A 111,511-nucleotide genomic window follows, 5' to 3' on the forward strand; every position below is an offset into this window, starting at 1 on the left:
ATCCTTTCATGACACTAAAATGTCTGTGAAATATTTCCATGTTCCCATGTGGATTTAACAGGGTGAATGCTGTCTTTGAGTACCAGTTTGAAATACAGCAGTAGTGACAGCAAAGATAACAGTATCAAAGTGGAGAGTTTGGTCATTTGCCTGGTTCTCCACAGAGAGGATCAGCGCACCAGTTGAGGCAACACTTTTTAAAATGAAATGGAAAAGTTGAGCAAAAAATTTGTAGCCTAATTAAACGGAAAAACATGCTCATGTTGCCTGACTTGTGGCCACTTTCTTGCTTTTTATCAACCACTGCAAAATGGAAACTTAAAACTGAATTGAAAACACAAATCAACTGGAGAAAAGGACAAAAATGACAATGATCTGATGTCATATTACAGGCATTTACTGTATCATTTTTGTGTGGGATTTTTTTAAGCAGACCATGAATCAATGTGAAATGTTCAAGTTGGAAGTTGAAAAGGTCAGTTCACCCAAAATACAAAATATTTTCCAGACATTCAGATAGTTTTGGTTTTATATTAAGAGGTTTTGACATTGCTTAGACTGGCGCCTCAAAGAGACAATGTCCCAATTAAGCAAACTAATGTGAAGGAGTCAGCTATACTGTACATGAAACTTGTGGAAACATCATATATCATATGATCATATTAGATGTAAACAAACAGTATTTCCAGATTTTCAAAAGCAAAGTCAAGTAAGTAGATAATGTTACTGCTTCATTGGGACAGGAAGTGAAGGATGTCTCCAGCATATGTGTATCCCTTTACATATAATGCCTTTAAATATTCTATCATGTCTATAGAGAAGCTCTCCATCACCTCAGCATTGACCTTTGTGTGTGTGTGTCAGCCAACCAACCCCCCTAAAATTACCACTTGGAGAATGAGAGGAATCTGTGTTTCCTGAAAGACAGAGAGAAAGAGAGAGGGCGAGGCCGACAGACAGACAAAGATAGACATAACCTCTTGTTCGTATTTTCAGCTCTGTCATTTTGATCATTTTTATTTTCAGATGTTGAATCTTTCTGTCTCTAGAAAGCTGAAATAGTGACATTTTCAAAACATTTCCCAGACATCAAATGAGTATTTCAGGATAATGTTACAGGAAATTCCCCCTCTGTTCCCTCACAAAGAAAGTGAGGTTATGACACACAAGACATCAGTGCCAGTCCAATACCATAATTTGAACACACCCCTTCTCCTGCCGTGCACAAATAAAGTCTATTCCATTTTTCCAACTGGTAAAAATGAAAATGACAGATAAATTGCGTGTTATATATTTTATTGAAGTTGTCGAATTGTTATTGTGTTTTTCAGTTATGTGGATGGAAAGGAAACAGGAAAATAGATTATCTTACTGACAAAATGCACGCATACTCACCCCTGATAATAATGATAGTTTTCCTCAATCTGATTATGTGCTCAGTGATCATTACCTGAGAATCTAAAAATTTAAAATGGAAAATATTTAAAGGAAATGCTCAAATTGAAAGGTTGAAGGGTCAGTACACCCAGTTTTGGTTTATTTGCAGAAATTAGATTAGACTGCATTTCTGATGCTCAGCGAACCTTTCCAGAAACAATGTTCTGGTTACTTAGGATGATCTACAGACCTGCTGTAAACAAATATCATTAAGAACTGCTCTCTACTGATGGTAAAGACGACTATTTATAGTGAAATCTGTCTTCCCTTTTTTCCTTCTACAGTAATTTCCACTTCCCATTTACCAATTGGCTTTTCAAGCTGTTCATAAATGTGAAGGCATCACCTAAAGGGTGGAGGATTTGCTTTACACCTCAGTAAAATAATAATATAATGATTAATTGTAAATTCATGTGAAAAGCCATTGGAAATGTAAAGTTTGAATAATGGCTTTATATCTGGACAGAGGTCAGTTCAAAGATGTTAACAAGCCAATTGGTAAAACCGAAACCTACATTAGACATTTTTACATGTTTTTACAATTAAAGCATTATATAGGCACAGGTTTGAAAATAATATTGCCAGAACCTTGCCATGATATGCACAGTGTCAAACTGGAAGAGCATTATTCAGTTAATCAAACTGTAATTTGACAAAATAATCTTTATAGTAAGTACACTTTCTAGTTTTTTCAGGGGTCTTCAACCACATTTCTTCACATCTCAATAGCAGATGGAGTTTGCTCTGTTGTTATGAAGATGGATGAGGCATCATCATCTAAGATCTACTGGTGATGTAAGTATGAAACTTTGGGGGCATGATAACAGTTGGTTGTACATGGGTGGTAGATTGTAACCGGATTGTTTTCCGGCTGTTCGCTGACTTCTGGTCAATGACTGACCGATTTGGGTCTGGTGTTCACAAACAGCTGATGTTGTCTGTTTCCAGTGTTCATTCAGTCTCTTGTCCAAGATCCTTGCCGTTTCACTGATGTCCCCCACAGCTGTTGCATGTAATGTCATACAGCACTCCAGTCTTCCTCTCTGGGGGGAGGTGGGGGAGGGGGGTTCTGCCTGTAAGATTATTTTGTCAAACTAGTATTTCCAAGTCAAAAATGAATTTTCATGCTCATTTTTTATCTGGTTTTTGACTATGGCCTTAAATAACAGAGACAGATAGCAATAAGTGTGTATGTGTGTGTGTGTGTGTGTGTGTGTGTGTGTGTGTGTGTGTGCGCGCGCGCGCATGTGTGTGTGCATATGTGTGTGTGTGTGTGTGTGCATGTTTCCTACTATTCTGCCTCTTCTCAGTCTCAGATCTTGGTGCGGTGAGGAGACTTTCAGCTGGACTTGCGTGCCTCAGTTTTCAGCACAGATTTCAGACAGATGATAAACGTGTCAGTAGGATGAGGTAGAAACATACTAACTTTCATTTCGTCTGCTGTCACACACACACATTAATGTCTACAGCCACACACACTGTCACTCTCAAACTCACACACACACACATAAAGTGGTGCCAGTCCTATAAAATCTGGCGTCTGAGTCAGCCTGAGAGTCAGACGGTTTATAACTCGTGTCTAGTCCATCCTTTCTCTATAGACATCATAAAGACAACAGCAACCACCACTGCTGCATGTGAATAGGAAAGTTAGAAACCCTTATAGGGACCAGTTTGAATTGTAGACCTTGAGACTGGGGGCACTTTGTGTGGCCCTCCCCTTAAGGTTAAGAACTGGTCTCACGGTCACAGTAGAAATTGGTTTAGGTAGCGTTGGAGTTGCAATAGTGTAAGTTAGGGAATGCACTTCACCAATAATGTGTCTCACAAATATAGAAGTACAAGTATGCATGTTTGTGTGTGTGTTTGTGTGTGTGTGAGTGTGTGTGTATAAAGGGTCAAGAATTGTCCTCCCTTTGGACTGATCTACCCACTTACAGTAGATCAAAGTGAACTTCCAGGACAAACTCTCGAGTGTCCACTGTTCCGGACGCCGCCTGGAAAATCCCACTCACTGGAACACAGTCACCATGGGAACCATCAGCCATTGTGTTTGTGTGTGTGTGTGTCTGTGTGTGTGTGTGCATGTAAGGCATGTAAGTTGGGTGTCCTGAAGCTCATTGAGACCTTTTTATGTGGGTCACACTTAAAGCTCTTCTGTTACACTGTCATACACTTTGAACAAGCACACACAACCCCTCTCTCTTTCACACACACACACACACACACACACACAGACACGCAAACATTGAGCTTGTTGGGCAGTGGTTAACCAGGCAGGCCCTGTGGATGACAGGCCTGCTATGTTGCTGTGGTGACTCTTGAACCTGGCCGGAGGTCACCGTTCAAAAGGAGGACAGCATTCAAAAGGTCACTCAGCGCCACTATGGGTGGTGGCGCTGCCGGTTCTTGAGCAAAGAGAGAGAGAGGGAGCCTCAGCAGAAGAATAAACCAATGCTCTCTTTTGATTCTGCCTGTTTTGGCCCATTTAGAGACAACACAAGACTGAAAGAGAGTAAAAGACAGAGAGCAGAGGTCCTTTCACACATGAAATCTGTGATATTGCTGCGTTCAGTGGGTAAGACCGACATTAGTCCTGTGTGGGGGAAAAAAACACCGCCTGTTCATTCATTTAAGGGTTTTAATCTTTTTTTTTTCCTACTTTTTTACCCAGTGTAATCCATGAGGTCATGTCACTTTGGTGGCTATGAAACGCATCATAAGAAGAGTCACAAAAAGATTTATGTGTCTCATACAGAAAATGACTGTGGTACCCGTTTCTCTATAGCTGCGGCTACATGGACAATATTTCTCCAACCCAACTGAAATCGTGTAACTTCATCATATATCATATAACTTTTTCGACATGCGCAAAGTAGTTCCACCTGCTGTGAAGTGTCTAATTTGCCGGAAATATAACAGAAGAGGAAGAAGAAGTAGAAGAGGTTCCGCCTGTTAATACAGTTTTCAAGATGGACCCACATCGTGTCCTGGGAACAATATTTGCATTTCCGCTGTTCTTTTAATTAAGCAGCAATCTCAGCAGCACATACCTCTGCAATCTTCAAACAAGGGGAGAGACAGAACAGACCAGTTTTGTCCAGTTTTTTTCAACCCGATTGAAAATTCCCTCTAATTGGGCTGGATCAGACCAGTCTCTTCCGACTGAGGTGGTTACATGAGGCATTTTTATTCTGATTGGGCTATTATTGCAACTATTACTGAAATATTAAGGTCCATGTAAACGCAGCTGATGACACCAACACTGACAACAACAATTGCCTAAGTAATTATAGGTTTTATTGCATATTAGGAAAGAAGCTAAAGAAACAGAGGGGTTTGTCCTGAGGGGTTTGCAATAGCCCCTAACTGGTGACAATTCAGGGAAAATGTGGGCTGGTAAAGTACATAAATAACAGTCTCATTTCTCAACAACCACTGCCCATGTGGAAGATGTCAATAATCAAACAAAGCCATTGGAAATGTAAATTCATGAGGTTTGTATTATGACTGGACAGATTTCAGTTCAAAGATGTTAACAATTGGTAAAACTGTTACCCACATTTGATATTTTTACAATTAAAGCATTATATAAGTACAGATTTGAAAATAATATTGCCAGAACCTTATCAACATATGCACAGTGCCAAACTGCAAGAGAATATTCGCATGATCAGACTGTAATTTGACAAAATAATCTTTATAGAAGGCACATTCTCTAGCTCTTCTCTTGTAGGGGTCTTCAACCACATTTCTTCACATCTCAATAGCGGATAGAGTTTGCTCTGTTTCTATGAAGATGGATGAGGCGCCATCATCTAAGATGTACTGGTGATGTAAGTATGAAACTTTGGTCATATAGTAACAGTTGGTTGGCCCTGAACAGTATTGACTCTGGTAGAACTGCCAAGTGGCCAACATCTTATACTGGGCAGCTCCTTGTTGTTAGTGTGTGCAGTGGAACAAATGTGAAACAGGGCATCACTCCTAATGAAAGAAGTCGATTCACCCTAATCAAGCCTAAATTAAATAACATTTTATGTGGATAGTTGATACTCAGGGAACTATCAAATAACAACAAGACTAAGAGTGTACAGCCATGCTAGCAGCCCTGAGAGGTCAGTGGTGCTTTGAGCCAAAATGCTAACTCTAGCATGCTAACATGCTCACAATGACCAAGGTATGATTTTTTACGATTTTCACCATCTTCATTTAGTATGTTAATATGGAACATTTAGCACTAAACACAAAGTACAGCAAAGGCTGATGGGATTGTCAATAGTTTTGTTGGTATTTCTTCATAAATGACAGCTTAAAAATTCAGGGGATCAACAAAGTAATATTCATCCAGTGAGAACATGAATGCATGAGGCACATTTCATGGTTATCCATCCAATCCAATCCAGTTGTTGAGATATTTCAGCCACTGAAATATCTTGCAATGTTGGTCCACCACTAAGTAGTGGGCCAACATTGCAATCCATAGAACCACACCACTCTCATATGGCTAAAAATGAGATGTTCAGCAAAGAATCAGTTTTCTTTTTAATGCTTTTCTGAAGAGTATTTTCATATTACTGCACAACTTTAAACTCAGTCAATGTTATGCATTTAAATTATTTAATATTAATTTGTGCATGCATGAGTATTCTAAATAAAATGTGACTAAAATGAATGAAGTTGTATACTACTGTCTATTACATGAACAACAATAACAACAACATGTCAGACATGTCCATTCAGACACACCATTAGTAAAGCGGTAGTTTACAGTTCAAGAGAGAGAAAAAAGCGGGAGCTACACTTTCTACATCTGTATGGCATTTAGTATGCTGCATTGTGCATTTCCTCCCCAAAGGTGAAATTGCAGACTTGCTTCAGCAGCTACTTCCATGCCAGATGATTGTGTTTGATAGTTGTGTGAGAGTGAAACTAATGAATTAGAGAACAGAGGGTGTGTAGAGTGCATACAGATCTGCAGGGATTTCTGTCAGCCAAGGGGAATGGACGAGACGGAAAGCCCACCTTGAATTTCAACACGCATTCACCCTTGCAAATCAATAACCCCACTGCCTGCACTTAAATACGCAAAGGCACACACATATAGTCACCCACCTAAGCATATCTACAAAGCCACGTATACAAGTAAACAGTAGAAGATTTCAACAGGGAATCGTCAATGTAAACGTTCGAGGTTGAAGCCAGGATTTTGGGCCATATATCAATGCAGAATGTCAACACTCAGAAAAAGTTTGAATTACTTTTTTTTCACCTTCCAGTTTGCAGTCGAGAATCTGTCCTCTTTTCTATTTTAAGTCCAAAGTATGCAGATAGTATTCACATGAGTTCCAGATGGACGTTAGTAGAACCATGTGTTCAAATCAGCCCTCCAAGCTTTAGCTATCGATTCCACCATCTGAACATATTGAGGTTCTTCAGTTATCGCTTTCCCTTAAGGACAAAGAAGTGCTCCATCCCTGGAGGGCATTTGATCTCTGTGTTGTGAGGAAGAGAAGGGATGAAATTAAATTGGATGATGAGTGATAGGAAAGAATGGGAATAATCTTCTTGGTCCAAAATAGCTTTATATCTTATTTTGTATTTTCTCAAATGTTTTTTGCTTCGGTTTTGTGGGGTTTTTTTTCTTTTTTAGTCCTCAATAGGCACAGAACTTGTGAAAAAAGAAGGAAGAAAGACACAAAGGAAACAAAAAAATCAAAGACGCAAACAAATAAGCTATTTTTTCTGTCTGTTTACCGTAAGCTGTTCAACAATACAAAATGCCATGAAAATTACCTTAAGTGGACATATTATGTTTTTTTGTGATTTTCTGTTATTTTTATACTATTATAATTTAGGAATCTGCGCTTAACATGGTCAAAGGTCCAAAACTTAAGGTTCACATATGTAGAAATGCTCCTTGCGAGTCAAAATCCCAGGCTTCAACCTGCTCTGAACTTTTCGTTTGCAGTGGTTTTTTCTACCTTCCTGACGAGCTGACACTGGCATGCATGCATAGCCTTGGTTGCTAAGGTTGATGCTAAGGTTTTTCCATGCCTTATTTGCATTGTCCACTCTCATATTTCGGATTTCGGTCATTTCGTGTAAATAACAAGTAAAAGAAGTAAAATCTGCTATTGTCTTAATTACAGTTCGTTTCATGGTTTGTTGACACCATAGCCGACGGATATCTGCTGAGGGGCAGCTTCCAGAGCTAGCCAATTAAGTGGGCTCAATGGGAGGGGGGCCTTAAAGAGACAGGAGCTAAAATGGCCTGTTTCAGACAGAAGCTGAACTGATTGGCAGCTTAAAGGGAAACTTTTGTATTTTTCAACCTGGACCGTATTTTCCCATCTTTTCAGCCATGATTTGGAAAATCTTTTAGATAACACTAAGAAACGCTTTCTTTATTCCAACACAACAACAACTCTTCCCAGCACTCCTGTCTCCAGCTCTGTCATGGCTGAATATTTAACTGATTTCGACAACAACTCAACTCTCAAGAGATTTTAGAACGAGACTCCTTGAACAAGACTTGATTAGACACAATAACAAACAGATGTTTGGTCATTTCCATAATTTTGTCAGACACTTATAATAACAATCTTAGCCTGTCAGTGGCAAAAACAAGCACTTTTAGTGGACGTACATTGACGGGGTACTATTGTCCCATCAATGTACATCAATGTTTCGCAGCTCCTGGTGGCAGCAATCTCACTCAAGACTGGACCAATTTCAAAAATTGTTTCCCCCATTAGTCACTTAGACACAAAAAGATGGGAAAATATGGTCCAGGTTGATAATACCAAAGTTTCCGTTTGAAGGCTCAGTATGAGTTAACTAAGGAACTGTAAATTATGCAAAGATGTTACAGTAGAGCCCCAAATTAAAAATATAGACCTGTAAATGTGCAACATATGTCCCCTTTAAACTTGCATTATCAGATTTTTTGGGCCATTAGGGGGCAGTAGAAACAAACTGTAAACATAACACTGACATATCATCTCCTTTTAAGTTGATATAGTGAAACAGTTGCTTATTTACACATTCAACGTCACAGAGCAACATTAAAATCCATCTGCAGTTGTGTTTCTGGCCACCTGGTAATTACAAGTCCAATATTCACTCCTCTTTTAGTTATGTTTGTTCCACCAACTCCTGAGGGAAATATCCCTCTTTGTCTACCAAATGCTCCACTGTGTTCACCAGTTAGTCGCTCACTTTTTCTGGCTGCCATCTATAGTTGGGTTTTTAGAGCTTTTTTGTTGAAAACAGTTGCCCCCTGCAGCAGAAAATGACACTGATGAGAGTGGAGAGAGTGAACCACACAGACTGGGGACTACAGAGTAGGGTGATAATTCGTCACTATGAGTGACTCTTTTCACATACAAGTAGTCATGTGATCCATTGTTAATATAAAAGTACTGATTATAGCCGTAAACTCTCAGTCAAATTGATGAAAATGGAAATAATTAATTACCAATGTTCTCTCCTTGTGTAATGAATTCAGTAGGTGACATTTAGAGGATCAAAGCCAGCTTAGGACAAACTGACCACATCACATCCCTGGGGGAATCAGCCAATCATAGCCCTGGATGGCTCTGACTCACTGTCAGTCAGTCAGTCAGCATGTCAGTCTGTCTGATTGATGGGCCCTGGACGCTCCTGCCTCTCTCTCCCTCTCTGTCTATCTCTTCTTTGTCAGTCTGATGCTGTATTCACATCAGGACTGCATGAACAGACAGGGAAGGAGACGGGAAAGTCACTCTTATCAGTAAAGCCTGCTAACATAAAAACACACTCATACACACAAACACACACAACCAAATCTCTCCCCTCCACTACACTACTGACATTTGCAGGTTGCACTGGAGGCAGTGGTGCAAAGGCTTTAACCAGACCAGGGTCGCCCATAACGGGGGAAAAAGGGGAAAGGTTTCTGAGGCCCAGCAACTAGGGCTGCCCATGGAGGCCAGCAATAATCATGTTCATCCTAAATATAAGCAATGATAACCAAATTTTATTTTGAACCAAAATACTCACTATTACTTATTAAAACAACAAAATAAACATGGTATTTATTGTTGCTTTAGTAAAATGCAGCCTGTTTCATAATGAAAACTCCCTTGACAGCTACCATTACCAGCCAAGAGGTAGCTAGCATCAGTAAAGGAGCCACCACCACCTGTGAGAAAGAGGATGATGTCGATAATAGCAAAGACGTTCTGCATTTAACCCCGACCCAGGAGGCCAGATGCATAAATGATGTGCATTTCCAGCACATAAACTGGTATTTATACCAGTTGGTGAAACTGCACTTCTTCTTTCCCGAGTGAAAATGAGGCTCGTGCACGTGCTCCCAGTTCCACAATGACTGAGATTTACAAAACAGAACCATGAGTACGCACAGCTTTGTAAATCTGATGAAAAGAATGCGTATGCATATTTCTGTCTTTGTGTGTACTCATTGTTTAAGTCATGAATCTACACAGAGTTTTATGCATGTGGCCCCAGGATTTGAATCCATGGCAACTTCTGTGCGAGCATTGATAATGGATTGAGTACTTCTATGGAGCCAGAACCAAAAACACAGGCTGCTGGACATGAAGGGGAAGCCTGCAAGAGTGTCACCAACCCCAGGAGCTACAACGATCCAGGAAAATGGCATGTAAAAATGATTGATGTAGAGAGAGAAAACATTGTTAGAGCACTGGGAAGTGTTGACAGAACTACTTTGTTAAAAGGTGTCAGCTAAAGATTCCAAAGGCAAGCCTTTCCCAGACTATTTGTCATACTTTAAAGCAGCAGAATGGACGTGAGAAAGTGAAAAGTGAAAAAAGAGACTGGCTGTTGTTTAGTGAAGGTAACAAATCATTGCACTGTTTCATGCATTCTCTTCTCTGACGAAACAGAGAAGTCTACAAACGCTCTTATTATCTCAGAGGGTGGCAGAAACTCTACAGTAAAGTACCAGAGCATGAAAAAGCAGCCCACATGAACACTGCTACTGGAAGTTGCAGAATCTACAGCATTACCTTATGCATGACACACAGGTGTTGATGGCCTGATCCAAAAGGAATTCCAAATGCAAGTGGAAAAAAACAGGGCTTTGTTGGAGAGATTATTAGATGTAATACTCTTTGTAGCATCTAGTAATCTAGCTTTCAGAGGGGACACCAGTGAGCTTGGTGATGTTCATAATGGATTTTTTTAGGGCTATTCGAGCTGATTGCAAAATACAATTCTGTCATGTGAGAGCCTCTAGAAAAAGTCAAAGAATATAGACAGAGAGGGGAATGGCTACCAGCGCACTATCTCTCATGGTGCTCTCAGAATAAATTCACTGAACTGTGTGGAAATCACATTCTTAACAGCATTCTCATGGAAAGACTCCAGTCAATCTATTTCTCTATAATATGTGATGCCACCCCAGATATATCACATGTTGAACAGAACTTCCTGCTCCTGAGGTATGTGTATAGTGATGACACACATGGCATAGGATGGACAATAAACAAAAAAAACAAATGTTTTACTGAGTTTGTAGACTTCGCAAAAAAGACAGGAAAACAAATCGCTAGCAATGATAAAGGAATCTCTCCAAAGGCACAGCATCAACCTCACTGACTGCCATGGACAAGGGTATGATAATGGAAGCAATATGTCAGGGAAAATTAAAGGTGTGCAAGCCAAAATTAGCTAAGTAAAATACTTTGGCCACATTTCCACCTGAGCATTGCATACACTGAATCTAGTAGGTGTACATGCTGTCCAGTCATGTAAGGAAATGTCAGCTTATTTCAGATGTGTCAATCACCTCTGCACACTCTTTGGCGCGAGTCCAGGCCGGTGGTCTGTGTTTAAGGAAAAGAGGGGATGCTCCCTCCACTGCCTGAGTGTTACACAATGGAGTAACAATATTGACGCAGTAACACCTATTGCACGCCATCTCCTCAGCCCTTGATTGCATAATATCATCCTGCAAATTATCCAATGAGACCTTATCAGATGCACGAGGACTGTGAGAATATTTCACATCATTCACAGCAGCTGTCATGTGCACTGTCTGGGTAAAAATACTGGAACATATTGAAGATAGGAATCTGCTCCTGCAGAGTAGCAGCCTATCTTTGGATCAGGAAGCAGCAAACATTGGAGCTCTACAGCAGGAAATAATTTCTTTGAGAAATAATCGGGATTCAATGCTTGCCGAAACAAAGTATAGTCCATGCAATGGGAATCACACCTGAGTTCACCCATAGCAGGCAGAGAAAGTGCCAGCGCACTGAAGAAAGGTCCAATGCACAGGAGACTCCTGATGTAACATTTAGGAATTCTGTGTATTATGTTGCAGCGGACGGTATCATTGCACAGCTGACTTCCAGATTTCAGTCAAACAGGGACATTTGCAGTGATTTCAAGGGAATACTCAGGTTCCAGCAATTGAGTGAAGAGGATCTTAAGTCATCTTGTAGAAATTTGCTAACAAAATATTCCAAGGATCCATCTGAAGATCTGGAAAAACAAATGCTCCATCTGAAAAGGATATACAGTGCCACATTCTCAGGATCAACACCCATGGAGCTGCTCAACAGGATTTATGGCACGAGGATTGAGAGCATTTATGGTGACATTTGGATTGCACTGAGGATATTTTGCACTTTACCAGTAACTGTGGCAGGAGGAGAGAGATCCTTCAGTAAACTGAAAATAATAAAGAATTACTTGAACTCCGCAATGAGCCAGGAGAGGCTCAGCAACCTGGCAATACTTGCCGCTGAGTGTGAAGTAGCTAAACAGATGGATTTTAAAGACATTATAAAGGACTTTGCATCCAGAAAGACAAGAGAGATGGCTGTATAAGAAGCAAAGATGAAGCCAAGGTAAGGAATTGCATTTTCTGCTGAGAAATGTGTGGTGTAAGTGTAGCAGATCTTTGTTGACCTTGGTGTGTGTAAATGTGTCAAAGAGTCCTATTATGGTGTGTGTGTGTGTGTGTGTGTGTGTGTGTGTGTACGTGTGTGTGTGCGTGTGTGTGTATGTGTGCCTATGCCTATGTAGCCCCCATCCTTGAGTAAGTCTCTCTCAGTTTACATGTATGTGTTTGTGTAGGACACGCATGCGTTGATATGAGTGAAGCAGATTTGGGGAGGGCCCATTCGCTGGACCTTTTTAGGGGCCTAGTCATTTCTATGGGCGGGACTGACCAGACAGAGAGCCAACATATTTATACTGAATGTGTTCATAGTTTCGTTGTTTGCATTCAAATGTATGTTCGCTCTCTCTCTTCCTCCCTCTTTCTCACACAAATTGTGATCATCCTCATCCTAGTGTCTAATACCTTTAGTAAGAGAAAAGTCTTTCCAGCTCAAAGGTTTCTGGAAATTGATTCTTGTAATAAGACTATCACTTGCAATTTTTTACCAAATCACTTAAAAGAACAGTTTACGCTGAATTTAATTATCTAATAACTGTCACTTTATATACTCACTCTGTCAGTGGAAACTCTATTGATGTTCACACACACAACCCCCCTCCCCATCTCTTCTCTACAGATTAATGTTAAGTATTGGATTAACTGTAAGCCAATTTGACTCACAGTGCAATCGTTTGGCTTCAAGATGCCTTGGATTATGCAGCTTGAGTTGTTTAGAGAAACATAATGGGAGTTTTATGCCTTTTTTGGTACTCGAAACAACTGTGTAACTCGGTTGTTCAGGAAAGGGAATGGGGCTTGTTGCATGTTCAGTCTGCAACAATTTTCATGGGGCTTTGACTGCGAGAGGGATGAGTAGAGACAAAGGTCAACTATTCCTTTAACCTTTAAACTACTTATTTACCTTTTGTCAGCTGTTGTTTCCAAGGTCAAGAATGAGCTTTCAATCGCAAATTTTAAGCCGACATGAGGAAGAAGTTCTTACTGTTCAGACAGCACGGAAAGCAAATTTTGAATGCAGCACGACTACAGACAAAGTCAATTGGAAGGCGAAAATTTGTCCATGGTGGTGCAAATTTACACATTCGAACGAGCTGAAAATGTTTCAACTTGAGAGATAAATTCATGTGTATCCCAGGGCTTTGCGAATCAGCTTTATAAACATACAGAAAGGAGAGGAAAAAGAAGACAGACTGGAGGGAAATAACAGAAAGAACCAGTGTTCAGTTAGAGGCTGAACTGAACACAAACACACAGACACACTCCAACAGACAGACAGTGCATCTGTTGATAGATAGCTTACAGCTAATGTATAGTTGGTATATTGGCTGTTTGGGGCAATTTAACACAAGCAGTCGATCGGACAAATCGAATAACGTGAGACAAAAATTCATTTCACATTCTGTCTTAACACCAGTTTAAAGTGCTCAGAAAAATGGAAATTGGAAATTTTGTACATCCATGAAAACTGGGAAAACTCCTTGCAGAGTAGTTACAAATGGTCCATGTGGTGAGATTATTTTGTCAACTGCTGTTTCCAAGGTCAAAAATAAACTTTAAATCCCAACTACCTAATTATTTAATTATATATGTACAAACCAGAAACACTCATGGATAACTCTAGTGTATGCCATGTGGTCACAAGGATTATTTCTACCAGACATGATGGATTTAAATGTCTCACTTTTTAGTTCACAGCAAATTTGCAGTACACAACTATACTGTGAGCCTTAGTTTTTTGTTGGTTGTCTGTATCTTTTCAGGATCCCAGCCCGTCCAGGAGTTATGAGGTGATGACAGGATGGACTGACGAATAATAAATCCTGTCAGCAAACACATGTGCACACACATATTCAGAGATATATACTCACACATACACACGCAGCGGAGTCAAAAGGGTATGCTGCCCTCCTACTGTGTCGCCAAGCCCTACAGGATGTTTCACGAACACATGCGGCAGTTGTCACACACACACACATGTTGTACATATATACATCCATGCAACACACACTTACTCAGACAAAGTGCCAGAATAATCTCTACAGAGATCCCCTCCCTTTTCCTCCCTTCCTCTGGTCAAACTTATAAAATGAAAGAATTCTTACTCTTAAACTCACACACACACACACACACACACACATCTACAGAAAAAGACACTCCATCCTCATTTCCTGCAGTCCTTCCTGAATCTCAGGGTGGCAAGCTGGGAATCGTGAATATGTGAGATGACATGGGCAGTATTAGTCACTCTCGCACACACTCCATCAGTCACCACACTCACTCACACACTCACTGACAGACATTTCCAGCATTATACTGTGGCATGTGTTCTTTGCGGTGCAATGTGGGCACACACACACACACACAGTCACACACACACACATCCAGCACTGTATAGCAAATGTTTTCTTCACTGTCACACACAAAGAAACGCCCAGCCTTATCTAATAGTAACTTCAAATCATTTTTCTTATGACCCTATAAAGCAGTGCACCATAGTTGCATTATGTTTGATTAAATTATGTCTGTATGGGTGGGGAAGAAGGGAAGCACTGCTGTGTGGTCTATTAGTGTCAGCCAGAAACACACCACACACTTAGAGCCAATCACGAGTCTACACACCACACACTCTCAATCAATTAGCTGAAACATCTGTGTGTGGATGAGCTTATGTTCATGTCTCTATGTGTGTTTGTGTGTGCGTGCATATGTGTGGGTGTGTAAATCATAACTGATTTAAAGTGAAAAACTCTACTTTCCTACTTTCCCTCCCTGTGGTGTCTCATTGTTGGCCCAGAGTGAGGTGGAGTTCCTTTTGCCAGGTCTGATGTTCCCACACACGCACATGCACACACACACACACACACACACACACACACACACACACAGAAAGAGTTCAGAGTCTGTGTTAGCTTCATTAGAGCAGGAGAGAGAATGGGCACAGCACTATTGGCATGTGGGTTCGATTAGCCGGGCCTGCCGAGCCTTATAAACCTTGTTCTATTTCTGAAAGAGAGAGACAGAGGGGGAGTGGAGAGGGTGGGGAGGGGGTCCTTTCTAATATATTTAGCAGAAAGGAATATAATGGAGAGACAAGAGCATGCTAGGAAGGGACAAGGCACAAGTTTCCACCAAAGACACCAGAGACAAACGGGCATCACCGAAAGTGCAGTAAGGAGGCACATTTGTGTGGAAACTCACTTCTTTTTCCTAAAAGAATGACACCTCTGAGACCAAGCATTAACACACGGACTGTATGGACACACACACGTGTACAATAAAAAAACAGTGAGTCACCTCACTCTCACGTATATATACTCACATTAAGGTACAAATACTCGTTATAAATTATTAGCACGCAATGGCTGAGGCCATATTTACAGCTCATGGTGTTTGTGTGTGTGTGTGTGTGTGTGTGTGTGTGTGTGTGTGTGTGTGTGGAGAAGAGTTATCAGAAGGGCATGATTTATGCAGACAGCTGTTAAACTGCCTTTCCCTCAACCCTCATCTTCTCTATCTCTGTCTCGACCCTCCTCTCTCTAGCTGTATATCACTGCTGACGCCTATTTGCCTCACATTAACACACATTGTGATTGACATTTTAGCTTAAAAAAAAAGTCTGTGTGACTATATGTATGCGCTTTTCCTTTGCGGTATCATGTGGACTCTGCTTGTTTGCATGTATATGTGTGAGGTCAGAAGTGAGTGCTGCCTCAGCGTACAAAGGTGCCTGAATGTGCATTGCATCGTGGGCATTTTGACAGTACCATCTGGGTCTGTGGGGAAACTGAAAGTAACACACATTTACTCACCTTGCTGAGCGGAGATGTTATAATGTACATACAGGAACACAAACAGCACACCCACATAGTAGGTGTTTTACATCTCACGTCCCCAGAAGGTGATGAAAACTGTTCTGCCAGCAGCAGTTGCTTTCAGCTGAACTTTCTGTTGCTAGTAGCAACCCCTACTGGCGCAGCTCCATGGCAGTTGCAGTTTATATTGACATTGTTAGAACCACCATTTTTTCACCAAGCAAATAGTGACAGACATCTTTTAGTTATCTACTCCCCAAAGGCTCTTGTTGGTGCATTATCTGTAGTACTCTTTCTAGACATGCCTGCAACATGGCTTTAGGAAGGGCAATGTCTGAAATATAATAATATATTATATTGTTTTGTACACAAAATAATTCTCCCAGAGGATAAAGCTCACCAACATTGGTAATCCCTTGACTTTACCTCTTGCACCTTGTGAAATGTCTTGACAACTACTGGATTGACTGCCATCACATTTTGTACAGATATCCACAGTGCCCAGTGGATTAAGGCTCATGACATTGAGGAACCTTTGACTTGTCCAGTAGCATCACCACTACATCACGTTTTCACTAATCTTATGAAATATCTCGTTGAGATAGATTGGCACAAAATTGCATACCCTAAAATGTACAGTTTCTAGATGATGTATCTTAGGTTTGCTTATGCGCTGCCTCACAGAGCTGCTAGCATGACTAACACCTTGTCTTCTAAAGATGCGTACCATTGACTGTATATAAATATGAACAACGCATCTCCACTTCATGCCACTATTCAAAAGTGAACAAATTTATCACAAAAATGAGCACTTGGGAAAACATCAACATGGTAAGATCTACTTAAAATGACAGAAACCATCTATGGGAAAAATTTATTTGACGTGTACTTTGATTTTTTTAGTTTGGCTAACGTCCCATCCGCTAACATGGAGGGGGCGGGACTTAAGACTTATACTGCAGCCAGCCACCAGGAGGCAATTGAGATATGTCCATCTTTATATACAGTCAGTGATGTGTACAGACAGAATGTGAAGCGAACTTCACACGAGTTTGACCATTAGACCATTTGTGATTATTCGCCAAACACCCAATGTAACAGACGCACTGATTGGGAGTGCGTCTGTTTGTCTGTGTTCTGTTCAGCAACTCAGAACCTGCCAGAAACTCAGATTTCTCTCTGTTATTTCCCTCCAGTCGCTCTCCTTTCCCATCTCATCTCTGTGGGTTTATGAAGCGTACACATTTTTCAATCAAGTTGAAACATGTCTTCGTGTCAGTTCGCAAATTAAAATTCATTTTGCGTTGTGTTTGAACACACTGTCAGTTACCTTTGGCCTAACTCTTATTTACAGTATCTCAACTTTTCTGATTTGTGATATCATATAATTGAAGTTGTGTTTTATCCAATACTGTTTTCACAGTTTAAAAATAGTTTCCACTTAAGACTTACAAGGCCAACTCCTGTCCTCAACTTTTATTGGAAGTGTATTTAACTCGCTGCATAGCTGTGCACTATATAATGAAGACAGGAGAAATACTTCTTTTTTTTTAATAACAGGTGGTGGTTGAAGGTTCATGTTTTTCCCTTCACTTTTACTGATAAAATCTACAATTAATAAAGGCAGGGAAGCAGGCTGATATGCATACAAGCTGGTGGACAAAGAGAGAGAGAGAGACAACTCCACTGCTGTCTGGTGTTTGCTGCTTATCAGCGATTCACAGCTCTTATCAGAAACAAGAGTCGCACAGAAGATTCATAACTGCATTACATACAGCGGACACACATGCAGGAAGACAGCTGTCTGAATTTATGACTGTTCTGTGAGCACTGACAGCTTCAAATATCAAACTGCTATTTCATTTCACTACCAACAGATAAATATCACACTTGCCTGGAAATACTGGAGTTATAAGGGAGGTTGTGTTTGTGTCTTTCCATCCTTCTTCACGTTGAAACATGGTTGTAATGATTCTCAGAGATAAACATGAGCCCATTTCAGACCTCAGACTTTAAGTCTCTTTGATTCTTCCAGTGACAGTGGAGAATTCAGAATCTGGCCCGAGCTGCAGCGTTTTTATAGTCTAGCTGTAAATAACATGACAGCTGATGCTTCTTGAACACACATCAGAGAATCAATAAGTCAGATACAAGAATTTAAATTTTATATTTGCTTCATGCCTTGTCTACTCTCAAAGTACGGCTGAAAGGTTTATTTTCCTCCAATTTTTCTTTCAAGTTTTTTGAAGATCAGCATGGGAGTGTGTATATGTGTGTGGTAGTGTGGATGCAGGCATGAAAAAGAGAGAGATAGGGTAACATAGACCAGAAAAATAAAGCAGGGAGGTTCTCGTACATTTTGTGTAATAGATAGTAAGAATGTAATGTTTATTTATTTTCATAAAAATTAATAGAAACATTCATAAAACAGAATAACAACATGACATAAGACATAGCATGCACAATAACAGATACAATAAGCTGTAAGAAAGGAAATTTTAAACAGAGGCAAGTCTAAACAGATGGGCTTTTAGCTGTTAAGGTGTCCAAAGTTTCCATAGATCTGTAGTCCAATAAGAGTAAGTTCCATCATTTTGCAGCCATGATCTTAATTAAAGGCACAATCTTTTTAGGTTTTAAGCAATTAAGCAGCTCTGTGATCACAAGGATTCTAAAATGAAACTGAAAAGGGAATTACTGCAATCCTAGTGGGACAATCAACGCATATATAAAAATCTACATCGCACCTTGAGAAACAATGGGCCTAAGTTTGAATATTCCACTAATGGAATAAAACAGGAGCATATATAAAACATATATATGCAGGTCAAAAGATAAACATTGGTCAAAAGATAATGTTGAAGAGTTGCAGAAAACAATTTCTTGATAGAAAATCAGTAGTAGTAATCGTTTGTGTTATGAGGGTTAAACAAGACATATAACTGAATATTATCCAAACAGCAGTGATAAAGACTTTACAGGGTCAGAAAATTGTGGGACAAGGGCACATAACAGGCAGACAGATGAACAGACCAAATAGTACATGAAAGAGAGGCAAGTGGGGAAGCAGACAGAAAAATCCAGACTGATAAGTCTCACAGCAACATGGCTCTATTCTTTGGCTTTTTCCTGGGTAATATGCTAGATGAAGGAGTACACTTGACCTTGCATGTGTTTTCAGTTTGGCTATTTCCTCTTGTCCCTTACTCACCTCCCTCCCTCCCTCTCTCCCCCATCATCCCCGGGGCGAGGTCTGGCCCTGTGCACCTCCACTTAAAATGACCCTCCACCTTCTAGCCCCCCGCTCCACAGTGCACCTTCACCCTCCCCAAATGGTAAGTGTGTATGTGTGTGCGCATGTGTATGTGTGTGCGGCCAGAGCATTTGTCTTCAAAGTCAAGTGCATTATTGTGCGCAGAATTAATGGTAATCCTCCGTGGTGCTCCTGTGCTACATAAGCCTCTTGAGCCCCTTTTTACCTTTTACCTCCAGAACAACACACGTCGCGTTGAGCCCCTGTCTTACCTAAAGACCTGCCCAGATGCACAAAAAGACAGACAGCTCAGACAGAGAGGGAGGATGAAGGGGGGTCAGTTGAAACCAGCTGGACAGAGCAGAAGTTATGAAAGACTTCTTCAAATCGGCAGCGGCTCGGTGTCTCCCTGCACAGCAGTGCATCTCTCCAGGTCTCTGCATGCATGTCCACACACACTCTTGCACCAATTAAACTCTTCTTTTCTCATTTTACCACCCTTCCTTCCTCTTTCCTATTTACCTTTCCAGTTTTGCAGCTTATCACTCTGATCCAGCTTCTAAAAATTAGGATATAGCTGTAAGGTGAGCCAGACCCTATTGGCAGAGCTTTATAACGGAATTTAGAGAAGGGCTCAATCACAAATAAACATTACCATGTCACACACAGCGACCACCATCTCTCATTTAAAGCCAGGAATTCTAAACAGATGTCTTTATGCATTTACTTGCACAACAGCGAGTGCAGCCGTGTGTTTGGACATGGGAAGCTGAAGTGAGGGTTCACAGTGGATTCTGCGGGGACGAGAATACTGCACCTCTGTAGTAATCACAATGGCCTTGTTCCAACCATAATACAATCCCAAGGACTCTATCACACACACACACACACACACACATATATAAATATATACATACTGTACATGCGCAGACACTCAAGCACACACGCTCAAAAAATACCCAGGTAATCATTTCCATATTTATTTTCTTTGCATTCATATTCCTCTCCACTTCATATGTTTTCATAAAAACAATGCCAAGCTCTCAAAGCGGGCTAAATAAGTGATTTTTGGAAATCCCATTTGAAGGGCCCCGCTCAAAGCGTGGTGGGCGTCTGTAGCATGTCAGAGATTATACAGGAGGCTGTAGCCAAAAACACAATGAGACCCTGGGCTGCAGTGACTGTGGTTTCACCCCAGTAAAAGGCTCATTTTGATTCATTGGATGTACAAATGATTAAACATATTGGATCCAAGTATTAGCACAAATAGCATACTCAATCCATCAACTGTCACAAATAACCACCTTAAAAACAGCCAGGCCTCTGCCGTAAGCCTAGGCTTTTAGACATAAAGCCTTTTGGAGTGTTTTTCTAATTTACCGAGCTCCATCTAATTAAATATGATCCCCATCGGTTTGTGCACACCACAGGGCAGTTAAATTACATCTATCTGAGAATTTTGGGAGAAAAAATTAAACGCTACGTGCATAAATGTGCGAAAGGCTGAGGTTTCTACCCCTTCACTTACCATGTATTAAACTCAGCAAGACGCCTAGAATTTAGGACAAGATGAAACCAGAAAGAAAACAAAGAGAAACATGCGCCACAGTCAGTTCAAGGGTACACAGGAAGAGGAGAGTGAGTTCATACCGAGCCAGAACGCCGAGCCACTTTAATTGTTAGTGTGCACAATAAAACCCTACTAATACCAGCTAAATCCTGTTTATATTAAATATGTGAGGTGTTTCTTTTATGGCATATGGAGAACTGGTTCTAATCATCTTAAAAACCTATGGGCTCGTGGAATGCACCTGTAAATTTAATTGACTGAAAACCTCTTAACAAGCATAGTCCACACTGCCCTCTTCAGGGAACAGAGAAACTAAGATGAAAAGTGATTCAGCGGTGGTGAAAATAAAGTGAAAAAGAGGAATTAGTCAGACTAAATAAGATGGATGATTTGGTTCTCATCTCAGCTATTTTGAGGACATGATTTAATCTTGGTTGTAATAAGTTCTCTTGAGTTCTCTTGATTTCTTCATCCTGTGGCTATATTTGATACCTGGTAGTTTGTCAACGCAGTCTATTTCTGGCTGTTGTGTTTGGACTTGTTGAGGCAATGAAACTGGTGGAAATTAAAATGTGTAGCTACTGTGCCCCTCTCCTGAACTACATAACAAGATCCAGGTGCACTCTCAGTCATGGTTATACACACACACACAACACACACACACACACACACCTCTGAGTGTCCCTAACTGCAGTCAGGACTTTATGGTGTTGCAGTAATGAGATATGGTGGTGGCTGAGGTGTTAAAAATTCCTCTGGGCTGCTGCAGAGGCAGCAGAGGGTCCACCACCTTGATGCTAAGCTGCCGCTCATTTCCTGATCACTCCATACATGTGTCGTCACACTGGATGTAAACACACACTCACATGAACATACTTAGATGGAAATACACACACACAGCGTTGCGGTGACCCTGCTCGTAATCATCTCTGTCCCCCAGGGCACTTTGGGCTGTATGCTGTTGGTCACGCTCCGGCCCCGAAATGCCGTTCACCAGACTGCCATCTTTCATCACCATCTCCACGGCAACCACGGTCTAAGTCACCGTGACAACGAATTCCACCTGGGCCTGTGACACTAACTGCCTCCTCCTGGCTCAACATTCAATCACATCTCCCTATCCGTTCCATAGCCTCCCATAACTCTATTTCACATGTTCTCTAACCGACCTCCCTGTGTCTGTCCCTCACTCAGTCACTGACATGCATTCTCCATGAACCCCTTTTCTGTTGGCTACTCTCATACCTCGGTTGTGCTGCATTACTGGACGAATAGTTGGATTCATCCACCAGGGGGGCCTGAGGCAAAAATGAGATGTGGGCCACCTCTGAAACCCCATCTTGTTTACTCTCTGTGCCATTAGTGTAAACAAGTGACCATCATGTACAGTGCACACAGTTGGATACACAAGGCATCTGAATTATATTTTGCCTAGAGCCACAAATACCTGGCCCCAGGTATGCTGTGTGTCAATTTGTGTAATTTAAACTTTGTTTAGGAATATGCACCATTTAAAGACAATATCAATTAAAATAGTACATTATTTTTTTTTGTTTTATGTTTAAAGACAAAAACAATACTTGAGACATACAAACACGAGAGACATGCACAAAACCATACACAGTCACATAGAGGGGGTTGAGGCACAAATGAGATAGGTTCTTGGCACCACCAGCTCGACACGCTCATAAAACCAGAGTATACACCAGTTACATCAGAACAACAAATCATCAGCAGACTCATTCACAACGGCCAACAAATCATCGAGACACATGAGGTAGTATCATGCATTCAGGATCTCAATTTCATAATGTTTCAGACATCTGACAAGGTCAGCAAAAAAACAAACAAATGAAAAACAGCTATACAAACTACTGAGGAAAAAACCCTAAATGATAGATGTCTTAAAATTTGTATTTTACATGACTATATTTTGGCCCAGTCTACAAGAAAATGCTCCCAGATAATACACAGCACACCTTACAATGTTTATCTTTTCAGTTGATGTTGTGCAGTGATGCATATTCCCAAAGAAATCTACAATTAATGACATTATTATAGACCAAGTGATGCATAGTGAATCTGGGTGTTTTGGGGCCTCTGGTGGTCTGGTGCTTGTCTGCCCTGGTTGGAAATCCAGTCTTGACTGGATGTAAACACAGGAACCATATTCATAATGTATTGGACAGTAGGTTGAATGACAATGAAGCCTGTGTAATGAAGTGACTTCGCATATGACCTTGTGTTTATCATTACCCCATACAGTATATCTTAATGAACATGGGACCTAATTGGTGTATTCTTAAAAACCCAAGGTGCTCTGCTGCCCCCATGTGGTTGTGTTGAGGAGGAGCCGGCAGTCCATTCAGACATACTGTCAGTATCTGCTGAGAGGTTATTTAGGTTTTGGTGGTTTAAGTTTGGTGATAACAATCAAGTTTGGTTTATTCTGCATCAGTACGTCAGATGGTTTTACAAAACAGTTTATCATTGGTTGGCTAAATATATCTATAAAATCTAGAGCCTACTCTGTAGACCAGGGATGAGGTCAACCTGAAATTCAACATTAATAGTCTAATTTGTCCTTCATTTTACCAGTGCAACATGTGACATATCTTTGAATCAGTAGAGAACAGCTGAGACATGGATTTAAAAATTTGTGAAAAGGAATCAAATTTACATTACAATTGCATTTATTTATTTGGCACGATTTAATTTACTAAATTAAATTGATGTAATCCTGAGGTCTTTGTGGGCCAAACATCTGCTTGAAATCCAGGCTACAGGGACTCCACCCCATTACAAACAGCACTGTATTATATAGTACAAATGTAAAACACTTTTTGTGGATATATTTTTAACAAGGTATGCACCAGGCTTTATTATTTTAAAGACCTAAAATTTGGTTTGGGTTTATGGAATGACTGCTCCCACAAACTAGAATAGACAAGTTGAGGTTGTTCACTGAACCATGACGTCGATCCATCTGTTCCCCTTTAAGTGCATCAAAAACCATGAAGGTGATGATTTGAAACGCTGTGGCTGTAGCTTTCATCATGGTCACTGAGAAATACACAAATAATACTTGAACAGCAAAAGCATTCACAAAGGCAGCCAATCACATGTGCAATATAATTAATACAGCAGCCAATGGGGTTTTTACACATAATCATACTTTATCCTACAGTATATGGGCATTAATGAGTAGTGTATATGCACATGTGACCACCTACCCACATGACCACATGATATAATTATAAATAGTCTATTGTATTTTTACATATGTCCTGTATAGACATTAAAATTTTGAAACTTTAAAGGACAGGTTCACAATTTTTCAGTCAGGCGCACAAATTAACATTAAATTTTTTTTTTCTTGCTTTATAATCATTCTTCCTGTTCACACTGGCCATTAGAAGATCCCTTCATAATGCACTAGTGATGGAGGCTAAAATCCACAAGCCTCCTTCTATGCAAAAATGTATTTAAAGGTTTATTTAAAGCTAATATGAAGCTTCAGTTGTCCAAATGCGTCAAATCAAGTAGATATCTTTCAACGTCACAGTCTTTTTAGTGCCAAAGTCCCTCTTTTTATTACTATACTTCCACCGTAGCTCAACTGTGAAACACTGTCTGGGGAAACACAAAGAGGGAATTTGATGCTAAAAGACTGTGAATGTGGCAGATATCCACTTGATATGACTAACTCAGACTGTTGAAGACTCATATAAGCTTCAGATTAACTTTTAAATGCATTTTTGCACAAAATGATTGTTTGGACACACTGTGGATTTTGGCCCCCATCACTTACATTGAAAATGCATTTGAAGGGGATCTTTTAATAGCCAGTATGAACAGGAGGAATGATCACAGCGAGGAAAACCTCTTTCAGAGTTCATATGGACACCTGACTGTTGTTTTAGACAGAATTGAAAAATTGTAATTTATAACTTTTAAGATAAATGTAATGGTTTAGCATTCAACAACTACCATGAGTCTTTGAGCAGCATCAGGTGGTGGACATAAACATTATAAAGTTACATAATAAGACCTTTATAAGAAAGACTCTTCTTTCAATTCCCATTCATGTATAGCCTACAACCAGGGGCGGCCCATGGTATAGGCCACATGGGGCACCAAATGAGTGGGACGTGGATTTTTTTCTTACCAACAGGTGTGCTTGTATACAGCTTTTGGAAATATGCACGTGTTTTACCTTCTTAATCTTTTTCTTCTCTTTTTCCCATTAACTTGCAGGGTTTTCACCTGGTTTGATTTTCAAAGCCTTACTGGTCAGTCAGTTTTCACCTGACTACCACCACACTTCATGTGCTACCTCAGGCACTGCTATTAAACACTCATTGAATGGCGGTCTTGACCCCCTCTTGCCTTTTTGTCTGGAGGACTGGGAGGATTTTGGAGGTACCATTGTTGCAATTCATTGTGGTGTGAATTCCTATTTGAAGTTCTTGGACTAGAGGTAAGGGTAAGATGGGGGAAGATGCCCCCCTTAAGAACATTGTTGATCTACTGAAAAGACACAAGGTTTTTGAATGTGATTTCAGTATGTACAGTATCATTATGCATTTATGCTGGTAGACTAATAAATGTAGTTCTTATAGCAAATACAAAAAAATAAGCTAGTAATTTTGATTTTAGGTGTCTACAGACTTTGTAATGAACATAATACATACTATCTCATCAAGAGCATTTGCTTTCATTGATTTCTCTCTTACATTGAGTAAAATAATATGTTTTCATAAAGGCCAAATTTATTTAAATTGCCATTTTTATGAGGATTAGCTTTAAAGAGCCTTAAACAAAACAAAATAACAAATAGTTTTTCAATTTTGTCAACATTTCTGCATTTTGAAGACAGGTCAATGACAAAATTATTGTAGATTGTAGTTAAATTCTTCACTAATCATATTTTTTTTAATGCTAACTGGGTGAGCTTAGGTTTTACTAACAGCAAATAAGCCTGTAGCATTATCAGAGGATGAGTTGATTTTATGTCCTTTCATTAAAACACGAATGTCTTAGTTTTTCCAGATATCTTTGTAATTGTGTTTTTTATTAATTTTTACGCATCAACAAAAATCAGACTGCCCTGAAAAATATGGGGGTGGGGAAGGTGTCCTGGGACGTTTTGCCCCAAACCACCAGAAGGCGTCTTGCTCCAGAGGTGATTTTTTTTTTTCTTCACATTTTCATAATTACCACAAAAATCAATTTTATATTTTTCTCCAAATTAATGAATGGCTTCTTACATGAATCTCCTAACTGGACTCCCAAAATGTTTTTCTGTGTTTGCCTTCGTTAAAACACAGAGATTCCTTAAAACTCGACGAGGAAAAATGAGATCAAGATACCTTTAAAATGTTTCATGTGTAGAATTCCAAAGCAGAAACTAAGATGGGTTTTTACAATTAGAAGTTTTTACTGAATGTAGGCAGATATCAACTTGAGGCTTTCAAAAAAAAGCAGTGCAGAGAGTGGGAGTCAGCACTGTACCTGTGAGACCAGATTCAGGGCAAAGATTCGCCGAGTTTCTGCAGCCCTGTCCCCCCCAGCGGCAGACCGGCGGTATGACGGCTGTTGTTGCTGCCGCGGTAACCGTCCACAGTCCTGCAGACAGAGGGAGAGAGAGAGGGGGGAAGGACGGCAGAATGGCGACCGTGCAATGCTCCAAATGCACGGCAGAAAGGAAAGGGTTTCGGCGGGAACTTGATTCTTGGCGACACACACTGATACACTGCGTTGGTATGATCCATGTGCAGTTTTATATTTTGTGAGAAATAAACGGGCTTGAGGGAGAGATGTCGCCCGATAACAAAGGGAGCGCTGCCCCCGGCTATGTTACATCGCTAGCTAATGCTAGCTAACGAATAGCTAGCTGGATAGCTCGCAGCCAGGCACCATAGGTGGCCAGCTTTAGCAGTGAAGTTAAGCAGGCAAGCTAATATTTACCAGCTGGCTAGCTGTTCGAGTTGGCTCCTTTTCTTTGTCCCTGCTAGCTAGCTCCTCGCCGGTGCTAGCTCTTTCCAACCCTGTCATGTGTTTGAGATGATATCGTTCATGTAGCATTAAGGCGTATCATACACTTTGCTTTAATGCTTGTTAATTTATAGTTACAGCGTTAGCGTTGTTTATTGACACATATGCTGGCGATGCTAACGCCGATGCTAACATTTACGCTGTTGATGTTATTTGGGGGAGGGGATTGTAGCGACATTAAAACAGCTAAGCTAACTAATGTCAGTGCAATACGAGGAAAGCTTTCGTTTCAACGGTCTCGGGTAACGGTTCTCCTCCGACCGTTTGCTAAGTTAACGTTACTTTAACACAGTTTTTAAGGTTCAGAAGTCGGAAATGTTAGTTAGCTAGATCAACAGACACGAGCTCTTTTTCTTCTTGTTAATAACGTTTAATGACAATGACATCAAACTGACTGAACACTAAAAAACCCGGAGTTATGTGGTTATGTTACTACTTTTCACCACTCGTGTGTTATTTGGAAGTGATTACAATGATTATGAAGCATTGCAGGTGTTGGTGCGTCTGTTGGTGAAGTTGACTTTAGCATTGTGTCGTAATCGGTGTTGTTGCTGTCAGACTGGTCTGGTTTAGTACATCAAATGGAAGAACTAACTGTACCCAAATGTCTTCAAGCATGCATATCTTGTCCATGTATCAGTACTGAAGGATTGTTTGTGTTGTGTCTTGCAGGGTTTGAAAGCATTCTGGAGGGAATCTATGGCTCAATGCTGCTGAGAGACCTCAATTTATTTGATGGTGGGTTTTTTGTGTGACCATTAAACAAGTTTTGATCACTATTGAGTAATCTTAGATTTTTCAAACATTTATGTTGAACTAAAACTGAAAAGACCATGACTAACAAATCATTAATCTGTATCTGAATACCTTCCAACTTCTCTGTCCTGTCTGTGGCACTCAGCCCCACTTCCTACAACATAAACTGTGTCTGACACAACGTGTCACAAATATTTAGTTTTATTTTCTTTAAAGGATAAGTAATTTCCCTAAGCAGCTGTGCACTGTAGTTATTAGCAAAGATTACTCAAACAGGAGTAATCAGTGGATTTGTTGGGGTATATTTTCAGCCACGGATTAATACACATTTGGTGCTCAGTATTTTTGGCAGCAGGATGGTGTATGTGGGATCGAGTTACTGTAAGCACGTATTCAGTATTGTGCGTCACATTCAGGTTTCCTGTTTGACAAGAATGTAATGTTACTGTTGTTAGTTTTGAAGCTGGACTCACTACTGCAAGATAGTAATAATCTATAATCTGTATACCTATTTTCTATTATATTTGGCAGCTGTGCCTTTATCCTAAATATTATGGATAGGTATCCTCCCACCCCCTCCTCGCATGTGAAAAAATAAGCAATTTGGACTATTAGATGATGAAAAAGAATTCTTTTTTTATATATATATCTTTCACACACCTTGTAAAAACACCAAATTGATGATGCCATCACAATACTGCACATCTGATCCCACAAAGGATGAAAAGATTATCTGTTGTGTAGCTGAAAATTCATTTAAGATTTGAAGATATTGCTGCATCAGTTCAAAATTAGTCCCCTGTGGCTCTACTATGTGCCTGTTTGTGTCTCTTGTGTGACCTACCCTTCTTCTGCTAAATTCTCTCATTGTACCTCAAGCAGCAACTTTAAGCAATCTCTCTCTAGAAGAAGGTCACATATGATATAAACATGTTAGACTCCACTGATTACAGTGTCTTAGCCTGCCCTGAAGTCCAAAGTACTTTGGACTTAGAACAACAACAACAAAGAACATTTTGACAAAACAGTTGTAGTATGCCAAACATGTGACTGTGTCATTATAATATACCACTGGCACCACCAATCTTGCTACTCATTTACAGCAAGGTATTGAAACAAACTCAATACAGATATGCATGATATTGAAAATGAAGATAGAAGATACTTCCAATGCATTTGGTCTCCAGGTGGTTGCTGCAGGTTGGAAACAACTCATTAAATATTAAGCTATTATATATGCAAGAGCCCATGTAGCATTGTTCAAATGCTGAATTTAGACAGATTAAACTGTGGAATCGAGGTATATAATGCCTCATAAACAGCATTTCAGCGAATAATGCATCCTTGGGTAGTGGTTAACTTTGTTTGGGGCACATTTGATTCCCAGTAATTGCCATAATAATAATACTTTTCCCCTTATTGATGTGAGGAAATAATTATAATAGATCTCTTTTTAAGCACTGACAATCAAAATCCATACATGTTATTATATCTAAAATTGTATTAAATCTTAAGTGAATCGGAATCTGTTTTGTCTTTGTATCATATTGTAGACTTTGTATCTAAATGTGTATTGAATTGTCTGACAGGGATAGATATACACCTCTAGCAGGCCCACACTTGTTGCATCCAGAGTCTCACTATGGTCTGTTATATTTGCAGTCACAACACTGTGTGAAAAATCATGGATCAAAAGTAGCTGCTCACACTCTATTCTCACATACTGGCTTTCATACATTGAAAAAAAACCTTTGAAAACCTTCAAAGTCCTTTTTTATTTGGAAAATAACCTTGAAATTATCTTTACTTGCAATAGTGCTATTATCTCCATTAGCTCATAGTATTACATGTCCTGAGGCCTTGCAAGGAAATAGCAGCCAAAACACAGCTTGCTTGACACTAGCAGCAGTCAGCACTGCCATCTGGAGTTTGTGTGACTCTAGACAGAAACATAAACTGCTTTAGATAATTTGAGACCTGGCAGTCATGATAACTGGCGCTTTGAAAACACTGTTTAAGTGACATTTATTTATTTGACCACATTTTTTCCTCATAGGATGACTTTTTAAATGAATATCGGCTAAAGCTTCACACTGTGTGTGTATAACCGCATGCGTTGATGGCAGTGAGGGGTGTGATATGAACTGAATCTGTTATCATGGTAATTTCATGTCCCTATAGCAATATAGAACAGTTTCTAGAGATTAAATTGAGAAACCCGTAACAGTTAAAATAATCAAATAGAAATGTCTTTTTTTTGGGGGGGGGGGGGGTGAATTAAATACCTGACATGCTCATATTGATGCTGAAATGCCTCTGCTTAGAGCTGCAACAACTGGTTGTTTAATCAATAAATTCATGGGCAGTAAATTAATCGCCAACTGTTTTAATAATTGATTCATTGTTTAAATCAATCAAAAATGCCTAATATCTCAGTTTCCAGCTTCTCAAATGTGAGAATTTGCTGCTTGTTGATGTCTTTAGTTGTAATAAACTGAATATATTTTAGGACAGAACTCCCCATGCACAGCCAGTATTTTCAGACAGGTGCTGGTCGGTCGCAGTAACATAAAAGGTGAAAATCAGAATATACCACCGCACACTGTAATGACTTTACTGTGACTTTGTTTGGGCTGCTGGCTGTACGAAACAAGACATTTGAAGACATCACCTTGCACTTTGGGAAACTTTTCACTGTTATCCAGTGTTTCACAGATTAATCGATTAAGAATAATCATCAGATGAATCAACAATAAAAATAATTATTTGAAGCCCATCTTCTGTTCAACCCAATAATGTCATGAAACAATCCTTCTTATTGATTTGCAACATTGCCCACAATTGTGTAATGCAGGCATAGATCTTATAAGAATAGCTACCTTAGTGTAAATCGTAAAGCACAAATTTGCTGACAGTTTTCTGTCATGTTACAATATTGTCATATTAGGTTTTGGATAATATACCATGAGGAGATAGACATTTGTGATCAGGATGTGAAGTCTGTTCTCTTATAAACATTTTTTACTTATGCTGTTTGAAACCTACAATTGCTTTTTTGTCTTTCACAGCCGCAGGAGGATGCCGTTTGATCCTTAATTAACATATTAATGCCCAGTCATGTGGTGTTGTGTTTTTCAGACTGTGAACCCGAAGAGGTGGATGACTGGTCCCCAGAAGCAACCTGCTCTCACTGTTCATTCTGCAACCTTCCCCTGGACAAACTCAGTGTAAGAATTGGAGTCCAGATTAGTGCTTGTGTTTTGCCTTCAAACCAGCTGAGTAATGCTCTCTCCAGCTCTGACTGCTTTAATCATATTGTGTAATCTTTGTAGTAATGTAGTAATATCCTCTAGGATATAATCTAGTATATAAAAACATTGGCTCAACACATGTGGCTGTGTTGGTGACCAGAGAGAAGTCCTCCTGTGCTCTGTTCTCAGTTTTCATGTTACTAAATCTCCACTGTTTGGAGTTGAGTTACATTCCTATTTGTACTTTCAGATCTAAGCCTTGTTTTACTCGTGTTCAGCATGTTGAAGCTGTGTTAAATTACTGCTGTTCAAGGAGCATTTCATCCAGATTAAAAGTTATCCACTGGCAAACCAGTAGGAAACTTTTATTTTGAAGCAGCTATTGGAAATGCAATGTCCGATTTCAGTCTCACCAGGGTTTTATGTACTTGGATGGATCCCTAGCCAATCCTAGCATTCCTCGGTTCCATATGCTGTCTAATGTCCACTGAGAAGTTTTACATTTTTTGAGCATTAATCTGAGCCTTAGCACAAATATTTGCAGTTTAATAATCAAACATTCTCACTTCGCATTCAGTAGTTAAATAAATTTTCTCTCTTTTTTTTTAAATCTTCTTGTAGGATCAAGTACCTGCAGCCACGTCACCCCTCTCCTCCCCCTCTGATTACTCTCCCTGTCAAGCTCCAACCATCTCTGAGAGCAGCCAAACAGCGCACAGGTTCCTCCAAGCTGTGTTTCACAAAAAAGGTGTGTCAAGTGTCTTTCAGCTTGTGGAGCACAAACCTGTCAAAGCTATGATACACTAAAACTCCTGCCGTGGGGGCACAGCTGTCAGCTTTCTCCTTGTAGTTACTGAATTGGTATCTGAATGGAATAAGTTACTGTAACAATGTCGACACTCAGTTCAGTGTGTTTTGGAAAACAGAGCTGGCCTGTTTTGATGTGTGTAGCCTGAAAGGCTACAGTGTGCATCTGTGTTCTTGCAGGTCAGCTCGTACTTTTGTGTGCTGTCACAAGCTCAGCAGACTTTCATGAGAGGGCCCTGAGAAAACTGAGTGGTAGTTATGATTAAATTGCTTGCAAGGTTGAGATTAGTAAATGAATCACTGAAATCAGTGCAAACTTTCATACTTGTCACTCAGCCTTGTAGTTTAAAAACCTGGAATTAAAGCAGAAGAAAGCAGATTTTAAGATGAGAGAGAACTGATTTCCAACTATTAATGATCATTTTCATAAAGTTTCACCAAATAAGAGTTTTCTGTACTGGTAGGACTTGTTAACTGTTGGGGATGAGTTTAATTTGCTGCTAATGTGTTGGGACCTGGACAGATTTAGGTCAAAATGGATTTTTTTTCCCTTGTTGACCCATTCTAAACTTCTTTTCCTTTATGAATGGCAGAAAGTAGTCTTACTATGTTAGAAATGAATTGACTCTCTGCATCTGTCCTTTCGTCATCAGATGTGCCCCTGGGCTGTGATTCCAACATCCCTCTGATTGCCCAGGAGCTGATGAAAAAGATGATACATCAGTTCGCCATGGAGTATGCGTCCAAGTGCCTACTCCACACCAGTACAAATGGTGTTACAACAAGGACCTCATCACCTTTGTCATCAGATGCCCCTCTAGACCTCACAGTGAGCCGTACCCAGGAGGAGAAAGAGAGGGAACCTGAACCAGGTAGGGAATAAGGGTGGTAGTCTTTGGAAATCTCCCAGTTACATTCTGATTTTTTTTGCATCATGATTTGTCTCAGAATCGATTCCCTATTCAAAACCAATTCTTGATTCAGTAAACAGAAAATTGGGCACTAGTTTTAGGCTCTCACTCATGTGAATCCACTGAATGGCAATATGAAACATATCTGGAGTTAGGCCAACCAGTGTTTATTAAACTCACTGTCTGACAAACAGAAAAGTGTTTAAAAGCATGCAGGTCTATTATTTAGAAAATTTCACTTCATTAATTTGGAAGCATATTGTTTCTGTCACTTGGTAAATATCTTGAAAAACAGAGTTTGGTCTGTGTGTTTTTGGGTAATGGACAAAGAAAGAAAAAAAATTGGAGAACACCACTGTTTTGTTACTAATGTTTTGTTTCTAGCAGGGAGAATACTTAGTTAGTACCAGTGAAATTCATCAAAGTTATTTTCTTCACCCAACCAGAGCTGGCTGAAAGTTTCATAAAGTGGTGCAGTATGTGTTGATTAGCTGTCATGTTTATTAGTCCTGGAATTCCATGATTAGTCTCCGTGTGATGGCGTATGGAGTTCTACCAACATACTTCACTGTTGTCTTGTAAAGTTATTTATCAAACCCTTGCCTTTTTTGAAGATTGATACAAAATAAGTGTTGTGTGCACGCTGTATACCGTCCAGGTGCTGCACTGAGCTCTCACAAATAAGTTCTGGCTTTTTTATTTTGTCAACATGCTATTAACAACATATTGGGTTTTTTTTAAATCTGTGAACCAATTCAGAATCGTAAAAGAATTGCAATTCATATGTAAATCCAGATTCCCCCCCCCCCCCCCCCCCCCACACACACCTAAGTAAGGAAAGCACACACACACTACGAGTTCAAAGCCGATAAATAAATGTTTCCAGCTGCCAAAGTTTAAACATGATAATGATATTGACCTTTACCTCTCCAGAACCTTACACACACCCTTAAAGTACCAAATCACTGTAACTCAAATTGTTGTTCTTGTAACAGATGGCGTGCTTGACCTCTCCAACAGGCCCTCTGCCTGCTCAGCAACTTCAGCATCATCATCCTCATCTAATCACAAAGCCTCAGGGTAAGAGTATTGTTATTCTTGGATTGTTTCTATCTATAAACTGTGGTGGTATTCAGCCTTGTGGGAAAAAGCATGATGAAGCCATATTATTACTATTAGTTAAAACTGGGGGTCCTGCATAAATACAATGATAATTCTACATGATTGAGGCATTTTTGTCCATAACTGCTACAAACTGACACTTGTGTGGAAATCCCCATTTTTAACTAAGTTTAGTACTATTGTCTACTGCATTTTCTTTTAGGTGTATAGCATGGCTGAGATCGATTGGTTAGCATCAATATTGTGTTATATTTTTACCAGTGCTGCTTGACTTAAGTCAACTAATTAACACCTCTCCAGTCTGAATGATACATATGCATATTCCTTTGTCTGGCAGTTGGGTCAGTAAATTGTTAGTCATTCTGCTGAGCTAGTTTGTTTTTGGTGTTTTTGGTTCTATGGGGTTGACTCTTTTATCTCTTGAGCGGTAACGTCACAGCAATGGCACCGTACCATAACATTTGCCAACAGCTCAGGAATGTACAATGAGGAGAACATTGCAGTTACCTCACCACGATTTTACCTCCTTTTTACTGATCCAGTTATGATGATTCTGATTATTCAACCTTCAAGCATGTAGGACTGTCACTGAAGGATATCACAAAACTACAGGGGTTGTGTGTGAGTGCCAAAGTAACCCCAGCCATTCACAGACTGTCCCACCTGGACGTGAAGAGGCTTTGCCACACACAAAAATGTGTGTGTGTAAGAGACACACAGCAGCAGCAGCAGTGTGTGTGAGGGCCCAGAAACAGACTGAAAACAGACAGACATGAAACATAACAGTCACAGTGATGTTACCAACACAAGGCATAAAGGAGTGGACCCCTCGCTCTCCACCCCCTCTGTCCCCTATGCCAAAATCAAACCCCTCCATCACCTCCATCCTGACCCTGCTGTTTGGTCCTCCCATCCCTAGGAGGCAGTGCAGGCAGAAGGAGGAGTACATTGAGAGGAGCTGGGAGCTGTCTGAGGGGTTGCTGTCCAAGGCCTTGAAGGACATACGTTCAGGGAGGCTGCAGGAGCAGCGGGCCGCGTTGCTTTATGGGATACCCCTTCACACCCTGAGGCAAGGCCTGGACAGCTGTCCTGAGGGAAAGCTGGGGATGCTGCACCAACTCACACCAGGAAGCAAAGAATTCAGGGATGAAGTGACATCATACAGTATGATGTCATCGATGCTGGGCGGTGAAGCCCGTCTCGTTCTGCAGAAAGTGGCAGCGTGGGCAGAGCGAGCAGAAATCGGAGGAGCTGCAGAGGAGAATGGAGACATTAGTGTCCCTTCATCCTCTCTTACCTTTTATCAGCCGAGTGGTCTACAGAAGACCCTCCCCCACTCTTTCCCTCAGCTCAGGGATGCTCTTCAGCCTCCATCCAGCCCCACTCCCAGTCTGGAGCCCCCCACACCCCTGCGTATTCCTCAGGTCCGTTCCTTGTCTGACCAGAACAGGTCAATCCAAGCTGAGAATTGCAGTGTGGCTGAAAACCTACATCAACGTACCTCACCAACAGAGGGTACTTCCAGTTTATCGACAGCTGCTGCAAGACCTTCAACTCTCTTCAAACTCAGACCTCCTTTCCTGGCACATGGCTGTGCAGGAAGTGCCAACCAGTCACCTCATCGCCTGGGACAACGCGGGTCCTCACTGGATGATTCAGAGGAGGGGGGCCGGGATAAAGACAAGCAACCAAGAAAGAAACGTGGGAGATACCGCCAGTACAACCACGAACTGTTGGAGGAGGCCATCACCATGGTGATGGCAGGTCGCATGAGCGTGTCCAAGGCCCAGGGGGTTTATGGGATACCCCATAGCACACTGGAATACAAAGTCAAAGAGCGTACTGGAACACTGAAGAATCCGCCCAAGAAGAAATCTGCCAACTTTTGCTCATCTAATTCCAACTCGTCTGGTTCTGGTGCCGTTACCAGTTCCGCTAACTCAGGGACTCTTGCCTCAGCTGCTGCCGCAAAGAGGTTCTAGACCAAGAAACGCCTCTAGGACTCCTCAACACTTGAACTCATCACCTCTTACAAGATACATGTTTTCTGGAGACACTTGTTAAAACACAACACATGCCTTTACAAAATATATGGATATTAATATTCAGGTCTTTTAACTGTGTGTCTGTAATGTGAGTGTCATACTTTCTGCTGTGTTTCTCAGACTTAGTCCTGGGCTTTAACTAAAGCAGCTACAAGGTGAAACATTTTTCAAGAGGCAGTGGTGCTCATTGCAGCTTTTGTCTACAGCTGCTGGTGAATTCAACAAAATCCAGAAGTCCTCACAGCTTCAGTTTACATCATTAAGCTAAAAGATCTTAAAGGATATAAATTGTGTCATATTATCCCTTTACTGTTCTGAACAAATCTCATGGAAAGACCAAAATTAAAAAAGACTTTTATCCTGCTCTCATGTTGTCCGTGTGGCCAAAGCCTGAGAGATTTCCCAATGGCCATGTGCTTAATAGTTTTGTAGAAAAGAAGTGGACTTCGCACTCACAGTCAGCACAAAGTTTACTAAAAAAGTGGCCTCTCAGTCACTGACGTTGACTGAAACATTGCTGCTTTTATACATTTGATGATGACAGTTTTCTGGAGTTTTTCATTAGCTCTAGATTTAGATTTTCTCTAAATATCTGTCTTATGTGCATTTTATTCTATACAATAGATTTTGGATGACAATGGAGTTATGTGTCACAGAGGTATAAGTTATATCAGGCTGTGGCTAAACAGTACTTGTTGGGATAAATTCATTATTAGTTCTGGTCTTTTTAGAGGATTTGTTGATAACAGGACAAAATAAAGTCAGAAATATCCTTTAAGATTTCCTTAACTTTGTTTTTATGTTCATAAAATTAGTTTATTATAAAAAAAATTACATTGATTGCTTTTCACCAGATTGCCCAGGATCAAGTGTGCAAAACACAGCTGTGGAGCTAAAAAACAAAGTGTGACTCTTATGTTTGCTGTTAGGTTATTAGGTTATTCAGGTTTGATTCAATTCTTAAGGCTCCTTGTTAATGGAGCACTGATGATTGTCATTTGCAGCTTTCGATCGATCTCTGGGTATCTCACCTAGGCTACTGAAGTGACTTAGAGCCATTATTTAACAGATTAAAAACTCATTACTATTCTTAGACACCTCTACAAACAGGACGATTGTACATTATGAACCTCTGTGGTGGCTACATCTTCATTATGAGTTTTTGTTGAAGAGATTAGCTTAAAAAAAGCCATTTTTGTGTCCACATAGTTTCCCTCTCTATTTGTACAAGCTAGTCTGAACATGGTATTGAGTGTAGTTGGAATGCAACTGTGCAGCATGTTTTAAAATGTGCACTGATAAGCTTGGGAAATGTATGTTATTGTGTATGTGTATTGTTTGTGAAAGATGTTCTTTTATTATCACAGATATTTACCAATTTCTGCTACTGTAGCTGTATTACTATAAACCTCATACATGACTGCTGCTTAATTTTTTTTTACTTTACGGGACCGTCTCCCTGGCACAAAGAAGCCTAGGTAAAACAAAGAAGCTTATTTCAACTAATGCGATTCCAAGGTGACACGCAATGTAATGTATGAAGCCTCAATGACAGATTAGTATTTGGTGTACGGATAGGGTTAAATGTTATTGATGGTCGATTGTGGAGGCTACTGGAAGGTTACAGTAGTTTTAAAGATTTTGGTGAAAAGTTGGCAGCATGACAATGACTTGAGTCAGCGCAAGGCTTACAGGCTTCTTTGTCAGTGTCTGGAGAAATGCTAAATGTTGCGTCTACACTCATGTCTGCCTCTGAGATGGGCCTATTTTTCATTGACAGTGCTACTACCAAAGCAGCAGTTCAGGGTTACCAACACAAAGCTGCTTCGATTTGTTTTGCTGTGATGTCAGCCTGCCTGCCTCTGTCCTTCTAACCTTGTTGCCACATATACCTCTGAACTTTATCTGCCTATAGCCCCGTGTCAGTTTTCACATCAAGGCCTCGGTGTTACTGTACTGAATATGCGGGGTATCAGTTCCTTCTTGCTTGGGAACACATAAGAGCTCTTTGTCTCTCAAGGAACAACACCCAAGTGTAAATTTATTGCCATCAGCAACACTTAAACTTCTTCAAGTAAATGATTATACTGTCAGTCAGCCATTTGGTGGAGTGTCAAAGAATTGTTAAAAAATGGTTTAAATTGGCCACTGTGGCATTTACAGGAGATTTGCCATGTTCTTAGTTAAGTATTTGTCTTTATTGTTTATCTTTCTATGTGTCATTTGTAAGTTTAAGGCTAGAGGTTTTTTATTTGGTCAGATTCAGTGGCATGTCAACCTTTGTAACTTTGGCAACTGATATCTCCACTCCTGAATGTCTCTGCTCATAACAGTACACACTTTGCCTGTGTCTGGGGCTACAGCATAGTGCAGCATGATGTCTCTTCTCTGGGAACTACCTGCTATTTATATCAAAGGGCCAGTTTGTAAACAAGCCCAAACACCTCTTGAGAAATGAAGAAAGATTATTATTATTACGTTGTATAGGTTAGATTGCAGTATATTCTGGGAACACACCTAGGCTTGTTTTCATTTTTTTTTCTTTTTCTTTTTAATGAACTGCTGGCAAATCTTAAACGACTTAACAGAAATCTGCTATTTATGCATAAATCAATTATTGCACTATGATTTATAAGAAGCATTTTTATTGTAGAAACCTGTTTTGTGTGCTGCATACTTATTTATTGATTGTGCTTCAGAACTGTGATTTTACTAGTTTCATTGTTGTAGTTCTTGATTTGTAATGCGGCACTTTGATGCAAAGTGAAATGTGTATTACCACAACTGCATGAACGCTTTTAAATGTTAGCCTCTATAATTTATTTATTAAGTCCTGAAATGACACCCCTGACTGTTGTGGTTGTTTAGTGCTTATATTAAGATTAAATTATTTAAGTGATTTTAAAAAAAGATATTTGGTTATTAAAACAAACTGAACAGAAACACTACAGATTGTAACATTCTTAAACTGCATCCGGCCTAGTTGAACCCTGAGGTCTGGATGCATAAAGTATTTAAATTGCTGGAAATACTATCTGATATCAAACACTTAATCAATTTTAATGTTATTAGAAAATCAATGACTTGTGTTTATAGTGAAATATATCACTCACATGACCTGATTTAACTGTTAGTTAATTTGAACATTAGAGGGTTTTTGAGCTGTTGATTTGTTGGTGAAAGTGCTGTTGAATAAAAATTTGGTTTGAGCGTTTCTACAATCATTCCTTCTGCTTTTAGCAGAATGTTATCATTTGCCTTCAGCAACTCATCAATAAAGCAGTTCTCTAACATCAGTTACCTGTCATAATTTTATAATAAAACATATTGGTTTGCAGTTTACAAGGAAAGTTGTTTTCTGTGTGTTGTTTTTTTGAGGGAATTGTTCTTTTGTGTTGGTTTGGCAAAACCAAACCTTGGCAATCCTGTCAACTTGCTCTGTCCACCCCAACATTTTTCAAATCCAGCTCAGAGCACAAGGCAGTTGCTATGTGTGGTTTTCAGATGTTCTTATCACTCAAATGCATGATCGACAGATTTTGTCAATCGTGCATTTCTTTTATTAACAGAGGTTACCTGTTAGTTGTGTAGCATCAACTACTTTCCTTTTCATGTGATTATTTTTTATACAGTGCATTATGTCCTACATGTTATTAAATATGGACAATATAGTAAGATGCAGTTTGTGCATGCTGCAGTGTACAAACAGCTTTTATTATATGGCAATTCAAAAACTTGGAAAATGAATACACACTACAAGTGTGCACTGAAAAATTTAAAGTGTTGTGAATTCCTGTCTGCCACAATGTGTTTTTGATACTGCCACCAGGAGTTGCTAAAGTCAGAAATCTCCTTATTGTACATCATGGGATCCTTTTGGCATTATTTTCCCAGCAAGCTGATGAAGAGGACTGTTATTTTTGCTTCATTAAACAGGCCCCGGTATTTCAGAATATATGAATGAAGTGGAAATATTATACCAGACCTTAGTATTATGGAATTAACACAATATAGAATTTGTAGTAGTGTACATAATCAGACTTGGTTGTTACTCTGTGTAAATACTCAGCTATGAGTAAAACCTCCTAACTCAAATCTTTGCATTTTCCATCTAGCTGCCTGTTGCCATCATATATAGAAGAAATGGGAGATCTGGGACAGCGAGAGAAGTGTCACCAGAACTCTGCATTGGATGCTGTTCTGAGCTCGCTCTGCCCAGCACATCGCTCCTTACTCTACCAGATCCTGAAGCTGGCACACCAGGAAAAATTGCCGCCTTTCCTTAATTGCAGACCTGTGGGTCAAACTGAATCTCACTGCTGTCACTGTGGTGTGAACCCACAGGATAATGTTACCCCTCTCCCAGTCCCATTTAGTGAATGTAAAGCCCATAACAGCAGCTCGTACTACCCTTTAACTGATTGTGATCATCAAGGTCATGGCAACACAATGTATGATCCGGGAGACTCCAAGTCCAATTGTAGCATCCATCGCTACCCCTTAAAAGACTGTAAAAGTGAAGCCCCTCTGGGCTCAAGCTACTGCTGTATGCAGAGGTGCAGGATGGAAACCTACACTGTTTTGTGCCCCAAGAGGCTGCACCGCATTTCCTGCCAAGGCCTGGCTATAGATCATATCAACAACATGGTGTGTTCATTTGCATCCCCTCCTTCATTATCCAAATCCCCTTCACTGTGCACTGCCTCTGCTAATTTAGGCCCTTCCTCATCAATCTGCTGTAACCATCACAACCCCCACCCTTGTCCCTGTTATTCAAACCATGCCTGTCTGACACAGGTCAGGAACACAATAGAAAGAAAGGTTGGAGATGGGGATCCTCCTTGTCCTGTTTTGAAGAGAGAGCAGAGTCCCTCTCCACCCCCTCTTTCCCCTATCCCCTCAGACATCAGTAAGAAAACTGATGAAAAACCACCCTCCCTCCTCCACCACAGACAAGAGGAGGAAGCCGACCTAATGGTTAAAAATGGCCTCATTAGTGAAAGCCACCAGGAAGCAGATGTGGATACAGCAACAGAAGAGGAGCTAGAGTGTAAGACCCCAAGAACTAGTCAGGCCGAGCAGAACGCAAGTGGGACTTCACTGCAAGATGTTGTGAATCGCTTCAGTGAGAAACTGGAGACAATCAGACCTCTAGAGAAGGACCCACCTCTGGCCTCTACAGCCACTTATGTGTCTGAAAAGGAGCAGCCACAGTCTCCTTCAACCAGTCAGAATCTGCAGTTTCATGCAGATGCCCATCTGACTGAAATCATCACCACAGTGCTTCACACAGGCAGTGCTAGTGACTATAATCTCAGTGAGCTCTTCAATCGCCATGATAGCAAAGAGCCCAAGTCACCTAATACCCGCTCCCGTCGTCGCCAGGAAGTCCTTGCTGCTATGGCAACACCCACTGATGATGCTTCAACCCGAAGGCATACCTTACAAATTAAGCGGGAGCTTGCCATGTTAGACCAATCCTACAGTAGGAGAAAGGTGCCACTAGCAAAGAGGGCAAGATTGAAAGATGGAAATAATGCTACTGTAACTACATCAAGCACTTCATCAGACTCAAACCTAGTTAAAGAGGAGTCTAAAAGAGAAATGGAGTTAGGTGTAGAGAATAAAAGAGTTGGGGAGGGACCACTGAACTTGCTCTCTACAGACAATGACAGGGATGAAGTAAAAGAAGAGATACAGACTGTTATAGTTACAGAGGAAGTTCAGATAATCAAAGCAGAGGAGAAAGAAAGGGAAATATCCAGTGAGGAAAAAGATCCAACTCTCTCAGGCACTCAAATACCCACCCCTGAGCTGCAGAGCAAGTATTGCAACCAAAGTTCAAAGGGTGACGGTGTGCAGTCACAGAGGATGACAGTGAGTACAACCTCAGTAACAAAGTGTAGCAGACCCTGTAAAAAAGATGTTAAGGGTAGCAGTGCAGAAAGTCATAGGAACCATGAAGACGCCCAATCAGGTCAAAGCTCTGACAGGGATAATAGACCAGGTAAAGATCGCCATAGTCCTGTTAGAGAGAGGCAGAAATGTCAATCAAACCACTCCAAGAAGGCAAGGAAATCCGGGAGAAATATAGTCCCCCCACAAAGATTCTCCTCCTATGTCACAGAACCCAGGAAGATGTTCTTTGTTGCATGTTTCTCTGAAAGCATCTTTAACCAGAGAACACAACAGGACAAGGTTTTAACATCTAGCACCTTGCCTGCCTTATCCAAAAATTCAGATACTAAAGACACCCAGCTTGAATCAATAAGTGAAGCACCTCTGTCCTCACCTGAGCATACAGGGGAGCTTTCCTTTGAATCAACACAGAGAGAACAATGTGGGGCATCTCATACAGAGTCAAAAGATCAAAGCCAGGTCTTCCCACAAACTGCAGCTGCCAAAGAGAAGAGAAAGAAACACTGCTCTGACAATAGGATAGAAGGCAGTGACTGTGCTGCCAAGCCTTTTGGAAGGTTACGATCATCTCCAAAAAGACCACAGGTCTCGAAGACAGCTTCAAGAAAGCCCAAAAACCCATCAAATTTGGGTGTCACCATTCAGTCTGCTACCAGTGTCGAGAGCCCTCTCAACTCTCTGGTCCAGTACACTAGTCCAATTAAACTCATGTTTGTATCACCGGTAAAGGATAAGGAAGGAGTCAAATATAGTCTCAAATCAGCAGGCTCTGGATCTAGTGCACAAGGAGAGGAATCCTTTGACCCATGTGAAGAGTCGTCATGGTCTGGGACACCTGAGAAAAAGAAAAGCCAGAGCACTGCTTCTCCACGTTCAAAATCTATTTCTTCACCACTAAAGTCTGCTACCTCACCTGCCAGATCTGCTTGTTCACCAACCAAGTCTGCTTCTTCATCGGCCAAGACTGGTTCTTCATCAGCCAAGTCTGCTTCTTCACCAGCCAAGTCTGCTTCTTCACCAGCCAAGTCTGCTTCTTCATCAGGCAAGTCTGCTTCTTCATCAGGCAAGTCTGCTTCTTCAGCCAAGTCTGCCTCTTCATCAGCCAACTCTGCTTCTTCATCAGCCAAGTCTGCTTCTTCACCATCCAAGTCTGCTTCTTCGCCAGGCAAGTCTGCTTCTTCGCCATCCAAGTCAGGTATTTCACCAGCCAAATCTGCCTCTTCACCCAAGTCAGTTTCTTCATCACCTAAAATAGGTTCCAGGAGATCAGGCGATAGTACTCCAACTAAGCGTGTAGCTGGAACTGAGAGCCAGAGATCATCAGGTGACTTACTATCTTTCCATGAAACCACTCCTCCAAAAAGGCGTCCAGGCCGGCCAAAGAAGCTGGGACCACAGCTGGAGCAAAAAGTGAAGAGGCCAATTGGTCGACCACGTAAGGAGAAGGCTCTGGATGCAGAAATGGGGGCAAAAACAGTAAATGGAAAATCTGATTTAGCATCTGACACTGAGGAGAATGTAAACAAGAACCTCAAAATAACAGTAGTGTATGGCCGTTCAAGGAGAAACAAACGGATGGTGTCTGAGAGCTTTGACCAGCTGCAAACAGAATTCAATGATGCTTGGCAAGCAGTGGGCTTTAAAAGTGAATTGGGCATTTTAATGCACAACTCTAAGATCAATCAAGGTAATAACAAAACAGTTTCAACAGAATCATCAGAGGAGTTAAATTTTGTCAGCCCTGTGAAAGAGTCTGCCCCACATTCTAGCAGTAACCTCAAATGTCAGAAGCGGGATGATGGTATACCCTCAAGGAAACCAGGTAGACCTGCAAAAGTTAAAATCTCTGGAATCTCAGTCACAGTAACAACAGTGTCACCCAAGCAACGTAAAATTCAGATAAATAAGGAAATTAGGCGGTCTCCTGAGACACTTATGAATAAGAAAACTCCAAAATTCAGATCTGCCAAAGAGCCCTGGACAATCAGTCGTCAGTCAACGAGCAAAAGAAGTCAAACAGTGGAAGGAATAGAAACAAAGGATGAAAGTGAAGACAAACAGCAGAATCAGCCTGTAGCAGTGCGTCACTCAATGAGAGTGAGGAAGCCTTCGATTTACTTTCTGCATGCTGTTGCCACCTCCACCTCTAGATCATACAGCCACAGTAACGCTCTGCTACGGCGCTCTAAACAACTTCTGCTAAACAAGGCCAGCAATGAAAGGAAACAGGGAGAGCAACAGGGTAGTGTAGAAACTTCAGGGGAGAAAAGACAGCTCTGTGGACGAGAGAGGAAGAACATCTCTCAGGACCTGAGTAGAGTGGCAGGGGTGTCTGTAGACTCAATCTATACTCCAGAGACACTCAGGTGGTGGGCAGCATCAGCCGAGGAAAAGAACATGAACCAGGAGCTTGCCAGACGAATACGGCTCATCTCCGACACCTGGGTCCCAGACACTGTGGAGAACCAAGAAGAAATAGGCCTTAATTCTAAATCAGGCACTGACGGCAACAGTTCATTTACCGGGAAGTCAAAACGTTCGTCTGTGGTTCGATCGCTGTTCGACTGTTCTCCTAACAAACCAAGGTCCTGTAGCATGCAGCAGCTTTGTTCCTGGTTCATGCAGACCACAGAGACACAGTCCTTAGGTATTGTCAAGAAGGCAAGCTCACGCAATCCTTATGAACTTATGCACTTCCCTCGCACAGCCAACATAAAAAGTGTTTGTCACAGTCCTCAGGCAGAGCGACTCCGCAAACACATCAAGAAGTTTGCCAAAACTGTGCCAAAAAGTCCTTTCCAACATGAACAGGCTCAAAAAAGGTTGAGGAAGAGGAATAAGGCACCTCTATCAACACATAATATTCGGCGACAACTTTTCACAGCCAGGTTTGCAGCAGACAGACGCAATCAAGGAGCCCAGAGATGGAAAGGCAAAGCATTCAGAAAATATCAGGCTATGCTGTTTAGGGCAAGGACAAGGTTCCTAACCCGGAAAGAAAGGGAGAGGTGGCGAAAGAGGCAGAGGAATACGAAAAACATAAAACTAACCACAAGAAGTTCACATGGACACATAGTAACTGGACTAAAACCAAAACGTAAAGTATTACGCAGATCAGCAAAAGATCAGTTATCCAACTGTTTGGAGAACAGTTCTGCCACCAGTTCTGTCAACCAAACACAGGAGCCTGTGGATGTACCCAAAGAGCAGAATCTCTGCTCTAAAGCCTGGAGCCCTGAGACACTGAAGGAATGCCGGGTGTTTCTGAGAAAGATCAACTCTCCAGACAACGAATCAGCTGAGGAGGAGTGGGACTCCTGTACTGTGACACTGGATGATGGGTCACCTTCTGCATACATGTTTGCAGGAAGGGAGAGGGAACTGGTAGGAGTTGTTAAAACTGTGAAAGAAAACAGAAAAAGGAGCATGACTAGGAGGACTGCCTCTAGAGAGCTGGAAGCTTCTGCACCTAAATCAGTCCAGGAGCAGGATGAGACGCCAGTGGTGAGGCAGAAAGGCAAATATAAAAGTCCTGGGGTTGTGTCTACTGAACCACCACAACCTCAACCAGCGAAAATATTGAGACAATCGCGAATGAGGGGCCTAACCGGGCCGAGATGGTGCGACTTTGTGTTTGGTAACTACCTTGCTGTTTTTATTGAATATCACTTAAGAGATCAACTTTTATCAAGCTTCAGTTTCAAACTACAATATCAACATGTGCTCTCTTTCTTTTCTGACAGAACACTAAATGAAGCATGAGGCCTCCTCCTTCCTGGGAAAGGGACTGTGGTTTAACGTGGTGCCTTTGGACATTGAGCTGACCACAAGGACTGACCATCCCACTATGGTTCAGTCTTACCCTCAGCAATTATGTAGCAGTCTAACTTAACAAAAGCTTGATGTTGCACTATTTTTATCCATGGATATGTATGTACAGAATGTTTGATTTTTTTTTTTTTTTTTTTTTTTTTTTTTTAAAACGTCAATGCCTTTTACTTTCTGAACATGTATAGTAGATCAACTCATTACATCAACCAGAGTTTAAATGGGATATTTGCTCCTACAGCGAGCCCAGTAAAAGTGGCTGTATTGGAAGGAAAGATAAAGCTTGACTGCATAAAGACAGTGCTGTCTGCCCCAAAAACATACCTCATTATCAACCGACCTATGACACCAGTAAAAATTTAAACTTTAACCTAATATTTTGAGTCATTGTCTCCACCACTAAAATGTACAGCTTTAAAATTTAAAAAATTTATAGTCACCAACTTTGGCACTGGTTAAGTTCAAAACTTCTAATTTAATAATTTGTTTTTTTGTATATTTTAGGTTTTAAATTTAATGACAAACATTCTCTCAATCCGAGCCTTGTTTGCAATATTTAATCTTTGATGCTACAGTCACTGTCACAAGTCATTAGCCAAAAAACGTGCTTTGAATGAAGGATTGTTATGGATCAAAAAAGCCACATCTTTACTCTAATCATGATGAGTGTCGGGCCCCTACCATAAAATATTGTGTTGGAACTATTTGGCCGTCAGCCTTGACTAAAACCAAATATTTTATGTCATTATTTCTCTCCAAACTGAACCACAATTAGCCCAAACATACATGTTCTAAATGACTACATATTTAGCCCCTCAGTATGTGGAGGTTTATGTGAAGCGATGAAGGAAATGGCATTATGCAGTTGTAGAAAGTAGATCCTGATTGATTTTTTGTTGGTTTGTGGGATCTGTGTTGTTTTGATTCAGTTACCTTTTATGCGATTGTATGTCTCGTTTTCACCCAAAGCATATACTGTATGTTGGTGTCAGATCTACTTCTTGCACTATTCCATCTGAGATTATTATTCCCACTACACAGATTCCTCCCCCATATTTTTGCACATCCCATGTCCCACTACCAACCCCTACTGTAAAACTAGAGAATCTATTTGGTGCAATACAAACCCAGATGTTTTATCAGTATGTAGTAATTATTTTATTGCTGACAGACGAATGGATGTACACAAGTACCAATGGCCTGGGATGTCACTTCAGTCGTTTCCATCGCCATGTAATGTGATCTCAAAGGATATTGCTATACAAACTGTCCCCACCCCCTTTCTCCCCCCCACCTGCTTTGTTCCCCTCAGTGAAGCAGAAAATTAACAGATTCCTAATTGTTATTATAGCATTAAATTGTTTTTATCATAAATGTACTAGCATTATTTACTGTTTGAATGCAGGTGGGAGATGTGTTGCTGTTTAGAGTTCCTGTTTTTCAAGTTGCAGCAAGAGACGCCTACCTCCACTTGGGCTCAGCTAGGCCTACTGCTCTTTTGCTTATCGACCGTGTGATAGACGAGGCCAGAGAGTTGATCAGTAAACACTAATCTTGGATCAATATTATGTTCTCCTGCCTTCTGTTTCGAGGGAAGGTAGATCCAAGATGTCTGGCCTGTAGGTCAATACTTAAACCTGTAGTGTGTATTGTGTGCCTGACTACCCTTGTATGTATGTCACTACGGTTGCCATTTCAGCACGAGGGAAGTGAGGCGGCCCCGTCTTGCAACAAATAACCCTCTGTTGAAGAACCTGGTGCTAAACATCTGTTGTATATTTTCTTTATCATGTGTTTTTATACTGTCCTTTACAGATACAATAAAAAGGTGTCTGTGATTGGAACAATAAAGATTCTTTTAAAATACACAGTGAGCAGATGATTTACAGGAAAAAGTGAAAGCCATACAGTCTGTACTTTTAGAGAACTGATAACATCTGATTCTTCTTTTAGACTAGAACAGAGTGGTCCCTTTAACCATTCTGTATTTTTAAATTTTCCATGATCACTTCAACCCATAATTTTGCACTGACAGCTGAGTATTCATGGAGTGGAAGGAAACTGGTGACTGATGACACACTGGTTCCCAACTATGGGTTGAGACCACTTTAAAGGGATCTCCAATATAAATCTGTGAGGTCATATGAGTATTAAGAGACAGGAAAGAAAAATATATTACTAAAACTAATTAATTTATCCATCAGGGACACTGCTTATAAACATTAATATGATGAAAATGTGTCAGATTTAGCCAAAAACTGATTTTCATCTACAGTCCCTGGGCAAGATGATGTAAGAAGCAGACAAGCCCTGATTCATGGATATTTGCTGGCTTCACTGTATTGATGACTATTTATATAATTATTTTCGTTTTTTAAATTTATATATTCATTTTGTTCCCTCTTGAGTTATGTAATATTTATGATTAGAGTTATCACTACTGCACCTAAAAGTTGAAACATGGTTAGTTTGGGGCTGGATGAACATGAACATTGTCACTGAACTCAGATGTTTTAAGGCATACTAAAAAACATAAAACATCAGATAGATGAAACATAAAACATCAAAGCACATGTATTTTTTTGTGTGTGTGTGTGTGTGTCATTTTTTTCTTGTGTAATAGATATTTTACACATTTATTCATCTGACCCCAACAGTCATTCAAATGAAACAACCAGACGGGAAACTCACTCTAAGATTGAACTGCTCTCAACTCTTTGGGCTTCATGCAAGAACATTTTCATATTTTTATCCCAAAACTGTTTTCAGCCTGATGAGTGCCACCTGTTCACGAGGAGGTGCGCGTTCATGAGATGCTCATTAACATAATCCACGCCCCTGAAATTGCCTTAATGGGCTCCATGTTCCGCTCCGTCTGTGGGCGAGTTTCATTCACAAAAAGTTCCCAAAGAGTAAAAACACCGCGCAGCTTCAAGTCCTGCTTTTAGAAATCAGAAGACAAAAACACAGGAGTGACAGTAGTAGGAGACCTGGAACAATTAGACAATATGAATCCAGCTCACATGTCATCAGAGCAGCTCTGCACTGTGACCGAAATAAAAAGGGAATGATGTGACGTGAAGTTAGATGCTAAAAAACATTTCTAAAGCAAAGCGCTCCGTGATGGAAGGAGGTCATGTGACAATCAGAGAGATATTACAGTATCGCTGTCTCTCTGTAGCTCTGTCCAGTATCATGTTGTGTTGCAGCTGACAGTGTAACATCAGCTGCAACATCATAAACTCTATAAAAAAACCTTTCAGTAATTTGGCAGCCACGATGAAGATGATGATGATGATGATATGGTGAAGAGAATATTAGTTTTGCATTAAGTTTAATTGTTATGCATTTAATTTTTGTATATTCCAGCATATTTAAACTCCATATTAATTCAGATTACTGCATTATAATTGTAAATGAAGCAAATGTTTCTTCTCTGTGAAGAAAGGCAGAGACAATCTGTTCATGATACATACAACAGGTCTGGACCTCTCTGAAATTTCATTCGTACCTGAAATCCACAAATGTTCTTAAATCACTCGTACGTGCATCTTAAAAACAAATTTGTTCATAGGAGTGGTCCTTGCATGAGGCCTATTGAGAGCACAGAGGCCATAACCTGTATTAGGGGTCACATGTAGACTTACCTTTTCTTTTTAAAGGGTGAAAAAATGTTTGGGAAGCACTGATCTAAACTAAACTCCCGCTTGTGTGAATGCAGTGTGCTGTTGACCGATTTTGTGATAATTAAAGACAAGAAAAACTTTACTGATATAAATTTTAGTTTTATGATTAAAATGACAAAACTTGACAAGATAGGAAAACACAGAAAGACATCAGAGGAAAATGACAACACATTAAGAGTGTTGCAAATTGCAAGAGTTATGTCAGGGTCATGTAACATTTCTTCAATGTCAATTTTATTCAACATTGAAAAGAAAAGAAAAAAAGAAAAGTAAATATTTCCACATTAAAATTAAATTGTATTTGGAGTATTTGAACACTTGTTAAAATAAACTGCAACATCAGTTTCCATTTTTGCTTTTAACTTTCCATAACTGAACTTGTATGAACTGGTTTTTACGACACATTGGCTTCCTGGTTGATGAGGGTGTTAAGATCCAGCTTTGTCTTCTCTAGAGCTGCAGTCTTGGCCCTCCGCGAGGGACGCACCACAGGAACTGACTCAGGAACATTCTCTCCATCACTGTAACAAAGACAAAAAGCAAGCAGAACAAGATGAATATTAATGAAAATACAGTGAAGGGATGAGATCATGTAAAACGTGTACAGATAAATGCATCATGTGTCCTCATGCACTGACAGAACTAACTGGAAAACACTCACCTCTCCTCTGATGACTCTGCCCTCCTGCTTGGCTTTCTGCCTCCTTTGGCTGCGCAGACTTTCCTCTGACCTGTGACCAGAAAACACTCAGGTTACCTCACAAGGCTGAGTCAAAACAAGAAGAGGTCTACAGGGGCACAATGAACAACTGCATTTTAGATGAACAAACAGAACCCGGCATTACCTCTTTTGGCTCTCTTGGCAGATTTTGATAGATCGTCTGTTGCAGCCTCTGTGGAAACAGGGCAGACAGAACATTCATATTTTTATAGCTTCCTCTCTCTGCAAGCTGTATTCTTGTCTTGACAGATACCAAAAATGACAGAGTCAGGCATTTTTTAATCCACTTAGCAACATTCTGGTAATAAGACATAATCCTTTTACAGGAAGAGTTGTCATAACAGAAACAGGCACTGAGGAAACAACACTTCTATTATTGATGCTCAGCAGGTGTGAGGTTGTCTTTCATAGTGAGTTTTGCACATGTACCATCTGCATTGACATCCAGTGGTTGGAGTGCGGTGGCGCTGAGGAGCTCAGCCTGTTCTTTAGAATCCACCAGCTGATGAATCATCTTCTCCAGAGCACGCAGGCAGACACGGTCCTTCACCACCTGAAGACAAACACAGAGGGGAGGAAGGAGGGGGAATGAAAAATGAGGCTTTTTGAGAGGCAGACAGACTGATGTTTTAAACTGTATGACTGGTTGTGTGTTTTTATCTGTTTCTACCTGTACGAGCTGCTGCAGCAGCGTCTGCAGGTCTTTCCTGACAGTCTCCTCTCTGCTGAGCTCCAGGTTGCTAAGAGTCTTGGCATAGAGACGCACCTCGGGGGCTGTAGGGTCCTTCAACATCTCCCCACAGATGCGAACCGCCAAGTAGTCATGGACACACACCTCCTGAAGACAGATACGCATTGCATACACACACACACTCAATCAGGGATTAATTCTGTTTTTGCCTCAGTGAGGTGTTATTGAATAGTTTAGTGAACCAGCTGTGTGTTAAAGCTCTGCACCCTCCAATTTAAACTGCAGAATTCAATCAGAGAGCAGGGCTGCAACTAATGATTGTTTTCATTATTGAGTCATCTTCTAATTATTTTTTCCAATTCATCGTTTGGTGCATAAAACCTCAGATAAGACTAAAAAAAAAAAAAAAAAAAAAAAAAAAGGTGCATCACAATTTCCTACAAAGTGACGTTATTAAATGTCTTGATTTGTCTCATATTCAGTTTACTATGATGTAGAACCTGGAACCATCAAATGTTTGATCTTTTTTTGTTGAAAAATGATATAAATAACTATCAAAATAGTTATTTTCTTCCGATTAATTAATCTAGTAATCATTGCAGCTCTATCAGAGCCAATAAAAACACAACTAACAAAGCATTTCTCAATGGAGACAACCCAGACCTCTGTGTTGGCTGAAGGTTTCATGAGTGCACTTGGACGGGTCAGCTCAACAAGTAGCTCCACCACGTTGTTAACATCCACCTCAGCTAGTGGAGAGGTGGCTGGGGCGTTCATCAGAGTCCGTACAGTCGGCAGGAAACTCTCCTCCACGACCTCCTGGTGGACCCTAATACACACAAAGACACACTCCGTATTAGTTACATAAATAATCACTTCAACAAGGCAAACAATCATGGATGGTAAATACACAGATATAATAACACATCATTGATCAATCAAATTAATTCCTTTACTTAAAATTCTTGGATATCTAAATAATTTAACCACATGACTTATTTGTTTATTTATGTGTGACCTGCTCTCGCGGGCGTAGAGCTGGAAGAAGACACCCAGGCAGTGTCGTAAGCGGGTGTCATCCTCGGTGACGGGATTGTACCACAGCAACACCAGGCGGGACAGCATCTTGGCACTGGACATGCGGCCGGTATACATAAGTTTTGCCAGGCCCTCTGCTGTCTCTGTACGCAGGTCAGAAACCTGAAAATGATGAAACCACACAGATACTTTGATAAAATTCTCTAATTTTTCACCCGAGAAATCCAGACATCCAATACTGTCCAATACTAAGTAAATGTTTCACTTTGAAGCTCACTTCATTGTCCAGGAACTCTGACAGCATCACAACTATACTCTGCGCGGTGTCCTCTGGTACGTCTCCCTTCTCCTCAGCCGGTGGAGCGTCCTCTTCCTGCCGCTCCGGTGATTGGGAGGGCGGGGCTGTCTGAGTGGCAGCTGTTTCAGAGAGCAGCTGGAAGCCGAACAGCAGCAGCAGGTCGATGATGGCCCGCAGAGCACTGATACGTATCTTTACCTCATCCAGCTGGGCGATCTGAAAACATGAATACACAACAATTCTAGTACTGGCAGCTCGTATCTGTCTGTTTGTGTCAGTGCACCGATATTAAAGTAACATATTTTCTCAATTTAGCCCTGGTAAGTTATCCAGCCACAAAGATTTAATGAATTTTAGATGAATAAAACACATGTGGGAAACATTACCTGTAGCAGCAGGACCATGTGGGTTTTGGCAAGCTCCTTGCTGTGCAGAGTGCACGTTCCCAGACACACCACCGCCATATTGCGGACAGCAGGGTGGGCATTTGCAATACTGGGCAGGATCTGACAGACAGAGAAATACGGATTTCAACCAACATATAATTTCCTCCGTACCTCCAGAGGTTCGCCAACATGAGATGATATTAACAAATAATAACCAAATAATCACAGAAGAATCTAAGGTTTCATCAGGTTGACATCCTTAAAGGAAATGATCATAATCATATCAAAGATAAGCATTACTCTGTGATGGTCATAATCTACAACCCTACTGCCAACAATTAATACATTTTGGTATAAGACAGAAACATCTTGTGACATTAGAATTTAAAAAGAACCAGTGACCATACATACTAATGAAAAAACTGTGGCAACTAACTTTATCCTGATATTATTTATTTCTAAAAAGTCAAGTTGAATGTTGTCATTCGTACATCTATGGTACCAGTGGTGAAAAAGTTAAGAAGGTGTTGATTTATACCAGTGAGGACATTAAGGCGCTAATGGTTGGACCAATTCGAGTCTTCATGTTCATCTGCTTCAGCAGTTCAGCGCACATTGTTAGACACCTGAGAAGAGTCTCCGGGTCATTCTGAAATACAGAAAATAAACACACAATTCAAACCTTACATTGACTATTTTATATAGATGAAAAGTCCCATTAAGCTAATCAGGATATATTATATTTAATAACATGTAAAGACACAGAGGTGGTGGGTCTTGTGAAGTCTGTACCTTCTCAGTGCGGACCTCCTTGTCAGGTGGCTGACTGCTCTCTGCGATTTCCTGGATGACTTGGTTCCTGCGGTTCTCCAGCTCTGTGATGGAGTCCTTCAGCTCTGCTGCACGGCTGAACTGCTGAGCTGTGATACAATCCTCCAGGGCTTGTTTAGCCTCCAGGATACGCACCTTCACCTCTGCTAGCTGGATGGCAGGAAGGAAGAGAAGAGGGGGGCGGGGGGTCATAAACCGAAGAGAGGGGAGAGTCATTCCTCAGCTGGAGCACACTCCAGAGGATTCCTGACTGTTGAGACGAGCAACTAAAGGCAAAAACAACAACAGCTGAGGCTTTGGGCCAGGTTACCACCCTCTAGAGACTACTTTACCTCTACTCACTGAAAATGAAGGGACAGAGGAAGAGAGCAGGTGCACGAAGCAGATGGAAGCTAAACACCTGAGCTAGGATCGACTTCTGCATCAGTTTGGCCTACAAGGTAGTGAATACTTTCACTGCTTATTGTAAATCAGGAGACTGAAATTTAATTAGACGGACTGTTGATCAGGACTGAAGTCCAACTTTGTGAGATAACCTCTTTCAGTCTATTTGTCTTCTTAGGTAACCACTGACTGTCACTGAGGTTAAATGAGGAAAAGAAGTGATGAAGAAAACTAAAATTTACTCGACCAGACCACAAGACAAGCTCGGTGTACATGATCTACATTAGTTCAAACATATTTTGCCTCCAAATACCAACCATCCAGCTGGAGGTATCGAGGCATGAACAGATAGAAACAGACAGCGAGGGAACGTAAATAGAGCACAGAAGAATTTTTTCTTAAAACGTACTTTTATCAGAGAGTCTTTCCTGATTTTAATTCATTTCACTTACGTCTTTTGTTTTTTTTTTAAAAAAGTTTCTCCTGTTTAATTTTACACTGAATTGGTTTTATCTGTAAAATCGAATGATTTTATATGTCTGTGTTTGTAACGAGGGTTTTATAAAGAGTGCTCTATATATGAAGATTATAATTATTATTAGATTAGCGTAGAACAGTGAAAAGTTACAAACCAAAACAATTAAGAAATAAATTTGTTGGTAATCTCACTTTTAGAATATAAATACATTTTATTATGTTTAGTTCCTTCATAGTAATCATTCTTTCTCTGGCTTGTTAATATTTCAAAATTTCCTATCTAATAAAATCAAGTTCTTTGCCAATATGTGATGTTTTCATCCATCCAAAAAAAAAAAAAAAAAACACAGTAGGGCGATTGGACAGGATTACTGAATCTAATTGCTCCTGGGTGCTTTCAGCTGGCAGAGTGTTCCCCACCTGGACCTGCTGCCTGCGGCTCTCGTTCTCATCCACTGGCTGACTGGCTTCCATGATGGGCTCCCTCACATCAGAGATGATTTCTGCCACCTGTGTAACACAAAGCCAGCTCATTTAGGCATCAATCTCAGCGGTAATGACACCACCACTGAATGGAAAATCTGTCTCATTTCGTGACATCTCAAACAAAAGAGCTTTCGTAGCAGAGGACAGTTTCATTAAAGCCTCCGTTAGTGCAATCATTTTCCACCTAAGTGTGTCCATCTGGAAACATTGACAAACAATTTTGGCTTTTATATTTTCATTTCTGCCTAATTGTTCTATCAAATGAGTTTATGAGGGGTAGTGATATATGCATTTCTGCTTGCGTGTGTTTCCCACAGACGGCAGTGAATCTACGATGGTGAAAGAGTTCAGATTCATGTGTTCAAATGTAACTCACAGTCTGTATGCGTCTGTGATCGTCGGGGATGAGGGTGAGGAGTTTCTCAGTGAGCAGGGAGACCAGCGAGGATGGTGTCTGTGGCAGAGCCAACATCTCCTGCAGTACAGTCAGCACTTGCTTCCTACAAAGACAAAAAGAAAACCAAAGTCTGACTAAAAACATCAACAAGCTGATGATAATATTTAGAAAATTGGACAAAATCAGACAATTTGTCCTGAAAGGCAGTTATGAAAAGCGCTGAACAATAAACTTAATTTATTGAATTAATGACACTATGGATCTCTTACTGAACTAAATTAACTTATATTGCAAATTACAATACATTGTCTGAGTCTTTAACCGACCAATCAGCTCGCAGCCTAATTCACAAGTCCAGACAAGGAAGTGAGCCACCACAAGTTAGGGAATATACTTAAATGATGTATTTAAAAAGCTAGTGTTACATTTATTTTTAATCAAGGTAAATCTTTTGATAAAAGATTTTAGATCATATTGTCATAAATCCTCTTTTTCATTAGTTTCTAATCCTTCATTCAGATTCTTTTTCTCTCATAACTTTCACTTTTCCAATATGGTGTCCAGACAACCAAGCAGTTACTCCTCCTCTTCATCTTCTTCCTACCTTTTACCATCCCTATCCAAGTCCTCTGACAAGTCTGAGCATTTGCTCCCTGAAGCTGTTCAGATGATTAAGCAGTAATCCTATTTCCAGACTTATATTTGCCCTCTATCCATCCTTCCCTCCCATTTTCTCCCAACACTTTCTCACTCCTTGCCTTCGCATTTGGTGCCCAGCTATTTGTTAAGGTGATTTTCTTACTGCATCTTCCAACCTCTGCCTCATTTCTTCATCTGTTTATAGGGACCATGAGGAGTTCTGACCACTATAAACAATATGGAGCAATGGCTTTATGAGAAGGTTCCAGTTTTTGCTTGGACTGTGCACACATACATAATCACACAGATGACAGGATGCACATTCCTGCCAATATACTATACCACTGATTTACAGGTGGCAGTAAACACCAAGAAATGCATCAATACATTGGCAAAACTGTCATTGACTTTTATTCGTTTTATCGAATTCTTATCCGATTTGAAATCTATTTTACTGTTTTTTAATTATTATTCATCTTTCTTTTTTTTCCCACGTGTGCATTAGTCTTGGTTTGTACTGTTTACATTTATTTTGTCATATTATCAGCTTGTCAGTCATCTGTAAATCACTTTGAATTGCACTAACCTGTATAAAGGTGCTATTCAAATAAAGTCTGATTGACTGATTGATTGATAGTAAAGGAAGGAAAGAAGAAGACTGCAAGTAAACATGGATGTAAACAATGCTGTTTTCAAAAAGCTTTGCAAATGTTTATGAGGAAGAAAATGTATTCAACACATTTGTTAGACCTAAAGGATACACAATGCGTTATGGTGAGAAACACTGAATGTAAATAGACCTTTTCTTTGTTTACAAGAAAACTCCACAGGACACCTTTTTATCATCCTACCAGCGCAACCATGTTCCCCATCTTACCTGCCACCCTCCTCGTTGGTGTCCAGACAGCCGATGAGATGGATGAGCTGCTGCGAGATGAACTCCTTGGTCATGACCAACTCCAGCTGGTTAAAGTCAGCCCTCTGCTCCTCTGACAGCACTGGCACTGCCTTCAGATATCTACAACAGTCAGAGTCAAGAATTATACAACTGAGAGACAACAGCAGCTCTTGAGGCACAGCCAGACAATTCAGCAGCACACTCTGAGACAACAAAGCCAAAAATCAGGCAGTGACCTGGGTGCCTGAGTGACGGTGGTATTACTGAAAAAAAGGAAAAGTTATATTAAATGCAACATTTTAGGTAGCTAAAAATCCTACCAGCACTACCTACAAGCAGGTACACACAGCTGTATCAGCTATCAGCTAGCCACTGGGTCATTCATACAAACCTGTAATAGTCTCTCTGTAAATAGTCTCTTATTTCATCATCGACATATTTTATGAGCAGATAAGTGTTAAGCGTGCTGCTAACTTATAGCAAATCTATTTAAGGAGCATTTCACACTACAGCATCCCACACATTTGGCAGGTGATAAAACAGCAGTGTGGTCTAACTGTGACGCTTAGGGAGGATGATATTTGAGTCCTGGGATTTAACTGGATGCATGAGTGTGGACGGTATTCTGTGATTTATGCAAGAGATTAACAACAAGAAAATTCAAAAGGTGTGTCTGTGTAACAGGAGGAATATGTTTTTGTATTTTGAGTGTGTACAGCTACATTTCAAAGTAGTTGTAGCACATGCTGCGTGCCTGAGGCGCGTGAATCTAATCACAGCTGTTTTTAGAGTATCTGGCTTTGATCTTGTAAATAGTTTTTTTCTAAAAAAAAAAACCAGACTTACAAATGCAATGAGCATCAACAGATGTTGTTTGACTTGTTTGGTAGAGATAAGAGTCTTTTTTATGTAAATGTCACACTTCACTAAAATTACACAGGTTAGGTTAAATTTAAACCATTAGTTAGCCACACTATTAAAGCAGTTATATAAGCTTTAAGTTAGCCACACAGTTACATACAGAAAGAGCTCCTCTGAGAACACCGCCTTCAGATACCTGGAGTTATAACATGGTTATTATGGCAACTGTGTTCTGATAATCATCAATGAAACCTGTTAATTAGTTGTCTGGTCCAGATGTTACTCAACAACAACAGTAAAACATACAGCTGATAGCAAGAAAATATAAATATAATCTAGTAAATATCTATCGCCTTTCTCACCCATAGAGGTAGTCGGCATATGTGGCAGCATCTGGTAACACTTGTTCCAGCGTTTCTTCACCATCATCCCCTTTGGCTTTAATGAACTCACACAGGGCTCTCCAGTAAAGCACATTCTCACAGCTCAGAGAGTCAACTGGGATCAGCTTCCTGTTGAAAACACACATCTTTAATTTCTGGCATCTCATTTACAGTTTCACTCATGAGATCCAGAGAGAGAGAAAGCGCACCTGTTGTCAAGCTGCACTCTGTTCTGCAGCAGATCATCAGTGGGTGCGCCTTTGAATATGGCTTTGAGTGTTTCCAGAGCCGTTTGGGAGCAGTTCTCCACATCAAGCCTGTGGAGCAGCTCTATGATATCACCATTCAGCCGAAGCAGCCAGGACGGCAGCAGACGAGCACAAACCACTTCCCTCACCGCTTCTACAACAGACACACACACACACACAGCCGGTCATACAAATTAATTGTGCACAATGTCATTTCTCACTGCAAGTAATAACTAAATTGAATTTTTGTTATTGAAAAAGAACCGGCACACAATCTGGTGTTACCTGATGTGTCGTGGAGTCCCTGCTGCAGTAGACTCACTCTCTGTGCAATGGTCAGAGCTTTAATGTGGACTTTGTCTGCCAAAACCTGAAACAGGAAACAAAATTGTGTTTACATTTTTTTCTGGAGTTATAACAAACCTAATTTCACAAAAATCCATGTTTAATCAGATCATGATGACAACTTTATTGTGTATGGTTGTTGATGCTGACTTGCCATATGCGTGCGTCAAATTTATACTTGATTATTTGACTGCCTGTGTGGCTACCTGGAAGGCTAACTTGCGGACGTTCTCTTTGATGTCCCGGGTGCGTTTAAGTACTTTGGGGAGGGTCTGAGGAGACATGGCGATGCAGGAGAGGACGGCACGTCGCACCTCAGCATTACTATCATTTTCCAGAATCAACATGTAGGCTGAACAGTGGAGAGATGGAGAATTTGACAGTTAGAGAGAGAAAAGATACAGATAAGAACATTCAAAATACAAGGCCATGAAGTGAGCAGGAACTCTACATTTCTGCTAGATGACATCAACAAGTCATGCCAGCAAACACCCACACTGGGTTGAGTATTTTTGTTATACCACAACAGATTTCTGGGTTCAAACACACCATCTGCTACTCTCCAAATACAAACCGCTGATGGTGGGGCAGTCAGGATCCATTGGCTGCTGCAGGCGGGTCATTGCCAAGGCAGCCTGAATCCTCACATTGGGGAACTTGTCAGTGACACGGACCAGCATGGCTTGGTGGATGCGATCGAAGAGGTCGTCGTCAATCTGGGCATTCTCTGCCATGCTGCCCAGTAACTTGTTAATCAGCTGGCACACACGGAAACGCACCGCATGGCTACTAGCTTTGTGAGACTGAGGAGAGAGGAAGGTAGAAAGGGAACAGTCCATTGGAATTGGAAAAAGAGGAGTGAGACATGGGGTTGGGGAGAAAGAGGCAGATAGTACAGGAAGACAAAAGGACATGGTTTGAAGGAAAGAGGACGAGCAGAGATAAAGGGTTGTATATCGCAGGAGCATAGGAGTGAGAGACAAATGGAGTCCGACAAGAAGGAGAGAGGAGACAGATGGGACAGGGCAAAATCAGATTAAGAGGCTGCAGAGACATCAATCATGTCAGAGCTTATCTGTACAGGAAATGTTCAACAAAAAAAGGAGGTTGTTGTCATTAACACAAGAAATGTTTGGGGTTCACTGATTTTTTAAAAATGATGATGATTATTAATCTCAAAAAGTTGAGTTTGTGATTATTTATCACACGTCTTAGCCACAATGCATATGCTCATGTAATATAAATACCTCCAACAGGAAGTTGAAGATGAAACTCAAAAATGGATGATCATCCTCTGCTTCTTCGTCTTCCTCCTCCTCTTCCTCCTGCTGCTCCTCCTCCTCTGTTTTAGGTGGAGACTGGAAACTTGTGGCGAACCTCGCGACAAATTCAATGACATTTTCGACGGTAGGTTCCCGCTTGTACACGATCATAGCATACTTCAGGTAGTGGACAAACTCCTCGTGGAACAGTGTCTTGTCCTCAAGCTGATGGAGGAGATGGAGGAGGTCAGCGGGCAGGTGACAGGGGATGCAAACCAGAAGAAACAATAAAATGGACAATACGTTTCTGTAAAAGTTATTCAGCACAGCGAAAAAATAATGCTATCAGAATAGAGAACCATCCAGACCTCTCAATATGTCTTTTATGACATGTTTGTTTTCTGTCCCCAGGGTCAAAAAAAGAAGAGATGGTATTCAATTTCTGTCCACAACAAAACTGGAGGTCTATTCCAACTCTTGGTTCTTTAACACTGTGGCTTTATGTATTTATTCATATTTCTCACTGCACAGTAATTTTTAATTCTTCTGTTTAATTGTGTTTTTCAGAGCTGCAACTAACGACTTATTTTCATTATCAATTTGATTATTTTCTTGAATAATAGATTAGTTGTTTGGTCACAATGGTGAAAAATGTCAATAACTGTTTCCCAAAGCCCAAGCTGATGTCCTTAAATGTCTTGTTTTGTCCCAAACAACAGTCCACAACCCAGATCAGTTTACTGTCATAGAGGACTAAAGAAACCAGAAAATATTCACATATGAGAATATGGACATTTTCTTCTTTGATGGCAATCAAATAGATGGCAATTAATTTAATAGTTGGCAACTAATAGATAAATCATTGTAGTTCTAGTATTTTTATCTTCGCTTTTCCTCCATTCTTTTAAATTCTATGCATGTGTCTTTTTATATCATCTTGCATTTCTTCCTTCTTTCTTTTTATGTCTTATATAATGGACTTTGAATTGCCTTGTAGATGAAAGGTATGATTTTATCATAATAAAGCTTTGACCCTAGAATCCAATAAGAGGGATGTGAGGCCAATACAGCACACAACCACACCTACATATGATGGTTTTAAACAGTGAAAAATGTGTTAAAGTGTTTTAAAAGTGTCACATGTTTAAAGGATAGGTTCATATTTTTTCCAAGTCTCTCTTAAAACAAATGTCAGGTGTGCACATGAATACTAAAATAGGTTTTCCTCACGGTAATCATTCCTCCTGTTCATACTGGCTATTAAAAAAAAATCAAATGTGCTTCCAATGCAAGTGGTGGGGGCCAAAATCCACAGTGTGTCCAAACAGTCACTTTGTGCAAAAATGCATTTAAAAGTTGATCTGAATCTTATATGAGGCTTCAACAGTGTTAAGTGGATATCTGCCACATTTGCAGTCTTTTTAGCATCAAATTCCCTCTTTGTGTTTCTTCTGACAGTGTGTCCCTGTTGAATTGCAGTGGAAGTATAGTAACAAAAAGAGTGACTTTGGCATTAAAAAGACTATAACGTTGAAATATATCTACTTGATTTAACTAATTTAGATGGCTGAAGCTTCATATTCACTTCAGATAAACTTTTAAATACATTTTTACACAGAAGGAGGACTGTGTAAATATGTCCTCCCATCACTAGTGCTTTATAAAATTATCTTCTAATGGCCATTATGTACAGGAGGAGTCATTATGGCAAGAAACCCCTATTTCAATGTTCATTGGGGCACCTGATTATTATTTCATGACAGACTTGAAACGTTGTGAACGTTGCAGACAAACAGCAGCTTCACATGTTTCCGCACAGATCTCACCTTGTTGTAGCGGCTCTTCAGACTCGCCACCAGCTTCGCCTTGTTGTTGTGGCCTTTCTGAGCGCGCTGAAACGCCTCCTTAATGTCCATTTCGTTGTCCGCAGTCATCTTTCCTCTACAGAAAACCACAGTAAAAAAGTGAAATTACTAACACAACTGTAAAAGCTTCCCTCGCAGAAACTTTCAGCAACGTCTGAATTAAATGATACTAACGGCAGCAGCCTTTTTTTCTCTAGTGTCTCATTAGCAAACTTAACGAAAGCCCCACCTCGAGAGAAGAGCAGGAAAACAACGTAACCTGGCTTGCCAGAGACACTAGAGCATACTTTATCAGAATATCAACACGGACATCATATTATCCAGTAGAAGTGAACTTTATTTAAGTTTTTAAAATGTATTTACCGTTCCTGCAATTTTCCTCAGGAAACACTGCCGCCTGTTTTCAAATTCAACTGTGGTGTCGTTCTCGCGAGAACGTGAATGCGTAATATCGATTTCTACGTAATGACGTATAATAACGGGAGTGCGCCCTGGGTTTAGCCTTGCAGGAGACGTTCCTGTCAGGCTCAATTGTGTATTAAATAAATACCATTTTTCTGCAAGTAGGATCGATTTTTTTAATCAGCTTTTTGATTCTTTAATTTATCTATAGTACTAAATACTCGTTATCTTTTTTGCCATTTGGATTTGTGAATCAAATCTGCCAATGTCTATATTATTTGTATTTGTATTATATTTGTATGTATATCTATGCTGGACATAAATTAATTAAAATATGTATATGTTTAAGGTCTACTGACTGATTCTACTAATAGAGCTACTATACATCCATGATCAGGCTCTGCACAAATCCAGCTTTCTTCGCCCAGGACTGGCAGACCTATCAAGAACCATAAATTACAAATGATCATTTGATTGGCTTTTTTAAGGGTGAACTGCAAGGATGTATTCAGGAGAAGAATACACAGGTATTAGCATTGCCTGTGACCAAAATATCAGGGAAAAAGACCTATAGTTTATGAATGGCAAGTACTCAGACAGCAGCCACTGTATGAGACCACTTATTGATATTTAGCTTACAGCAGTCATATTGTACGTTTATTATTTATCAATCATTAATAAAAACAGATTTTAAAAAAAACAATTAACCATATTATTTGGTTGGATGAAAGAAATCATCTCCTACACTGGATCACTAATCTGCTAATATTTCATATCCCACATATGAACTGTTTCTACTAGTGTTCAACCCCTCATGTTGGTGTTGTGGTGTCCAAGGCCACAGCTGCCGGGCAGCTGGGGAGGGGTCACAGCAGACAGTTCACCCGTGGGAAGGGCAATGACAAGCATCTCTGCAGGCGGACAGGGCTCTCCATATTATGGGAACAGCAACAGCAGCCATCTATCTCTGGAAATCAATTTAATATAGAGGGTACTCTGTCAGGCTATTTGCTTTAGACCTGTGTGCATGAGGGTGTGGGATTATCAGAAAGGTGTATTATCATATTAAATATTCATAATGGTAGATGTGGAAGGGATAAAAGTCTGTCCATTAGTCCATACACCTACTCTGTCATAAGCTTAAAAGATGTGAAAAAACAACTTCTAGCTTTTGTACATCGATGGACCTACACTATCACAACACTTTCTTTCCAGAGACCAACCCCCACCTGTGTAAAACTGCTGTGCGAATCATAAATCATACAATTTCTCATTACATTGCACTTACTTACATGTTGTAATATTGTCCAATAATTATAGTCTGAATTGCTACATTAATCTCACATGGGCTCCATTTATCTCTTTGAGGCCATGTTTTTTTTTTTGTCATTTTAAAGCTTCAGTATGCTTAACATGAGCTTCATCTGATGTCAAAACCTGTTCAGATTGTGTTTTGCATGTTGTATAGTCTCTACAGGATGAATGCTACACTAATGGGGCTAATGATGTACATTTTGGGACAGTGTCTCCTTGAAGGCATTCAAACTGACAGAAAAATTGTGTTAAAAATGAGAAAGAGAGCTTGAGACAGACAAACCAGGCCTACTTTTACGCCTTCACACACGTGGCTGGTTGCTGCCTTAAGTGGCATAATTGCCACATTGTTTGTTTCGGAAAGGTACAAAAAGTGTTGGATAAAGCCTTCAAATGGTGCTTATATGGTGCATAATCCTAAATAAAGTTGTGTTAAATCACATTACAACAAATTAACAAAGAAAAACTGACCTGGTATTAGCATATTAGTTTGGGTGAACAGGGTCAGTTTGGACCAAGCAGCTAATTTTTGCTGTAAAAGATCCCATTCATGGCTGTGCCTGCGTTAAAGGGGTCCTCCATTGATTTTACACATGCAGGTCAGTTTACTTGTCATGGGGATTAGCTACTACTCAGCCTATTAAAACAGTTTTATAATGTCTTCTGTGGCTCTGACGGAGCTTTTTGAGTGTGAGAAAATGACCCCAGTGATGTCATCAGGGTTATCCCAGCTTGTGATTGGAGATCACAATTTTTTTACCAGGGAGCCTGGGTTACAGAGTGGGGACATTTACCCGGCAGAGAGGATCTAATGGAAAGATAATATGGACTATATAAATATTGACATCATGACAGCTCCCCAAAAGTGACACCAAAACTTTTTGTCGCCTGGTGCAGCTAGCCCCCTGGTGGCTTGCTGCAGTATAGGTCATAAATCCGGCCCTCTCCATGTTAGCAGATGGAACATGAGCCAAATGAAAAAAATCAGAGTACACGTCAAACAAATTTTTCCCAAAGATGCTTTCTGTCATTTTAGGTAGTTCTTACCATGCTGATGTTTGTCCAAGTGCTCATTTTTCTGATAAGTTTGTTTTTAAGTAGGTATTTGACGATATAAAAAGGGGGTGTGGCATCATGATGGACAGCTGTGACAGCCACTCTCAATCCTCCGTTAGGCGGCAGGGACAGCTGAGGGTCTGCCATCTGGCCCACTGACTCTACTATGCAGACTCTGGCTCCAAATAAGGTCACACAAACAAAGATGGCAGCTCCCAGAGAGGAGATATTTTGGCTTCACTTTTGCATAGCGCTAGGAAGTGGAGATGCTAGTATAGATAATATAGATAATACTGAGTTGCATTATGGGAAATATAGGATGTAGGAGTATTATGGGGGTTTTACTCAGGACTAGAAATCAGGAAATCTCGGCCTCTGTGCATTTAATTATTATTTTTTAAAACTTTCTATCATCAAGTCCTCCAATGTTATGGCACTGCAATACTAAATTGCTGGAGTGCCCCTTTAAGGTTATGAAAGCAATTTCAGTCAGTGGTACTCACATGTGTATGAGTGTGTTTTTGTGCATTTTAAAATCCACAGCACAAAAACGAACTGATAAGCATAAAGGGTACAGTTTCACAAAGTGTTTACCTTAGAAACAAATAATTTAACAGCAATCCATCCAATAGGAGCAGCAGCAGAAGCAGCAGCCTGGTAATACAAAACGTACTTAGTAGTAATCTATGTTGCTGTTTAGCCATAGAGCCCACGGTAGCACCACTGAAATTGCTTCCATTATATTCTGTTTACGGTATCCGACTGATGGAGTAAAATAACACGACTGGACCCCTGGGACCCCCCCCCCCCCCTCCTTCCCCTCACACGGTGATCGGCACTGATACAGCAGCGCCGGTAGGGGCGGGGCAGCACTGCAGCAGTGCGCTTCTCGAGCTGTCTCCGGTAAAGCTCCATAGGATACACGCGCCCCTCTCCGCCCCTGCTGCGAGACAGGTGGTTGGACTGTATGCCTTCATCCTCGAGCGCCCGGAGTAAGAAAACAAATCTGTTGGCAGCAGGGAAGGGTCGGTTGGCGCGAGCGCGTCCCCGATGGACTTCCAGCGTGTGACCTCCGCGATCACCGGGCGGACAGCCGGAGAGGGGGGCAACAACCGGAACGCAAGAGGAGAGCCCCGCCGATCCACTACCAAATGTTTTCCACCGAATTGCTCGAGCTGCTGTTCACGGGAGGGGGTCTACCGACAGCGGAATGAGATGCAAGAATAAAAAGTTGACACGATTTCGGTGGGGAATTTTCGTCTGAGAGGCGGCAGGATCATTTCTGACTATCCTCCGGGTCTGGGAAGTTCCCTTGAGGGGTGGTGGGGGGGTTTCATTATGGCTTCAGGCGCCGGTAAGGCTGCACAGCCCCCCGGGCCGGGCTCCGCCGTTAACGGGACTGCGGCAGAGTTCCCGAACATCGAGCAGGAGCTGTACGACTACCAGATGCACAGCAAGATGTGCAAGAAGATCGCGCAGCTCACCAAGGTAAGACCCGCCGGTGACACCGAGAGAGAGAGGCGCGCCGCCGGGACGCGCTGTCACTGAAATCTGTCAGGATGATCTGATGTCTGCTCTCACCGCCGCTGCCATCGCTCTGAAACATAATTACATGTTGAGAAGGCGACCTGTAATTATCCTGTGATACAAGGAAACAAACAGATGCCACAGAAAAAAATGTAAATGCTCACAGAAAGATGAAATTGATCTGCAAGAGATATGAGAAGCATATATACAGTATAAATACAATATTAGAGTAATAGACACTATGAAGTCATAATATTCGTGCTTTGGCAACATTATAGATGATCAGTATGTTACAAGGCATCCTGATCTCTTGGGATAATGATTGGAAAACTTGGATCAGGGTACATTCGTCTTCGTGACTGACAGTAATCAGACATCAATGAGGGCTTTAGGTTGCTATAGGAAGCAGATCTTCTGCAATTTTACAGCCAAGCCTATTAAGACATCAATTAACAGTGATGGATCACATTTTCTATTAATCGATTTACGGTTTTGTCTCTCTAAAATGTCAAAATCAAAATAATCTAACATCACATTGCAAAGATAGCACAAATGCCAAAACCCATAATCATGTTTCTTTGTTTGGACAACAGTCACAAAAACACAAAGCTATTAATTTATAGTGATATGAAATAGATATGAGCACCAAACCTCACCTTTAAGAAGCTGTAATGTTTTGTATTTGTCATTATAATCAGTGGTAATTTTCCATAATTATTATTATTTCTTTATTAGCACAAACATATCATGCTGTGAGCCTTTGTGCTGTGCGCTTATTAGTGTGCAGGCAGGGATGCTTGACAGCTGCAGCAGCAGTATATCTGAATCTGCTCTGGCTTTTCATACAGTAAGCAGTGCTGCTATATGGGGGAGTTCTCCTTCTTCTTCTCTGCTTCACAATAATGCTTACAGAGGCAGGGCATGACCCATCGCTTGTTGAGCTATGACAATTACTGATGACTGTGCAGTTCTCATCCTCCCTCATGGCCTCACCTCTGTGTAGCCTGTAGGTGTGTGTGTATATGTGTGTGTGTCCAGGATGTGCAATGTATTACAGCATTTGTATTTGCGTGTGTGTGTTGTTCCAAAGGCTTCCTCTCTCTCTCTCTCTCACACACACACACACACACACACACACGCACACACACACACAAACAGAGATGTCACAGATGAAGGGTCAGCACTTGTGTCTGTGCTTGTTAGGGATATTTGCCAGCCTAGTCCTTCTACTCCTCATGCCCCGCCACTCCTTCCATCCTAATATTTCTCCTCCGAAGGCTGAACTTGTTTCTCTGCCTTGAAACTTTATGCAAGCCCTGCCAGCCTTACTTTAGCTCTTTGATGACCGCAGTAAATAAACCCGAGGCCCAGAGCGCTGATGAAATATAAGAATCATCAAATCCGATATTTGGTGTAAGCGTTTTCTCTGAGCTTTGGGATGTGGGGCATGTGACACATGGTTTATTTGAGTGTTTTGGGGCGGGTGTAGAGTGGAGAGGAAGTGGGAAATGGGTCAGCTGTGGTAACCTTATATATTTAATAACCCTTACTCTCTGTGTGCATGAACATTGAAGCTAGCGCACGCACACACATGCACTTGCACTTAACACACCTCCTCACGTCTGCCTGTCCCCCGCTCCTCCACTCACCCATCCACACAGTATGTACCATACCAGTATGCTTGACTTACAGGCGTCCCCCTCTCCCCCTCCTCCCCTCTTCATCCTCACCTTCTCCCCTCTCTTTGCCAGCGAGAGTGGTCCACCTTGGTTGAATGGGTGCTGCTAAAGATAAACCAGTAGCACGTCAAGAGTGTGTTTACATGGCGGAACAAGCCAATGGGAAGAAAGCAGGAGCTGACCATGTCAGGCCAGCTGTTGTGAATGTTCACATAAGCTTGTGCGTGAACAGACATCCACAGCAACACAGAGAGAGAGAGAGAGAGAGAGAGGGGAGTAGTAGAGATCGACTGAGTGTGTGTGTGTGTGTTTACACCCACACTTTTGATTGGCAGCTCTAATTCTGTCTACGTGATTTCCTGTACTTGTCTAGCTTACACTGTCACAATGTTCCCTGCTTTGTAATCCAGCACACCCGCTACCCTCTTTGATATGAGTGGAGGTGTGTGTGTGTGTGTGGAAGCGGTGGAGGGGGGATTGGGCTGATGTAAGAGAAAGAGAAAGTGTGTGCATGCTCGCTTGTCTCTTTGCCTAACCTCTCTTCGGTGCACCAACCATTCACTCTACATCTCACTCCTGTTTCAACAGCCTCGACTCAGCTCTCCTTTACACTGTAGACAGAATATTAATTTCATGCTTTGCTGACTATGAAGTTATTGTCAGTAAGCACGGCCACTGGCTTGTGAGGCTACATGAATAACATTATCGACTGGCAGGATCAATATGGGGATCTGGAGACAGGATTTACAGTAGCAAGAGGCTCTCGCCACTCTCTGACCAAGCTGGCATGCCAGGCATCTGAGGAATTTACAACTAAAAAGCTGGATCAAAGTGTGACACTGTCTTTAATCCTGGCATCCATTATTACACTGAAATTTGAAGGTTTCACTAATCTGAACATGTTTTAAACAGTGTAGAGGCTTTAATTGTGATGCCTAACACATTATCTCAACTATAAGTGATTAAAAAAAAACATCAAAATCATTTATGTCTCTTAACCTTTGATTCTGATGCTGCAAATTGGAAGCTAATGTCATCATTGCGGTGTACGCTAACTGTAAAGCAAACCTGTGTCACTTTACTAGCTGTGGCCATGAGATAATGCTAAATGCTAAATCTTAGTGCAACAGTAGTGAAGTAGAGAAGAGTCAGTTACATAGCAATATCTATCTCAAGTTTTCTAGCATTAGCTTACATTAGACACCTTTCAAGTCAAATCAATTTTATTTATATGGTGCTAAATCACAACAAAAGTTATCACAGGGCACTTTTCACACAGAGCAGGTCTGGACTGTACTTTTTAATTTACAGAGACCCAACATTCCCCCATGAGCAAGCACTTGGCAATAGCGGCAAGGAAAAACTGTCCTTTAATGGGAAGAAACCTGGAGCAGAACTGCACTCTAGGTGGGCGGCCATCTGCCTCAACCGATTGGGTTGAGAGAGAAAGAGGGAGGCAGGGGGAGAGGGGAGAGAGAGACAGAGAGAAGCACAGCAACAACAATAATAATAATAGCAATATAACTAATAATAATAGCGGCAACAGTGGGCACAAATGACTAATAATAATAGCACTCGGTGCACAAGTTTCTACTCAATGCACAAGTCACCTGTTCTTGATTTGATTGGTGTTATTTTGTGTTCTACTTTTATCTTTTATTTAAAGTTGTTAATTTTATGTCCTGAGTGTTATTTGTGACATTATGAAATGAATCATGATATCTGACTTCTATTTTTCTTTGTCATAGTGTTGTATGTTATGTTTGTTTGTTGTATGTTTGTAATCTTATTTTTTATTTCTTTGGTGAGATACGTTCACAAGCCCATGTGGGCACAATCCCTGTCAATTATGTATTATATATGTATCTAGATGTTTTCTGCTTGTGCAAATAAATGTACTAAAACTAAACTAAATCTAAAACTAAACTAAGAGATAGACTACTGGTCATACCAGACCAAATAACACTGTAGCAGCAAAAGCCCTTTTTGAACTGAACAAGAGTGCATTTTATCGGTTATAAATTTAACTTTTCATTGGTAAGAGTAAGAAGGTTTTATTTCCTCTCTCACATGTTACACAGTGTGTCTTTAGGTTTAGCAGGGTAAAGACATGAGTGCCTCTATGATGAAGATAAATATATTTTTATTTGCATAGACCTAAAGTAAAAAGACAAGAAGAATGACTCAGATCTGTAGCTCCCAACCTTTTTGGCTTGTGCCCCTTAAGATGAAGAAACGATAAGCTGTGACACTTTGTTACAGGTTTTTTCCTGATGAGCTGTGAACAGCTTAAGACTTTGAAGTGACAATTTTCTCAGGTTGTGTCATTTGAATAATTTTCAGAGGCCTGAAGAGGTAGAACCAAAACGAGGGTAAATTTAATGCTATGTACAGTAGCAGTTTTTTCTCCTTTTATTTCTATCTTGTAGGTCATATAGCGACCCCTCAGATTTACACTATATGGCCAAAGTATGTCTGCACTCTTGTATACATGTATTTTTGGTTGTAGCTATCTTCCATGGTTTGGGCTATCGGCCCCTTAGTTCAAATTAAAGGGATTCTTAATTCTACACCATACAGTGATATTTTAGACCAATAGCGTGTTTTAGGAAAGACGTTTCATCAAAATGACAATGTCCCTGTGCACAAAACCAGGTCCATGAAGACATGGTTTTCAGAGTTTGGTGTAGAGGAACTTGACTGGCCTGCACAGACCTCAACCCCATCAAACACCTTTGAGCCAGGCCTTATCGTCTGACCTCACTAACGTTCTTACGAATACTGAATAGTAAAAGATCCCTGCAGCCAGGTTCCTAAATCCTGTGGAGAGCTTTCCCAGAAGAAGAGCAGAGGATGTTATAACAGCATATTAATGCCCAAAGTGTTGGAATGAGATGTTCCACAATTGCACCTCGGTGTAATGTTCAGGTGTGCAGATAATTCTGGCCAGATATTGTATATTCTGATGCAGTAAGGGGTCCTGACCCCCACGTTAGGAAACCACTAGTTTAGATCACTAACAAGTTTTGCTAAATCGTCCTCTCTCCTGCTATATTTTACTTCTTCCCTCATCGCTCTCACTTTCAAACTGTCCAAAGAGGACAGCCAAGAACAGCATGCACACACTCTCCCCTCAGAGCCTGTCCTCGATTCAGAGTCCCCTTCATTCCTTTGAGTCATGAATCATAGTTCGTGAGCCAAAGTTCATGCACTATGACGTGATTGGAAAGTCCGCGTGACTTATTGTATAAGTGTTTGACTAACAGGAAGGTGAGAGGTAAGTTTGTGGAGATGTCATATCTGTCATTGACATCTGGAGCTGGATTATAAGGAATACATCATTTATCGATGGAGATTGAAAGCTTTGAGGACACTGAAGTGTGTGTGCGAGAGAGAGGTGGTGACATTAGCGCGCGCACACACACAGAGGGAATGTCCGGCAGTGCTGTGCCAGCTGTGTGCTGCAGACAGAGAGGCGTCTGCGTAAAATATGAGCCCATGTGTCCCCTGGATACACCCATGCGTGTGCACACACACAAACACACACACACCTCTGCGAGCGGGTAAGTGAGACGTCAGGGTCAGTAGGAGAAGATGATGACACTGTAGACATGGTGTAGGGGGTAAAGTGAATAGTGGGTCGAAACAGGCCATATTTCATGTGTTAGTCACAGTCTATATGTGGACGAGGGGGAGAGAGACCCCACACATGCTGGCAGGCAGGAGAATCACCACAGGAAGCTGCAAAGCCTGGACTATATTGGCTCACAGGTCTTTGGTTACTGTAGATACACACAGTTTGACAGTGTTGCTGTTTAATCTCCATTATTTGTGTATGGGAATTACTGTGTATCCAAGTCAGTCAGTCTCAGTTTAATATTTGTTATCATGAAGCTGCCAGATGAAAATATTGGCTCCATAATGTCTGTGTTTGCTGACTAGTACAGGTGTCAGCTTTCCTGCTGTTGTTTGCACCTACAGTAAATTAAATGAATACAAGAGGAAGAGAAATGATGAGAGAAACCTGAAGAGACCACACAAAAATATAACGGCTATATTATAAATCAGTCAGTCACATTAAAAAGAATGAGAGTAAAACAATTAAGTCTTGTCCCAGTCATTTAAGAGAGAACAGGTTCATGCTATATTCTTACAGTTGTCCAATACAAATAAAAAGTTTATAGGTCAAATCTATTTTAATCTATACCATCAGAGAGAAAAACTGTTATTCAGTCTGCAATGAAATCCTTCAATATCAGCAGTAAATATGAGCTGTTTCAGCTTGAAATTATTCTGCAGATTGTTCCACAAGGAAGAAAAATGGTGCATGGAAGCACTTTTGCTTTGCTAACTTGACCTCAGGGACAGAAAACCCTAAAAACCCAAATTTTCAACTACTGCATAAAATTATGTCCACTTGAGGCATGGCAGGCCCAACCAAGATGAACAAGACTGTAGGAGGCTTGTCAGTATGAAATATGTTGTTTTCGGTTACAAAGGAAATGATTGACATTGCGACTTTAAAGCATAAATTTACATCGTCTTTAAGTCTTTCCCTGTCTGTCGCTGACACTCTCCAGGTGATTTACTCTCTGAACATGAAGAATGAGGAGCAAGAGGCGGCCCTGCAGGCCTTGAGTCACGCCCATCATGAGGAGCTGCACCGCATCCTGATGGATACATGTCATGAAGGGGAGGGGTCAGCACTTAGGACACGCCTCCTGGAGCTGCAGGAGTCTCTTGATGAGCAGCAAAGAGTTGGAGCCCAGGTGTGTATGTGAGTCCCTGTGTGTGCGTGTGTGTGTGTGTGTATGTGTGCGCACTCTTACCCTCCTGATCATATGATGAGCCGACCTCATTCAAGGACATGTTGCATTGCTGTAATTTAATGTGTAAACTCCCAGCAGGAGCAGCAAATCAAACCTGCCACTAATGTGACCTACAGTAGTCAGCCTGGTTCAGATTGCCTGTTACTTTACCCAGTCTTCATGTGTAATTTACATGCTGTGCACCACACTAAAACATCACCATGAATCATAAATACACACATGACTTTCTTATGAGCTCTTTGGGGAAAAGATGCATCTTAAAAACCAAAGAAAATGTACATTTTTTAAATGTCTGACCATGCTCATCTGTCTGGTTTGTTTGTTGTCTGCCATGTTTTCCTGGTTTGGTTGTTTTTTTGGTGCCAATTCCAGAGCATGTTACCATAAGTGTAAACTTCTATCTGCATATCACATCTCTGCTTGAATACCCCCTAACAAGTGCTATAAGAACAGAGCTGTTGTTACGGAACTAACACAACTATAAGCTCTGTTTTTGTGAAACTGGGAGCAGACACACGTGCAGTAAATGTGCCCAAATAGGTGTCCAGAAGTGCAAGTACAATCCTACTGCAGTGCAGCATAATGTGGAAAAAGGGCTAGAACAAGATGAATACAGTTGGAAGAATACATTAAAGTGGACTAGTGCAATACTGGCACTAATGCAAATACTATGAGAAATTATATTATATTATATTATATTATATTATATTATATTATATTATATTATTTTGTCATTGCATAAACGTAAACATAAAGATAAAATTAGACTAAAGTGTTGAAAATAGTCTAGTCTTATATTCTGGTCACAAAAAATATTGTCTGGTCATATATCAGCACACCTCAAACATAGTGGCAGTCATCAGTTAAACCATTATCCTCAGTCAGTGCGGAGGAATATTAAACTGCATGTACTATATATTATTTTTTTCTGCAGTAAGTTACCATGGTATAATCACAATATTACACACAGAGATGCTCAGATAAAGAAAATAATTGACCTGTTAAAGGAAATATCTCCTCCTTGTACATTAATTTCAGGACGTCTCACATAGAGTAGGTATTATAAAGTAAGTATCTTATGAATCTGTCTTACTTTTGTGAAAGGATGAAAAAAGGTTTAGAATTTGGAAAATGGCTCCAACGTGCCAGATTTCAATCATGCACGCTGGTAATGATGTTTTGTCACAGAGTGAGTATTGTTTGAATGTCAAAACATTGTTGCTAATTGACCTTTATAGCCACGATCTTCCCTTTTTCAAATGTTACAGTATTTATACACATCGTCCACACTCTAGTGGTCTACACAGTTCCTATATCTTAACCTAACACCTTCGAGATCTGATGGCACTGCATATTTGTAGCATAATTCTGCATGAACAGTGTGATGTTGTCACCTCAGTATGAACCAAAGTTTCTTGAAAGGTTTCCAGAACGTTGATGGGGGAATAAAAAAAAGTTCTTTGAATCAATACCTTGAGTAATTTGTGCAGTTTTAAAGAAGCTGTATGCACATTCACAAGTGCAGTATGTAACATGATATCCTCTGTGCCTCCAGGTACAGGCGGACTTTGAGTGCTTCCGCATCCATGCGGAGGAGAGGGAGCGTGAGACTGAGGCTGAGCTGAGGAAAGGGTTTGAGGAGAGGCTCCAGGCCGCAGAAGAGGAGCTCCAGGAGGCCAAGTCCCAGATCAGCGCAGCCCAGGAGGAGAGCCTGCGGTTGAGCAAAGAACTGGAGAAGGCTGGAGAGCAGATCCAAGAGCTGGATGCCAAATGCGAGGAGCTACAAAAAGCGGCTGAGCAGGAAAGGGAGAGGAAAGAGGAGCAGAGGCAGAGAGACGATGAGGAGAAAAAGAAAGAAGAGGAGGACAGACAAACAGAAGAGCGGGAGGACTTGGAAAGAGTGAAAGGACTCTTAGAGGAGGTGAGCACACTGAAAGAGGAGAGGGACCGAGCGGAGGAGGAGAAGAGGCGAGCAGTGAAAGAGGAACGGGAGCAATGGGAAGGAAAGATGAACGATCTTAACGAGGAGAAAGAGGAGATGAGGAAGAAGATGGAGGCAGAATGGAGGGAGGAGCGTCGGAGGTGGGAAGAGAGGGAGGAAGAGGAGAAGAAAGGCATGCACAGCGCTCTGAGAGAAAGAGTGAAGAGAGCAGAGGCGGAGGTGGAAAGTCATCTGGAGAGGCTTGCGGAGAGCAAGAGAAACACAATCAAACTGCAAGAGCGAATACAGGTAATACACACACTCATTCCCATACTAATACTACATCCAACGCTGTGAGGAAGGGAGGTGAAAGGAAATTGAAATGTTGCAGCTTCCTGTCTCTGATGTACGCAGCTAATGATCGTTCGGATGGGAAAGTAGGGAGCGAGGTGGAAGTGGAAGCAGAGAGAGGGGGGGATTTTGCTTGTCTAACCACAGGCTGCCCTCCCTGAGTGCTATTCCCACTGCCAACTATCTGCTAATGAGTAGTTTGAGCAGGATAGATTTGCTGCACCACCACCATTACCACCTCACGCATGAGCATTAAGAAGCCCTACGAGAGCTGGCATGGAGCTGACACACGCCCTCACAGCAGACCATTAAAAGCTCGCAGCTGGGCTAGAGAGCTCCCTGACTCACCACATTTCATTCTCCATTTTTTTTTTTCTATCGCCCTCCCTGTCTCTCTGACTTGTGTTCTTTCTCTCCTTCCTCCTTATCTGTGTCAAATTTGCTGTCGGCTTCTCTCTCTTTCTCTCTCTCCTGTCCTCTTTGACGAACCACAATACTCCTCTGCACTGCCCTCCTTACGTGCCCTCGCGCCAAACTCCCTCCCGGCCCTTCACGCCTTCCTCCAGGACCTGGAGGAGGAGCTGGAACTGGATCGGAGGCGTGTATCCGAGGCCGAGGGCGTGGCTAAACGGGCGGAGGAGGAGCTAGCGGTCGCCAAGGAGAGGCTGCTGTTGCAGGAAGATGAGCTGCAGAGCAGAGCAGGTAGTCACTCAGTCCCCGTCTGTGTCTGTCTGTCCACCTGTCATCTCACCTGTGTGCACTGAAGAAAGCGTACATCGGTTAAACCCAGCTGAGCTCGGTGCATTTCCATTATTCATTCCAAGTCACCGTTAATTGAATTTTCGCCTCGCCATTATAATATATACAGAAAATGCAACAGACGCGCATTATTCATCCTCTACAAAAGCAAACAGTTTCATCAAAGTGTCATTATACCCAGTCAGCAAAAATGCCCCGAATTTTATTTATTGCATGATAATGATTTTTTGTTCTAGGCCCTTCCTCATTTAGTATCGGTCCGCTGTAAGTCCATTCTGCTTCTATTATGCATAATCACTCAGTATGCTCGTGCACGTACCGTATATGTGTGTGTGCCTGTGTTCACTTGGTTGTTTGTTGGCGTTTATTCTGTGTGTGTGTGTGTGTGTGTGTCAGAGGAGCTGCTGAACCGTGGAGGTTGCGAGGTGTGTGTGTGTGCTGAGGTGGATGAACTGAGGAGCCAGGTGAGCCGTCTGCAGAGCAGGAACAGAGAGCTGGAGTTACAGAGCAGCGGTAGAAACAGTGACCATGCCCGGCAGATACGCCAGGTAACACACATGTAAACACATGCATGAATACAAACAGTAGATTTATTTGTCTATGTATACACAAGTGCAATTACACAAGCACATATATGCATTGTACTATATGTGTGTGTGTGTGTTTATAGCATGCCGAGGCCCTGTCCTGTTTGCGTTCTGAGATGGTGAGAGCTCAGACAGAGGAGCTGCGTCGCATCCAAAAACACGCAGACGACGAGAGGGAGAAACTGCAGAGGGAGATAGAAAAAGAGAGAGAAAAGTTGCAGAAGGAAAGAGAGCAGGAGAAGGATCACATGGAGAAGGACAGAAACAGAGTCCGCAGAGAGAGAGATGAGGAGAAGGAAGCACTGCGCAAAGAAATGGAGGAGGTCAAAGAACGTCTGAGGAGGGAAAAGGAGGAGGAGATGGACCGGCAACGTAAGGAGTTGGAGGTCGAGAGGGTTCGTGTTCTCTCCCAGCTGGACAAGAACATAGAGCAGGTGGAGGCAGAGAGAGCCGGCGTGCAGCAGAAGCTGGAAGAGGAGAAGAAGAGGTTGGTGGAGAAGGCCGAGGAGGACAGGAAGCGGTTGAAGGAGCAGGTGCGGAAGGCGATAGAGGAGGTGATGAGGAGACACGCGGCCGAGCTGCACAGTGTACAAGAAGCTCTGAGCTCAGAGAAGAAGACCAACCAAGAGGTCAGCATCTGTTTGAGAGTTTATTCTTTTTAACTAGTAACGATTTCTAGAAATAGTAACTTTTCGGCACAGATCAGTAAAGTACTGCTCACACTTTTTAAGACCACGGCACCCCTTCATAAGAAATTTTTTGTCACGGAGCCCCTCCTTACCTCTGAGCTGATGTGTTGTGTAACTATGACAACCGTCCATTGTCATTAGCAGAGCTGCAATGTCTCCTTCCATTCAAAAATGTGTTTTCCTTCTTGTTCCTTCGGTTGGATGTTTGAGCTTCACTGTGCAGAATGATGTAGAGTGTTCAGAGTTTAACACCAGAAGGTTGTTTCACACTAATCTGCTGAAAGTGGAAAGTTTCAGTGAATCTTGAGTTAAAGGCGCGCACCTACTATCATGATCTGTGATATCATTTCCAATCGTGGTCCCGTATACGAGGTAATTAAACTTTTTTTGAGGAAAAAACATGCCAAACACAATTCATTATTCCAAGCAGAGGAATCTTATATGTCTTAAAACATGACTGGAGGGGATCTTTAAACATTTTTAAAACAGTTATTTTAATATTTTTTACTTCTTTTGTTTTATTATATTTTAAAATATAGCATAAAACATTGACATTAACGTTAATGTAAATATCAACTCAATTTAACATGGTGAAATTGTATTAAAAATGCATGTAATAAATGCAGAATGACATCAAAAAAATTCTTACACCCACTTCACTTCGTACACATATCTTTCACTGAATATGTTTACATTCACACAAGAAACTAGATTATCAAAAGAAATCAGGGAAAGGCAGGAAATGAGATGATGTGTTTACATGCGTAGCAATAAGCTGACCACTCTAAAACCTACATTTCTATACAACTGTTTAGTAGTCTGATATTTTTCACTACTTTACTACTTTTTAGGCTAAGACTGGGATAGTGTTAACGTGATATGACACTCCATTTCTCATTTTTCCCCTTTTTTGTGAAGCATTTGGACTATTAATGCAGTGTGAGGACAGGCATTGTACTGAAAGAGCACACAGTTTTTTCACAGTGTGCACATGTATCTGAATTTCAAAAAGAGTCTATCGTTCAGCTGTGGCAGTCAGCTTTTGTAGGCTTAATTTTAGCTTCAGATTCAGTTAGACTTTGGATTTATTATTTTAGATACAAGCACACATCACTATAAGCCACTATGAGTAACAATATTTCCTTTCAACCCTCCACACAGCTGCGACATTAATACTTTCCCTGTTCTGTGTCTGTGAGATGCTCATGTAATTTTGTAAAAAACACCTCAGAAACCCAGTCGAGCATTCACAGAAATCAGGATTCTCCAGCTGAGATCTGGTTGTGTTGACTCTTGATATTACAGAGGTTACTTCAGTGCATGTGGACACACATGATTGAGTTGGACACTCTTTTACACAGTTCAGGTCACAACAGGCATCAACCCCTTAGTCTAATTAGTTTCCAACATTTTGAGCTTGTGACTCTTTAAAATTAAGTAATATTCTAATTGTGACATGAGTCTTAAGAGTTATGACCATGTTAACTGTCTTTTAAAAATGTTTTTAGAAGCTTGAGGAGGTGAAATTATAATAACATAATTTACGAGAAAAAAGCAAAGATCAGAAGAATGGCTAAAAAAATTAATACATTTTTGTAGTCTAAATGTTTTGTTTCTGCCCTCCTATTCTGATAATCATGTCATGATTATATCAGATTATATCTTGTGACCCCGCTGGGGGGTTCCCACTCTGACGTTTGGAACCACTGGTCTAAAAGAGTGTGTTTAATGAATATTTTTGGCATTCAGTGTGTAAATGTAGAGATATAAAGAGATTTTATCATATAATTGCTTGGCCTTTGAGCCTTGTGTTAATGTGCACTTCATCGTGACTAATTATTAATTAGGCTTTAGTAATAAGATGATGAAAGTATGGTCGGGTTAAATACTAAAAAGGAAAGTTAATGTAATAGTTGTTTTGATGATTATGAACATTCTTGAAAGGTTTGTGCGCGTCTGGAGGAGGAGAGGAGAGGTGGAGAGGAGCTACGCAGCGGGCTGGAGAAGGAAAAGGAGGAACTTGAGACAAAACTGAAAGATGCCAGCAGTGAGGTGAGGAGACTACAAGTACAGTATTCATAATCATTTACATTTATGAAGCTCTGATTTTTTCATAACAAAAAGGTTTCTGTGTTCTCAGATCTGTCGGTTGAAGTCAGTAATCCATCAACAAGAAAAGAAAGAAAAGGTCGGCCCCGAAGCTGCACCCTCATCCTCTCGCCTGGAGGAGGAGCTGCATCAGACGCGGAGTCGACTGGCTCGGATACAGGAGGAGGCGGAGAGGCAGCGGGACAGGCAGCAGAGAGAGATAACGTCCCTGAGAGCTGACAAACACCGGCTGGAGGAGAAAGTCCTGGAACAGAGCCGACTGAACACGGAGAGGAGCCTCCTTGAGCAGAGCCAGCGGCACACCGAGGACCAGATCAGGTAGCGGAACGAATACAAACCTGCCAGAACTGATTCAATGTGTACAGTATGTATAATATCCTCATTTTTCCTTTCATCAGTTCAATTAGATGATGTTTTATCACCATGAAACTTGTTTTAACAAAGCAAAACATGACAACAAATCGGCTACAACAATAAAAATGATACATAAGCCATTAAACTGTGTTAGTACATCAATGAAAATTAAATCAATATCGCAATTCAAGCAAACATTTGCCTTAATGGTTTTCCTGAAGACCAATTAGCCTGTCTGGTCTCATTTAGTGATTCTACATCTCTAGCAGCATCATTCTCATCATATACTGACTGTGATTACTGTACATGCACATTAAAAACAACAGATTACTGCAGTAAAAATAAACAGCGTGTTTAATTACTCTCATGCAGATTCACAGTCACACTCGTACAAAAGGTTTTCATCCCTCTGCACACTGTCGATTAGACAACATAATGCAATCCTCTACCCGAGCTACTACTACAGGTCCCTAGCTATACTTGGGTTTCTTCTTCAGAAACACAAATGGGGGTTTTGTAATCCCTTAATAAGACAAAGAAAATCAAGTTTTGCATTTAAATGGATGAAATCAATTTATTAAGAAAAGTGTGATATAATCAGATTATTTCTATGCTTGTAGGAGTGCAGGTTATCAACTAAACCAGAAAAAATAGTGTTCTTTAAATGAAGAAGACGCATAAGAGAAGATGGCACTAAAAATGATCACACAGCGGAGTGTAGCAAGAAGAAATAAACAGTAATTTTGCATGTAGGTTAACTCTGCCTTACTTCTTGTTCTGATGCATGCCTCCAGGGCAGAGTGTGAGGATCGTCTCAGAGCAGAGTTCAGGATAGAGATGAATGCCGCTGTTGCTGAGAGCGAGCAGAGATGGCAGAACCGAGAGCAGGAGCTGCAGACACAGATAACTGAGCTGCAGAGTCAACTGGACGAGCTGCAGGTGAGCCTTCTTCACAAACTAAACCCATCGGTACTTAATGCGGTAATTCTTTAATCTAAGGATCTAGTTATCACCTGATATCAGAATTGACATGTAGCTTTCACTTCATCATTCATATTGTTAAAAAAACAGATGTGTGCAGCGGTTCAGATGTCTGGAACCATGCAGATCTAATTAGAGATTGAGTCACACAGTCAAGGTACATTCAGCTCCTAGAAAGCACAGAAAACCAGTGTGACTGTCATACTCTAAGATTAGCATCATACCCCTCCCCCTCTTTAAAACCAAGAGAGAAAGAAGCTTGATTGACTCATTTGATGAGGCTGCTTTCATTGTTTGCTGCAACTAATGTTTATTTTCATTGTCAGTTAATCTGCAGATTATTTTCTCGAGGAGTCAATATTTATGAATTATGTTAGAAAATAGCTAAATATACCCATTATAATTTCTCAGAGCCCAAGATGACGTCTTCTATCATAGATACAAGAGAAAATTAGAAATGAGAAAAGCAGCAAATCCTCAAATTTAGGAAGCAAATATTTGTCTTTTTTTGCCTTAAAAATGATCGACTTATCAATTGATCGACTAATTGGTTAAGTTCAGTAGTGAGTTCTTTTATTTCTTGATTCATTCTCAAAACAACATGTTGAGGATCAGAGATGTTTCTCTCCTTTTAGCTGCCATCAAAATCATATTTTGGATTTCATTCGGGTAATAAGGTAATGTCTGACTTGCCAAATGTTATTTTACACATCAAGATCAGTTTTCTAGTCATAAACAGTTGTACACAGTTGTATAATGACTTCTGTGGCTCCGGAGAAGCTTTGCAAAGTCTGAGAAAATAACCGTAGTGATGTCACTAGGGTATCTCAATTTGGAGATATACAGTATATTTGTACCAGAAAGCCTGATGTGCAGACTGGGAGTCTAAAAGTTGTGGGCGTTTACAAGGCAGGAGAGTCTAATTAAACACTAATGAAAGGCTCTTGAGTGACATTATGGGAATTGTAGGATCCAGTGTTGCTAGACCTTGATCCATATTAGAGACTAAAAGTCAGGATCTGCTGACCATTCAAATCTGAATCTTGTGAGACCCCCATTAGAGTGCAATAGTGAGTCACTGGAGTACACTTTTAATTAGTTCCATAAGCTTGTCTTGAGTGCACAATGAAGTCAGAGTTTTATTTATTTATTTCAAGAAAAAAAACGTTGGAGTCTGCAAATTCTTAAACAAAAGCAATGTCTCCATTTAAATAATTTAATGGTCGCTGCAAATTCATCATCTCTGGATTACTCTGACGGCACGCAGAGACTTAAAATCCTTTTTGCTCACAACTTTCTCGCTAATGCAGGTGGAGAAAAAGAAGGCGGGTTCGGGAGACGATTGCCACGGCAACCCCGAAATTGACAGGCTGAGGACGGAGGTTCAAGAGACCAAGGAGATAAACAAGAAACTGAGGGATCTGCTGCAGGTACACACGCACACACACACACACACACACACACACAAACACACACGCACAAACATTTTCAAAAATCATATGTACACTCTTTCAAAGGTTTTTCTCTGTGATGAATAATTTAGCGACTTTGGTGATAGCGCTGCAGAGCTCGAAGTGGAATGGCAACGTATTGCTATTCTATGAGTGCATTCATCCATGTAATATACAGCATATGTGGAGTTAAGTACAGTTTATCTGTAGTGTAAAAACATGTTTGTGTGATCTAAAAGCATGCAGCTATTGTAAAAACTGTGTTGAAGGAGCCCCAGAGCCAGTCTTTAGCTGAGGAGAGACACAGTCACGCAGTGGAGCTGCAGACGTTACAGCGACAGGCAAAAGAAGATCTGCTGTCTGAGAGGAACAGACTACAGACCATGCACCACCTGGAGCTAGGTAACACACACACACACACACACACACACATGCGCATACACATACACGTAAACATTAGCATAAGCACACACAGACAGTAACACATTCCCTATATGTAGCTGCATGGACACATGAACACACACACACACACACACAAGGAGCGATATACACATTGAGATTATAAATTCAACAGTGAAGTTCCTATTGCCATGGATACACTTCACCATGGCAACAGCAGAAGGGTACCTGTCACAGTGGGCCAAATTGATTTTGTTTTCTGTATGTGGTTCTGTGTGATATCAGATAAGCAGCGTGCGGAGTTGACCCAGCAGCACACCGAGTGGAGCAGACAGATGACCCAGAGACACATGCAGCAGATAGAGGACCTGCAGGCTCAACTACAAGCACACACACAGATGATGGCCCTGCAACAGGTGACACACACCGGGGCGAGCGATGTTGAATATTCAGTCCCCCTTGGGTTGAGTTTGCACAAACAGAAACACACAAATGTCTCAATGTCTTTGTCTGTGTGTTATAGCCTATCTCCCACTAACATAATCTCTTTTTATCAGACGCACACAAGCAAACAAATACCTTTATTTATATATATACATTATGTGCACACAAATCACAACCATTTCATAACTGATATCATTATCCTCCACATGAATGAAATACTCCATGACTCTGGGATAAAGCTAACAAAGTACATAAGTGTCTACAGCAGCACTAACCTTTTTAAAAACTGATATCTGAATCTTGGCATTAATGGAGATTTTGACAATGTATCCACTGTGTGTGTGTGTGTGTGTGTGTGTGTGTGTGTGTGTGTGTGTGTGTGTGTGTGTGTGTGTGTGTGTGTGTGTGTGTGTGTGAAGGACCTGAAGCAGCAGAACCAGTATCAGGTGTTTGAGCGACAGCTGGATGAGAGTCGCTGTGCCATGCTGGAGCTGCAGAGAGAGAACGCAACATTGAAGAAACAATTAAAGGAAAAGTAAGGAAGGGAGTAGAAGGAGTAGATACATGTAAAAAAAAAAAAAAGACTTATTTACTTCTTATTATTAACACAACCATTTTTCTTGATTATCCAATTTATTTAGTCAGAGAATAGTGTAAAATAATGTCCTTTACAGACTTTCAGAGCCCAAGGGGACTTATTCAGATTAATTGTTTCATCTGATTAACAATCAACACCCAAATATATTCAGTTTACTATCCTATAGTAACATATAGACAAAGAAACATATTAAATCCTCATATTTGAGAAGGTGGAAATGATGAATATTTGGCTTTTTTCTTGAAAAATGACTGAAATGATAAATCCATTATAGTAATTTTCTTTCTATCAACTAATTGATCAACTAATCATTTCAGCTCTAATATCTTTGGTATCAAGACAATCTACATACCAAATTGGAAGCAGTAAAAGGAATAGTTTTGGGGTTTTTTTGTTTTTTTAGAGAGACTTAGATGAGAAGATTTATTTTTACCAGCACTTCTAAAGCTCACTAATTAACACATTATAACCCCTGTAAAACCACAACTTGTTGTTTTGATCTTTTGGCTTTTGTATGGATTAAACACATGAGATATAATGTGTTAATTGGTGAGGTGTTGATAGGTGGGTTTTTGAACTTTGAAAGAGACATAGTAGCTGCTCCCCTCTGCTCCCAGTCTTTATGCTAAGCTACTCTAAAACTAAGCTAACTATCTCCTGGCTGTAGCTTAAAACAGTATTTACTGTACAAACATGGGAGTGGTATCAATCATCTCATTTAACTCAGCAAATAAGCATATTTCCCAATCGCAAGCCTTTAAGACAGTTAGGAAAAAACGACAACACATCCTGAGACAAACTGCATAAATCATTCTGGCTATGATTGAAATTCTGTTTAATTTGCATGCGTTTGTATTTTTATCCCTGTTCACTTCATTTTCATTTATTTACGAAAGATTTAGGAAACCCTCCCACTAAGCAAAATGTATGCATGTTCAGCCAAAGATCAGTCCAGTTTTTTGGGGGAATATGACCAAAAAACATCTTACAAACATGCACTTCTTCTGTGATTTTTGAGCTCTTTATTTGGAGCATGTTTTCATATGTATCAATGTATCTACTGTTTGGTCCAAAATCCTGGTTTATATTAAAAGTATGTACTGTGTCATGATATCCAGTAATATACAGGCTAAATTAGCTGGAATGTTTCCATCAGTAATGGATTCAGCCATTTTCAGGGCCACTGATGTCTTTTATCCAACAGCCCAGATAAAAACAGCTATTACTGTTTGCAACTTATCGTAACTGTGTTATTATATTAAACATCCCACTTCCATTATTTTCCATTCCTTTCCTTTCCACCCCTCTGTTGTATCTACTGCCCCTCCCCAGGTCAATACAAGAGAAACCTGAGGCCGAAGAGAAAGAGGAGGAGAGCACAGAACTGCACAAGAAGAGAGACGCCCAGCTCGAAGAAGAAGCACAACGTCTGAAGGAGGAAGTGGAGAAACTGAGGGTGGAGATGGAGAAACTGGAGGAGTCACAGAAACACTGGGAGGAGAAAAAAGAGGAGGATGTGAAAGAAGAGGAAGTGGAGGAGGAGGAGAAGAGGAAGGAGCGGGAAGAGGAGAAGAGGAGAGAGGAGGTGGAGGAGATCAAGAGGGAGCACAAGAAGGAGATGCAGAGTCTGGTCTCTGAATACAGCAGCGCTCAGACGCACCTGCAGGCTCGCATAGTAGCTCTGGAGAATGAGTGAGTACAAGACGGAAACACAGAAATACATAATTATTAATAACACATTTAAAATGAATATAAAATGGTTGTGAACTTGAGGACGGGTATGAGAGAAAAGATGTGTGTGTGTGTGTGTGTTGATTTAATTCCAGGCTGCGTGAGCGGGAGGAACGGTGCAGGAGGAGGGAGCCTCGATGTGATGAGCTGCAGTTGGGGAAACTCCAGGAGAGACTTACAGAGAGAGACCAGCTCATTAAACGATTAGTGGTGAGAGCATGCACACACACACACACACACACACACACACACACACACACACGCACGCACAGATCACTTGTTTACCTGTGGAAATGCTCCTCTGATCACTCCATATTCACTCCAGAAGATCCTCTTACTTTAGGGATAAGTCTGGTGATCAATCTAAATTTTTCTTATTGTCAACAAATTCCATTAAAATACCAAAACCAACAATGAACTGATCTTTTTAATCTTTTTAAGTGTTGTCTGTGTAACCACAGCCTGATATATCTCAGTCCTCTGTACTGTAGACCTCCGTTTTTGTCCAAAAACTATTAAAAACATTAAAGAGCCACACTGTTGCACTGGGTAACGTGTTTCTTCATTACTATGAATGTGAGCACTGTAGTTTATTTTGGGTCAGTCACACAAACACTGTCCTGCTACCATAAATACAAAAAGGTGATCCAAATCCGCAGCTGAAAATAGTCCCCAACAAATGCACCACCTGTTTGAGTAATGTTTGCTTAAAGGGCCACAACTGTTTGGTTTGAGTCTGAGTGCCACAAATAAAGTAGAGAAGTCAGAAAATATTGAGAAATGGACTTAAACATTTTCAGTTTTGGTCTTTTCATGAGATTTGTTAACATTATGGAAACTGTACAATATCACCAGCCTTATCCTGGATTGTTCCTGCCCAAGCTAAGATATTTTATATATTTTTTGCGTGCAGTGTATTTCCAAGGCAACGACTGATACTTTACATAACAGCAGAAACAGTACATTAAACATATGTTACATGTTGCTCATTTTTATGATTTGGTTTACAAATCTGTGTCTATCGTAATCTTTTTTTATGATTTGACAAAAACAAACAACAACAACAAAAAAAGTAACTCAATGTTCACTGATTAGCTTTTTCCAGAGCTTTCAACCGCATCTCACCATTTTCATCAGCAGATGGCAATGGCTCAGTTGTCATTATGTTCCTACTTGGATCATGTGACTCTATGAAAACTGAAAAAAATGCTGGTGCAGAAATGTTTTTTTCTGTCAAACTGCTGTCTCCAATATCCAGAATGAACAGTCAACTTTATGATGTTTTGAAGTTAAATACTTCATTGCTGATTGACTTTGAACAGCCCCTCACAAGCTAAACAGTCATTATATTGAATCCTGTTAAACTGACCAGTTTATACAATTCAAATCAGGGGAAATTACTGTACACAGTGTGGAAACTCACCTGACAGGAAGAACTTTTACTAATTCTTGCAGCCAATCAGCAGTGCAGTGACCAAGTGTTCTTCTTCTAAAACTGCCTTTGGAAGAGGGCAGATTTTTAAGAATGTAATAACTTTAACCATTCAAAGCAAATCAAATTGGAACAGCCTCTTCATAAATCTCCTCTGGTCATATATGCGTAGGAGAGAAATTAAATTTTTTGAAGTGTCCTCTGCCAGAGTGCCGTGTCTACCATCTGTGCGCCATGAGGCAGCTTAGCAAACAAGTACACCCTCCAGACAACAACACCAACTGTGAATAAGGCCAATGAAAGTCCTTCCTCATCCTCCTTCCCTCCAGGAAGAGAGGCATCAGCTGCAGCTCCACCCTCCTGTTGCCGGGGACAACAGCACCCTCAGGCTCCGTGACAGCAAGTCCCGCCCCGGGAGCGTCACGCCAACCATGAGGGTGAGTTTGTCTGTTCGGCTCGTGCACATAATGTATTCATCAAAACTAGCCTCCTTCCAGCCAGAAGCGCTCACTGGGCCGCAGCCAACTTCTGTTAGAGGCTGTAAAATGTACAAGCTCGCCCACTCAGCAGATCACCAGTCTGTCATAAAGACGCGTCCCCTGTGTGTAATGTGTCCATCACACAGATTTTAATTGTATGACATTTGACCAGTAAAGATACAGGCTTGTGTGGAGAGTTCTTTAAGAGTGAAAGTGTTTCCTACAAAATACAAAAACACGTTTAATGATGTAATCTTGTACCGTGCTGTATATTTGACTTTGGACATTGATCTTTAACTTCATTTGTCTCAGTGAAACACTTCATATGCAGATATTATAATATATATGATACCTTGAGGAAGATTTTAATCTCAGAAATAAAACCCTCTTTGCAGCTTTAATAATAACAATGTGACATTCATTTTGGTGTCAGTCATGGATAAGTGATCACGGACGCTCTGGGCTTATAAATGTAAGCATGATATGTAAAGCATGTGCTGTTTACAGGTTGTAGTGGCTCATAGTGACAAGATTTAAGAGTGAATAAAAGGCAGCAAAATGTCCACAGACACCTCACAAACCACTCCTGCAGCGTAACCCGCTTCTCTAGTGACCATCTGGATGTTCAGTAAGGTCCAAACACTCACTGTTTGGAGCGTTGTGTGTTACAAATAAGAATGATAGTGCAACAAGGAGGCTGTGTATTTTAACATATTTTGGTAAAAATGAGATATCTCATGAAGGTCTGACAGACCAAAACATCATAAACTAGAAGAGTGTGCTCAGTAAAAAGCAGAGCTTTGCCAGGTGTGCCTGGGGTCATGTTGGCGGTGATGCACCTACTGCAACGCCACCACAACTGCCAGATGCAACCAGTGGAGATTTGCAAAGTTTTGAATTGAAGTTTTTTTTTGTATAGTATAGTCTCAGTTTTCTTTAAGATGCATAGAATAGTGTAATGGTATTGTAAGCGAGTGTCCTGGGTTCGCCTAACTGTATGAACTAATAAGGAAACAATGTACGGGACAATAAGTCCAAACTTCTCATTTTAAAAATTGTTATTTACACAAAATAAAACCTCTTCCTGCCTCTCTCTCCCCTCCCAAACAAAGAGTTGAATTTCACTCCTCCCGTCCTTCCCGGCTCGAGTCAAGATGACAAAATAACAAAAACAAAAACGGGGATTTATTCATCTTGTATTGTGTTTAACTTAAGTGGATCATAATATGTTGGGTACGGATTAATCTGCAGATGCTCCCGCTCAAGATCAGACCAAACTTTTCTATGGCTGTCAGTTTTGAGCCACAACAAAGGCCAAGACTAGGTAAGCCTTGTTTGTGAAAGTCTTTACTATAGTTTCATAAGGAATCGTACGGAAGAGGATTAGGGCAACATGTGAAAAAATTATTTGAGTTCTGAGTTTAAAGTCAGAATTCTGACATTTCTGAAATTAAACTTTATTCTCAAAATTTCTGACTTTAAACTCAGAACTCAAATACATTTTTCACGTGGCCCTAATCCTCTTCCATAGAATTGCATTATAAAAATATTTTTAAAAAAAATTGTTAATCACTGCAACAACGAGAAGTCCTTGAGCATACCCACATAAATGTGCACAAAATATTTGGCTGATGGGTCCAGTAGTATGCAAGATTAGCTGCGGACACACACACACACACACACAACCAATCGTATGATCTCCTTCCAGGTTTACACCTGGCGGAGATAACTAATAAATAATTCAGCAGTAAGTGAGACAGTGTGGAGGAGATTTTCACATTTTTATTCAAGTTGTGCCTTACTTTGATGCACATTCAGGTATACAGAGACTCTTTTCAACATATTTTGGTAAAAAAAAAAATACATTTTTGAAACATTTGTATGTACGTACTGAGCATATGGAAAGACAGCAGAGGTGTTGTTTACACTGCAGAAGTGGTTTGAGAAGTTTCTAGGGACGATTTTACACTTTTTCTCTGCTGTGAAAATGTGTCAACTGATATGAAGTCAAGCTGACCACAGCTGCTGCTCTCCATGAAGCACAGAATTACACTGAGCGCTGCCTGAATAACAGAGTGGTTCAAATCTTTTCCTTCAGATTTGTTGCAGCATTTCATTGAGTCTACACTGGCACTTTGAATTATAACTGCTATCTCCTCGGTCAGTCAAGTTTGTGTTTGTCAATAAATCTTTTTGCATAAGACATCCATATCTCCTGGAGTTTCTGAATTGACGAGCTCAAGATTTCTATAATGTGTTCAATATTTAGGAAATATTTTGGGCAGAGCATCACTTTAAGTTCAGACTTTTCAATGCCTCCCTCACTGGCACTATGTGCAGCAAAGGCAAAATAATGTCACTCCATATGAAATTGAATTACCCTCAAAGGCAAAATGGCAGTTTTCATCATCCATCCAATACGCCATCACCTGCAACCTGTCAGTAATCTGTCTTTCAATGGCTGCAGGCCACATAATTATATCCACACAGTAGTGACAAAACTTTTCTTTTTGTCAGCAAAACCCATGAAAAGATCAAAACAAACCACAGATAACTCTGTCTCTCAGTGCTTTCCAACTTCTCAGTCCTTTCTGTGGCAATTTGTTCCTAATGGAGACGTTTATCTTTAAAAACAGGTCACAAATATATAGTTTTAATGTTTTTTTAAAGGCCAGGTAGTTCTCTCAAACATCTGGGCTCTGCAGTTTTTGGCAACTGAGTAAATAGTGCATTTGTTGGGGACTATTTCACATTTCGTGCTCTCACAAATGATATATGGAGTTGGATGTGTATGTGGGATTGCATCAAAATGAAGAACAGTTGCAGTGTTCATGGTAATAAAGGAAAATGTCACGTAGTTCAGCGGTGTGGCTCACTGATGTGTTGTTAAATAGTTTTTCGACAATAATTGAGGTCTTGAGCTTTTGTTACACAGCCAATCCTTCTTAGGAGAATCAATTCAGTCATCTATTGGTGGTTTTGGCTCTTCTATGCAAAGAAGAATACAGACCACCAGCAGACTTCTCTTTTAAACAAATACACCTACAGTAACAGTGTTTCTTACATTGTACTCACCAGCAGTCTGAGGTCACATCAAGTTGGATTTAATTATTATTATATAACATACTGCCAGCCTTAATATGAGTGGAGAATAATTTCACTGTGTGGATTTTGATTCATGTCATCATTAAATAAAAAGTACAAAACATCAACATAAATCATGCTGGTTTTAAAATTCAAATGTATGTGTTTTTTTCCTCTAACAGAGGAAGCGTGTGGAGTCACCTCCTCGTGTCACCAGCATCCCCAGCGCCGGTACTTACGACAGGAGCATCTTCCCGCCCCAATCCTCCTCATCGTCTTCCTCCTCCTCTTCCGTCCATCAGCACTCCTCCTCAACCCTCCCTCACCAGTCCAGCTCCCACCCGCAGACTTCCCCCCACTACTCCACCTCCTCTCTTCCGCACAAGCACACCTCCCTCTCCCTCAGCCAACATTCCTCCCCCTCTCTCCCTCGCTCCGCCAGATCCCGGACCTCCTGTATCCCCCCTACTCCAGCGCCCACCGCTCCCCTCCCTGTCTGCCCCTCGCCACAAACGGGCATTCGCTACGTGTCCCCCTCCTGCCAGGACCCACACGCACACCTGCAAGCCCATTCAATCAGGTATGGACTTTTTTAAAAAGGTGTCTTGTTTTCTTGTAAACAAACAAAAAATACATTCATGCTTTGTGTCTTTGAGGTCTAACAAACAAGTTGAAATCTTTCTTATATGACAAACATGCAAGGCAGACTTTTTGAATATTTATTTGAGTATTATATAGGTTCTTTTTAAACACCAATTCTTCAAATGGGGCTATCCTGAATCACCGCCATCACTGACTGAATCAGAAGTACTACTTTTAGCAGTAGAGCTCCTCACTGGTGACTGAAAGTACTGTTGACAGATCATTCATGACACACAGTATGTTACTGCCTGGTTAAAAGCTTATTTAAAGGTTGCAAAAACAAAAGAAACAATCATGATGTGATAATTCTGTCATGAACAGTTGGCTGTGGAGTTATTAACTTTATAAGCTTTGCTTGTATCGACTTAGTTTTGTACTGAACTGACAGTTTGAACCAGCAACAGACTGTGGTTACTACTGAAATGAAGACAGTCAGAATCAGCACCAAACGACATGGCGTTAAGTTTGTTTACTGATGTGCATTTGAATGGTTATGCAATCGTTTAGGTAAAAAAAAAACCCAAAAAAACAATCAACATGGTCAGTGATGATAAATCTTTGTACTAAACTCATGTCCACTTCTACGTGCTGTGTTTGTTGGTGCATTACTGACACCAACTTCCGTTCAGTGGAATAACATGAAACCTGCAGCAGGAATGTGAACAAATTGAGGACCTGCACATTTAAACATTGCTCTTTAGCGCTACTAGTGGTCAAAAACAACTCCACAGGGTACCTTTAATATCTTGGGAGTGAAATATGGTTGTGTGAAATACTCAGAACCTGGACATAATGTAAATATATATGTCAATATGTTTTTTGTTTGTTTTTTTAAATCAATGTCTTTTTGTGTTTTGCAGGGGCCCGTATGTGGAGCAGAGGGGGACAGAGGGGCTAAAGCAGGAGTGGTTCACCAAATACTTCTCCTTCTGAGCACAAATACACACACACACACAGCAGCTGCAAGTACATTTCTTCACATACAGTTCATTGCTTCTTATACACATCCGTTTGCTTCCCACATACACACACACAAAACCTTAAAGGGGAACTCCACCGATTTTACACATCAGAGTCCGTTTACAGGTCTTTGGGAGTGCTACTGCATATGTGAAAAAAGTTGTATAAAGCCTTTTGTGGCTCCTGAAGGAAGCTGCGCAAAGTCTGATGAATTGCCCCAAAGAAACATCTGTTGGAGCTGAAAACTACAAGTTTGAAAATGAAAAAAAAAAAATCTGGGGTTGTGGAGTTAGAAAGAAGTGAGGTTACCAGGCTACATTAGCCGCTACTAGCACAATACATGTCGTTCGCGAATGATTCGTGTAAGAGAACGAATCTTTTATTTGAACGAACTGAATCACTTCCTGAAACTATCCGTTCATTTCTCAGTTCAGTTGAGCTCTCAGTCAGTTGCGAGCGAAAGTGATTCGTTTGCAGGGATCGTATCAGTATCATAGAGTGCATAAACACAACTGCTGCATCTGTACTCATGAGATTTTAAATACCTTAAATTTAAAATGAGCTAGCTTATATTTGACAATCCCTGAATTATTTTTTTAAAGTCTCACCACCTTTCGTAGTTTACAATGCGTGGTGAAACCTGCAATATGAAAAAACGGGTGGCTGACACTGTCTCAGATCCTTTAACCGCGAGGGAACGTCGCATGTTCAATGATCCAAGCACTGACCCAGTGCCCACCCTTCACCCTCCCTCTCATGTCTTGAAGTCTCGAAGAAGAAAGTAGTATCAAATATCTTATTTGATTATTATGTGTCGCGAAAATATACACACTGTACATGATAGCGTAACACTTTATTATAGCAGCTTTCAGTTTGCAAACAGTATCTTTATCCAACTAAGTTCTCAGCTCAGTGGCTTCTCCTTCACGAATGACCGTTCCCAGTTTTAGCGTGTTTCAGGTCAGTGAGGGGGATTATACGCAGTCAGAGCTCCGATCAAGCACTGAACGATTCAATGAACGAATCTTTTTAATGAACTCTTTCTAGTGATTCAGTACACTGAAAAGAACCGCTTTGCTCATCGCTAACCTGAATCTGTACAGTCGATTGAATGAGTCATGTTACACTGTGGGTAACGTAGGCGGCAGGTTTTGACAAGGAAGAATAATGCATGGCGTAAAAAAGATGTCTCTGGTTCTGCTGCATTGATTTTGATTTTTTTTAAACTGCCCATCGTGTGTATGTATGTTATAGATGTGCAATGCTAAATCGGTGGAGTTCTTTTAAAACACACACACACACACACACAAACAGAGACATGGCAACATTAACATACGTATGGGCTCATCACCAGCAAGGTCATCTCAAACATTGCCTCAAAGCTCAACCAAAAAGTGCTTCTCAAACACATGCCTGACCTCTTCTCAGAACATAGGCCTGCCGGATCTTGTTTGTATAGTTTGGAATGTCTCCATATCTGTTTTTGTTTTTTTTAAACAGTCTTCCTTTTTTAAATGCAACTTTTGCTCTAATCTCATCACATGATTACTCCAGGAAAACGTACATTTTTTTGAAATCAGCAACCAAGTGTCTCTTCGAGTATGGAAGCATTCGACGTATTCAATCAAGATCCTCGTCAATACGGACACACACGACTCACCATACCAAAATGAAGCTTGTTTCAATGCAAAAATGTATAATAATCTTAATGAACAAATTGAATAAATATTTTGTTTTTGTACGTGCTTCTTCTTTATACATTGGTGTAACATGAATTAAAATGAATCACGTGGCCCGACGGTCAACATGGACTACCTGCGTTAGGGGCGGGTGCATGGATGTATTATAAGAACTGGATACCAGACGCCAAAATGACACCAGTTCACTTGAATGAAAAATGCTGAACGAGCACATAAGCCTAAAGTTTCCTGGATGACGTCACGCACATAAAAATAGCTTTTCTAGACTGTGGAAAGGTCTTACAAATACAAAACTCTCATAGATTAAAAATTCTTAATACAAAGAGTAGTAATTGAACTTATTTGCAGTTGGAGGTGTCAAAAGTTTTGCAGATGCCCCTTTAATGATGATTGTCTATGTGGAAAATTTTTATTGGGCCACAAAAGCACAACTTGCACCAAATCCAGCTCTCACAATACATCCATGGGCAGGTGATGTGTATAAAATCCTCTATCACAGTATATTTAATGATATCTCGATATACAATTAAAATCTCGATATATGTTGTGATACATAGTAAATATTTTTGAAAATTGATGGGAGATAGAATTTATTGATTAAAAAATCACTTTGGGGTGTGTTTTTGGCAAATTAAACCCTCAAAAATCACATAAAAATGACCAAAATTACCATTATTGTCCAACCGGTACTGGACTTTTGAGACATATATAAAAAAAATATTTGCCAATATCAGCCAATCCCTACTGCAATTTTGTGATACTTGTTCCTGATATATCGGCAGTAAGCCGTTATTGACTTATATTTTGGCCCAGTTATAATTACCACAAAGCAGTTGTACATACTTATTTGCACTATTGTCCACAATGCCTAATACACCCATAAAATATTAAAGCGATGGCTGCCACAGTATTAACGGTATGGCTAAACCTCTGATGGGTCAATAATTCCCAGCAGGGAAATTTTAATGTTTCATTTGTAAGCTTGCAAAAAAAAAGCAGCACATTCATGAGTTTAAGTTATCCATATTTAGAAAAAAAAAAAAAAACGTGTCACAATTTTGCCCACAGTGACATGAGGGTTGCCTGGAAACTGCCTCTTATTAGTCCACATTTCACAATTCACATATTGTGGCTGGTATCTGTAACAGGGCTGCCACTTACCTTTATCTCATAGCCCAAGATGATGCCTTTAAATTGTTAGTCCAACCAACACAGTCCTTCAAACTCCAAAGATATTCAATTCACACCGAAATAAAACATGAGAAGCTGGAACCAGAGAACATTTGGTGTTTTTAATTCATACATGTATCAATCAATTACCAAAAAAGTTGGCAATTAATTTCTGTCAATCGACAGTTTAGCATTAATCTAGATTACAAAATTGTGATCACAATACCACTTTCAGATGTTGTTCAAGATCAGTTTAAATTTATTTAGAATATTTTTTTCTGCATTTATACTTAAGATGCATAAAATAACATGTACCTCATCAGTTAAAATACACAAGCCTATGCAAGAGTAGGCATAAAAAAAAGCACCATTAAGACATTTTGCGATGCATGAATACATTATTTTCAAATGTCTCATATGACAGTTCTGTATATACTGTACATTGAGTGACGTTTATCTCTGCCAGGATCAATAACCGTGTCTTTACATATCACAGGTCATCCAGGGCGACTGGCAAACTGCTGACAAATGGAAGCTGACTAGAGACGACCCAGATAAACTGCACCTTCTTATTAAAAACTGCCTGCGTGAGCTTTTTCACATACTACTGAAACATGGGGCAGCTTTGCAGCGCTTCAGTAGCAGAACTGTACTGGAGGACGTTGTCATAGAAACGAGTGAGCTCTTCTCGTATGTCCTTGGCAGCCCTCCCTCCTGTTCCCCGGTACTTCATGGAAAGCAGCTTGGAGCACAGGTAGTGGAGCCACAGCACGTTGGTATGGGGGTGGTAGTTACTCCAGTTATTACTGAAACAGACAGACAAAAAAAAAGATCAATAAATGATGACCACAATAATTCTGAAATATTAGTTTAATAATGTAAATGAGCAGGATGATCTACAAGAGGACTGGTAATGTCTGTTAAGACATGTCACAATGAGAAATCAAATAAATATCAATGTCAGATGGGGAAATTATATTTTTATACCTCTTATCAAACATCCAACAAATCATATATGTATGGTAACACTGAGAAAAGATTTCTTACTAATCAGCTGATATCTGCATAGTTCACTGTTGGCTCTCTTTTTCTATAAAAAGGTTTATTTCTTTCTATATGTGCATTGTTTAACTGCTCCATCTTGTTCTGTGGCACGGAGAAGCTCTTGCTAAACAGCACATCCAAGTGTTTCTGAATTTATCACTGATACATAAATGCACTGACCCATTCTCCTGTCTCATCAGTCTGTAGATATCAAACTGGTAATCCCCCTGGCCCATGAAAAGCTCCTCATCCTTGGAGATGTCACAGGATACAGTCAGATCATCTGAGGAGGACAAAAATAAATGCTTTTCAGCACAATCCGCTTAATTCAGCTGTAAAAACTCAAAATATAACAATAAGCAAGTGGGAGGTGGTGGGTGGAAAAAAATATCTGACCGATTTCTAGTCTGGAGAGAGAGTAGTCAATGATGCGCACAAGCACTCCTTTGGTTTCCACAGAGTGGGCTGTTCCATTTAGGACGAAGCTCCCCTTCTTCTGCTTGGTTGTTTTGACCAGCACATTGCCCCAGTGGAGGTCCCTACAGAAAACAGTAGAGGGGGATAAAGTTCCTGTTACAAGACAACAACAAAATCATCCATCACAGCAACACTGGAGTTTTGTTCTGAATGCTGAATGTTTCACACCTGCTGTGGCAGAAGGAGGAACTTTTGAGTTAATTATGCATCAACTTACGTGTGTATGCCTGAATGAAAGCTTCAAAGTATTTGTTGTCGCCCAAGTTATTGGAAGTTTATGATATCATGTTTGGTGCTGTATTGTAAGCCAAACTTTTATTCAAATAATCAAACGTTATGAAAGCTGTTTGTAGTTGTCTTTATTCAATGATACTGCACAACCAACAATCTGATACAGAGTTACACCAAAAGCACAGAAATCCAGATGTGGCGATTTTGAGCTTTGCCATTACAACAACTAGGTTGAAACTATTAAGTCATTATTCAATAATTGATAGAAAGAAAATCAAATAGCAATTATTTTAGCGATTGATTAATTGTTTATTTAGTTTTTTTAAGCAAAAAAAAGGTAAAAATTTACTGGTTTCAGCTTCTCAAATATGAAAATTTGCTGGTTTTACTTGTATTTAATGATAGGAAATTCAATACCCTCGGGTTCTGAATGGTTGATACATAAGAAGACATTTGCAGTCATCACTTTGGGCTCGGGGAGATTGATTCTCTGACATTTTGTAGACTAAATATGTACAGTGTTATCCTGTTTGGTGCGTCTAAGATGAGATGCATGCAGATAATCACAGTTACAATCATTTGTGAATGTGTGCGTGTACTCTACCTGTGTTCAAATTTTAGCTCCTCCTCAGCTACAGCCAAGGCAGCAGTAACTTGATGAAGAATGCTCTTTGCCACCCCCAACGACGCCAGCTTGATGACACAAGAAAGGCTTCAATTAAAAGCTGCATTTACACTCTCACACCAGTCAAACAAAGTCAATTTATAAGCTAATGATTAGAAGATACAGTTGCCTGTTCTTTTTTCCCCCAATTAGTACAGCCTAATTATTTTTGCAGAAGACTCAATTCAAGACATTACCATTTTAACGTGTGCACTCTCTTCATTAATTTTTGAGCACATTTTCACAGCTAGTCTGCAAGTCAGTGTAATGAGAGTAGAGTGCAAGGCTTGTGTTTGAAGACAGAACATGAAACTCTGGCCACAGAACAGAAATTGGCAAGTATTTAAACTGAGAAAGTCAAAAAGCAGAAAGAAACACACACACACGCATGCATTGTTTCAGCCCAAACAGGCTTAAATTATGTCTCAGCGTAGTAGCTTTTTAAGGCGTTTGAGCGTTTTGAGCAGTCACTGACATGATTGATGACTGCTCATCATCACAGCAGAGCGCTGTATTGCAAAGAAGAGGTGCTGTTGTGTGTCACTTTGATGTGTGCGTACCGTTCCATTGCTGTTCTCCAGGTCAGTGCCTCCAAACTCAAACTCCAGGATAATGAATAACTGATCCTGTTGAAAGAAATCTAAGCAAAGACACGAAGAGAGATGCAGTGAAAAAGACAAATATTGCCTGATCCCACATTGACAGATTTTTTGTCTTCCATTAAACTCAGAGCATCTGGTAATAGACAATCTTAAGAAAAAAGAAAGACTTCTTTTAGTTTCATCCACCACTGCAGCCTCAAAGATACACTGCACTGCAGTTCTCTACATTAGGGAGTGTAAATTTAATGTGAAACATATCGGAATATGCTTTTCCCTCACTGACCTGGTCTGTCATTCTCAGAGCCTTTTTGTTGGTCAAAGGTGTCCCAAGCCTTCAGGAAATCTGGAGGGTAGCAGCCTCGGACGCAGTGGAGACTATGAGCGAGCAATAGAAACGTCAAATCACATATAAACTTAACAGTAGTGGTGCCATGATTAGTAAAAAAGAAAACTAATCACCAACTATTTTGATAATCGATTAATGTTTTAAGTCATTTTTTAAGATGTAATGCTAAAATTATGAGAATATTTTAATGGTGCTTTAGTCCACTATAATAGTAAACTAAATATCTTTGGGTTGTGGATTGTTGGTCGGTATAAAACATGACATTTTAGGTTGCATCTTGGGCTTTGGGAAACAGTGATCAACATTTTTTCACCATTTACTGACTTTTTAAGACCATATGGCTAATCGATTTATTGAGAACAGTTTAACTGATAATGAAAATAATTGTTAGTTGCAGCCTAATTAAAACCATTGAGACACAAGCAGAAATAAGACAACAACCAGAGAGAGTGCTTACTCATTGAGTCCAATAAAGCCGTGAGTCTGGTTCTGCTGCTTCTCTTTCAGGCTGCTCAGCTCCCTGGTGGAAAAACACATCAGTGATGTTTAGTTCACATTGACCAGCTGTTGCATTAAAAACAAATTCCCCAAAAACCTGAAGTCTCAGCTTAATGAGAGCTAGGTTCCACTAAAGTGGGACATTCAGACTTTATGAACCACCACAAAATATTAGGTTTATATCTTTGCTGTCACAGCTTCTTTATGCTGGTGTCAAATCATGTTATAGCAGAATAGTGAGACACACAGTGTTCATTTGTTGCCACTTTACTTTCATCAGTATGAAAACATGTTATTGCAAATAACTGTATTATTTACTTTGAGATAATAATCTCATGAAGAATCTCTCCGAAGGTCTTCTGGTCCTCTCCATTCACCTTCTCACTGCCCTCCAGTGGAATAATCTGTCAGCACAAGAACCACTGTTTTACTACTGAATATACATACATTTATTCATTGTATCTACATTATAGAGACACCTTAAGCAAAGTCCTACACCTCAGATCACACTGAATACTGACAACTGAAAGAAAGGTGCACTTTGGATGCAATACGGTCCTGTTTATATACATACTGTACATCATATAGTTAGATCTAAAGGCAGTACAGCTCACAAACACACACGTACTTTGAGAGCAACCGTGTCTCCTGAGGCATTGGTGGTGGAGAAGACCTCACCGAAGGTCCCCTCCCCAATCTTCACACACTGTTTCATACGCTGAGGGAGAATACACTCCTCCCAGGGCAGAGGGCCCTGCTGGTCGCACTCTGCGTACACCTTCTCTGCATCCGACAGATCTGCATCCTCACTCGCAACCTGTACAAGAAGACAAGAGGGAGGACGTTACAGGCATGAAAAGGTAGGAGGTTTCTATGTTTGTGTAAGACCCAAACGCAGTCAAACTACAAGGATTACAATATGTAGAACGCAGTGACAATGAAGTAGGGTGTGTATCATAGACTGTGTATCTGCAAAAGTGTTTATTTTTGTACACCCGAGGCTGTGTTTCATTTGCATTTCACTGTCACTAGACAGCAGTCAACACATAGTAGCTCACACTGGATATATTTACACTTGACATAATCTGTAATTCAGAAAAACATATTTGAAAACTAATTCATGGCTATGTGTGGCTTCTTCAAAATCATCCTGTTAAAATAATTCTATATATGGCGTTTGCTCTCATAGCTGCAGATGTGTTTCGTACCAGAGAATCACAGCTCATCAGCTGTGACTGGAGGCGTCTGGAAAGCGGTGTCCGGAGAGGCGTGGCAAAGAGATCCTGGCTGACGTCTGCCAGCTCCGCCCTTCCAGGAGTGCATGGCACTGATGTATGTAAACTCCTCGGAGTGAGTAGCACTGAAGAGAGGCAATGAGGAAAAAAGAGACAGGCAGAGTTAAAACATTAGAGTGAGGGGAATAAAGATCAAATATGGACACAGATCTTTTTGACTAACTGAGGAGCAAATTACAACTTGGTGGTGTATGTGTATTACCCATGTTTTTGCGATGAACTGAGAGGGCGGCTTTGAGACGGCTCCAGGTGTGGGTGTTAGGTGTGAGGTCGGCCAACAGAGATGAGAAGTTGAGTCGACTCGCTCTCGCTGGGGTGGAGAAATTCATGGTAGTCCCAAACAGCTCCTACACACAGGATGGATATCATAGTTTGTCAATGATGTCACATTTTAAATCTATCCGTCCTCCCTTACCTTCAATGATACCTTGCCATGCAGACATTTTTCGTTTTTATTTGCTCAGGTTTTGAGATCTTGCCGAGACTGAGAGCACTGAGTTGTGTTTGTGGTGCTCAAAGCAATGAAAAAACACTTTTGAAAGACCCAACACATGGTGCTTTTTAGTAATCCATACATTTTAGTTCTGAATTATTTTTCTCTGATCATAAAATATTAAACTTTCTGTGTTCTGCAAGTGGAAAGACATGTTGCAGTTTAGTTTTTAAAATCTCATTTAAAATGTGCTACAAAAATAATCCATTGACCACTGTTATATGAGGATGGCGACATCAATCTTAGATGTGAATATCTCAAACATAAGGAAACAAAACCAAACTATGAGGGTGGATATAAGTGTGGACACCTCTGGAGATAAGGGGGAGGCTTTTTTTTTTGTAATTTCTGTGAACCAAACAGTTATTACACTCTGACTTGAACATTACATCATGTAACATTGCATGAAAAGACTGAGATGTAAAATTCACTGATATTCTCTTATCAACCCAGAAACTTAACCAACTTCCCTGATTTTCTGTGTATAATAAAGCCCTCAGTTGAAATGGTAGTCTGGCACACAGAATGGATGTACACCAAGATTGTCGCAGATAATAAAAATGATTTGACAAATCGGGTGACGTTTAAACATTTCTTGTGTCACATAATGTTAAAAAAAACCTCAGGAAGAAACATTTAGTGATACATTATTGAAAGTGTTGCTAAATGTTCTCTTAACCAGGAATAAAAAATAAATAAATAAATAAATCACACTACTTAAAAATATTTTAGAAATTCCATTATTAATCGGGGCCTTGCGGATGAACTTTGATTGCCCAACGTCTGACTGAACTGAATTTTTCCTTGACAACCAATCGCAGTCCTGAGGACAAAGCACCAGGAAAGAATATAGCGGTTAATTACTGCAGGTACATCTGATTTAAAGGGCTGCGGCTTATAGTTACTCTCATAATAAATCAATCTATTGCACTTTCTTTCATCTAACTGAAAAATAATTTAGTTAGTTACTTATTTTGTCTGACAATTGCTAACCAATAACCAAAACTGTTATCAATAAAGTGATGCGTCAATGGACAGTCAATAAATGGACATAATGTTTCAGCAGTATTGTGCTTGTGTACATGTTGTTCTCACCTGCTGCTGTTTGGATTGAGTGGATATCAGCTCATTGATGCTGCAGTCCACAGTCTTGGTACCGCCTCTCTGTGCAGTTCTGCTCTTGAACATGTGTGTGCTGGCGCCGTTTTTAGTTTTCCAGCGACTCACACTCAGACCGCTCACACACGCCTTCCTGGTCGTCCCCGGTCGATCCGTGGACGTGCTCCTCCTTTTCTTTTCTCTAAGAGCCAGAGAGGTCTTTCTTCTTTTAGGGAGAACATCACAGGATTTCTTTACAACGTCTCTGTCTGAGCTAATATTGTTCCCAGAACTAGTTGAGCCCCTCTTTTTCTTATTGACGTTTACAGAAGAAGTGCTTCCTTTACAGCGATTAGTGTCACTCTCAGACTGGTGGTCGCTCTTTGTCTGGTTATCACTGGCTGAGTCTGACACATCTGTGGGCGATTTAAGCTTAGTGCCTTTACACTGCAGATTTTCTTTCAACTGTGATAAAGTTAAACGGTTTATCTCAACGATGAATTTGTCATTTAGACATTTCTCCTTCAGCATCGTTTTGAGTGTCTCTGGGTCATTAGACTCTGGCTGAGTGACTGCACTGTTTGTCGACTGTCTAACGACCATCATTCTCTCCACAATTTCTCTTGAACGTGCGAGATCTTCGGAATCCTCAATGTTATATGCGTGGTCATTTTCTGACTTGTTTGCATCTGGATTGACAGACTTATCATCACAAGCCAAACTTGCCTCTCTGAAGCCTTTAAGTTGCCGAACAGTCTGTTGTGACAAAGTCAGTGCTTTGAGTTGAGCTTTGCATTTCTTAGTAAGACATTTGTTCTTTGCAGCTACAGTTTGCACAGGGCTGTCGGCTGATAATTGTGTGCCCATGACAAAGTCAACGCTGCTGTCGATGCAGTGGGTAGATTCAACATTAAGTAGTGATGTCGACTGCTCCATGGATTCCACTGCTGATGAGCGTTCAGCTGACTGCTTATAGTCAACTGACAGTGAAAGGTTAGTGCTTTGACTGTCGGTCACTGAAGGCTCAAAACTATTGTTTGTTGACTGTAAACTATCACTGGTTGCATTGTTAGTCACAGATGAACAAAGACAAATTGGTGGTTTTGAAGATGATGGAGGGTCGATAGTGTGACTGCTGTCCACAGACAGTGAATGTTCATTTGTTGGCTGGCTGTGGACTGAGCTTGAATGCTCCAAACAGGATGAGTAGGTTGTTTCACTGTAAAGCTGAGTCACAGTGAAGTTGTCCAATCTCTCCAGCTGCACTGTGCAGCGCCAGGTCAAACAATTCTCCTTCAGAGCCTCTATGAGCCACTCTAACCCTCCCGCTGCTGACACAAAATGACTGCTGCTTTCACTGTCTGTAGTGAGCAGATTTAGACTTTGTAATGTCCCACTATTCTTGGTGTTTGAGTCTTCACCGTGACTTCTAGCTACCTCGCTACAGCTACTCGTCTTGTTCATGTTCTTCAGCTGCAAAAATGATTCACCAGAGGGTTCTTCATTGTAATGCGGGCCCAGTTGTTTCTTGCCAAGGCTTGACTGCTTGATGGGTGGTGCGGTATGTGGTTGCCCTGGTGAATCCTGGTCTTCTTGGAATGTGCTCACGAGACCTATACAGCTTACTGACATGGACGGAGGAGAGGACTGATCATTGATGGGAGAAGGTTTAATGTATGGCCGTTTGCTAAAAGAGCTTGCTGAGGGTGTAGAGCAGAAGATGGGTTTCCTGGAGCCGGGCCCGAGGCTGTGATCTGCCGACTCATTGAGGGATATCTCTCGGAAGGGGTTGGTGGCAGAGCTGCTTGTCCCTGCAGCATTCACAGAGTTCTCCACACTTGACACCAAAAATGACAGGGGGACCCTCCTCCTCCTGGAAGGCCGAAGAATTCTACTCGTATGGAAGTCATCTGAAGAGTTGAGTACACTGACAGTCGCTTTTGGGAGTTTGGATTTGGTGGAAACTGCACGTCTGCGGCGGGTTACAAAGCGGCCCGTAGAAGGAAGATTACCACTGAGAAAAAGAAGACAGGGGGGAAGAGCTAATTGTTACAGCAATTACTGAGAACATTTGTGTAACACACACTTAAGCTAATTAACAGGGGGATCAACACACTGACTGGATGAATACTTTATTTGAACTGACGTTTTGTGAGATTTTGCAGAAGACCTCGAGTCTTCCTCACTCTCGCTGGTGATTGGGTCATGCTGTCTTTTCCGTCTCATCAAGGCTCCTGTGGCAGAGACAAGCTTGCTTTTCCTGCTGACGCACAGAGACAAAGATCATTTCAACAAACATATTAACAGACAAAAAGCTTTACCAAATGACGATAGAATAATGTCTATCGTTTCATATTACGTTTTATGTCTTTATTTTGTTGTGTCACAAATCACACACTTTATGGCAATATTTTTCGGCATTTGGAGTCTGTCCATCTTTTGCACGGATTACATTAATAAATTACTCTTCTTGCCTTTTTACACGCAAAGCTTTTATTGCATTTTCTTTTCCTTCAGATTTGCTGTGGCATTTCACTGGGTCTACACTTGCACTTTGTTGTAACTGCTATGTCCTTGGTCGATCAAGTTTGGGTTTGTCAATAAATCTTTTTGCATAAGACATCCATATCTCCTGGAGTTTCTGAATTGACAAGCTCAAGATTTAACAGTAACGTAACAAGTGTAGCTGTCGTCAACTTGAGTACCTCACCTGATTCACTGTCTCTCCTCTGCTCCACTGTGTGCACTCATACGGTGGACCCACACAGACAAGAGACTATTCATTGAATTAACAGAAAATGTGATCATATCGCACAGCCCTATGTGTCAGATACATTTAATCAACACCCCATATATTAGGCCGCTCATCTCATTTTCAGGTTTCATTAATTAGACTGCCACCAAAATCAGTAGTTTTTCTGCCAAAAACGGTGATTTGACATCTTTTGAGTAATCATAATTTTATACTTAAGTCACTTGCAAATGTTGAAATGTAAACTTAATGAGATCTGATGAGGGATTTGAAAGGATTTGGATTCAATAAGCAGATCTGAATTCGATAAAATGCTATTGATCTCCTTCCATACAGACAATTCTTTGTTTTCATTATGTGTTCTGCTCATGCTTGTTTGTGCACAGACCTGGTTGTCTTGCTCTGCTGAGCAGGCTGCGGACAAGAAGGCAGGGACATGCTGATATTCTCCTCAACACTGCTGTTCTCTGTCAGAAACGATAATTTTTTCCCCCTGACAGGACGGACTATTCTACCACTGTAAACACTTGTTCTCTCTCTAAAGATAGAAAATAGATTATAAAAAAAGAACAGATTAGAAAGAAGGGATTTGGTGTATGAGCTAGTAGGTCAGGAGAAACTATAGGACATCAAATAATATAATACAAAAGGCGCCCCTTTTAGTATTATAAAAATCCAATTGGGAATGCACACGTTGAGTAATTTCCTGGATTGATCATTTGTCATATTCAATACTTGCTTAATTATCCATTATCAATGTTATACATTACAAAATGAATTGTTGTCTTCTTGAAAGCTTTACTTTGTAGTACAACACAAGTTAACTGGCTATTTGAATTACAAATTAATTAAACATATGAATAACTAGAGCCATAAATTCATGAAATTGACCACTTCAGAGGGAGAAGAACACCAAAACAAGTTGATAGTCTTCATATGGATATTTCTCCCCATTATTTGGTCACATAAAACTCTGGACCTGCTGACATTCCTTTCTACTTTCATAATACGTTCTGATCATGCCAGCTGCTCGTTTGTGCACAGACCTGGTTGTCTTGCTCTGCTGAGCAGGCTGACGTCGGGGAAGAGGGGGGAGGTCAATGTTCTCCTCATCGCCGCAGTTTTCTGTCAGGCACTTGGTTTTTCTCTTGGTAGGACGGTCTGCTTTACCACTAGGAACAATAATAAAGAAAGGATTAAAATCAAACGATGAGCAAGTATGCAGATAAAGCATGAGCAAGCAGATCAGTAAGAAAACTATTCCATAAGCACATCAAGGATATCTTTTCCACCAAGGCTTGGACAAAATATTATTAATTGCCATGTAAAAGAATCATAAAATTGAATTTAACAGTTTACTTATTACAAAATGCTAAGCAGCTGTCATTTCCAGCTGCTTGCTATCTCACAGACCTGGTTTTCTTGCTCTGCTTGGCAGATTGAGGACAGGGATGTGAGGAGATGAAGACGTTCTCTTCGTCGCTGATATTCTCCTCATTATAGCTCTTCTCGCTCAGACATACAATGGCATTCCTCTTGGCAGGACGCATAGCTCTATGACTAGCAACACTAGTCTTCCTCACTCTTAAGACATGAAAAACAGATGCGAACATGAGGAGCAGAATGGATATGATATTAAAGATGATAAGAGCAAGTATATCAGGAAAATATGTACACCAATCAACGGTAATCAGCATAAGAAAATGCATTTATAGGAGGGATGATGACCAAAAACCTGGTTTTCTTGCTCTCCTTGGTAGGTTGAGGACAGGGAGGAGAGGGGATGACGTTCTCTTCATCGCTCATATTCTCCTCATCATAGCCCTTCTCAGTCAGACATACCATGGCATTCTTCTTGGCAGGACGCATAGCTCTACGACTAGCAACACTAGTCTTGCTCCCTCTAAGACATGAAAAGGGGATGAGGAGAATGGATAAGATTTTAAAGATGATGAGAGCAAGTAGATCAGGAAAATATTTACACCAATAAACAGATGAAATGATGACTTGGTTACTTCAGTCACTAAATTACTTAATTTCTTTGACATGAAATATGCCAGGCCCAGTGGCTTTGTTTGTTATGTATTTCTGTGTGTAACAGAGCTTCAGCCTATTTCATATCTTTACACTTTTGAATGATTGATGTTTTGTATTTTTTTACTGATGGCACTTCACCAGCCAGAGGTTTGTGTACTTAAAGTAGAGCCTTATAAATAATGGATTTTTGAAGCAGATACCTCTTGGTATATATATGGGCCTATCACAGATGTATCAGTGTATATGTTGTCTGATATGTGTTTTTATTTTTTTTAAAGTTATATAGGCAGCATTTTATGTATATTTGATCCTTTTTCTTCATTCAAGTTTAATGTATAATACATATGGTTTTTTTTTTTGTTTTATGTGTTTTTATCTATAGTTATTTATAATTATTAAATTCCCAGTGAAGTTTACAGTTTCAGTGCACCAATGTCATTTTATACAATATTTATTGTTTATTGTTCTGTAAATTTTTTTGCCTCCATCACATAGCTTTATCACAAGTGTTTGATAACCACATTTGAGGGATCATTGCAAAAAATATGCGTTTAAGCAGATATTCTGCATATACAAGATTATCGGCCAATATATCAATATTGGATTTTTTATCTCCCTTTAATTGGTATTGGCAGCAGCCCCAAAAATCCAGTATTGATCAGACCCTAATATTGTTATTTGACAGTTTTAGAAAAATTAGATTGTGATATACTGCCAATATTCTTCTTCTTTTTTTTTTTTAATACAATAAGTACTTAAACATTTACAAATTGATTTTTTGGGGATCCATCACTTTTAAAAGATCAAGATATAGACTAAGCTGGACAATTTACAGTCGAGAAATAAACTGTCAGTCCTCTGTGACACAAACTTTGTTATAGCTACATATTTCTAAACTACCTCAAATATATTTTTGGCATTTCTGTACTGTGTGTATTATTAGCTGAAATATGTGCTGATACCAATATATCTGTAAAAAGCTTAAATCTGATGATAATATCAGCCGTGTGGTCAGGCTCTAACTTGAAGAAAGCAGTTTAAAAGAATAAAGACATGTATTTGGTAATAAAGTCTTATGGTGTAACATTTTCTGAAAAGGCTAACGTGACATTTAGTAAGCAAGTTCATGTATATCTTACCATACTTTTCCAAGCGTTTGTTATTGGTAACTTTTGATACTACCCTTAATTCTACTATGAAAGTTTGTCATTTATTGTCATCTAACTTACAACTCCCCTAAAACCGAGATATGTAAATATAATGCCTATTTAAAACAATGCAATATGAGATTAAGAAGGGGGTAAATTAATAACAAGACAATCAATGAGAAAGTGTGTCCAAACTTTAGACTGGTGCTGTACATGAGAGGCTCAGACCGGGGCTGGACTTAAACATACCTTTTAGTCGTCGGTTTTACAGGTTCAAAGACGGAGATGTCTCCCTCTGACGAGCCAGTGCTGTCGAAGGCCTGCTTTCGTTTGTCAGGTAAAATCCAGGCAGACACCCTTCGCTTCTGCCGGCCGTAGGTCTTCAGATATAACGGCTTTCCTGGATCCATGTTTTAGATGACTAACGAGCTAACATTACATCCGTCGGTCAAGTTTAGCAAGATAGCTCGACCTTTGCTAACTGTGCTGAACTATCAACGCCCTTACAAACTTCTTAACAGTGATCAACAAAACTCATTGAAATTACATCCAATTAGACGTTTTAACCCGTTTCTATCATCTTTTTGTATATTTAATCATGAGCCGTGCTGCTGTGCTGTGCCCGCTGCTTGTTCTGGTTCAAACTGCCGGATCTCGATCTGATTGGTCAACAGGCGGTGATGATGTCAGCACAGCGCCACCTGGCGGGTTGGAGTAATTACTCCCTGGAGATGGAGGAGGAGAAATCTTCATCTCTTTTTATTATATGCACGTGAAGTAAACACATTTCCAGCACTGTGTATGCAGTTGAAATATTCAATATAACACAATACGTGGAATATAGCTGTTCTGACTGTCGTAGACTGGAAAGTAAAGATAGAATCACTGCACCCTGTACTGTACCTGAGAAATATGACATTATATTTTTACACTCTACACAGTATATACGTGTGATGCATGTGTGCATGTGTATGCATGTATATATATAAGTACACGTACATTTGAATATGTAGGTAACACTACTGCATATTTAATTTATTGTGTATTCATTACTTCACCTATATAACATACATAACCACAGTTACATCTACCAGAACCATTACTTCTGCACATATTTTGCACAACTTTTTTATTTTTACAATCCACAAGTCAGGTCATGTATATATAGCCTAAGTATTATAATGTTTACAATGCATATTATGTATATAGATTGATCTTATCTTATCTTATCTATTTATGGCGATTAATCCGTTTTTAAATCAATACAGTATGACCATACAGATGATACAAATAATGCAGTAACAAAGTGTAACCACCAGGTGTCATCATTCTATTAGACTATTTTGCACTATACTGTATGTATACTGTACAGTACACATATTTCTATTGTATTTACTTTCATATTGCCTTTGTTGATAATGTTTATGTTGCCCTATTAATTTTTGTTTTGAAATTTAAAGATCCCCTCCAGACATGTTATAAGTATATGATAATCTTCTGCATGGAATAATAATATTTGTTTGATATGTTTTCCAATTGCCCCATTAAAACTCTTAAGATAACATCTCTTAATTCTCCTATTATTATAAAATCCAGAATCTATGAGTATACAAATATTGCTCATTTTAATAGTTTAACTGCTGGACACAAGATGTCTCCTACTTCACTGTAAAGTCCATTCTCAGTGTCTGTGCACTGGAAGCTTCAGGTATCCACATCACACTTGTGAAAGTTGAATATTGGACCCTGATTGGCTTCCAAACTAGTTGTGATGTCACAAATCATGCTCATAGACCCATCCCTTAAAATCCGATTTTTGATGAGCGCAGAGAAACTTTCCCCCTTTGGCAGATAAATGTGAAAACATCCTTCTAGTGTCAAACTCTGCACATACATCATTCTGCACAGCAAAGCTCAAACATCCAACTGAAGGAACAATAAGCAAAACACATTGTTGAGTGGAGAAAAAATAGTCTTTATGTTATCGGCCCTGTGAGGCTCTAATGTTAAAGTATGTATCCATCCACTTTCTGGAGAAAATATGCAAGGAACAATACAGATGTGCTATTTTATCACAAAGATTCAACAAGCTAAATACACTTTAACAGTGACACCAAAATGTAGGAGAGGATGTAGTGAGAGCTACGCCTCTTTCAGTCATATTTTTTGGTTTTACTCAATATTGAAAACATTCTGGGAAACAATATTTTCAGAAATTTTGAATTAGAGTTTGTGTTAATGGACAGAATACCAACTGAAATATGTTTAAGAATGATACTTAAAGTTTTACAGATTTCTACTATGAAACTGATAACTAAATAAAGGTTACAAAAAAGAATTGCCAAGCATCCAAGATGGAGAAAGTGGTTTAATTATGAGAAACAGGTGTCTGAACCACCCTCAGACATAACAGCTCTATTATGAATTAAGGTGTATCAGACTTTCGGCATCATCTCCTTTTTTTTTTCCTTTTCAGTGTTGTAAATGTAAATGATATTTTAAACTGTGTTGTGTTATTTTGGTTTTTTTTAAATGTGTTGTTTGTTTGTTTATTCTCATTTTAACATGTATGTTTTCATAAAAGGTCGTCTTTGAACTCGTGTGTATTGCCATAAAGAATGCTTTTGTTTCTCTTTTTCTTCAAGATGACAATAATTCTTTTTTAAAAAGTACATATAAACTAATATGTTCATGGGTTTAAGAGGTACATACTCATGAACTCAAGTAACTGAACATTTTGGCTGGTCAATAGCACCACCAGGATTCATCCTGAGGACTTCAAGATGTCTGCAAATTCCATGGTAATCTGTGACGAAGCTGTAAAGATATTTTTAAAGTTTCTGTAATCTGTTATGTGTCTTTAAGGCACATGATGGCTGTTTGTGCTTTTGTAATGTCCCACCTTTCATTGACCCAGCTGAACCCTCTTTGCCTTCAGTCCAAACTGGACTCTATCAATTCACATTTCAACAAGTTTAAAGAGTTATTACTTTGCGGTTTTGCTCATTTAGACTAATAACAACAACAAATTATGTATACAGTGTTACCAATTATTTTTCACAGCAGAAGCATGGTTGACAATTTGTTTAATTGCTTTCCTTCCTTCCAGGCACCAGTTGCTCCCCATTCATTTCTGTATGCTATTAAAATCAACTTGCAGAGACTTGAAAGTTGCTCAAAGGTAATCTAATTATCTATCTCATTTGTAACTCCAGAATAGCCAATAATAAAATGCTTTACACTGTTTAAGTGTTTTGGGACTCTATCCTGGTGGGATCTGATGCAACACTATATTCAGCAAGAGGAAAGGACGACCTCGAATGTGTTTTTTCATTATAAGTTAAGACCATTTTATTCAGTCTAGCACTCTCTTAACCTCTCTGCCACTACAACACTGCAGTACATGTCTTTAGAAAGTCAGTCTGACTCTTTACATTAAGTTATCATTACACTCTGGTCGTGATGTATTTCTGTTGGCTGATATTTGGTCAGGTTCCTCCACAAGTGTTAATTAATTGATGGCAGCACTTTGGCTTTTGTACATGACAATAATAATAATAATAATGACATTGTCATATTTATTCATCTGATTGTGTTTTTATAAAAACCCACTTTGAATGTTTTGATTTAGGAAACAATGAATGACGAAAGAAATTTCAATCTGACATCTGGCAGATCATTGACTACTACTAGTGGTTCTCTGGATATTTTGAAACACATTTTGTTAAAAGATGCAGAATATAGCAACATTATTAGACATCACTGTTCTTATGGCAGCTGATCAGTAAATGCATAACTACTCTACTACCCCACTGTGTACAAGTATTATTTTTATACTACTGCAGTACTAATATATGCTGATGCTACTGTGACTTATGCTGTATTTTGTTATTTTAATATATTGCACATATCAATATTTTAAAATTTCGTAATATTATATTTATATCATTTTAACATTATGTTTGCTTATCGTTATTATGCATAAATACAACTTTATACATATTTTAAGGAATCAAAGAGGAAATTTATAATAAGCCAAAATTAAGAAATTACATTCAAATCAAAGAAGATTATCACACAGAAATTTAAATGTACATAGAAAGCAAAGGTCCTTGTGTGCTTAGTTAAGAACTGGTTCTTTACCAGCAGATTTGAATGTTGTAAGTCTGAAGAGCAACATCTATGTGTTTTTGTGACCTTGGTGTTGTTGAAGGTGGATTTCATTTTGTATTACGTTGCCCTTTTGTTTAGTGACTTGAGGAATCATTAGATTTGAAGTGATTCAATCGAAGAATCCTGATTTGTTTTGGTTGTCTGAAGATGATATGTTGAGTTGACTTTTTTTTTAAATGTGGAGATTTTTGTTCAGGCGAGATTTATAGAACAATGCATGAGACAGAAAACACTGTATCCATCACAACAGGACACTGCTGTCATGTAAACTGAATATTTTGAAATGTAGCCTATACTCATCTTGAATTTGTGGAACTGTAACTTTGTCATATGGCCATCCTGGTTATTGTTGATGTTTAGTATCTTGTAAGCCCATATGGACTGGGCACCAGAGAAGATGCA

The 111,511-nt window shown here is 40.2% G+C and overlaps 4 protein-coding genes and 1 long non-coding RNA gene across 9 annotated transcripts; 3 read left to right on the top strand and 2 right to left on the bottom strand.

The window, feature by feature from the left end:
- Window positions 1-26,569: 26,569 nt before the first annotated feature.
- Window positions 26,570-47,573, top strand: lcorl (ligand dependent nuclear receptor corepressor-like). Of its 2 annotated transcripts, XM_067584638.1 has the most exons (8): window positions 26,579-26,774; window positions 27,741-27,806; window positions 30,963-31,051; window positions 31,697-31,823; window positions 32,536-32,754; window positions 33,789-33,873; window positions 40,076-45,516; window positions 45,623-47,573. In XM_067584638.1, the coding sequence occupies exons 1-8, from the start codon at window positions 26,600-26,602 to the stop codon at window positions 45,628-45,630; spliced, it is 6,210 nt and encodes a 2,069-aa protein (XP_067440739.1). In that variant the 5' UTR covers window positions 26,579-26,599; the 3' UTR covers window positions 45,631-47,573. The 2 variants fall into 2 exon arrangements, with proteins under 2 accessions (XP_067440740.1, XP_067440739.1); XM_067584639.1 differs by lacking the exons at window positions 40,076-45,516; window positions 45,623-47,573 and adding an exon at window positions 34,835-39,301 and having other exon boundaries at window positions 26,570-26,774.
- A 1,898-nt stretch (window positions 47,574-49,471) lies between these two features.
- On the bottom strand, window positions 49,472-62,071 carry ncapg (non-SMC condensin I complex, subunit G). The gene is made up of 22 exons (XM_067584640.1): window positions 61,967-62,071; window positions 61,565-61,679; window positions 59,724-59,963; window positions 59,051-59,279; window positions 58,683-58,828; window positions 58,417-58,501; window positions 58,093-58,285; window positions 57,863-58,012; window positions 56,619-56,759; window positions 55,082-55,205; window positions 54,640-54,729; window positions 53,320-53,508; window positions 53,066-53,176; window positions 52,528-52,647; window positions 52,121-52,357; window positions 51,824-52,005; window positions 51,469-51,634; window positions 50,785-50,952; window positions 50,544-50,667; window positions 50,239-50,286; window positions 50,055-50,124; window positions 49,472-49,914 (listed from the first exon to the last, which is right to left on the bottom strand). The coding sequence occupies exons 2-22, from the start codon at window positions 61,670-61,672 to the stop codon at window positions 49,788-49,790; spliced, it is 3,048 nt and encodes a 1,015-aa protein (XP_067440741.1). The 5' UTR covers window positions 61,673-61,679; window positions 61,967-62,071; the 3' UTR covers window positions 49,472-49,787.
- LOC137179732 (uncharacterized) lies at window positions 54,754-55,169 on the top strand. Its single transcript, XR_010927862.1, has 2 exons — window positions 54,754-54,868; window positions 55,023-55,169. It is a non-coding gene; the product is annotated as an uncharacterized lncRNA (long non-coding RNA).
- Window positions 62,072-65,222: 3,151 nt separating the features above from the next.
- Window positions 65,223-94,884, top strand: fam184b (family with sequence similarity 184 member B). Of its 2 annotated transcripts, XM_067584645.1 has the most exons (19): window positions 65,223-65,863; window positions 72,162-72,350; window positions 73,966-74,640; window positions 75,249-75,384; window positions 75,838-75,989; window positions 76,112-76,657; window positions 78,662-78,769; window positions 78,858-79,144; window positions 79,975-80,119; window positions 81,472-81,591; window positions 81,882-82,014; window positions 82,297-82,427; window positions 82,875-82,990; window positions 84,386-84,745; window positions 84,880-84,994; window positions 86,546-86,653; window positions 89,962-90,359; window positions 91,282-91,383; window positions 94,748-94,884. In XM_067584645.1, the coding sequence occupies exons 1-18, from the start codon at window positions 65,714-65,716 to the stop codon at window positions 91,352-91,354; spliced, it is 3,942 nt and encodes a 1,313-aa protein (XP_067440746.1). In that variant the 5' UTR covers window positions 65,223-65,713; the 3' UTR covers window positions 91,355-91,383; window positions 94,748-94,884. The 2 variants fall into 2 exon arrangements, with proteins under 2 accessions (XP_067440746.1, XP_067440745.1); XM_067584644.1 differs by lacking the exon at window positions 94,748-94,884 and having other exon boundaries at window positions 91,282-93,122.
- haspin (histone H3 associated protein kinase) lies at window positions 94,359-107,595 on the bottom strand. Of its 3 annotated transcripts, XM_067584641.1 has the most exons (17): window positions 107,186-107,595; window positions 105,487-105,654; window positions 105,165-105,335; window positions 104,798-104,923; window positions 103,146-103,259; window positions 100,997-103,013; window positions 99,611-99,755; window positions 99,322-99,473; window positions 98,742-98,930; window positions 98,432-98,517; window positions 98,073-98,135; window positions 97,553-97,644; window positions 97,228-97,307; window positions 96,608-96,696; window positions 95,692-95,834; window positions 95,476-95,578; window positions 94,359-95,057 (listed from the first exon to the last, which is right to left on the bottom strand). In XM_067584641.1, the coding sequence occupies exons 1-17, from the start codon at window positions 107,344-107,346 to the stop codon at window positions 94,856-94,858; spliced, it is 4,101 nt and encodes a 1,366-aa protein (XP_067440742.1). In that variant the 5' UTR covers window positions 107,347-107,595; the 3' UTR covers window positions 94,359-94,855. The 3 variants fall into 3 exon arrangements, with proteins under 3 accessions (XP_067440742.1, XP_067440743.1, XP_067440744.1); XM_067584642.1 differs by lacking the exons at window positions 105,487-105,654; window positions 107,186-107,595 and adding an exon at window positions 104,140-104,218 and having other exon boundaries at window positions 105,165-105,306; XM_067584643.1 differs by lacking the exons at window positions 104,798-104,923; window positions 105,165-105,335; window positions 105,487-105,654; window positions 107,186-107,595 and adding an exon at window positions 103,710-104,112.
- Window positions 107,596-111,511: the final 3,916 nt, after the last annotated feature.

This window comes from Thunnus thynnus, chromosome 3, assembly GCF_963924715.1.
Source record: "Thunnus thynnus chromosome 3, fThuThy2.1, whole genome shotgun sequence".
Classification (NCBI taxonomy): Eukaryota; Metazoa; Chordata; class Actinopteri; order Scombriformes; family Scombridae; genus Thunnus; species Thunnus thynnus.

Coding starts and splice junctions, on each gene's coding strand:
- lcorl (XM_067584638.1), top strand. CDS start 26,600: ATGACGGCTGTTGTTGCTGCCGCGGTAACCGTCCACAGTCCTGCAGAC. Junction 26,775..27,740: donor CACACTGATACACTGCGTTG/GTATGATCCATG, acceptor TGTGTCTTGCAG/GGTTTGAAAGCATTCTGGAG. Junction 27,807..30,962: donor AGACCTCAATTTATTTGATG/GTGGGTTTTTTG, acceptor TGTGTTTTTCAG/ACTGTGAACCCGAAGAGGTG.
- ncapg (XM_067584640.1), bottom strand. CDS start 61,672: ATGACTGCGGACAACGAAATGGACATTAAGGAGGCGTTTCAGCGCGCT. Junction 52,358..52,527: donor ACATGGTCCTGCTGCTACAG/GTAATGTTTCCC, acceptor TCATGTTTTCAG/ATCGCCCAGCTGGATGAGGT. Junction 51,635..51,823: donor CTCTACGCCCGCGAGAGCAG/GTCACACATAAA, acceptor TGTGTGTATTAG/GGTCCACCAGGAGGTCGTGG.
- fam184b (XM_067584645.1), top strand. CDS start 65,714: ATGGCTTCAGGCGCCGGTAAGGCTGCACAGCCCCCCGGGCCGGGCTCC. Junction 76,658..78,661: donor AGAAGAAGACCAACCAAGAG/GTCAGCATCTGT, acceptor CATTCTTGAAAG/GTTTGTGCGCGTCTGGAGGA. Junction 84,995..86,545: donor AGCTCATTAAACGATTAGTG/GTGAGAGCATGC, acceptor CCTTCCCTCCAG/GAAGAGAGGCATCAGCTGCA.
- haspin (XM_067584641.1), bottom strand. CDS start 107,346: ATGGATCCAGGAAAGCCGTTATATCTGAAGACCTACGGCCGGCAGAAG. Junction 103,014..103,145: donor TCTGCAAAATCTCACAAAAC/GTCAGTTCAAAT, acceptor TCTTTTTCTCAG/TGGTAATCTTCCTTCTACGG. Junction 98,136..98,431: donor CATGAGATTATTATCTCAAA/GTAAATAATACA, acceptor TTTTTCCACCAG/GGAGCTGAGCAGCCTGAAAG.